Here is a 144179-nt window from a genome sequence, read left to right as displayed (position 1 = left end):
TCCAGCCCAAGAATGAATTCTTCCCTGGAGCCTCCAGAAGGAGCTAGCCTTGTCTTTGATTTTAGCCCTGTAAGAATCATTTTGGAATTCTGGTCTCTAGAACTATGAGAGAATAAAATTCTGTTGTTTTAACCCATGAAGTTTGTGGTAATTTTTTTACCACAGCAATGGGAAACTAATAAAAAGAGTAAAACTGTAAATTCAAGACAGTAAAATGTCTATTTCTGAAGTAATTACCTGGACACACTGTAAAAGTTGGATATTTTTTATAGGCATAATTTCTCAACTAGCTCTGTGCCTTGGATATTTTTAATATTTATATGTTTCCCTAAATATTCATTTTGGTTTATCGTAGCTTTAAAGATATCCACTTGTGAAATGTCTGTATTATTTTTAGGTATATAAAGGCATTTTTAAACAGTCTTTGTTTGCCTTTGTTCCAGTAAATCCTCAGCAGTTTCTAACTTAAAAATAAGATAAAGGTTTTCACCCAGATTGGGAACAAAGCAGAGTTGGCCCATTGTTTCTTGTCCATCATAGCCTAGAGATGTCAGCTTAAAGGATGATGTCAGATCAATTCATGTACTTAATTGTGTTTTTACATAAGTGTAGTTCATACCTCTAGAGGCAACATAAAAATAAGAACTTCCAGCACCTCTGAACAAAGTTGAATATGTGGATACATACAAGTTGGATTTCTGGTCCCTTCATTTCATGTTAGAGAGTCGCCCCTACTTATTCTAGCCTACCCCTTATCTTCAGCCAGAAGAATAGCAGTGGATCCTTCCCACAGCCTACATTCTCCAGCAGCTGCCTTCATTCCGGCTTGAAAGGAATTCCCTGGCAGCCCATTGGCCCAAGAGTAAGGAAATGGTTGCTTAGCAACTGACTCCTGCACCCCCCACAGCCCTGAGAAGAGGAGCTCTTGGGCCAACCACCTAGTTTCTGCCTGTGCTACATTGAAGAGGAGCTGCTTGAGAGAAGATGAAGCCCTTGTCTCTGTTAATAGGGATATTGATAATTCTTGGGGTCACAATTAAAAGTAAGTCTTTTGTCCTTACAGTTCTTTATAAGGGTCTTTTCTCGTTGCTCAAATAGCAGTAAGGGCAGAAGCCAATTAAAAGATTAGAAGTAACTTTACTATATCCCTAACACCATGTTTGTACAAGTACTTTAAAATGTCCAGTAAGAAGAATAGATGGTAATGATACTCTCACTTGGGACAATGCATAGGAAGGGTCGGGGGAATGGGAACAGAACAAACCTCTGAGAAAAGCACTACAGTAATTGTTATAAAATAGGGATATTTAAGACAAGTTATTAAGTGTTATTAAATGTAGAATATTATAAAGGTCTAGTTCCAAGACTTTAAAGGAAAAATATAGAATTCAAAGAGTGTGAAAGATCTATAAATATGTTCTTTTAAAATATTTACACAAAAACAATTTCAAAGTTTCAGTGTTTCCTAAATACTTACTATCTGAAAATGGAAGTTATTTTCCAATCTTGTTTCTTTGGCCATTTTTTTGAGTTACTTTTTATCCAATCCTGATATGATAATGTGCTCATGATAATTTCGTAGTTGATTCCATAGGATTTTCTGTATGCTAGATCTAACCACTAGACAACCATTCTTTGATCCCTCATTGTCTAGTGGTTAGAATTTGGCACTCTCACTGCCATGGCCCAGGTTCAATTCCCTATCAAAGCAAAAGAAGAAATATTTGGATTTATCCCAGAAATGTAAAATTGGTTTACCATCCATAAATTAATCAATATGACCCAATCACATCAATATAATAAAAGACAAAGATCACATGGTCATCCTAATCCAGTAAAAGTATTTGACAAAATTCAACACTCTTTGTGATAAAAATGTGTGACAAACTAAGAATAGAAGGAAACTTTTATCACCCTGATACAAGATATCAAAAAACCCAAAGCTACCACATTTAATGGTGAAAGACTGGATGCTTTACTCCTAACATCTGGAATAAGACAAGGATGTCCACTTTTGTCATTTCTATTCAATATCGTACTAGGAGTTCTAGCCATGGCAATTACACAAGAAACAGAAGTATCATGTCATCTGTGAATACAGATCATTTTAATTCTTTCTTTCCAGGCATCAAGCTTGGAAAGAAAGAAGTAAAATCTGTATTCACAGATGACATGATCTAGTATACAGAAAATCCTATGGAATCAACTACAAAACTATTAGAACTAATAAGTGAGTTCCACAATACTGCAGGATAAAAGATCGATATGCAAAAATCAATGCTATTTCTACACATTAGCATTGAGCAAACTAAAAATGAAATTAAGAAAGAAACTTTATAAGTATCAAAAATGAATTACTTAAGAATAAATTTTACCAAAGTAGGGCAAAACTCATATTCTAATAACCACAAAAATTGTTTAAAGAAGTTAAAGAAGACCTCGCTAAATAAAAAGACTTCCCATGTTTATGGATTGGAAAACTTAATATTGATAAGATGGCAATACTGTGCAATTGATCTGTAGATTCAACACATTATTTATTTATTTATTTAGAGATGGAGTTTTGCTCTTGTTGGCCAGGCTGGAGTGCAATGGCTCGATCTTGGCTCACTGCAACCTTTGCTTCCCAGGTTCAAGCAATTCTCCTGCCTCAGCCTCCCGAGTAGCTGGGCTTACATGTGTCCACCACCATGCCCAGCTAATTTTTTTTATTTTTAGTACAGATGGGGTTTCACCTTGTTGATCAGGCTGGTCTTGAACTTCTGACCTCAGGCGATCCACCTGTGTTGGCCTTCCAAAGTGCTGGGACTACAGGTGTGAGCCACTGTGCCCAGCCTTCAACGCAATCTTTATCAAAATCCCAGATGACTTCTTTTTAAAAATTGGCAAACTGATTTAAAATTCATATGGAAAAAAATGTTCTTGAAAAAGAAGAATGAATTTGGAGGACTCACATTTCCCAATTTCAAAACTTACTACAAAGCTATAGTAATCAAGACAGTATGGTACTGGTATGAAAATAGACATATAGGATTACTGGAACAGAATTGAGAGTTTTACAAGTAAACTGTCACACTTGTCGTCAATTGATTTTTGGCAAAAGTGCCATGAAAACTCCACGTGGAAGGTGCCTGGGGAGATAATCTCTCCAACAAATGGTGCTGGGACAACTGAATAACCACATGCAAAAAATGAATTTGGAAAAATTTAAATAAAACCATTTTTAAAGGCTAGGCACAATGGTTCATATCTGTAATCCCAGAACTTTGGAAGGCCAAGGCAGAAGGATCACTTAAGGCCAGAACTTTGAGACCAGCCTGGTCAACATAGCGAGAACCTCATTTCTTTAAAATTAAATTAAATTAAAAATAAAGGTTCATAAAGAATGAATTTGTACCCCCACCTCATACCTCATATACACAAATTAATTCAAAATGAGTCAAAAAGACCTACACATATAACTAAAGCTTTAAAACTCTTAGAAGAAAACATAGGCATAAATCTTTCTAATTTTGGATTAAGCAATGATTTCCTAGATATGCCACCAAAAGCACAAGCAAAAAAGGAAAAACCAAACTGGATATCAAAATAAAAAACTCTTCTGCTCTGAAGAATATCATCAAGAAACTGAAACGACAACCCACAGAATGAGAGAACAATCTTGCAACTCATATGTCTGATGAGAGTTCAGTATTCAGAAGCTTAAAATTCATCAATAAAATGGCAACCCAATTTAAAAGTGGACAAAGGAATTGAACACACATTTTTCCAAAGAAGATGAACAAATGACCAACCACATGAAAGATATGCAACATCATTGGTCATTAGGGAAATGAAAACGAAAAGCACAGTTAGTTATCACATCACACCCACTAGGATGGCTATAATCAGAAAACAGGAAATTATCAAATTTTGGCAAGGATGTAGAAAAAGAGAAACCTTCACACATTGCTGGTGGGAATATAAAATGGCATACTCATTGTGGAAAACAGTGTGATGGTTCCTTAAAAAGTGAAATATAGATTTATTAAGTCAGTGCAAAAGTAATGTGGTTTGGACAATAAAAGTATGGAGAAAACCACAGTTACTTTTGCAGCAACATATACAGTGTAACCTATCAATTCCCCTACTAGGTATATACCCAAGAGAAATAAAAACATAATGTTCACACAGAAATTTGTGCACAAATATGTATAGAAGCATTATTCATTGTAGTTTAAAGATGGAAACAATCCAAATATTGACCAACAAATAAGTAAATAAATTGTGGTATACACATTGGAATATACATACACTGAATGGAATATTACTCAGTCATAAAAAAGAATGAGGTACTGATATGTGTTACAACTTGGATGAACCTCAAAAACAGTTGTGCTATTTGAGAGAAGCAAGACAGAAAGCTGCATACTGTATGATTCTTATTTTATGAAATATCTGAAACAGGCAAATTTATAAAGATGGCAAGCAGATTACTGGGTTAGGGGATGGCAGTGGAGAGAATGAGGAGTGACTACTTAATGGGTACAAAGTGTACTTCCGGGATGATGAAGTTTTGAAACTGTAGAAAGGTGATAGCTGTACAACACTGTGGATGCACTAAGTATCATTTAATTGCACACTTTAAAAGGGGCAATTGTATGTTATATGGATTTCACCTCAAATATTTTTTTTAATGTTGCAATGCTTTGGAAAACCATCTGGCAATTCCTCAAAAAGTTAAACATAAAGTTACTATATGATCTAATAGTTCCATTGCTAGGTATATGTCCAAGAGAACTGAAAACATATTTCCACACAAAAACTTACACATAAATGTTAGCATTATTCACAATAGTAAAAAAGTAGAACTACCTCACGTATTCAACAACTGATGAACGGATCAATAAATTGTTGTCTATCCATACAATGGAATACTCAGTAAAAACAAGAAACAAAGTACAATATGGATAACCTTGAATACACGCCAAGCAAAACAAGGTAGACACAGGCCTAAGCTCAGTGGCTCATGCCTGGAATCCCTGCCCTTTGGGAGGCCAAGGTGGGCAGATCATGAGGTCAACAGATTGCGACCATCCTGGCCAACATGATAAAACACTGCCTCTACTAAAAATACAAAATTAGCCAGGTGTGGTGGCAGGTGCCTGTAGTCCCAGCTACTCGGGAGGCTGAGACAGGAGAATTGCTTGAACCTGGGAGGGGAGGTTGCAGTGAGCCGAGATAGCGCCACTGCAATCCAACCTAGTGACAAAGCAAGACTCCGTCTCAAAAAAAAAGAAAGAAGATAGACACAAATGGCCACATATCATGCAACTTCCTAGGTATGAAATGTCCCGAATAAGCAAAAACTCAGAGACTGAAAGTCGATTACTTTCAGGAATGGGAAGATGATGACTAAGGGATGCAGGATTTCTTTTTGGAGTAATGAGAAATGTTCTGTGATTGTGGGATGTTTGCAAAAATTTGTGTTTATCATAAAGGCCATTGAATTGTAGAGGGAAAAAATAAATCTTTAATAAATGTTATGTGCCAGGAATATTGGGATAAGAATATCTAAGAACAGTACTTATCCTTGAGCAGCTTAGAGTCTTGAAGAGAAAAGCCAAAATAACAAATGAATAAATTGTAAAGTGTTGTAGATAATAAAACAGAAGCATTTACAGGGTATGGTAGGGCACAGAATGAGGAAGAGGTCAATTCTACCAGTGTGGAGTAGTTAGAAAGGCTTCATAAAGGAAATTACATAGACCAAATCTTGAAAGATTAGTGAGTGTTCACCAAGCAGGCAAGGGAGAACAAGAACATTTCAGGCCAGAAGAAAGGAACAAAGACACAGAGGAATGAAAGAGCATGGTCTATAAATAAGTATATCAGTTTTCTGTGGTGTAGCATGTAAGTAGCAACTTATGAGGTTGGAATGGTAGACAGGGACTTTATGTGACAGGCTATGAAGTTTGGGCTTTATCCTGGGAGCAATGGGTAGTCATTTCAGGTTTACTCCTTGAAGAACATGAATAGAATTATGCCTTAGAAAAATGACTTTGAGAGTAAAATAGCACTACTAGAGGTGAGGAAGGGTTGAGGGAGAGGGGCTATCCAACGGTTCGTTAAACAGCTACAAAAGTATGGCCAAATGAGGAATAAGTTCTAGGGTTCTGTAGCGCTACAGGGTGACTGTATTTAACAACAATTTATCATATATTTTCAAATAGCTGGAAGAGCAGATTTTGAATGTTCCAGACTCGAAAACATGACAAACTTTTGAATTGAGAAACATACTAATTACTCTGATTTGGTCATTACACATTGTATATATGTATCAAAATATCACACTGTGCTCCATAAATGTGTACAATTACTATATGTTAATTAAAACAATAAGAAAAGAAAACAATATTTAATAGCGAAAAAAGCAAATATTTAATGTCCTTAGCAAAAAAGAAAGAAAAGAAGAGAGAAGAAGGGAGCCGGGGAAAGAGGAGGAAAAGAGAGAGAAAGAGAGAGAGAGAGAGACTTTGGCAGGAAAGGGTCGGATGTCACTATATAACTCTGGTGACAGTGTAACCAGTAGACTATTGAATAGTCCAAACAAGAAACAATGAAGACTTAAACTATAGCAACAGCAGTGGGAACTGAGAGGAGTTGATGGATATCAAGGCTAGACGGAATATTATCACAGAAGTCTAAGGTGAGAGAGTGCTAAGAACATGTGAACTGCCAACAATGGCAAATGCTAGAGAGAAGGGGAAATTAGAGTCAGCCAGTGACCACAAAATTTAATAGCTTGAAAATCCTTATGTTTCCAGGACACTTTTAGTGGAGAAGCAGGGACAGAAACCTGATTTCAAGGCCAGGCTTGGTGGCTTACGCCTGTAATCCCAGCACTTTGGGAGGCTAAGGTGGGCAGATCACTTGAGATCAGGAGTTTGAGACCAGCCGGGCCAACATGGCAAAACCCTGTGTCTACTAAAAATACAAAAATTAGCCAGGCGTGGTGGCACATGCCTGTAATCTCAGCTACTCAGGAGACTGAGGCAGGAGAATCACATGAACCCAGGAGGCCGAGGTTACAGTGAGCTTAGATCGTGCCACTGCACTCAAGCCTGGGCGACAGAGTGAGACTCTGTCTCAAAAAAAAAAAAAAAAAAAAAAAAGGATGCTGATTTCAATTGGTAGAAGTGAACATGAAGAGAGAAAGTAGAAATATAATGATTATACAGAGTTCTTCCTGGATTGTGGAAGTTTTCAGGGTGAGACTCTACTTTTCACTAGATCATTCATTAATTGTGGTTTATAGAGACCCAGGGAATTAGTTAGTGGGAGAAAAGACAGTTTTTAAAAGCTAGTGCTGGCTTGGCACGGTGGCTAATGCCTGTAATCTCACCACTTTGGGAGGCTGACGTGAGCAGATCACCTGAGGTCAGGAGTTCAAGACCAGCCTAACCGACGTGGGAAAACCCTGTTTCTACTAAAAATACAAAATTAGCCAGGTGTGGTGGCACATGCTTGTAAATAAATAACCCCAACTACTCAGGAGGCTGAGGCAGGAGAATCACTTGAACCTGGGAGGTGGAGGTTGCGGTGAGCCAAGATTGTGCCATTGCACTCCAGCCTCGGCAATAAGAGCGAAACTCCGTCTCAAAAAAAAAAAAAAAAAAAAAAGCTAGTGCTGAAAGACCTACGATTCGTACATAAAATTAGCCCTTAACCTCACTTTTTTTTCCCTCTCTCTGCCCTTCTACCCTATTTCTCAAGGCAAAACAGGCAGGTGTACCTTTTTTCATTCAGATACACCTTGAAAACTTGCGTGTTGTCTTTTTTTTCATTTGATAATCATTTTATTTTGATTTTACCTATATAAAATTATTGAGGGGGACATAACTATGCAATTGTCCCTGACTCTACATTCACCTAAGGAAATTCTTAAAAAGTTACTGAGATTGTTTTTTCTTTTGGTAAATCCTCAGAATAAAATAGTTGAAGATGATGGAAGGAATGAACAGTTCATCCTAAGCCACATCTAAGTATGTGGCTTAGAAAAATGGAAGGAAAGCTAATCATATGGTTTTTCTCTCTTCACTCTATCAACTCAGCTGCTGCAAAGGTAGTGTAAAATGTATCACTGAGGCAGTGAAAAGGCATTGCCAGGAGTTCTGCCTCTAGATCATCCAGTGTCCAAGGTTTCCTCCCTCCCACCTATTTTCTTTCTTTTCTATCTATTTCTTTTCTTTCTTATTTATTTATTTATATCTCTCTTAGAAAGAGTTTTTCTTTTTTTAATTTTTTGTTTACAATGATAGAATTTGCTACTGTCTTGGAATATACATTATTTTTTTAAGGCAGAGTCTCATGCTGTCTCCTGGGCTGGAGTGCGGTGGCACGATCATGACTCACTACAGTCTCGACTTCCCAGGCTCCAGCATTCCTCCCACCTCAGCCTTCCAAGTAGCTGGGACCGCAGGCATGCACCACCACCATGCCAGGTTAATTTTTATATTTTTTGTAGAGATGGGGTCTTGCTATGTTGTCCAGGCTGGTCTCAAAATCCTGGGCTCAAACAATCCTCCTACCTCAGCCTCCCAAAATGCTGGGATTAGAGGCATGAGCCACCAAGTCATGCTGGTGGCTGGCCCCATCTATTTCTTTCTAGTTAGACTACTGTTGTTTTTTTTTTTTTATTTTTTTTGGTTTTTTTTTTGTTTTTTTTTTTTTTGAGATGGAGTCTCACTCTGTCACCCCAGCTAGAGTGCAGTGGCGAAATCTCGGCTCACTGCAACCTCTGCCTCCCAGGTTCGAGTGATTCTCCAGCCTCAGCCTGCCAAATAGCTGGGATTACAGTCGCCTGCCACGACGCCTGGCTAATTTTTGTGTTTTTAGTAGAGACTCAGTTTCACCATGTTGGCCAGGCTGGTCTGGAACTCCTGACGTCAGGTGATCCACCCACCTCCACCTCCCAAAGTGCTGGGATTACAGGAGTGAACCACTGTGCCCAACCATCTTTCTGGTAATAACTCCTATCATACACTTCTGTGATTAGAAAAGCAAAGCAAAACAACAACTCTCTCTGACACTCACCTATCCAGTAGCTCTCTATCCCAGTTGAAAAGGGCATGTAGCTCAACAATCTCACACTAATCAGAAGCCAGAAAGCAGTTGCCTCACAATCATGTCTAGGTCCTTGTCTGGTCCAGAAAGAGGGCACATAAAGACCAAGCCCTGGCCATGATGCAGAGGAAGCTGAGCCTAAGCAGTACAAGCAGGCAATATCCTACTGCCTCAGAAATGTTCTTGCTTCTACCAGTGCTATTTGAATAACCTATGGAATCAAGGATTTCTAAATTACCTTTGCTTTCATTAAGTTCTTTTATATTGTACCTTTAACCAGGGAAAAGATAAACTGCAAGTATCTGGAGCATCTCTCCTTGAAAAGAAGCAGGAGAGAGCAGGTGTTATGATAGGATTGATGACTGCTAGAGAGAAGTTTGATAACCGTTATGTGAGGAATCAGTAAAAAAGCACATTTCTCTTTTGTGAGTTTCCTGAAAGTTATAAGGCTTTTTCACATCTTCATATTTTAGATTTATCTGAATGGTTTCTAATTTTGTATTTTATTTTTCATTGACAAATATTAATTGCATATTTATGGGGTACAATGTGATGTTTTGATATATGTATATGTTATCCAATGATTAAGTCAAGCTAATTAACATATCCATCCCTCCATATACATACCATTTTTTTGTGCTGAAAACATTTGAAATCTGTTTTAGTAATTTTGAAATATAGAATACATTATTAACTATAGTCACCATGCTATGCAACATCTAAAACATATTCTTCCTATCTAATTGAAACTGTACTCTTTGACCAAACTCTTCCCATCCCCCATACACCCCTCCCCAGCCTCTGGTAACCATCAATCATTCTACTCTCTATTTCTTTTCTTTTCTTTTCTTTTTTTTTTTTTTTTTTTTGAGATGGAGTTCTGCTCCTGTTGCCCTGGAGTGCAATGGCATGGTCTTGGCTCACTACAACCTCTGCCTCCCAAGCTCAAGTGATTCTCCTGTCTCAGCCTCCTGAATAGCTGAGATTACAGGTGCACACCACCATGCCCGGCTAATTTTGTATTTGTAGTAGAGATGGGGTTTCATCATGTTGGCCAGGCTGCTTTCAAACTCCTGACCTCAGGTGATCCACCTGCCTAGGCCTCCCAAAGTGCTAGGATTACAGGTGTGAGCCACCATGCCCGGCCTCTACTCTCTATTTCAATGAGTTTCAACTCTTTAGATTCCACATATAAGTGAGATAAGGAAGCATTTATCTCTCTTCCTGGCTTATTTCATTTAGCACAATGTACTCCAGGTTAATCCATATTGTAGCAAATAGCATGATTTCCTTCTTTACAAGAATGAATAATATTTTATTGTGTATATATATATATATATATATACAACATTTTCTTTGTCCATTCATCCACTGATGGACACTTATGTTGTTTCTGTATCTCGACTATTGTAAATAATGCTGTAATGAACATGGGCATGCAGACATCTCTTCAACATAGTGATTTCAAATCCTTTGGATATATACCTAGAAGGGGTATTGCTGGATTATATGCCAATCGTATTTTTTAATTTGTTTGAGGAATCTCTGTCTATATTTTTTGACATATGGCTGTACCAATTTACATTCCCACCCACGGTGTACAAGATTTCCCTTTTCTCTGGCTGGGTGTGGTGGCTCACACCTGTAATCCCAGCACTCTGGGAAGCCAAGGTGGGCAGATCACCTGAGGTCAGGAGTTCAAGACCAGCCTGTCCAACATGGTGAAACCCCATCTCTACTAAAAATTAAAAAATTAGTCAGGTATGGGGACATGTGCCTGTAATCCCACCTACTTGGGAGGCTTAGGCAGGAGAATTGCTTGAACCCAGGAGGCGGAGGTTGCAGTGAGCCAAGATTGCACGACTGTACAACAGCCTGGGCAAAAGAACGAGACTCTGTCTCAAAAAAGATTTCCCTTTTCTCCACATCCTTACCAACAGTTATCATCTTTCATCTTTTTTCTGACAAGTGTGAGGTAATATCTCATTGTCATTTTAATTTGCATTTTCCTGATAATTAGTGATATTGAATATTTTCTCCTATATCTGTTGGCCATTTGTATGTCTTCTTTCTAGAAATATCTGTTCAGGTCCTTTGACCATTTTTTAATCAAGTTATTTGTTTTCTTGCTATTAAGTTGAATTTCTTATATATTTTAGATATTAGTCCTTTATCAAATGTGTGGTTTGCAAATATTTTCTCCCAATTTATGGGTTGTCTGTTCAATCTGTTGTTTTCTTTCTTGTGCAGATTTTTAGTTTGATGCAATTCTATTTGTCTATTTTCACTTTTGTTGCTTGTGCTTTTTGGCATTATATTTAAGAAATCGCTACTGGCCAGGCACAGAGGCTCACGCCTGTAATCTCAGCACTTTGGGAGGCCAAGGTAGGCAGATCACGAGGTGAAGAGATCAAGACCGTCCTGGCCAACATGGTGAAACCCTGCCTCTACTAAAAATACAAAAATTAACTGGGTATGGTGGCACATGCCTGTAGTCCCAGCTACTCAGAAGGGTGAGGGAGGAGAATCACTTGAACCCGGGAGGCAGAGGCTGCAGTAAGCTGAGATAGCACCACTGCACTCTAGCCTGGACAACAGAGTGAGACTGTCTCAAAAAGACAAAACAAAGCAAAAAAGAAATCATTCTCTACCAGTGATAGCCCTCTGCCCAGGCCAATGTTGTGAAGCTTTTCCTCTGTATATTTTTTAGTAGTTTTAGAGTTTCTGGTCTTAAGTTTAAGACTGTTTAAATTTTTTTGAAATGACAAAGTGACTGGGTTTATTTGTAAGTAATTAGGTTCAATTTTCTTTCATTGTGCCAATATGTGGCCTAACCCAGAGATTAAGTGCCAGCTTCAGGAAAATAAAATTATATTTTTGTACAACCTCGAATGTATGTCTTCTAAATATTTTTTCTTTTGTTTTTAGTTGATGTATAATCATTGCACATATTAATGGGATGCAGAGTGATACTTCAGTACATATATGCAATGTGTAATGATCAAATCAGAGTTATTAACATAGCCATCACCTCAAACATTTATTATTTCTTTGTGTTGTGAACATTCAAAATCTTCTCTTCTAGCTTTTCCAAAATATGCAATATGTTATTAACCATATTTATCCTATAGTACCATAGAATACTAGAACTTATTTCTCCCATCTAGCTGTATTTTTATATCAATTAACCAACTTCTCCCCATCCTCCCCTCTTCCTATCCTTTTATTCTCTAATAACCACAATTCTATTCTATTATTTATATGAGCTCAATTCTTTCAGCCTCCACATGAGTGAGAACATGTGATATTTGTCTTTCTATGCCTGACATTTCACTTAGCATTATGTCCTGTGGGCTAATCCATGTTGCACAAATGACATGATTGCATTTTTTCTTTTGTTTTTCTTTTTTTTTTTTTTCCAGACTGAATCTCACTCAGTTACCCAGTCTGGAGTGCAGTTGCCCGATCTCAGCATCCTACATTCAAGCGATTCTCATGTCCCAGCCTCCTGAGTATCTGGAATCACAGATGTGCACAGTCACGCCTGGCTAATTTTTGTATTCTTAGTATAGACTGGGTTTTGCCATGTTGGCCAGGCTGGTCTCAAATTCCTGACCTCAAGTGATCCACCCACCTCAGCCTCCCAAAGTGCTGGGATTACAGGCGTGAGCCATCATGCCTGCTGATTTCATTGTTTTTCATCAATTTCATTCTTTTTCATGGCTGAATAATAGTTCATTGTGTATATATACACCAATTTTTTTATCCATTTATCTGTTGATGAATATTTAAGTCAATTTCATATCTTGGTTATTGTGAATAGTGCTAAAATAGACATGGGGGTTTAGGTATCTCTTCAATATACTGATTTCCTTTTCTTTGGATAAATAGTGGTAGGATTGATGGATCATATGGTAATTCTATTTTCAGTTTTTTGGGAAACCTCTATACTGCTTTCCATGATGGCTGTACCAATTTACATTCCACCAACTGTGTTTAAATATTCCCTTTTCTCCGCATCCTTGACAGCATTTATTAATTTTTGTCTTTTTGGTAATAGAGCCACTCTATTGTGTTTAAGTTTTCAGTTCATTTTGAGCTGATTTTTGTATGTGTTGTGAGATAAGGGTCCAATTTCATTCTTCTGCAAGTGGACATACAGTTTTCCCAACACTAATTGTTAAAGATAGTGTCCTTTCCTCACTGTGTGTTCTTGGCACCTGTGTTGAAAATCAATTGACCATAAATACATAAGTTTAATTCTGAGTGCTCTATCCTATTCTGTTGATCAAGGTGTCTGTTGGGTTTTTTGTTTTTTGTTTTTTGTTTTGATATGTAGTCTCTCACCGTCGCCTGGGCTGAAGGGCAGTGGCGCCATCTTGGGCTAGAGTGCAGTTGTGTGATCTCGACTCACTGCAACCTCCACCTCCTGGGTTCAAGCAATTCTCCTGCCTCAGCTGCTCGAGTAACTGGGATTACAGGTGCCCACCACCATGTGTGGCTAATTTTTTTTTTTTAAGTAGAGATGGGGTTTCTCTATGTTGCCCAGGCTGGTCACAAACTCCTGACATCTACCCACCTCAGCCTCACAAAGTGCCGGAATTACAGACGTGAGCCACTGCACCTGGCCCAATGTGTCTGTTTTTAGGCCAATACCATGCTGTTTTGATTACTATAGATTTGTAATGTATTTTGAAGTCAAGTAGTGTGATGTCTTTAGCTTTGCTCCTTTTGCTCAATATTGTTTTGGCTATTTGAGGTCTTTTGTAGTTCCACACAAAATTTATGGCTGTTTTCTTCTATTTCTGTGAAAAAACACTTGGGATTTTGATAGAGATTATATTGAATCTGTAGATTACTTTGGGTAATATGGACATTTTCACAATATTAATTTTTCCAATCCACGAATATAAGATATCTTATTATTTATGTATGATACCTTGATTTATTTCATCTTTATAATTTTTAGTATACAGATCTAAAAGGTTTCTATATCAACCAATTACTACTACTCTTTGGGTCTATTCAGTAGGATAGCACTTATTGGAGGGAGGACAGCCCTCGGGCTGGGGAGAGGTAGGGGAACAGACCCCCTTGCCAGACCCATAAATACTCATGCATCAGCTTTATCTCAGCTTCACTGAGGAACTCCATGACATGTTCTTTTTGTCTGCCAGGAATCACTCTTCCCAATTCCACTCCTTTTTTTTTTTTTTTTTTTTTTGCTTATAAATGTTCATAAGTCTCTCCCATTTTGTGTATATCCAAGGATTTTCTCTGCCAGTAATAGCCCTCTACCCGCTCCTGTTGAATCCCAAGATCTATCTCCCCATCAATTGAAACCGCTTTCTCAAAGAACACCAACAGCTCATTGATTACCAATCCAATGGCTTTTTGCTGTTCTTTCTCCTAGACCTCTGTGCACCATACGACATTATTCACCAACTTCTCTTTCCCTCTTCCTCTGTAGAGCCATCTCAGGGTCTTTCACTGGCTTGTCTTCCTCAATTCTCCTTTTGAATGTTGTGCCCAAGGTTCAGTGCTTGGCTTCCTTGCTCTTCGTATTCTATGCTTCTTGCTCTCACCCAAATCCTACAGCTTTGTTTACATATGTGTCTGTATCTCAGACCCTCCTTCTAATCTCTAGACGTGCATGTGCAGCTACTTGATGGTCATGAACAATGTATGCAGATTCCTTAAATCAACATTTATTCTCAAAGTTACTTCCTCCTGTGTTTTTTTCTTGTTAATGGTGTCAACTATCCTTCCCTGCAAACCTCGTTCTCAAGTACTCCAAATTGCGTGATCATACAGTTCTAATCCCCTAAGTATCATTCAGTGATTTTGCAGATAAGACTGAGGCCCACCATGGTGAAATTGCTTCCCCCACGTCATCCTGCAAAGCTAACTCTAGAACCAGAATCTCTTAATCCTTCATATTTATTCATTCCCTTATTCTTTTTTGAGACGGAGTTTCACTCTTGTTGCCCAGGCTGGAGTGCAATGGCGCGATCTCGGCTCACTGCAACCTCCGCCTCCTGGGTTCAGGCAATTCTCCTGCCTCAGCCTCCTGAATAGCTGGGATTACAGGCATGCGCCACCATGCCCAGCTGATTTTTTGTATTTTTAGTAGAGACAGGGTTTCACCATGTTGACCAGGATGGTCTCGATCTCTTGACCTCGTGATCCACCCGCCTCGGCCTCCCAAAGTGCTGGGATTACAGGCGTGAGCCACCGCGTCCGGCCCCATTCCCTTATTCTTTTACTAATTCCTGTCAATTCTACATCCTCAGAGGTTTTCCCATCTATGCATTTTCACTGTCTCAATTTAAAATCGCATTTTAGTATCTTTTAACTATGCTAATACACTTCTAACTTGCTTTTCTCTTATCCACATACACTACTGCCAGAAATAATATTCCTCAACTCCAAATCTAGTCATGATGTTCTCCTGCTGAGACATCCACTTTATATAGAATAAAGTTCTAACATCTTGTCCATTAGTCAAAATCCTATGTAATTAGATCCTAGCTTCCTTTCTATTTTGTCTTAGCTACACACTTATTTTATTTCAGCCAATTCAAACTATTATCAGCTGTTCAGTATACCTAGCTAACTCTCCCACCTCCATGTCTTTCTCAATCTGCTCTGCAGACGGTCTGTCAACAGGGATGGTCTGTCATCTGATTTTCTTCCCCATCAGCACCATAAATCTGAAGCATAGTATCTTGTTCATCTTTTAAGGTCTATATCAAGTTCTACTTCCTCTTTAAAAAACAAAAAAACAAAAGCCTTTGTGGCTCATGCCTGTAATCTCAGCAGTTTGGGACTTTGGGGGCTGAAGGATCTCTTGAGCTTGGGAGTTAAAGACTAGCCTTGGCAACAGTAAGACCCTGTCTCTATAAACAAAAAACAAAACAAAACTTTCCCACCCCCTTCCTCATAGCACATTGTACCTTTATTGTCCTATGCATCAAAGTCTCTTAATTGAGTTAGTTTTTAACTCTCTTAGCAGATTGCTAACTATATGAATAAAGAGATTGTGTTTTACTTGCCTTTTAGATCTCCTCTAGTTCATTGTAGAACTTGACATTTAGCAGATGCTCAAAAGCACTTGTAAAATCAAATAGTAATTAACATCCATATAATGCTAAAATTTGTAAAATACATTCTCAAAACCTGTAGATCAATTCAAATGTTTTTATTATTCAAAATTTATAGATGTTTAAAACTCTGAAGAACAGAATTTAGTAAGACCTGAATTCTGTGGTGGGAATCAAAGGTTTTTACTCCATATTACCTCTGTTAATATGTCTGAATTCTCCAAAGGACTGTGCTGGGTATTTTCCTCACAATCATGTTTACTTGCTTCAGGCTGTTTGTGCACACATCAAATAGCCAGATGAAAAATTAAAAATTTAATCATCCAAATATTTTTAAATGTAATATACATATGTTTGCTTTCATATAGAACAAACAGCCAGGGGATTGATTCAGCTATTTGCTTTTCAACCAGTTATTTTGGCAGTATGATTATTACATAACCTCCAACTGTGACATTTTATCAGTTTTTTGTAGATTTTCTCATTTTACTTGATCCTTCCATTTGTTTACTATAGTCATCTAGTCTTATTTATATCATTTATCAGGCAATGAAACATGGTAGGCAGAAAAACTGGTTCTTAAGACTTCTTTAAGCCTGTCCGCACAGACTTGGAACCAAGATTATAATGCTGGGATTGAAGAGAATATTCTGAGATTGGATAAAGTGATTTATACCCTGCAGCTTCCATGATTGAGAGATTTGGGAAGAAAAAAACAAAAACTCATTAACTCTGGAAACAAGCAGGAGTCCCTCTGATGAAAAAGAAATCATCAGGAAATCCCCAGAGACAAAATGATAGGTGGAATTGAACTGAAAGGGAGAACTTTTGCCCAAAATGTGCAAAAGAGAGTATCGCTAGGAAAGATGGTACGAGTAGGTTCGGGGAAAAACAAGGAAGGAACCCTGGTGCAGTGGCTCACACCGATAATCCCAGCACTTCAGGAGGCTGAGGTGGAGGGATCACCTGAGGTTGGGAGTCTGGCCAACATGGTGAGACCCTGTCTGTACTAAAAATACAAACATTAGCCGGGCATGGTGGTGAGTACCTGTAATGTCAGCTACTTGGAGACTGAGGCACGAGAATCTCTTGAATGCAGGAGGTGGAGGTTGCAGTGAGCCAAGATCCAGCCTGGGCGACAGAGTGAGACTCTGTAAAAAAGAAAGGAAAAGGAAAAGAGAAGAAAAGCAAAGAGAAGAGAAGAGAAAAAAAAGCAGTAGGAGCAGCCTAGCAGTTCTGACTCCTGTTCCCCTCCCAACCGCCACTACCACCATATGCAGAGGAAAGGGCAAGACTTATGAAAGGCTAGGTTACTAGGTTGTAGGACCAACCCTCCCACTGAAATACATGTAAAATACAAACTTCTTAAATGCATCCAAAAGTTGAGAAGGCAGTGAAATACAAGATTAAAAAAAAAAAAAAACCTAGAGAAGGCCGGGTGCAGTGGCTCACGCCTATAAGCCCAGCACTTTGGGAAGCCAAGGGGGGTGGATCACGAGGTCAAGAGATCGACATCCAGGCCAACATGTTGAAACCCCATCTTACTAAAAAATACAAAAAAAAAAAATTAGCTGGGCATGGTGGTGCATGCCTGTAGTTCCAACTACTTGGGAGGCTGAGGCAGGAGAATTGCTTGAACCCGGGAGGTGGAGGTTGCAGTGAGCCGAGATCATGCCACTACACTCCAGCCTGGTGCCTGGTGACAGAGTCAGACTCTGTCTAAAACAAAAAAACCTAGAGAAAATCTAGACTCTAGAGAAGTAAGCACAGTGCCCCTGAACAAGGCCAGGACTTGCCCCATCCTGTCCCAACCTGAACATCAAAGCAGCTTTTGCCTATGCTAGACAAGTGTAGACTTTGGTTTTAATGGCCACACAAAGAGGATAGAATCCAATACTCAAGACCTATCCAAGTTGAGAAGTCTAATAAGAGACCTTTTCCACATTAACCTGGGACCAGAAAATGCTATACTCTTAAAACTACTCACCCCCTCCCGAGTCCGGGGATCTATAGGACTTAACACTTAGCAGAGCAAAGAGAAAAGGAAAAAGAAAAATATATCTCTGAGAAGTTGTGTGGGCATGGGCCAGCCCTCACAGCTTGGGTTTACATTGCTTAGGGATACTCAGGCACCCCAAGCCTAGAACTAGATCTAAGATTAGTTCTAGGAACCTAGGTTAAATGTCAGGAAACTGGCAAAAGTAAATTCATGTTTTCTCCATGGAAAGACAACTTCATCATAGGCCTCAAAGAATCCACTCAGATAAAGTTCACAGTACACAGTCAAAAATAAGTGCAAAAGGAGATAAGTCACCATTAGTGGGAGCATCTGTGGTCGGCATTTGTGCCAGAGATACAAAATGCTGCTGCAAATGGCTAGTGATATTGACGGAGTCTCTATTCCTGGAAGACTAGGTCCTGTTACGCTCTGTTAACACACCCTGCAATACTGGTAGAAAGCCGAGACAATTCATTATAGCATTCACAGATTAACAGGGAAAATCCAAGCCTAACATGACATTAGAACTCAGCAGCGCTTACATCTCCTACAATTTGAACAATTCAGAGTATATTAGTATGACCCCTGCACAAAGATGACCCACAAATTTGTGAGGCATTCCATATTTTTTTAAAAAATAAACATTTGAGGCCGGGCGCGGTGGCTCAAGCCTGTAATCCCAGCACTTTGGGAGGCCGAGGCGGGTGGATCATGAGGTCAAGAGATCGAGACCATCCTGGTTAACATGGTGAAACCCTGTCTCTACTAAAAATACAAAAAGTTAGCTGGGCATGGTGGTGCGTGCCTGTAATCCCAGCTACTCAGGAGGCTGAGGCAGGAGAATTGCCTGAACCCGGAAGGCGGAGGTTGCGGTGAGCCGAGATCGCGCCATTGCACTCCAGCCTGGGTAGCAAGAGTGAAACTCCGTCTCAAAAAAAAAATAAAAAAATAAAAAATAAATAAACATTTGAGGAGTTTAAAACGTAAAATACTACAATATGTATTTAGAGAGGTTACTTTATCCATGAAATAAGAGCAAGCTTTAATGAAAGAAAAAAAGATATTTTAGGAATGAAATATCTGATAGCAAAAGTAAAAACATTAAGGCTGAATAGCAAAATTATCATAGCTGAAGAGCAACCAGGATGCTCAAGATCAAACTGAGAAATTCTCTCAGATCATAATACAAACAGACAGGGAGATGGAGATGATAAGTATGAAGTAAAGGTTAAGGCACCTGGAGGATACCTCCAAACATTACAATATCCATATCATAAGATTTCCAGAAAGAGAAAATAGAACTCAGGAAAAATAAATCAAATAAAATTCCCTAGATATGAAAAAAGACTCAAGTTTTTACATTAAGGCCCACTTTGTGCCAAGCAAGAAGACTGGGAAAGACCCATTCTAAAAAATACTGGTAAAATTTTAGTACTTTATGGATAATGAGAAACTCTTAAAACCTTCTAAAGAGAAAAACATGTTATTTACAAACAAAAAGCACCCTCTTGACTTCAGATTCTTTAGCTATATTGAGTACAAGAAGACACTAGAGAAATATTTTCTAAAATACTGAAGTGAAAATGATTTTGAACTTAGAATTCTGTAATCTGACAATCAGACAAGTGTAATGACATTTTCAAACATGAGACATTTTCAGACATGAATGGATTCAGAAAATGTATCTCCCACAAACCCTAGCTGAAATAATAGCTAGAAGACATGCTCCAGCAAAATGAAAAATGAATCCAAGAGAAGACTGCAAGTCAGTGGTAATCCAAGTAACCTTTAAGACTTAGGATAAATCTAAATAAAGGTCCATTTTATCTTTTAGAAATACAACAAGCACAAAGACTTATTTTTTTTTTTTTTTTTTTTTTTGAGACGGAGTTTCGCTCTTGTTTCCCAGGCTGGAGTGCAATGGCGCAATCTCGGCTCACCGCAACCTCCGCCTCCTGGGTTCAGGCAATTCTCCTGCCTCAGCCTCCTGAGCAGCTGGGATTACAGGCACGCGCCACCATGCCCAGCTAATTTTTTGTAGCTTTAGTAGAGACGGGGTTTCACCGTGTTGACCAGGATGGTCTCGATCTCTTGACCTCGTGATCCACCCGCCTCGGCCTCCCAAAGTGCTGGGATTACAGGCTTGAGCCACCGCGCCCAGCCAAGACTTATTTTTTAAAATCCTTTCACAGTAGCAACAAATATTATAAAATAGCTAAGAATAAATTTAATGAAAGTAGAGTAAAATACCCAAGGAATAATAATTAAAATTTATCTGGAGAACATTAAACAAAGAAACCTGAATAAATTAAAGCTGTACATCTGAATGAATCTGTGTTGTAAATATGCCAAGGTTTTGTAAATTAACATGTAAATCCAACAAAATTCCAGTCAAAATATCAACAGATTTCTAAACGAATCTGACAAGCTTATTCTAAAATTCACCTAGGAAAGAAATTATGCTGGAATTCCCAAGATAAGTTTCACAAAGAGGCACATGGAGGGTGTGTGTGTGTGTCCCCACACAGAGAGGTTCCTGCTCAATCAGATAGTAAAATATGCAGTTATACAGTAATTAGGGTATCACCAGAAGAATAGAGGAGTAAATCAGGAAAATAGAAAGTTAAAAAATGGACCAGTGGCTGGGCGTGGTGGCTTGCGCCTGTAGTCCCAGCTACTAGGGAGGCTGAGGCAGGAGAATCGCTTAAAACCGGGAGGCAGAGGTTGCAGTGAGCAGAGTTCGTGCCACTGCACTCCAGCCTGGGGACAGAGTAAGACCCTGTCAAAAAAAAAAAAAGGATGAGTGTATGAATAAGAATTTAGTACCTGAAAAGAGGTTTTTCAATGCAATAGAAAAAGATGAATTATAATGAATGCTAGTGACAAGTTGTCCATTCATTTAGAACAAAATGGTAGATCTCTCTTCATAGGAATCACAAAAATTATTTCAGATGGATTAAAAATGTAAATTGTAGCAGAGCAAGGTGGCTCATGCCTGTAATCCCAGCACTTTGGGAAGCTGAGGTGGGTGGATTGCCTGCACTCAGGAGTTTGAGACTAGCCTGGGCAACATGGCGAAACCTTATCTCTACTATAAACACACACACACATACACACACACACACACACACACACACACACACACACAAGCCAGCTGTGGTGGCACATGTCTGTGGTTCCAGCTACTCAGGAGGCTGAGGTGGGAGGATCACTTGAGCCTAGAAGGTGAAGGTTGCAGTGAGCTGAGATTGTGCCACTGCACTTCAGCCTGGATGACAGAGTGAGAACCCATTTCAAACAAAACAAAACAAAAAAGCAAAACTATAAAAATAGTTTAAGGAAATACATGAGAATATAGATTCAAATGCTTGGTAAGAAAACCTTCTTGAACAAAACACAAACAAAAAGGTTATAAGTAAAGAAAGAATTGATAATTTTCACTGCATCAGGATTTAAGACCTCTATGGTGAAAAGAACACAAAATACAGTTAAATGGCTGAAAACAGACTGAAGAATGTATTTACAACACACACACCAAATCAAGTAACATCCAGAAAACAAGAATTTGTAAATACTTTTTTAAAGCCTAATAGTTCCTTAGAGAGGAAATATAAATGCTCCCAAATGCTCTCCAGTCTTGTTGGCCAGGCTGGAGTGCAATGGTGCGATCTCGGTTCACTGCAACCTCTGCCTCCCGGGTTCAAGTGATTCTCTCGTCTCAGCCTCCCGAGTAACTGAGACTACAGGCGCCTGCCACCATGCCCGGCTAGTTTTTGTGTTTCTAGTAGAGATGGGGTTTCATCATGTTGGCCAGGGTGGTCTTGAGCTCCTGATCTCAGGTGATCTGCTCGCGTCAGCTTCCCAAACTGCTGGAATTACAGGCGTGAGCCACCGTGCCTGGCTGTGGCAGTATTATATATAACATACATATACTGTGTGTGGAAGTAGAGTAGCTTTTTGGTATGCCAATTTGGTATTATCTATTAATATTTAAAATGAGCATACTACCTCTCAATGAGCATACTACCTCTCATTTACTTCTTGTTTTGTCCACCCTAGCAAACCATACATGTTTCACAGGAAACATGTTAAAGGTTATCCCTTACAGTATTGTTTGTCATGACAAAATTATTTCAAACATCATAAATATCTATCCATATTTAGTAATTAAATGACAACCACTGTTTTAGAGACAACTGTCTTCTAACCTTGAGATTCTGGATTTTATTTCATGGCATGGCAGAAATCCTCAAGAACATGATTGGCAAATAATTCTGACACTGAAACACAATTTCTAATTTCTGCATTTAATGTATGTTGAATGTTACCTCAAGTGCTTACAGTATCAATGTTACTATATATTTCTAAGATCACATGCATAATTTTACATTTTATATGTTTGTATAAAAATGTACCAAAATATTTAATAATACAAAAACTTTAAGAATTTTCTACATAGTTATTCCCTGTGTTGGTTAATTTATGGTACCATATAAAGTACCTATCTTTTCTGGAGTGGCGGAACAGAATCTTACTCTGTCACACAGGCTGCAGTGCAGTGGCTTGATCTTGGCTCACTGCACCATCAACCTCCCAGGTTCAAGCGATTCTCCTGCCTCAGCCTCCCGAGTAGCTGGGATTACAGGCGCACCAGGCACGCACACCATGCCTGGCTAAGTTTGTATTTTTAGTAGAGACGGGGTTTTAACATATTGGCCAGGTTAGTCTCGAACTCCTGACCTCAAGTGATCAGCCTGCCTTGGCCTAGGATTGTAGGTGTGAGCCACCACACCCGGCCTAAAGTACCTATCTTTAAACCTTTGTTGTTTTTAATTCCCATTGCATCAATTATTTAAATAATACTTTTAATTACTCCAAATTATACTGTGGTAATATGAGATGATTCTACATGATGCAACCAACAATCATTTCTATTGCTGGAGATGACAAGACATAGTATTTATTAGTGCCTTGCCCAAAATCAGTTAGTACATCCATTTACAAAGGGGACTAAGACAAGAACTGAAGACTTCTGAATCATATTAACTCCTATACTGATAATCCATATTTCTTTATTCCTAAAGAGAGATACACTGATAATGAAAGAACAGAAGAACTGGCTCTGAGAATTCTAAACCTGTTTTGAAACTAGTTCTTCTAATATTTAGGGCAAATCATCGACATCTGGTTGCCTAAAGTAATTGCTCAATTACGTCTCCAGGTTCAGTCCATCAGTCACACATATGTAAATACATATAAACTTAAAACCACCCTAAATCCAGTCAGCACATTCCCAAATTTGTAATGCTTTAATGGTGAAGCAATGTGGATGAAAAGTCCAGCTAGGAAAAAAAAAGAATGATAATGTTACACTCATGTGCTACCTGTTTTTTTAAATAGCATATTATATAAAGATTAAAAAGTAATACAACTTCATGGTTAAAACTACTTAACTGCAGATTGTTGAGTTATGCAGTGATGAAGCACTAAACACTAAAAACATTTTGTTTGAAGAGAAAAACCAGTCTCATTATGTGTAAAAAAAAAAAAAAAGTTATTTATGGCTATAGAATTTAATTTGACAATTCCAAACTTGAGATTCTTTGACTCTTAAGTTTTCAATTGTAACTTGGAAGGCTGTTTGGTTAAACTTTAGATCCAGGAGCAAAATGACATGCTGTGTTATAATAAAAGTATTTAATCAACCAAGAGGATGGAACTCTTCCTTCAGAGATCTTACAATCCATAGAATAAAATTTAATAAATAATTGGGTGCTAACGTAAGTGACATGGGAGTACCACTTCCTGAAGACGTACCAAGAACAGATGGGTCATTGAAGGCTGGAATATCCAGGGAGACCTACAGGTATGAAGTCAAATTTATTTAGTCATTTAACAGATATATTTGAAGAATCTGTTATAGGACAGGAACTATGGTAGGCATCTGGCTCTAATGTTGAAACAGGAAAGACATGTCCTGGAAGAATGAATAAAAATTGGATATTCAGAAAAGAACAGGAAAGCATTCCAAATTAGAAGTACACAAGTAAGTAAAATACATGGGTGTGAAAATGAGTAGAATGTACATATAGGGTAGGAGGATACTACCACTTCAATAAGAGCAGGGTGTATGGGAAATAAATTGGCTAAGAAAAATAAGATTGGATTATTGAAAGGCTTAAACTGCCAGACAAAAGAAATTAAAAGAAACTTTACTGAGTGCCTAGCAAATGTCAAGCACTTTCACATCCATGATCTCATTTAGTTCTCAGAACAACTCTTCACACCTGCCATCCACAACAGTGCAATTCAAAGAAAAGCAAAACACAACAATGTTTTGCCTGTTCTTGGGGATGTTGGCATGGAATGAGTAAAACATGATAGAAGATTTGGAGCTTGAGAGACTGATGATCCCCTTGACAGGGGTAGAACACTGGAGAGAGGAAGGTGTCTTGGGAGGGGGCACATGAGAAATAATGATTCAGTTTGTGGGGACATTGGGACTTAGAAATGACAGGAATATATCCAGGCCACCTCGCTGCCTATTTAATCATATTTCAACCACTTCAGCTACTGACAACAAAACAAGTAGTTTGAGTGTTTCCACTCTCCATTAGAACCCAAAGTGGAAACTTTCTATCTGTTGCAAAATTTCAGCCTTTCAACTAAAGTCACTTTGTGTCTCTAAGCTTAAAAGCTTTAGTGCGCTATTTCTAAAGGACAAAATCACATCTTACACTCACCATTAACAAAGGCTTCATACTTTGTATGAATACAATTAACTAAGTTATTGTATCAATTATAAACTTTAGTTCATAAATTCAAACATTCAAGAAATACAACAATTTTTTCTTTTTTTTTGAGACGGAGTCTCACTCTGTTGCCCAGGCTGGAGTGCAGTGGCACAATCTCAGCTCACTGCAACCTCCGCCTCCCAGGTTCAAGTGATTTTCCTGCCTCAGCCTCCTGAGTAGCTGGAAATACAACAATATTTTCAACATTGGAATTTAATTTCTGTTTAATGTCAAGCTATTACATTTAATGTCAGGCTATTGTAGTGTTCATTTCTCTTTACCACCCTTCTAGCTTCTCCCTAATCTTAGTCCAGGGAATGTTTTCGCATTTTGGAAAGTGAGCACAGAAAGCCTTGAAGTTATGTTGATGTTATATCCCAGGTGTTCTACATTTATTCTATTGTCCAGATTGTTAGTCCTTACTTTTCCCCCAACAGTCAAGAAAATTCCTTTCTTTCTTTTTTTTTTTTAAAGAAAGAGAAAGAGAAAGGGGGAGAGAGAACAGGAGTCTTGCTCTATTGCCCAGGCTGGAATGCAATCTAAAAATAGGTATTAAAAACCTCTTTTATGCCGATAATTGTGCTTAACAGCGGAGACAGGAAGGAATACGGGAAGAAAATAACAACAGCCAACCAAGAAAGAAAATTCCTTTCTTTCTACCACATCATTATGTTTTTCTGAAGCAATGAGCAACTTAACTGACTAAATTGAGAAAAGGCCACAGATACAAAAAAATACGAAGAAAACCATCATTTAATATTGTCATCAGTTAATATGTTCCACTATATATTCTCACTTATAATTTGCATTTCTCCAAAATTATTTCTCATCTAATCAAGAATTAATAATAAAAATAACATTTATTAGGCACTTGCTATGTGGTAGGCACTGTGCCAGGCACATTGTATAAATTCTTCAACTACCTTTCAATGTTGCTATTAAGCTCTTTACTTGTATCTACAGGAGGTAATTAGGCTTCTGGAAGGAATATCGTCAGCAATGCTGAGTTATCTGGCTTTCTCAATTAAAATAAAAATTAAAATAAAAAACAGAACTATTCCAGAAAAGAATAAATAAAAGCCTAGTCAAATAAAAGCCTCCAGTAACTTTAGTTTATATGGAAATTTGGCTATCTTTGCACTTGAAGAAGGATGTGAGGAGGAGAATAAAAGGCTACGAAATACCTTTTCAAGACCTGACACTAAATTATAGACTGTTTCAGAATATCTGCTACATGTTAATTTACATAACTAAGCCATTAGTCTATTACCAAATATATAACAACACATCAAAATGTATCTGTACTTAGAGACCTTGAAATATCCAGGTCTGGTCTAATTATGTAGAAATAATGATTATACATCATTTCTGTTAAGAGGGGAATGGAATAGCTCCCTTCTATGCATGCAATTCTTGCTGTACGGATGTTACAATTATTATATGTTTGAGATGGCTCTCTAGGGAACCAAGGTGTTCTCAGAACATAGAGGTTGGGGGCAATAATACCCGTCACCCTCATCCTTTCAGGGCTATGGGAAAGAGAAAAGCCATGTCCTTCAAAAGGGGAAGAGCTTAGGTGAGTGGTGGAGATAGAATTTGTATTCTTGCCCTTAATGCCAGACAGAACCAGGGTGTTAAGGAGAGTTGCCCTCATATGGTTGAAAGTAAGATGGCACTCCCACCAGGGAGTGGGGAAAGGTTCTTGTGAAATTATACCAGGAAAAGGAATGAGCTGGGACTAGACAGAGGGCTGTTGAGATATTATAACCAGAGATTTGTCAGTGTGAATTGGACTATGTCTGTGCCTTTTTTATATTTTTTGTTCTTTCTTGAATTACTAAATCTGTTTTGAAAATACCAGTTAGTTTTAAGTATGGTAAGAGTAACCAAGAAAACAGATTTCGGGCCGGGCGCGGTGGCTCAAGCCTGTAATGCCAGCACTTTGGGAGGCCGAGGCGGGTGGATCACAAGGTCAAGAGATCGAGACCATCCTGGTAAACACGGTGAAACCCCGTCTCTACTAAAACTACAAAAAAAAAAATTAGCTGGGCATGGTGGCGCGTGTCTGTAATCCCAGCTACTCAGGAGGCTGAGGCAGGAGAATTGCCTGAACCCAGGAGGCGGAGGTTGCGGTGAGCTGAGATCGCGCCATTGCACTCCAGCCTGGGTAACAAGAGCGAAACTCCGTCTCAAAAAAAAAAAAAAGAAAAAGAAAAAGAAAACAGATTTCAAGAGAAAGGTGATAGCAGCAGTGATCAGAGCGATAAAAAAGCCAAAGAGAAAGTAAAATTCAACAGGAGCTGCTTCTTCTAATGCTTACAAAGTGTAGCTTCTTCACTGTATTTCAATGAGGGAAGTGCTCTTCTTACAGATGCTAATGCCACTTGCTTTAAAAAGATAGATCCCTGCTGGACACCATGGTTCATGCCTGTAATCCCTTTGGAAGCCTAAGGCGGGTGGATCACAAGGTCAGGAGTTTGAGACCAGCCAGGCCAATATGGTGAAACCCCATCTTTACTAAAAATACAAAAATTATCTGAGCATGGTGGTGCGTGCCTGCAGCCTCAGCTACTTGGGAGGCTGAGGCAGAAGCATTGCTTAAACCCAGGAGGTGGAGGCTGCAGTTAGCCAAGATTGTGCCACTGCACTCCAGCCTGGGAGACAGAGCAAGACTCCCTCTCAAAAAAAAAGAAAAAGAAAGAAAGAGAGAAAGAGAAAAAGAAGGAGAGAAAGAGAGAGAGAAAGAGAGAAAGAAAAGAGAGAAAGAAAGAAGAGAAAGAAAAGAAAGAAAGGAAAGAAAGAAAGAGAAAGAAACAAAGAAACAAAGAAAAGTCACACATCTCTCACTTTAAATCAAAAGCTAGAAATGATTAAGGTGAGGACAGTATGTCAAAAGCTAAGATAGGTCAAAAGCTAGTTCTCTAATGCCAAAAAGCCAAGTTATGAAAGAAAAAATTATTGAAGGAAATTAAAAGTGCTGCTACAGTGAACATACAAATGATAAGAAAGTGAAATGGCCTTACTGCTGATGTGAAGAAAGTTTGAATGGTCTGGATAGAAGATCAAACCAGCCACAATATTCTGTTAAACCAAAGCCTAATCCAGAGCACGGCCATCTCTTCATGTCTATGAAGGTGAGGAAGCTGCAGAAGAAAAATTGTAAGCTAACAGATATTTATTCATGAAATTTAAGAGAAGAAGCCATTTCCACAACATAAAATACAAGCAGCAAGTGTTGATGTAGCAGTTGCAGCAACTTCTCCAGATAATCTTGTTAAGATAATTGATGAAGGTGGCTACACTAAGCAACAAATTTTTAATATAGCCAAAACAGCCTTCTATTTTTAAAAATGCCACTTAGGACTTTCATAGCTGAAGAGAAGTCAATGCCTGACTTCCAAGCTTCAAAGTCCTCCTTGTAGAGGCTAATGCAGCTGTTGACTTTAAGTTGAAGCCAAAACTTATTCACCGTTTAAAAAGGTTCTAGAGCCCTTAAGAATGATGATAAATCTACTTTGCCTGTGCTCTATAAATGGAACCATAAAGCCTGAATGACAACACATCTGTTAACAACATGGTTGTAAACTGGATATTTTCAGCCCACTGTTGAGAACTCCTCCTCAGAAAAAAAGATTCCTTTCAAAATGTTACTGCCCACTGACAAATCATGTACTTACCTAAGAGCTCTTATGGAGATATACAAGGAGATTAATGTGGTTTTTGTGCCTGCTAAAACAACATCCATTCTGCAGCCCATGGATCAAGGAGTAACTTTGACACTCAAGTGTTTTTATTTAAGAAATACATTTCATAAGGCTATACTACCCTAGTTAGTAATTCCTCTGACGGACCTGGGCAAAGTACACCAAAAACCTTCTGGAAAGAATTCACCATTCTAAATGCCACTAGAACATTTGTGACACATAGGAAAATGTTTTAAAAAATTCATTAACAGGAGTTTGGAAAGGTGGATTCCAAGCCTCATAGATGACTTTGCAGGGTTAAGACTTCAGGGGAGGAAATAGCTGCGGATGTGGTAAAAGATAGCCAGAGAACTCGAATTAGAAGTGGAGCCTGAAGATGTGCCCAAATTGCTACAGTCTCATAATAAAACTTGAATGGATAAGAAATTGCTTCTATGAATAAGCAAAGAAACTTGCTTCTTAAGATGATACCTACTCTAGGATGAAGATGCTGTGAACATTGTTGAAATGACAGCAAAGGATTTAGAATGTTACCTAAACTTAGTTGATAAAGTGATGGCAGGGTTTGAGGGACTGACTTAATTTTGAAAGAAGTTCTACTGCAGGTAAAATGCTATCAAACGGCATTGTATGCTACAGAGAAATCTTTCATGAAAGGAAGAGCCAATGGATGCCAAAAACTTCACTGTCTTATTTCAAGAAATTGCCATAGCCACCCTAAACTTCAGCAGCCACTACCCTGATCGGTAAGCAGCTGTCAACAGTGAGGCAAGACCCTCTACCAGCAAAAAGATGATAACTCAAATTTCTTAGCAATAAAGTATTTTAAAGTTAAAGTACGTGTATGTTTGACACAGAGTCTGGCTGTGTTGCCCAGACTGGAGTGCAGTGGCACAATCTCCCCTCACTGCAATGTCCACCTCCCAAGTTCAAGTGATCCTCCTGCCTCAACCTCCAGAGTAGCTGGGACTACAGGCATTTGCCACCATACCCAGCTAATTTTTTTGTATTTTTAGTAGAGATGGGGTTTCACCATGTTGGTCAGGCTGATCTCAAACTCCTGACCTCAAATGATCTACCCACCTCGACCTCCTAAAGTGGATTACCAGTGTGAGTCATCGCACCTGGCCCATGTTTTTAAGATGTAATGCTATTGTGCACTTAATAGACTACAGTATAGTGTACTTATTAATATGCACTGGGAAACCAAAAAAAACTGTGTAACTTCCTTCATTGTAATGTTCACTTTATTGCAGCGGTCTGAAACCAAACTTGCAATGTCTCTAAGGTATGCCCATATTTAGGTTAATTAGAAATTCTAATAATTTTCAGTCCATTAAATAGGTATTGTTGAGATTTCAAAAAATGAGGACGAAAACTTTCAAAGCAGTAACTAACAAAATCAAGATTATTTGGATTTGAAACTTGTTAATGTGGAGTTAAACTAGATTATAATGGAAACTAGAAGTTAACAGAGAGATTCAATTTTTATACAATAGAGACTTGTAGGTTTTTAAGGAGATGAGTGTCTTGATGAAAGCAGTATTTAGGGAAAATTATTCTGAGGGTAGATGGAAATTAGATTAACATGGGAATAATTATGATTAATCTGTTTGGAGGCTATTGTATGAATGCAGGCATGAAATGATTGGGTCTGATTTATGCTGTGCTTTCCTCAGAAAACAAAGTACTCACCTGAAAAAAATCTTACTGGGAGAATTTTCTCTGGACCCTTGTAGTGTATATCCTCTCTCTTCTTCTATGTTTTGCCAATTGTCTACCCATTTCTGGTACTTACTGTCTGCACACTTCGAGTCATTTATTCCCAGCCTGACCTGCTCTCATAACTTAGTCCCAGGTTTTAGAATCATCCTTGTTGCTAAATTGGCCTCTTACTATTTGTCTCACCTCTGTCAGCCTGCATGTCTTCTCTGGATTCTCCTGTTAACCTGTGTTTTTCTGTGTTCCATTCATCACAATGTGATTCCCAGGGCTTTAGTTCTTAAGTGGCAGCCCATGTGGGAATCGGCACATTATCCCTTTCTACTTCCTGATCTCCTGCACCCACCAGCTATCCACTCCAAATGCCCAGCCCAGCTCAACTGTCAGATCATGACAGAGAGAAGAGGTGAGGAGTGAGCATTGAGAAATACACAATCATTAGGGAATTCAAAACAAAAGAGAAACTCTTAAATAGTGGTTTGAAAGGAAGAAGGGTATCCTAGATAGTATAAAGTCACAGAAGTTGGTGTACAACAGAATCTGAAAAGAAAGACTGTGAAGCTAAGCAAATATGTCTAGGGGGAAGATGTCATTGAATGAAACCAAAAAAAGAGGTCATTTCTGGCCTTTGAGAAAGAAGTTGTCTATGTGAAAAGGTTAAAAGCCAGATTTCAAGGATTTAAAGTAGAAAAAAAGGCTATTAAGAAGCAGAGATAACAGAGCACACAACACATTTACAAAGTACTCATTGAAAAAGGGCAGGTTGCAATTGGAGGCAGGGCCGGGTCCTTGGGCTGGCTCTTCCCATATTGTCAATTTCTTACACAAAACCAAGGATTACGGAGACTCCTAATTCCAACTTGGCCTCTTCTTTAACTGTTAGCTTGATTGATGACATTGAAATATTTAGACATATAGAATGTGGACTCCTGTTTGTATTCCTACTCTAGACTGTGCAAATATTAGGGCCAGGCCTGTGATGACATGAGTAAAGGTAGAGAGAAATGGTTTTTTGCTTTTTAGTTGTTATTCTCATTTTTATTTTTATTTTTTATTTTTGATATGGAGTCTCACTGTTTCCCTGGCTGGAGTGCAATGGTTCAATCTCAGCTCATCACAGTCTCTGTCCCCCAGGTTCAAGTGATTCTCCTGCATCAGCCTCCTGAATAGCTGGGACTACAGGCATACATTACCATGCCTGTCTAATATCTGTATTAAAAAGCTAAAGTAGAGATGAGGTTTCACCTTATTGTGCAGGCTGGCCTTGAGCTCCTGACTTCAGGTGATCTGCCCACCTGGCCTCCCAAAGTTCTGGGATTACAGGCGTGAGCCACCTCTCCAGCCTATTGTTATTCTGATTTTTTTAAAACTGCTCCAGATTGTTTAGATTGAGGAAGCTGCCAAATATTTCAAGGAAATGAGAAAGAATATAAGAGAGAATGAGAAAGTCAAGATATTGGCTAACAAGGGTTGATGAACAGAACAATAGTCCTTGGAAGTTAAGTAAGGTGAACTGGATGGAGCTAGACAACACCAGGGATGACAAGAAGGAAGTGAGACTACACTAGGGAAAGAAATGATGAAGCCAGGAGTTAAAGCATTTTGAAACTCATGAGAAATTGGATCTGGAAAGAACTATAATTGAGACTTTTTTTTTGATATTTTATTCTTCCAATCCTTTTCTCAATTCTAGGAATATATTCTATATGATTTATTTTTGGCACTAGTTATTGGTCTACCTTAGCTTCGGAGAATTGAGATTTTTGAACCGAGAAGTCCTAAAAGGCTGAAAACACAGAATCATTTCCGTTGTCAATTGCTGCTTTGGCAACCCAAAACTTAGTAAGTTCAAACAACAATGATCAAACCCCTTGTAATCTCATAATTCTGTGGGTTGACTGGGTGGTTTTTCACCGATCTCATCTGGACTCACTCTCATGCGCGCAACTGGTGGTCAGCAGAGACAGCCAGGATGGCTGGGTCTCTCTGTCCACATGGTTGATTATTCCTTGCTTCTTCAGTACACTGTAGTCTCAAGGCATTGCTCCAAAAGGGTAAAAGAGGCTGCAAGGCCTAAGGACTAGCCTTAGAAGTTGAAGTGTCATCTGCCACATTTCAGTTGGTTAAAGCAAGTCAGAAGGGCAGCCCACACGTAAGGAGTGGGAAAAAATAATCTCCATCTCTTGATGGGAGGACTGGGCAAAGTCATATTGCAAAGCGATGTGAACACAGGGAGTTGTGATTCCCTGGGGACCCTTGTTGTAACAATCTACAATAGTCCACCCTTAGGCCTCAATGATTCATGTCTCTTTCATGAATATCATCCTCCCAAAATTGCCCAAGTCTCATCTTATCGTATCATCAAGCTCAGAATCCATGATCTCATGGTCTGTATGAAGTCAAGATGTCGAAGTTCCTTAGGTTTAGTTCTTTAATTCAGAGACCTATAAACTAAAAGACAGGCTATTCCCCTGTTCCTTCACATACCCAATGTACACTGGAGAGACAAAAAACCATCTTAGACACTGCTCTCCTGAAAAGGGGAACAAGAGTCATACTAGTCACTGGTCCATGGCAATTTGGAAATCTAGCCAGGTGCGTGTTGGAAAGTTCCTCTACTCCAGGACAGGCAACCTTTATTAATTAGGGCCCAGTTCTACCCTCTGAATGTGGTTCTCTAATGTATTGTTCTGTTTGGCTCTTGGCAATACCTTCTGGGCTTGGCTCTGCCCTCTAAGTTATCCTTCCTTTTACATATAAGAAATGGCCAATGTTTGTGGCTGAGTAGCTTTCTCATGGTGCCTCCTATTCCTAGAAACGTGGAGGCCCAGAGGCTTCTTCTCATTTTGAACTGTCTCAATTTCCTTTAACCCAAACTAATGGCTTTTTTTTTTTTTCAATACAACACTTTTAAAAACTTTGTAAGTCTTCTATGAATCTGATGGGTGTCCCATCCATGTCCCAAAAACCACATGGACAATTCTTTTGGAGGCATTAGGCTGTAGTGCTAGCTTCTTCCCTACCACTTCAAAATTCTTCTATCTCAGTGGAAGGGGAGAGTGAATCAAAGTTGTAGTGTACATAGGATGGTGTTTCATGTTATGTAAATTGGTGTGTCCCATAAAATGTGCATAAATCAAATTTTTGTGTTTTAAAAAATGGAGTTTATGTCATTATGGAAAGTTGCCACTTAAAATCAACCTATTGTGAATCCTTTGGTAAGGTTTGGAGTGGCAACGGTGTAGAAAGAAGAGCTCTGGAATTAGACCTGTATTTGAATCCCACTCTGCCCTGTGACCTTGGACAAATGACTTATTCTTACTTGGTGAGAACACAGATATTCTGTGTTTGCTATTTTGCTGGGTTGTTATGGAGATTGAAGATAAAGTACCTAAAGAATCTAGCATATAATAAATTATAGTTAGAGCTATAATTCTAGAGCTGAGTGAAACTTTAGTCCCGTTCCAAGGCTAACTCCACATCAAACATTTTTGATGGTATATGCTATTATATATAATTATCTATTCATGATGATAATGAACTACTGATCTATTATGTGCATTAGGAGACATATGCCTAAAATAGAGATAATAAAGGAGATTTTCTAAAACCTCGGGCAGGTAGATCTAATATTTTCTTCCAGCACCCGGTAGCTTGTGGTTTTTTACAGGGAGTACTTGAATATGTGGGAATTTCAGCATCCTGTAGGGGAAGGGATAAAACAGTGGTGCAGATCTCCAGCAATCACCTGTGTTTCTCAACTGGTATAAAACAAGCTGCTCAAAGTATGGATACATTATTTGTAACAGAATGTTTTCCCTAGTAGCCAATGGAAACTTTTTTTTCTTTAGGTAAAAATCCAAAGGCCTGAAATTTAGAAAACAAACAGCCTTGTAATAAGTTGCAAAACTGGTTTGGCTTGCACATCCTCTGCTGGAAATAATGAACAATCGCTTTTATCTTATGTTATGTTTTAAGCTACTGAATAGTTAATTCCTTCAGTTATATTCTTACATTTTCTTCCATTTTTCTACTTCTTTTATCTACCCTTATCCTACTTTTGATTACTGCTTTTATCCCTCTAATTTTCATGTTACTCTTTGACCACTGACAGTTTGGTTTTCTGGACCAGTGTATAATATAAACTTTATTCCATTTAATATCTATAATTTTCTCCTCTCACTCAAATACACATGACACTTTGTATTTCTGTGTCTGTACATTCTGTACATACTAACTCTAATTTTATTCTGTATACTTTGGGGAATATAATAATGGGAATCTACCAAATCACATTGCTTTTTTGGGTTTACTTTTTCTAGCTGTGATAATGGAGTTTAAAAACTGCTAGACATTTTCTGTGACTATAGTATCTGTCATGATGTCGGATTTCTAGTACACAAATATAATTAGGCTAAGGAATTTTCTTTGAAAGGTACTATAATTGAGAGATGTCATATTACAGGCAAAGCATTAATAAACACTAATAACATGAATTCTCTAATTATTCTTTACTTGCCATAGTGCTTTTCAAACTATTAATGTCAGGTTGGTGCAAAAGTAATTACGGTTTTACACTGTGAATTTTAAATCCTTATAACTAGGCTCAAACATATCTTCGTTAATCAAAATAAGAACCATTGCAATCAACATATTTTTGCCAAGGAGAAATAAGTTTGTTTATTCCCATAGTGTAAAAATCCATGCTTCAGGATTAGCATTTTCTGCATCCTGCTGGTTGCAGAGGCATTTTTCCTGCAAAAAGTTATCGAGATATTTGAAGAAGTGGTAATTGGTCAGCAGCAGGTCAGGTGTACATGGCGGATGAGGCAAAACTTTGCAGCCCAATTCGTTTGACTTTTGAAGCTTTGGTTGTACAACCTGTGGTCAGGCCTTGTCCTGGAGAAGAATTGGGCCCTTTCTGTTGACCAATGCCAGCTGCAGGCGTTGCGGTTTTTGGTGCATCTGTTCAATTTGCTGAGCATACTTCTCAGATGTCATGGTTTCACTGGGATTCAAATCAGACTGGCAGCAGACCACCACACAGTGACCATGACCTTTTTTTTTTTTTTTTCTTTTTAAGATGGAGTCTCACACTGTTGCCCAGGCTGGAGTACAGTGGCGTGATCTTAGCTCACTGAAATCTCCGCCTCCTGGGTTCAAGCAATTCTCCTGCCTCAGCCCCCCAAGTAGGTGGGACTACAGGTGTGTGCCACCACGCCTAGCTAAATTTTTTTTGGATTTTTAGTAGAGATGGGGTTTCACCATGTTGGCCAGGATAGTCTCCATCTCCTGACCTCGTGATCCGCTCACTTCGGCCTCCCAAAGTGCTGGGTTTACAGGCGTGAGCCACCACTCCTGACCGACCATGACCTTTTTATTTGGTGCCAGTTTGGCTTGGGAAGTGCTTTGGGGCTTCTTCCCGGTCCAACCACTGAGCTGGTCATCACAGGTTGTCATATAAAATCCACCTTTCATTGCCTGCCACAATCTGATTGAGAAATGGTTCATTGTTACTGCTTAGAATAAGAGAAGAGGACACTTTAAATTATGACTTTTTAAATTTGCGTTCAGCTCATGAGGCACTCACCTGTCAAGCTTTTTTACCTTTCCAATTTGCTTCAAATGCCAAACAACCATAGAATGGTTGAGGTTGAGTTTTTTTGGCAACTTCCCATGTAGTTGTAACAGGATCAACTTCAATGACTGCTATCAATTGATCGTTGTGAATTTCCAATGGCCAGGCACTAGGCTCTTCATCTTCAAGGCTCCTGTTTCTTTTGCAAAACTTCTTGAACCACCCTGTACTGTGTGTTGATTAGCAGTTCCTGGGCCAAATGTGTTGTTGATGTGGCAGGTTGTCTTGGCTGCTTTACGACCCATTTTAAACTCAAATAAGAAAATTACTCAAATTTGCTTTTTGTCTAACATCATTTCTGTAGTCTAAAATAAACATAAAATAAACAGCAAGTAATAAGCAAAAAACATAAAGTAAGAAATGTCCATTAAAATGATGTATAACATAACCACATTTATTTAAGTAATGTATTCCAATATCAAATGGCAAATTCCAACAAGGCAAAAACTGCAATTACTTTTGCACTCACATGTAATATCCTGGAGGCATCTTAAATCCTTTAAAGAAGTAGGTTCCATATAATAATAACTATTTTATTTACCTAACATTTATTAAAAACTATGTATTAAGTATTGTGCTAAATATATAAACTACCTCATTTAATTATCATAACAATGAAATAGATACAAAATCAAGACTAGAATATAGGCCTATTTGACTTAAAGGCCACCTGGTAGACCATGAGGCTACATTGCCTCTGATGTTCAGTATTCACTGTCCCAAAATAATCACTTGACAAATGTGGGATAAAGTTTTATTTGTAATAACATTTAATATAACTTACTTATATCTTGAAACTAAGGAACAATCCTAATGTATATAACAGTATCAGATATGTATCATTTTTAAAAGAATTTGGTAGGCCTTAGTAATGTACTGCTCACCAGGCAATTTTTGAATATTTATTTATTTATTTAAGATGGTCTCGCTCTGTCACCCAGGCTGGAGTGCAGTGGCACAATTTCCGCTCACTGCAGCCTTGACTTCCTGAGCTCAATGATTCTCCCACCTCAGCCTCCCAAGTAGCTTGGATTTCATGCCCACACCACTATGGCTGGCTAATTTTTGCATTTTTTGTAAAGTCAGTGTCTCACCATGTTGTCCAGGCTGGTATCAAAACTCCTGGGCTCAAGGAAGCTGGCCACCTCGTCCTTCCAAAGTATTGGGTTTACAGGTGTGAGCTACCACACTCAGCTGAATTTTTATTTAGAATTTACCAGTTATTTCTCTAATTTGATACAGGACTAAATATGAATCAGTCTGGGACCAGTTCCTATAAGGTCTAGATTACAAAGGAAACAAAACAGACATAGAATTGTGAGGCTGCTGCCAAGTACTAAAGTTCATCAGTAAGGAAAATAATAAAACATCAAATTAATAAATACAATGAGCTGGGTGCAGTGGCTCATGCCTGTAATCCCAGAACTTTGTGAGGCTGAGGTGGGCAGATCACTTGAGGTCAGAAGTTCAAGACCAGCCTGGCCAACAGGCAAAATACTTCCTCTACTGAAAATCCAAAAATTAGCTGGGAGCAGTGGTGCATGTCAGTATTCTCAGCTACTTGGGAGTCTGAGGCATCACTTGAACATGGGAGGCAGAGGTTGCAGTGAGCCAATGTTGTGCCACTGCACTCCAACCTGGGTGATAGAGTGAGACTCTGTGTCAAAACAAAAAAAAAAAGGTAGAAATAAATTAATTTATAAATACTATGTCAGAAATAACATTAGAAAATTTATGAACTGTTCTTAAAAGCTTTTGACTCTTTGGAAATACAAAATTTTGACTATTTCATATTGGTTTGTGGTCAAATTCTTCAGTCTGTTAAATGTGAATATATCACATATATGCATTTTTTTACTTCCCTAAACATAGGATCATTTTTACGAAGCATCAAATTAGTTTACAGCAATTGAAAATTTGTCAATACTAGTAGTAAAGTTGACACATCATGATGTGTTACCCTGTCATCTCACATATTCAGACTTGTTTCTTTGAGTGCAGAAATTTTAAGCACTGTGCAAAAATAAAATATGCCAATGATTATGCATGTATTCCATATGATATATACAGTATTTATTTAAAAAGATGTATTAAAATTGGTTCATTGAAAATTATTTTCTCAAATTTCAAAGCCTGATATAATTATCAGTCTACATTTCTCAGATGTTTGTATCATTCAATTAATTTTTAGTATCTCTGACATATGGATGAGTCTATAAAAATATAAAAGGTTATATTTCCTCTTGTATGTTTTAATAGCTTCTATTTATAGATGGTATTTATTTATACAGATACGTTTAATGAAATACATTTCTAGCTCAGAAACTTTCCCACTATTGTAATTAGCTCTATTATTTATAGAACTCTTTCATCTTATTAACTCAATTTCAGAATGCTTGATTAGAGTATATGGATTGTTTCTGGTGTCAAGTTACAGCTTTACAAATTATTAGTGAAGAAATTATTTTTAACACATTATTAGGAACTTTAAATTGTAAATTATAGTGTTCTAAAAGTTTTCTAGAAGTTTTTTAAATAAGAAATTGTATTCAGTGAAATTTGAAAACGAAAGTGTTTTTAAATTTTATAAAAATGTTTTGTATATTGCAGCTATCAAAGCAGAAAAACATAATAAAAGACAAAAGGAAAGAAATGTCACCACACAGGTAAATATTTTGCTAAATCTTTATGGTTTTTAATAGAAAATTTAGGCTATATGCACTATTTTTATTCAGGATACTCAGAATTACTTAAAGAGGTGATTATTAACTATTGTCTGTTATTTTTTTAAATTCTCAATCAATATTATTCTTTCATTAATTCAACAAACTTAGTCAACTGTGAGAAGATAAGACTGTCATCAGGCCTGAGTTTTCCAAGTTGTGGACTGCCTGATGTCATAAATATTAGGCTGGTGCAAAAGTAATTGAGGTTTTTGCCATTACTGTCAATGGCAAAAACCACGATTACTTTTGCAAAATATTAAGACACAAAGGGCAGAGACCAGCCTGTCTTATGAAGTCACAGATGCTTATTAAACTTTACCAACCTTATGATGTCTTTGCACATGTTGGAAGTAGAGGATTCAAATTTTCAATTTATTCTCAACCCAGCAATGATTTACTCCTATAAAATAAGTCATTTCAAATAAAGCAGTGACTTTCCATTTCACACTGAGTGAAACCCAATTACAATGGCTTGCTCATTGGGCTCCGTGGTGTGGCCCTGGTTTTTTCTCTCTATCAGCTCCTGCTACTATCTCCCCGACATCATTCCAGACACGCTGGACTCCATGCTATTCCTCAGAAACCCCAGGCATGTTCCCCCCATTCCTGTGCTCTCTACTTGGAAAGTCTTTGCACTCAGATGTACATAGGGCTCCCTTCTTTCACCTTCATCTTTTCAGAGGGTCCTTCCCTAAATTTACAATCACTCTCTCTAAAATTGCAAATCCTGTCACACACCTTCTTCTATCCCCCTTCCCTGCTGTATTTTTCTTCTCAAAATGATCACCATGTAATATACAGTATTTTATTATATTTGTTGTCACTCTCCCTCCACTAGAGTACAAAATCCATGAGAGCAGGGGTTTTTGTTTATGGTGTTCATTGCTGTTATCCTCAGACACTATAGCAGTGCCTGGCACATAGCAGACACTCAATAAATGTTTATTGAATTAATGAGTAAAGCTTAAATCCAAATGGAAGAAGTAAACTGTGAGAAATACTGATACAAATTTAAAACCCCTCTGTACATTGCAACCTTTTCTAAACTCCTCTGAATATAGCTCCTCTCATCACTATAACTACCACATCCCATAATTAGCAGTGGGATTATTATTAGCAGAAATAGATGTGAGCTTCACATAAATCTCACTTTGTCTTCAGGCAAGTGGAGAATGAAGGAACATCCGTTTCATCAGGTCATTTTGCTTTCTCTTATGGGCTCTTGGCATCTTGCCAGTCAGTGCCTGCTGACTAACACAGGAAATGTCCTTTGGAATTATCTTACTGCTTGAGAACAAGGATGCCACTCAGACCCATAAGCATCCACCCAATGCCCAGCATTAGAAGATGAGGCCTCCAGAGTAAAGATGGGAATGGACCCTTCCAACCTTGTAAAGCCTAGGACAAAAGAAAACTAAGAACTATTCTAAGATATTTCAGAATATTGGAAAGTAAAACAAAACATAAAACAAAACACTACCTTTGTGTCAAAGATTAGGGGTAAATGTTCTAGGGTAGCCTGTTTGTAAATTGTGTATCTTACTCGATTCCATTGGCCCAAGCACAGATTGCAGAAGTGAAAAGACCAAAGGCTGCAAATACCTCTACTGCAAGGTTTCCATAAATGCATGCTACACCACAACCAGAATAGTATCCTCAGCTCACTGAACTTACCATAGTGTTTCATGACTACTTGGCAATCAGCAGGATACTATTTGGCTGAAAGCACCCTCTCTCCATCTCTACCCCTAATGTAGGCTTGGCAAATTCTGGTTATCTTACATAATAATTATCATTTACATTATAATTTTAAAAACACACTCACTTCACCTAAGTAGAGCTGCTCTTTCCATAGTTTTTCTCTCTTTCTGGCTTTACAACTCCACAACTTGCAAAAGAAAAATTTTTTAAAGTCATCTACTTCTCCATTCCCTGACAAAAACTTTTTGAAAACACACACACAGACATGAAAAAAAAATGTTTGAGGATAATTTGTATTGTGTTAAGTATCTAATATTTTCAGGATTTCTGTGTGCTATTTCCTTCCACATTAAAGAATGATCCTGATTACAGAGGTAATAAACCCTCTGGTATTTAATGTACTATCGGGAAGTAACTGAGGCCCCCTAAGGGAGCAACTCAAGTGTATGGCTGACAGACCACTATTGTAGGACTTTCTCCTTAGTTCAGCTAAAAACAGGGTCCTTGTCATATGACCATGAAAAATTAGGCTTGCAGACACTTTGAAGGGTGAGAAGGGCAGGGTTTATTGGGTGAAAAGGAAAAAAAGGGGGGAAAAAAGGGACTTTCAGCAAAGTGAGAGAGTGTGCTTTTTGCCAGTGGGCTCACAAATTAAATCCAGGTTACCAGCCCGGGAATAGGAGTGGCCAGGCTCTTTCTCCCTGCAAACAGTGGGAACTTCCTGAGGCTCCACCCCATTCACCCAGTATGCAGCCCAGTTGGAGTTTCTCCAGGGACCCTTTTACACTTGACTGTCTCCCCCATTTGCAGAGTACATCTAACAGCTATTAGAATAAGGATAAGGACTAAGACCAATCTTAAATGCTTCTTACTGAAAGGAGGCGCTGTTCTGGGGAATGGCAGTTGTTGCCCCCCAGAGGGTCCCCGGCAGAAAGGGCTATCCTCCAAGGCTTCAGTTGCATGGCCATTTGGATTTTGATGGCCAGAGGGTGAGAAGAGACAAACCAGGTTATTAGAAAATATGTATCAAAATAAGAAAAAAAGGATGAGTAAGGACACAAAAAAATCCCAAGGCCTTTTACCAGTTTGCACAGGTAGAGGGAGGCCAAAAGCCTGACTGGTAAAAACAAAACAAAACAAAAACCTTTTACCCTTTTGCCAGCATATCAAGTTTCTGGGTTCCCTTCGCCTGAGCCCAAACCTAAGCCAACCAGTCTCAGGTTTGGGAAATTAACCTCCTCTCCGAGTTTGGTGGATGCATCTGACGGGAATGTCCTGTAGTACAGAGACACAATTACCTGTCAGTTAAGAGAGGACAGAGGAGGAGAAAAAAAGGCTTAAAAAAAAAAAAAAAAAAAAAAGGAGTCCCGGGGTTCAGGATGCATTCAAAAGGGGTACAGACTGAAAATGAATGGCTACCCATCTAGAAAAAGGGGAGCAGGGATTCCTGGTTCTCTTCTCTTTTTAGCACATACCTGGGGATATGTGAGGGACAGAAGAAAGAGCATCCTTTTTTCCTCTTCTGTCCTTGCATCCTCAAGTCCCAGTGACCTTGGCAAGTGCTACCTGTAAGTGCTGAAGTAGCTTGCACCCATAAAGCAGGGAGAGCCTAGATAATAGGAATTAGCTGCTCTCACCTATGTCTCTATAATACCTGCCATCAGTAGCCTTGGAGTTCGCTAGACCTCATTTTCACCATAGATACTAACATGACCCTTATCCATGAAATGAGAGGCGTGGCTTAATTGGCAGGAATTAGCCCTGCTTACCAGCACTGTCTTTTAACCTCTGTTATTGTCTGCCACTGGATTCCTTAGATCCAGTTTTCTTTCTTAGGGTTTTGACCTGAAGCTTGCAAGTGAGTTTAGGACAAAAATGTGTCTTGGGAGGGGTACATGGACTCCTTATCAGAAACCAAATGCTGAGGTGAAGGTGTGGAATTGAATACTCCTCCAACAAGGGAGAGAAAAGGATGTCTTGTGACATGCCCAGATAACTGGTGGCTATAGTTATGCTTGCTAAGATTTGAGTGCATGGTGCTTGGCTTTGGTTAGCTCCATTGGTCTTCCTTTCCTAAAAAGGAAACCTCTGCCTGAGGAGTATCCTGTTTATTACTGTCACCTGGCAGGATTTGCAGGATAATTGCTCAGAACTAGAATATTGATTCAGATTTTTACATTACATTTTGTTCAATCTGAGCTGCAGCTAGAGATTGCTGGTTGACAGGAACAATTAGGGTTAGTCTAAAAATATAAACAAAAACTTAAAAACAACTAATGAGTTTTATTTTATTTATTTATTTATTTATATTTTTGAGACGGAGTTTCGCTCCTGTTGCCCAGGCTGGAGTGCAATGGCGCGATCTCGGCTCACTGCAACCTCCGCCTCCCGGGTTCAGGCAATTCTCCTGCCCCAGCCTCCTGAGTCGCTGGGATTACAGGCACGCGCCGCCATGCCCAGCTAATTTTTTGCATTTTTAGTAGAGACGGGGTTTCACCATGTTGACCAGGATGGTCTCGATCTCTTGACCTCGTGATCCACCCGCCTCGGCCTCCCACAGTGCTGGGATTACAGGCTTGAGCCACCGCGCCCGGCCATGAGTTTTAATTTAATGACAAATATAAGTTTTAAAATATAATTTCTTTCTCTCCAGTCCTCATTTTTGTTAAAAAAAAAAAAAAAAAAAAAACCATGATAGGACTGAGTTCTTTGCAAAATAGACTTTAGTTTTATCCTTAGCCTGATTATTTGCATAAAGTGTAGCAAGAATAACTATTTCTACATAGGCCTTTCAGATTTGATGGAACTCTGTTCCACAAGGAATCTCAGATAAGACCTTTTAAATCTGAACCCCACCAAGGGTTTGTATCCTCAAATACCTGTGAGTTGTGTGGTCCTCTCCTCTTAAGGTCCCAAGATAAACTTGGGGCTCCTGGGCCTGTTAGAAAGTGACATTCTTTTTTTTTTTTAATTTATTTTATTGCATTTTAGGTTTTGGGGTACATGTGAAGAATATGCAAGATTGTTGCATAGGTACACACGTGGCAGTGTGATTTGCTGCCTTCCTTCCCATCACCTGACATTCTTTACTGACCACAGGTCAGGAAACCTCTACAGGTACTGCAAGGATGAGGGTATGAGGCTAGTTTTTTTCTCAAAGAGGCTTTTATCAGCTCTGCAAGTCAAGCTTGGCTCCTTAAAGGGAAGCATATCCTTTCAGTCAAAGCCTTGACAAAACAACCAGTTTCTCCAATTGCATCCTGTTGCAAAAGAAAAGATTCTTATTGCTCTGATGCAAATAACTATATTGCCATAAGTTAAAAATACTCACAGATCATTTTCAAATTCTGGAGAAACTAGGCAGGGAGACAAAACATGCTCCAAATTTTGTTCACAGAAGTATACCTTACTCAATTATTAAAGGCCATAAATAGTTCAAAATAAGTTTTCTTGACCCTGAAAAACAAAACAAGGATTAGTAACAGCAAGCCTGTGGCTGGATCAGATGCACTGCAAGCAGCTTTTGTTGTGGGCCCTGCCTCTGGATGAAAGGAACGCAGTGGTGCCCAGAAGCTTGGAGATACCAGAAACCACAGAGCCCCATAGAGGGTGTCACAGACCTGGCTTGGGAGGCCCTAGGTCTGAGCTCCTGGAAGGGCTGCAGCTCTTCTTTTCTTCTCATTGCCTGAAGTGTGGGGGCATGTTTTAGCCCTGTTTGTGTTACAGCTCTTTCAGTCCCACCATTTAGCTGGTCCCAAGTTCTTGTCCTGCATCCAGGAAGAATGAGGTACACAGATAACTGGAGGGTGAGCAAGGCAAATAGGTACTTCACTGAGCGACAGTACAGCTTTCAGGAGGCCCAAAGTGAGTAGTGCCTTTCTGTAAGCAGGTGGTCCTCATGAGTGCAGCTCTCAGTGGAGAGAAAACCCAGAGTGAGTAGTTCCTATCTGTGGGCAGGTCATCCCATTGAGTCTGCAGCCATCGGCAGAGAGGAGACCTGGAATGGGTAGCTCCTATCTGCAGGCAGATCATCCTGTCATCTCTGCAGCCCTCAGCGGAGAGGAGATATGGAGTAGGCATCTCCTACGTGCAGGCAGGTTGTCTTGATGTCTGCCGAGTTTGGCTGAGTCCGGGGGGTTTTATGGGTGCAGAAGAGACAAAGTGCAAGCTAATTGGTCCATGGGTGGGACTGGAAAAAGCACCATAAGGTCTTACTCCTAGCCTCAGACTCCACCCGGAACTGACAGCCTGATCCCCAGGCTTCCTGGCTTGAAGGGGGGTTTTCACTGGGGACCTGTCCCTTTCCACCCAGGAGCCTGTCTGCCTCCTGTTGCCATCTGCATATCATCCATGGTGCCCAGGGTGTTCATGTGGAGTGGCACCTGCAGGCCTTCATTGAACCACCCTCAGCACCCCCTCAGCCTTCCTCCCATGCTCGGTGCCCAAAGTCCAGAGGGGACTGAGGCAGCAGGGGGCTGGCATGTCAGCACCAACCCAAGTGCACACAAACCAGCTGGATTGTAACAGTGCCCAAGGTTGGCCTCAACTTTGCTCCAAAATCAGAGCAGGTACCAGGCACTGGAAAGGCCAGGCAGTGGGAGCAAGCACTTCTGAGCCTGTGGGGATGGGAGTGTTTCCCAGCCCCGAGAGCACAGGGATGCCTGGGTCTGCAGCCACAGCTGGGTGGCTACAGCTGCCCCAGGAAAGTGGGGCTACCACCTGGCCAACTCGGAATGGGGCGTGGCTCCCTCCTGTTCTGAGCTTCCACTGGCTCCATGGAGCAAATAGCTCTGAGCGTGCCTCCTCTGCTGCAGCTGGCATTTCTGCAGTGGCTGCTCTAGGCAGGCCACCACCACCACCATCATTTCCATTTGTTAGTGTCTTCTTTAATTTCTTTCAGAAAGTTTTATAGTTTTTTGTTTTTGTTTTTGTTTTTTTGAGATGGAGTCTCACTTTGTCACCCAGGCTGGCGTGCAGTCGCATGATCTCGGCTCACTGCAACCTCCACCTCCCTGGTTCAAGTGATTCTCCTCCCTCAGCCTCCCAATTAGCTGGGACGACAAGTGCATGCCACCATGCCAGCTAATTTTTTGTTTTTTTTTAGTAGAGATGGGGTTTCCCCATGTTAGCCAGGATGGTCTCAATCTCCTGACCTTGTGATCTGCCCGCCTTGGCCTCCCAAAGTGCTGAAATTACACCCAGGCTATAGTTTTTTTAATACAAGTCTTTTGTCATCTTGGCTAAGTTTCTTTATAAGTACTTTATTCTCTTTTATGCTATTTTAAATTGAATTGTTTTTTTAAATTTTTTTATTTCCTTCTTTGTAGTATATAGAAACAACTATTTTGTATTGATTTTGTATTCTGCAACTCTTTAAAAAACTTTGTTTATATCTAGCAGTTTTTTTTGTGTAGAATCTCTAGAGATTTCTGCATATGAGATTATGTCTTCTGTGAACAGATAATTTTACTTCTTCCTTTCCAATCTGGATAACTTTTATTTATTTTATAACTTTTCCCTAGTTAAATTTATTTCCTAATTGCTCTGGCTAGGGCTTTCAGTACTGTGTTGAATGAAAGCAGTATCAGTGGGCATCCTTGCTTTGCACGTAATCTCAAAGGAAAAGCTTTCAGTCTTTAACAATTGAGTATGATATTAACTTAAACCATTAAGTATGATATTAGCTACTGAGTATGTAACCCTTCATATATGGTCTTTATTTATCACACTGAGGTAATTTTCTTCTATTCTTTGTTGAATGCTTTTTATCACAAAAGTATGTCAAATTTTGTCAAATTATTTTTCTGCATCAGTTGAGATAATCATGTGTTTATGTCCTCCTTTATTTTGTTAATGTGACATATTACATACTTTCATGTGTGGAACCATCCATTAATATCAGAAAAAAATCCCACTTGGCCATGGTATGTAATTTTTTTTTTTTTGAGACAGAGTCTCACTTTGTCTCCAGGTGCCAGGCTGGAGTGCAGTGGTGTGATCTCGGCTCACTGCAACCCCCACCTCCCGGGTTCAAGCAATTTTCCTGCCTCAGCCTCCCGAGTAGCTAGAACTACAGGCATGTGCCACCACGCCCAGCTAATTTTTCTATTTTAGTAGAGATGGGTTTTACTCTGTTGGCCAGGATGGTCTCATTCTCTCGACCTTATGATCCGCCCGCCTTGGCCTCCCAAAGTGCTGGGATTACAGGTGTGAGCCACCACGCCCAGTCCAGTATGTAATTTTTTAATATGCTGCTGAATTCAATTTGCTAGTATTTTGAAGATTTTTGCATCAGTGTTTATCTGAGACATTGGTCTGTATTTTTCTTTCCTGGTAGTGTTCTTGTCTAGCTTTGGTATTGGGGTAATGCTGACCTAATAGAATAAGTTTGAAAGTATTCCTTCCCCTGCAATTTTTTGGAAGAGTGTGAGGCAGAATTCAAAGTCTTAAAAAACTTCTAGAAATGTAAAGATATATATATGTGTGTAAATAGTGTAATAATATAAAATAATGTCAACTGTAAAAGAGAGCGAGAAAGGGAGGGAGAAACATACACACACACCCCCCTCACGTGTTATAGAATACCCCAGTAGAGAGTGAGGAAATACATTGTGTTCAGTAATAGGTATGCAGCAAAACATAAGAATATCACTCTAAAAGGGATAAAGAACAGAAATAACCTAACATAAGGTCAGGTCAAGTTTTCACAGCAACTGATTTGGAGCACTAAACTAATGAAAAAGCTTTCAGTGTTCAGATCTTTTTTGGGTTTGGGAATTGCAGATAACATTGCAGGTGCTGTGAAATCACTTCCTCATATAGATCTTTCATTTAGTTACTCCCCTTGCACTCCATTTCATTTGAAATGTAGTTCTCCATCTACTCAATTCCTGGGTAGCTGAACATGGCTGGGAATAAACAGAATCAGGCAACCAGTCTCATTTTAATTTTATGGCCACAGCCCAAGAAGGCCTTCAGTGTTTCCTAGCAAGCTTGAACATCTCCCTAGTCAAATATATTATTCTACATCTCTAGGATCACTGTTTCATACCTTCTCCCTTCTCAAAATTCCAACACATCTGGGTTTTGTTTGTTCTCTAGCTTCAGAAAACCATCCTCCTAATGCATTTAGCAAAATGCTTTGAATTGTTCATACTGAAAAAAAGGAAACAGATTGAAGAGCAATTCTATATCCACCCATCAGCAACTCTATCAACCTACCAGCAGCTATAACCTGCACTGCCTCAACCTCAGACACAAACTACTTCAGGCACCTATTTACTGGGATGTGTAAAATGGATCTGAGACTTGACATGTTGACTACTGAGCTCCTGATTTTTTCTCAACTCCAAAGCGGTTCCTTTCATGATGTCTCCTATGCCAGTAAATGGCTCCTTCATCCGCCGGATGGTTAGAATAAAAATCTTAAGCTCACCCTCTGCTTCTTTCTCTCATACCCAACATACCAATTATCTTGGTCATTAAAATATCCAGAATCCAGTCCCTTTTAACTACTCCACTGCCAGCCACCAGCTCACCCATCTGGACTCTGTGGTAGCCAATTCCCTGATCTCCTGCATTTTTGTTCTATTGCAGCCTATTCACCCCACAGTATGTATTCCATTACACTTAAGACAAAATCCAAACTCTTCATCACGTCCCATGGGCCTTACATGACCTTACATGACCTGGTGTTTGCTCTTTCTCTGAGCTCTAAGCATTCTCCCCATTACTCACTTTATTCCAGTTACGTTGGCGCCTATGCTATCTCTGGAGTACCCAAGTCTATCTACCTCAGGGCCTTTGTACTGATAGTAACAGAAGCCAGACAAATTCCTAGGCAGACAGGGACAGGTCCCCGATGAAACCTGACCTTCAAGCCAAGGAGAGTTTAAAGCCTGAAAACCAAGCTGCCGATTCTTGATGGAGTCCACCACCAGAACGAGAACTTCCATCCCTATCTTACTCTCTCTCTCTGTCAATTGGTTTCTTCTGGATGATGCCTTTTAACCAGTCGAATGGTGCTTTTTCCAAGCCAACCTATGGACCAATCAGCATGCATTCCCCCATCCTAAGCCCATAAAAAATTGATGAATTTAGGCCAGGAGCGGTGGCTCACGCCTGTAATCCCAGGACTTTGGGAGGCCAAGGCAGGCGCATCAAGAGGTCGGGAGGTTGAGACCATCCTGGCTAACATGGTGAAACCCTGTCTCTACTAAAAATACAGAAAATTAGCCGGGCGTTGTGGCGGGCGCCTGTAGTCGCAACTACTCGGGAGGCTGAGGCAGGAGAATTGCTTGGACCTGGGAAGCGGAGGTTGCGGTAAGCCAAGATCATGCCACTGTACTCCAGCCAGGGTGACAGTGAGATTTCGCCTCAAAAAAAAAAAAAAAATTGGTGAATTTTGTTTTGTCACCAATCTAAAATAGCACATCCCTCATTTCCTAACCTCTCCCAGCCTACTGGGTCTTCATCGGCTTTCTAATTGCATGGAATCATGTATCTACATACTTGCTCATTACTTGACTCCCCACTTGACTCCCCCAATGGAAACTGAACTCCAAGAGTACAGGCTCTTTACTTTTTTGTATAGTTCTCAGAGATCTAAATATCTCTCGATTAGTCACTAAAATTTAATAAGCGCTTGCTAAATATTTGTGAGAATGAATGTCATTTAGCAATCTGTATCAAGGAATGAACAGAAACTATCAGTAGCTCTAGTAAAATTAGGGAAAAGAAGTGCTGAAAGTAATGAAAAAAACCTGAATTCTTTTGATAATTCATGTATTCCCTGTACCATGAAGAGTTGACATGGCTATATGTTTACTCATAATTTTCTGCTTCTTGCAGGTGAATACAGAATATAAATACAGACTCCAGGATGTATTAGTTGTTAATATTCTCTGAATTTCAGAAAGCATTTAGCAATTAATATAAATCTTATGTTAGCACTGTATTATTAATATCACTCATGTCACTTTTTTCCTTTTTACTTGCTACTTCACCATTTCCCTGTATTTCACAATTTACCCTTAGGTAGCTGTCTACTATTCTTATTTATTGATATTAGAAGGTGGATCTGCAAATACACAATAAAATATTAAGCAATGGCTTTGCCAAGAGAGAGAAATATTTTTACTGATAATTTGCTGAAGTAACTGAATGAGTTACTTCTTCTCTAGGAATATTCTTTTAACTTAGGGATGGTTATTGCATCTAACACATTTGCTTTGTTTTAAAAAGTCTTAGATGTGTTAGGAAAATGTATCCTGTGATTGTTTCATATTCTTAATTGAAAAGCCTAGGAAAAAATAAAAGACATCAAGTCCATTAACAAAAACAGCTTTGCTTCAATGTGAATACCTCATAAATAAAATCTTATTTTGAGAGAGGAAAAACTATTAAAACAGTTGATTTTAACATTTAAAATTGCCTGCCCCCATTTTTTTCAAGCATGCATGCATTTATTTAAGACCTAGAAAGCAAATAATCTGACATATTTTAAATTCCTGATGGAAAACCATAATTAAAACATTTGCTTCTATGTGAGTCTTTGCTATATGTATATATATCTTCACTGTGTTATGACTGATGTTAAATCTTTGCATTATTTAATGCTGAACTTCAATTTCACTGTCATGTGCTGACAACCTTCTTCCACTGTTACCTAGGGCAGGGGTTCTTAAACTTTAGCATGCATCAGAATCACCTGGAGGACTTGTTAAATCACAGATTGCTGGACTTCACAGAGTGTCTGGTTCTTAAGACTTCAGGTGGAGCAGATAATTTGCACGTCTAACAGATTTCAGACACCATACTTTCAGAACCAATGACCTAGGAAAATCTTGCTTTCTTACAGAAAAACTCATTTACTTTGTTTTTCACTTCTTCTTGGCTTTCATCATAACCTGGCTTTTCTCTTATGATTTATCTGCCCATATAATTTATCTCCACTAGTGTTCATACTCTTTGGAAATATAGTGGTTTAAACATAGTATATGGAATCTGCATCTATATATAGTGGGAAAAGTAGAAATTCATTTCTCCCTTTTGTCAAATCAATGGCAGCAACCTGAGTTCTCTGCCACATTATAGCTTGATAGCACCTCATTCATTTACCTAGACAAGGCCCACTGGTGAGGAGGTGACCAGCTAGTTTTGGTTTGCCACTCCTTTTGTCCTCACTGATGCCTTGTATAAGCTCTTACTTTTCATTTGCTCTTTTTCCCAAGACCTTTTTCAGCAGAATTTAAAGTATTACGCAGTGCCAAAGAACAGTGACTCTTTAGGGGGATATGAGCCAGGAAAGAAAAAGTGACATAGAACGTTAAGGAAAACAAGAAATGCCTTTGACTGCTGAGCCCTAGGAAAAGTAAATCACTGGCGGGCAAAGAATTCTCACCTTCCACTTCTTTTACTTCCCACCTATCATTTTCGAGGGATGATGCTGACGTCCTATTCCGTGTCAAACATGACTCGCTCTTACTCTATTCTTGGAGCAATACATTTATGTTTCATATACAGGCACACAATTTGAAGACATTACCACATATACAGGTTTGTGTATTCGGGGGTTGGGGGAGACTTTGATTCCCTCCAGAAATCTCCCCTATCCCCAGTCTTCTCCATCCTTATTACTGGAATCTCCATATACTCAGCTTGTCTTGCCCAAAAACAAGAAGTTATCTTTGACCTTGTCTATTCTCTTACCCCTATATTCAGTCCATCTCCATTTCTATTTGCATCGCTTTTGTAACCAGGCCACTTATCACTTGAAAGCCAAAAACTCAGGAAAAGAGCTTTGATGAAAGGAAAGTTAGCTTTATTCAAGGAGCCAGAAACCCGGTAAGGCAGTGAATTAGCATCCAAAGATCACCCTTAAAAACTGTTCCTCTAGATCAGGTGTTTTTAAGGGGAAAGAGGGGAAGTGATGATCAAAACATTCTTGTGAAATGTGTGGAGTGTCAGGCAGGCAGTTAATCATTGCTTTCTAGGTCACAATGCCTGTGACCTTCTGCAGGTGCCATCAACCTGTTCTTACAAGGCCGGTCAGCTCATTCCGAGAGTTGCTGGTCTGTGTCTTTTCTTTTATCTCTGTTGAAGGTGCTGTTTTTAGTGTATAATCTCCAGATTCAAGCAAACTAATAATTATATTCAAGCAAGCAAGCTAGCTTTTCTCTAACATGGAGTCAGTACTGTTACACTTCTAAAACATACCTAAGTCTGACCATATAATTTATCTCCATTGCTTCTGCACTCACCTGAGTCACATCATCCTTCACTTAGTTTACTGCAATAGTCTCCAAACTGTTTTTCCTGCTCCCACTCTTTGTTTTTTTGTTTGTTTGTTTGTTTTTCATTTTTTGAGATGGAGTCTTGCTCTGTCACCCAGGCTGGAATGCAGTGGTGCGATCTCGGCTTACTGCAACATCTGCCTCCCATGTTCAAGCAATTGCCCTGCCTCAGCCTCCTGAATAGCTGAGATTACAGGCTACTACACCTGGCTAATTATAACGTGCCTGGCTAATTTTTTTTTTTTTTTTTTTTAGACAGAGTCTTGCTCTGTCACCCAGGCTGGAGTGCAGTGGCTCTATCTCAGCTCACTGCAACCTCCACCTCCCAAGTTCAAGCGATTCTCCTGCCTCAGCCTCCTGAGCAGCTGGGACTACATGTGCGTGCCACCATAACCAGCTAATTTTTGTATTTTTAGTAGAGACAGGGTTTACCATATTGGCCAGGCTGGTCTTGGAACTCCTGACCTCGTGATCCACCTGCCTCAGCCTCCCAAAGTACTGGGATTACAGATGTGCACCACTACACCCAGCTAATTTTTGTATTTTTTAGTAGAGATGGGGTTTTGCCATGTTGGCCAGGCTGGTCTTGAACTCCTAACCTCAGGTGATTCACCCACTTTGTCCTCCCAAAGTGCTGGGATTACAGGCATGAGCCACCGTGTCCAGCCTCTGCTTAATGCTGTACAATCTGTTCCTCACATGCCAATCAGAATGGTCTTTTCTTCTAAAACATCAATCAGAGCTTGTCACCTAGGACCACAATATCTTCCTCTTGTCCTTCAGATAAAATGCCACCTCCTTACCATGTCCCTGTATGATATCACCCTGTACTTCTCTCTGTGTCTTTCTCTTTGATAATTCTCCCCTTGGTTCACCCTCCTTCAGCTGCTTGGGTCTTATTTCCATTCCTGGAACATACAAATTTGTTCCCACTTTAGGGCATTGGTACTTGCTGTTCTTTCTGCCCGGAATGCTCTGCCTCCATATCTTCGCAGTACTGCTTGTTTGTCATTAAATTCTTGGCTCCAAAGTCACGTCTTCTGTAAAACTTTTCTTGGGCACCCAATCAAAATTATGCACCATCCCCTCTTCACCCCATATTTCACTTTTTACATTTTCTTGCTTTATTCTCTTCATAGCATGTATTGATATCTGATACTAATTTGTTCATTTATTTGTTTACTGGTTATTGTATTTCTTACAGACAAATGGGAGCTCCATACGATCAGAAAATGCTTCTGTCTTATCTGTCACTCTATCTTCGGTTCCTAGTGAATATCTAGCATAAATGTATTGAATGAATGAAATAGTGCTTTTTATATAACTCTTAAAGAATAGGGATGTTGGCTGGGCATGGTGGCTCATGCCTGTAATTCCAGCACTTTGTTTGGGAAGCTGAGGCGAGCAGATCACCTGAGGCCAGGAGTTGAGACCAGCCTGGCAAACATGGTGAAACCCCGTCTCTACTAAAAATACAAAAAATTAGCCAGGTGTGGTGGCAAGCACCTGTAATCCCAGCTACTCGGGAGGCTGAGGCAGGAGGATTGCTTGAGCCAGGCAGGCAGAGTCTGCAGTGAGACAAGATGGCGCCACTACTCAGCCTGGGCAACAAGAGCAAAACTCCATCTCAAAAAATAAATAGGCTGGGAGCAGTGGCTCATGCCTGTAATCCCAGCATTTTGGGAGGCCAAGGCTGGTGGATCACAAGGTCAAGAGATAGAGACCATCCTGACCAACATGGCGAAATCCCGTCTCTACTAAAAATACAAAAATTGGCTGGGTGTGGTGGTGGGCAACTGTAGTCCCAGCTATTTGGGAGGCTGAGGCAGGAGAATCACTTGAACCTGGGAGGTGGAGGTTGCAGTCAGCCGAGATCACACCATTGCACTCCAGCCTCGTAACAGAGTAGGACTCTGCCTCAAAAAATAAATAGAATAAGGGCGTTTCATTTACTTGATTATTTTAGGCCTATTGCCTCTCAAAAAACTATTTGAGGAGGCTATGAAAATAATCCCATTAGCATCAGTCACATTGCTGCTATTGAAATTCTATTAAAGAATAAGTATGGAATTTGGGGGGCTAAAATATTTATCATCATATACAGCCCAGGCAGCCACAGGGGCCAGGAGATACTAAAATTGCTGTTCAGTGCCTTTGAATGAAATTAACCCAGAAAATGTATAACATATAAGTATTTTCTACTAGTAAAACGTTTTTAAGATATTCTGCTTACGAGATTAAAAACACTCTATTTCAATAAAACTCATGATGTTTACTGATTTCTGAGGCTCAGAACACCTTTGTTTACTGACAAACAGAACAAATTAAAAAGCCAGAGGACCCAGATTCTAGTAGTTTCGAACCTGAAACAGAAAAACAGAAAAATGTATTTAGACAGAAAATATTTATAGTTAATATAATAATAGCAGTTAATATTTATTGACTGCTTGCAGTGTCCAAGGCTCTTTACAATTATTAACTCATTTGATGCTCAAAAAAAACCCAATGAGATAGGCAATTTATTACCCCTATTTTATAGAGGGGTAAACTGAGTCACAGAGAGGTTAATTTGCTTACAGTTAGACACAGCTAATAAGTGCTAAACAGAAAATATGATGTGAGGAATGTCAATTAAAGTTTTACAATCTATAACAATTATTTTGAGATGTGAGCAATTGGGATGGATGGTTGTGAATAAGATATCTCTTTATATGCTAAATGTACTCAAAATTTCTTGTGTTTAAAAAGTTAAATTGTGTGTTGTTTTCAGAATAAAACTAATTTTCATCCAAACAAAAGAGTGTAAAAACCCTTAAGTCATATGTCTAGCCTTAGCAGACTGACAAGAGTCTTTTAAATCAGAAGCTATTAAAAAAAGTTTTCTGAGCCAGGTGCGAAGGTGCACGCATGCAATCCCAGCACTTTGGAAGGCTGATGCAGGCGGATCACAAGGTCAGGATCCTACCCTGTGTAAGGCCTGATTTCCCCGTGGTTCCACCCACTTCCCTCAGTGTGCATGTCAGGCTCCAATCCCTCATCTGATATAAACACTTGTGGGCAGAGTTGGAAATTCTCCGACAACCCCATTATATCTCCCCAGGCATTTGGCTGTCTTATTTACTGCTAATCAAGAAGAAAAGAAACCACAAGTTCAGAGGAAGGGCCTTCACTGTGGGTCACAATGATACTGACAGGTCTTGCGGAGAAAGATTCTTAGTTGGGCCTTGAAGCAGGAGTAATATTGGAGATAACAGAAAAGAAGAGACAATGAAAACTGTTTAAGTAAAAACAAGGAAGTAGGAAAGAACCTATTCTATCTGTGGAACATTGAGTAGAAGAGTTTGGCTGTCACCAGTGTTTGCGTAGGTGAGGTAGTAGTAAGAAACGAGTTCACTATGACATTTTTAGGTCAGACGCTGAGGAATCTTAGATTTTGTGCCAAGTGGTTTGATTTTATCCTGCTGTTCTTGAGAACTGAAGGCTTGAGTTGGGCAGTGGTATGTTCAAAGGCATGCTTGAGAGAAATGTATCCAGCGTGAATCTGTAACCACTCGATGGGTTCATCCTGCCTTCTGCCCAGATAGAGCCAATATATCAAGACGGGAATTCCAGTAGAAAAAGGGTTTAATTCACATAGAACCGGCTAAATGGGAAACCGGAGTTTTATTATTACTCACATCAACCTCCCTGAAAATTCCAAGGCTAGGGTTTTTTAAGGATAGTTTGGTGGGCAGGAGGATAGAGAATGTGTACTGCTGATTGGTTGGGGATACAATCATCTGGGTGTGGAAAACAGTCTCTGTGCACTGAATCTACTTCTGAATGGGGACCACAGAGGAGTCATTGGTCTAGGTGGGCCTCAAAAGACATCTCAAAAGGTCAATCTTGTGTTATACAACAGTGATATTATTTAACAGGAGTCATTGGGGAAGTTGCAAATCTTGTGACCTCTAGAATAGTGGCTGGTAATCATTGAACTATGCCTTCATCTTAGCAGAATTCAGGCCCCTGTCATCCTCCTAACCTGGTGGCCTTTTATTAGTTTTACAAAGGTGGTTTAGTTTTGCGGAAAGGCTATTATCATTTAAACTATAAACTAAATTTCTCCCAAAGTTAGCTTGGCCCACACCCAGGAAAGACCAAAGGCAGTTTGGAGGTTAAAGGTAAGATGGAGTTGGGTTAGGTCAGCTCTCTTTCACTGTCATAATTTTCTCACTGTCATAATTTTGGCAAAGGCTATTTCAAATCTCCAAGATACAGGGAAGTGAAGAGGCAAAAGGGCAAGTGAAGATGTGAGAGACTATCAAAACACAGCTTCTTTCTCTGATGAAGAGCTATAGCTAGTCTATAGATTGACCCAGGAGAGTTTACAAACATGCTTTTATTGCATTTGCTGTTTAAAAATTAAAATTCACATGATAAACCCCTCAACAGAAAATCTTGTCAGCAGTGTTTCCAGAATATTTCCAGAAACCAACCACAAGCACTATCACCATTTCCCCCTCTACCGTCTTCTATCTTCACTGTCATCATCAACTCTCAAGTGGGTTATTTCAATTGGCCTCTTTTCCCCACTCCTTCTCTAAGATATTATATTCTCCATACATGAGCCGGAATGATGCTTCTAAAATTTAAGTTAGTCAATATCACTCCTCTGCTCAGGACCCTCCACAGGGCTCCCATTCACACAGACCGCAACTCCCAATCCTGAGCCTGACCTCAGCACTGACTCTCTGTCTCATTATTCCCCCTTCTCCCCACCCCACTCACTGTGCTCCAGTTACCCTGTCTTCCTTGCGCACCCGTGTGCTCCAGTTACCCTGTCTTCCTTGCGCACCCGTGTGCTCCTGCTTCAGCGCCTTTGCATTTGCCATTTCCTCTGCCAGAACTCCCTTCCTATTTGCATGGCTAACTCCCTCCCTTCTCACAGGGGTATACTCAGATGTAATCAGAGAACTTCTCCCTGTATCAAATAACACTTTTATCACTTCCCTCCCCTTTCCCTTTTTAAAAACAACCTCCTTTTATCAATTATTATCTTCCCTGGCAGAAAATCAGCTGCAAGAGGGCAGATGCTTTGTTGCTTGGTTGGTTGGTTGGTTGGTTAGTTGGTTGGTTTATGGCTATATCCCCAGTTCTGAGAGCAGAGTCTGAGAGTAATGCTCCATAAATGCTTGTTATTAAAGTATTTAATCTCTGGATGCCTTGGAGAGTCAGAGAAACCCTCCCTGTCTTCCAAGGCCCTCTAATACTTGGTCTTGCTGGCTGTGTTCTGCTGTTGTTCTAGGTAAGAGAGAAACCCAATGTTAAGAAACACTGACCCCTGTAAAAGAAGGCAGTAGACACATCAGACAATCACAGGCATTTGCCAAATTTGTACTGCCTCCCAACTTAGATGCTAGTTATTGTTGAATTGGAAAGTTAAATGCCATTGTTTAAATGGCAATAACATGATAATCCCACTATACCAGAGAATGAAGGATGCTCATCAAAGTCCATGTTCTCTTCTTCCAGATACCTCAATAGATTATGCTTCTCATCCCTGCTGCAGTTAGGTGGGGCTAATAGAAAGTGGCTGAAAGTGGGAAATGCAAATCAAAACTATAATGCCATACCACCTTACTCCTGCAAGAATGGCCATAATAAAAAAATTTAAAAATAATAGATGTTGGCATGGATGCAGTGAAAAGGGAACACTTCTACACTGCTGTGGGGATGTAAACTGGAACAACCACTATGGAAAATAATGTGAAGATTCCTTAAAACACTAAAAGTAAAACTATCATTTGATCCAGCAATCCCACTACTGGGTGTCTACCCAGAGGAAAAGAAGTCATTATACGAGAAAGGTACTTGCACATACATGTTTATAGCAGCACAGTTCACAACTGCAAAAATATGGAGGCTGGGCGTGGTGGCTCACACCTGTCATCCCAACATTTTGGAAGTCTGAGGCAGGTGAATCACTTGTGGTCAGGAGTTCGAGACCAGCCTGGCCAACATGGTGAAACCCCATCTCTACTAAAAATACAAAAATTAGCCTTTAGTGGTGGCAGGCACTGGTAATCCCAGCTACTTGGGAGGCTGAGGCAAGAGAATCACTTGAACCCAGGAGGTGGAGGTTGCAGTGAGCTGAGATCATGCCACTGCACTCCAGTCTGGGCAGCAAGAGTGAAACTCCTTCTCAAAAAAAAAAAAAAAAAAAATGCCCATCAATCAACTAGTGGATAAAGAAACTGTAGTATATATATACAATGCAATACAACTCAGCTATAAAAAGGAATGAACTAAAGGCATTCACAGCAACTTGGACGGGATTGGAGAATATTATTCTAAGTGAAGTAACTCAGGAATGGAAAACCAAACATTAGATGTTCTTACTCATAAGTGAGAGCTAAGCTATGAGGATGCAAAGGCATAAGAATGATACGATAGACTTTGGGGATTCAGGGGGAAAGGGTGGGAAGAGGGTGAGGGATAAAAGGCTACAAACTGGGCTCAGTGTATACTGCTTGGGTGACGGATACACCAAAATCTCACAAATCATCGCTAAAGAACTTACTCATGTAAATAAATACCACCTGTTCCCCCCGAAACCTATGGAAATTAATTTAAAAAAACAACTTATGCTTACTAAGTTATTATGTACTTGCTAAACATCCAATAAATTTTAGTTCAAATTTAAAAAAAAAAGGAAGTGGCTGAAAGCACTATGTTCCCTTTCTAGGTCTGGCCTATTAAAGAAATTAAAACAAACCAAATGACACAAAACAGCAAAACAAAAGAGAAACCTTTTTTCCACATAGTCTTCCAACCTCTTTCCCTTTTTGTCTGCTAGATATTGATGCTCCGGGAGACTTGGAATCCACATGTTGAAGCTGGCACAGTATCTATTTAATATCTGCTTAGGTCCCTGAATGACAGCATGGAGCATATTATTTTATTTGGCCATAGAAAGAATTGAAGTGCTGATACATGTTACAACACAGATCAACCTTGAAAACAAATACTAAATGAAAGAAGCCAGTCACCAAAAAAATCACATACTATATGATTCTATTCATATGAATGTCCACAATAGAGAAATCTATAGAGCTAAAACATAGATTAGTGGTTGTACAGGGGTGGGGTAGGGAGGCTAGGAGTACAGGGAGGGTTATATTTAAGGGATTTGTGGGTTTTTTTCTTAGGGTGATATAAATGTTCTAAAATTGTGGTAATGGTTGCACATGTCTGTGAATATTCTAAAAAACCATTGAATTATACACTGTAAATGGGTTAATTTATAATACGTGACTTAGATCTAATTAAAGTGTTTTTATTTTTATTTTTTATTTTTTGAGAGTCACTCTGTCGCCAGGCTGGAGTACGGTGGCATGATTTGGCTCCCTGCAACCTCGCCTTCCCCGCCACCTCCCCGATTCAAGCGATTCCCCTGCCTCGCCTCCCAAGTAGTTAGGATTACAGGCACATGCCACCATGCCTGGCTAATTTTTTTGTATTTTTAGTAAAGAAGGGGTTTCTCTATGTTGGCCAGGCTGGTCTTTAACTCCTGTCTTCAGGCAATCCGGACATCTCAACCTCATAAAATGCTGGGATTACAGGCATGAGCCACCACGCCTGGCCTAAAGCTGTTTTTAAAAAGTTCATTACATGGCTTCATTTCTCTGCTTGCTCTGGCCCCTGGATCACTGCTGTGATGTCTTTGCTACCACCTCAAAAGATTTAAGCATGCCAGGAGGTCGTCCTGGAAAGAAAGAGTTTAAACTGTACTAAAAAAAAAAGAAAAGAAGCAAACAAAAAATCTTGGCTATTCTTAGAAGTAATAATTGACAATGGAAAAAATTTAATCTTTCAATATAATTTACCCTGAAAAATATGTAGGTAAATCATGAATATGTACTTTCATAAAGCTTTAATTTTCTCCCTTAATTACTGCATTATATTCTACTACTCAGAAATAATCCCCTAAACTTATTACCCTACTTTAAAAAGATTGATTGTAATTAAATAACTTCTGAAAAGGACTTTTGGGAAATATTATTTTAATATTTTGGGAAATATTGTTATTTTAAAGCCAGTCGCAAGATTTTCCATACTTTCCACCCATTATAAATTTGTTGTAATGTGTAAGGCAATATCAATGTCTTCATTTTTTGTAGCTAACACAATTGACATTACCATGACAACTTACCAGTGGAAGGGTAAATTGGTGAAATTCTCCTATTTTATTTATAACATTTAGCTTTTAATGCTTGGCTTTGCAGTTCAGATGATAATTTAATAGGTTTAAAAGGTTTTTATTCATAAAACATATGGATTCTAAAGTGAAGTAAGCCATCTGTCATTTTGATTTGAAAAAAGCAAGAATTAGAGTAATTGCATTAAGCTTGTATTTTTGCCATGAATATATGAATTTTTTACTTTCTTGTTGTTTCATTTGAAAAAACTCACATGTGAACAAAATGAACAACAGTCTGTTTCTTTGTAGGTCTCAGCGAACAACATAAAACAATATTTATCACACATATTGGAACAAAGAACATCAAGTCATGTAATCAGTAAAAGAGAAAATCTCTTAGAAAAAAAGAAGAATCAACATAAAATAAGAATAAAAGAAATTCGAAATAAAGATATCTTGAAGAGAAATAAGAATCATTGTAAGTAGAATATCTTCTCACATGTAAATTTAAAATGACTACATGCAATCTAAAATCAAATTTTAGAGCTGCTTTCTGAGAAGTCTTAGGATTTAGTCATAAATATTTATACACACAGAAACATTAAATTCTGCAGGCTTCTACCTTTGTTTTATTTTAATTTATTTTATTTTTTTGAGACAGAGTCTCACGCTGTTATCCAGGCTGCAGTGCAGCAGCATGACCACGGCTCACTGCAACCACCACACCCTGGACTCAAGAGACCCTCCTGTCTCAGCCTCCTGAGTAGCTGGGACTACAGGCATGCACCACCACACCTAACTAATTTTTAAAATTTTTAGTAGAGATGAGGACTTGCCATGTTGCCCAGGCTGTTACCCCATATTTTAGATTCAGAATTTGTACTGATGATAATAAGGAAGGTTGATAATCAGAAACTGTGTTCTTCTGACACAAGTAAATACAGAAAAATAATCACTGCTAATAAGAGCAATAGATAGAAATTGAGAACCATGGGGTTATGGAGGAGAAAGAGAATAGTTTTGGGGCTGGATGAACTCATCGAAGTTAATCTCTTTTTTTTTCTGAGTCCTGCTTTGACAAGGATTTTTAAATTTTTAAATCTTAATATTTTAAGGGTATTTTTTTCTCACATTTACCTCCAAAAGACTGGTTCACTGCCCAGTTGAAGAACTGGCTCAAGATATGACATAGAAATGTTGACATGTTTAGCTAACTGAAGTTAGGGATTTAGCAGGAAACAAATGGTACATTTAAATTGAATCATTTGAGAGCAGTTTAATTAAGAGACTATTTCTAAAGGTGTAGACAGGATATAGAGAAACCACAAAGATCCCTCTGGGGCCAGTAGCAGGACTGGCATTACCACCCCATGGCCCTGAAGTGCCACAGGGCAGTAGTGGCACCAGAGATATGTAGGGAAGGCTCTGTGACAGAACTATGGCCTCAGGTCAAGGACAAAGCCAGCCTGCAGAGACCCAGATTGAAAAGGCAGGGAAGAAATAGCCCCACCTCACTTTCTGCTTACCTTTCATACCTCCTGCTAGTGATGCCTTTCAGCCAAAGCACTTCAGAAACAGGAAGAAAAGGGAGTCCATTGATGTGATGCAGTTCTTATGGGTTAGAGTCCCAAGGCACAGAGCAGGATGGAGTGGGATCTAGAATAGCAATCAGAAGGCTGGCCACCATAGCCTATGCCTGTAATCCCAGCGCTTCAGGAGGCTGAGGCGGGCAGATTGCCTAAGGTCAGGAGTTTGAGACCAGCTTGGCCAACGTGGTCAAACCCTGTCTACCAAAAATACAAAAATTAGCCAGGCGTGGTGACATGTACCTGTAAGCCCAGGTACTTGGGAGGCTGAGGCAGGAAGATCACTTGAGCCCAGGAGGCAGAGGTTGCAGTGAGCTGAGATCAGGCCACTGTACTTTAGCCTGGGTGACAGAGGGAGACCCTTTCTAAAAAAAAAAAAAAAAAAAAAAATACAATTAGAAGACATCAAACACACCTGGCTTTCCAGACAGGGGCGATTAGATAGCATGAACTAAAAGGATAAAGAGATTTTAGTGGCACACAGTAGGACCATAGTTAGTAAAAGTAAAGTTTCAGGATCTTAGAGTAAAAAGGAATATTAGAAGTCCTCACCTAAAAATACTAAGTCAGTGAAGCCATCAGGATTCAACCAGAAAAAACAAAAACAAACAAACAAACAAACAAACAGTAGGAGATGTCTATACTTAGGAATTTATTGCAAGAGACTGGCTTATTCGACTGTGGGGCTGGCGGGGCAAGTCCCATATCTAAAGAGCGGGCGATCAGGGAGAACAAGCTGGAACTCTTGGGCGTGAGCTAAAGCTGCTGTCCATAGGTGGAATTTTTTTCTTCCTCAGAGGAGCTTCAGTTCCGTTCTTAAGGCTTTGCAACTGATGGAATCAGGCCAACCCAGATTATCTAGAATAATCTCCTTTTGATGGGTTTTAATCATAGCTACAAAGCAGCATCACAGCAACAACTAGATTCCTGTTTGAATAACTGAGGATGATAGCCAAGCCAAGCTGACACATAAAATTGATCATCACAGGCAGGTGTCTCCTAATCCTTACGTGTTTGTCTACATTTTTAAATTTAAGTGCAACACTTTACATTTATGTGTATTAAACTTCACTACGCATATTTTACATTAACAGGCATTTTACATTTATGTGGATTAAACTTCATATGGACTATTATTCCAACCTATTGATTACATTAATGAATTCATTAGTTATTCTCTCCTAGCTTTTGAAATTTTGACAAGCATATCACTTCCAATCTTTTACCCATGTTCTTGTTGGAGAAGTTAGCAAGATGGGCCAAATTTAGCACCTAGGGCCCACAATAATCCACCATAAATCTTTAGAGTTTTATTGGTGACTGTGTGTCTTATTGGTGAGTAGGTAGATGTAATCACTTGGTCAGGAATATCTGACCAAATATAGGTAAGTTAAAAATCTGCATGTGATGTGGCTGAGAAAATTGTATTTACCAGAATGTCTTATACAATGTGCACTGCCTTGTTAAGATATGCTTGGGGTCATGTCTTCACGAGAATTCGTGGCTGGCATACATCCTCCCCTGCTCTCCCACCTCCCCCCAACACAGAAGCCCAGTGTCAGCTGATGCCAAGTCTTCAAGGATGGAAAGGCATTGCCCTGTAGAATGAGGGAGAGAAGGGTTGCCATTTTGTTTTTGAAAGGGTGAGAAGAAAAGAACAGGAGAGGAACTATGAAAACAGCAGATATGAGGAGCAAGAAAGATGGTGATTGGCTTCTGAAAGTTAGTGAAACTTCAAAGTTGGGAGATTCCAACTGATATTTTAAAATCAGCAATGTCTAACATGACTGTGAAAAGTTGGTTTTGTTCCTGGGATAACTCATCTTCTCTTTCTGCTCTTTAAAATATTAGATAAAATTTGTATTCCTCATGAATGTGTTGTAAGAGTGAATGTCCTCTTGGGACAAGTCAAAGAGACATGAAGTTTCACTGCGGGTCCATGCGACGTAGTTGGGAACCGCACCTGTTTAATCAGGAGTTAAGAAAGTAGAGGAAGCCATGGAGGAGTTACCTTCCCTAGAGCAGAGTTTGAACTTCATAAACTGTGGAATGAAACAGGAATATGGGTTACACATGATTATCAGACTGACTCAGAACCTTATTGAACTCTCTTCTCATTTAATTCCCATTTCAACATGCTGTGCACAGAATATGTGTGAGAGATATATAGATCTATAAATGCCATTCCACAGACCTACCAATCCTTCACAAAACAGAAATGGTATTTGACTTACTCTCAAAGCTTCTTTCTAATTCTTAGTGATTAAATATTCTTAATGGAAGTGCTCACAAAACACATATAATAATCTGTTCTAAAAATTAAAGAGATTAACATCAAGTTATAGTTCCAGAATATAAATAAATTTATCTACATTTTAAAAACAGAGAAAACTGTTTACCCATTTTTGGAATTTTGCCTCTTGTCTCTTTACCCAGAATTTCTCACCTATAACAAATAGCATTTATACACCCATTGCTTAAAGGGAAGATCTGTGCCTGGCACTGTATCTGTCACATAGTTGGAATGAAGAAATATTTGCTGAATTACACTGAGTTGAATTCTTTCTGTAGAGAGCTAGGATATAAACTAGATCTTCTAACTCCAAATTTAGCATTCTCTGTATGCTATATTATAATATGGTGCTACATAAAAATAATAAGGCTTAACGTTTTTAGAGTACATTTGGATAGTATTTTATAATTGAACACAATGCTTTCCCATCCATTACCTTTTTTAAAATGGCATGTTCACTTTTCCTCAGGGTATTTTAACACCATAACTTCAACAACTAATTCTTCAATATGAGTCAGAATGAAGTCTAAAAGAATAATTATCTGCATTAAATTGTTAGCAAGACAAATCAAATACCAGTCATACAGTAGGAACAGTGGAGCCTATTCCTGCTGGCCACTGGGACACTATAGGCCATGTTCTTCCTGGCACCCCTTAGAATTAATCATCATTAATTTCGATGATCATACCCAATCACTACTGTGCTCTTGGTTGAAGGGAAGTATCTTGGAACCTTGTCTTAAGTCAGCCTTGGCATTCCTTTTTGCTGCTTCTGGGGCGTATGAACAGCTAGGCTAAATTTAACATTTGCATTCCATTTTATTGATTATTTTTTGGCATATTCGGAATGGACACTGTGAAGTGCTGTTCAGATTCCCCTTCAATGAGGAACTAGTTATCCAGTTGCTGGGAGTACAGTCTGTAGAAAGCCTTTGGCAGTCAGTCTCTGAAGGGACTGTTTTCAGGTAAAGAGAACTGCATAGCCAAGATCATGCCTCCTTCCTGGGGTAGCTCACTTCCAATGGCCAATTAATACAGGAGTATAAAGGCAGGATCATCTCACCCTAACCTGAGACAATGCTAACAGGCCATTTTAGCTCTATAGAGCTCCACCTGTGGGGTCAGCCAGGTGTTTCTCCCTCTGCCTAGTCCAACTTCTTCTTTAGCTGTGGTTCAGAAGGTCACTTCTTAACAAAAACCCCGACTCCTATTCCTAGGATCTGTTTATCAAGGAAACCAGCCTGCTCACCATTTTATACCTTTCCTAGTATTTACTAAAAGTTTTTTTTTAATCAACCCACAGTTTTATGTAAGCAAAATGATTTTAAAAGAAAGCTACTAAAGATCTCCCATTCTAGCAAAATGGTGGGTTAATCCAATAGGAAAATACTCTTGCTGCAAATACCTAAAAGTGGTGCCTAAAATATACCATAACTTTAAATGTTTTAAAGGCATAACTGGGCTCACAAGAAACTGAAATCCTCAAATGTGAGAAATAATGAAGAATAAGTACGTAGTTGATGTTTTGCCGAGTTGTAATCAGAGCTGGTAAAGGCTGAGCCTTGTATTTTAAGTCCCAGATTGGGGAATGAAAAAAGACATTAGGACTTTTGAGAAGGAAATTGGAAAGAAGAGCTATGAATAAAGTTAGGAGTCTCATAGAGCTGTTCAGACAGCAAAAGAGAAGATTAGGAAAAACAAAACAACCAACCAATCACCACCTGCCATCATAGGCAAATATCAAGGAAGCTTGCTCTCTACTGAAGCTCTCACAGGGGAAAAAACTCTACCTGGTAAACCCCTTACCACATCCCTGAGCCTCATACAGATGTGGATTTAGATTTATGCCACCTGATTTTTTGGGTGAAAACTTCTAAACCAATATCTTAACATATAAAAATTTTCTTCAATCAATAAAATGATGACTCTGGAAACCTGACAGAAGCAACACAAACTCACTCTGGAGAAACAATCTCACAATTCTCACAAAAGAAGCCTTACTGGGGAGGAATTCACAAGAAAATTTTAGAAAATAACGCAAGTGAAAAAAAATCTACTCAGTGAGTCAGTGTTCATGCACACTACCTGCACATGCACAATAAAAGGCATAGCACCCCAAGTCTTTTTTTTTTTTTTTGAGACAGAGGAGTGTCACTCTGTTGCCCAAGCTGGAGTGCAGTGAAGTAATCTCAGCTCACTGCAGCCTCCGTCTCCCAGGTTCAAGCGATTCTCCTGCCTCAGCGTCCCGAGTAGCTAGGATTACAGGTGCACACCACTGTGCCCGGCCAATTTTTATGCTTTTAGTAGAAATGGGGTTTTACGACGTTGGCCAGGCCAGTCTCAAACCCCTGACCTCAAATGATCAGCCTGCCTCAGCCTCTCAAAGTACTGGGATTACAGGCATGAGCCACCATGGGTGGCCAGCACCTCAAGTCTTGATAGAGTAGAACGACCTCCAAAAGTCTACAGGATATAGACATTTTTAAATGATTAAGAAAGCATAAAAACAAGGCATCCTGACAAAGGAATAAGCAGCCATGTAAAAGAGCCAACTGGAGTTAAGAAAAATGAAATGCCTATAACCCCAGCCATTTGGGAGGCCAAGGTGGGAGGATCACTTGAGCCCAAGGATTTGAGAACAGCCTGGGCAATGTAGTCAGAGTCTGTCTCCATGAAAAAAAGAAAATTAGTGGGGCATGGTGACACATACCAGTAGGCCCAGCTACTTGGAAGGCTGAGATGGGAGGATCTCTTGAACTCAGGAGTTCGAGATTACAGTGGGCTATGATCACACCACTGCACTCTGACCTAGGCAACAGAGTGAGACCCTGTGTCTAAAAAAAAAAAGAAAAAGAAAATGTGCATTCATTCAAATTAAAAAATCAAAGGATGGCTTAAGAAGGTCAGACATAGTAGAAGAGAACATTAACAAATTACCAAAAGGATCAAAAGAAATTGTCCTGAATGCAGCCCAGAAAAAAAATCCAAGGTGAAGAACAGAGACTCTTAGACCAAAAGAAAATTATCATACTCAACTATCTGCTGTTTGTAAGAAACATATTTAAAACATGACACACAAAAACTGAGTTTAACTGGTTAGAAATAATATCCCATACAACACTAATCAAAAGAAAGCTCATATTAACTTCAGACAAAATAGACTTCAAGATAAAGTCAATAATAGGGAGAAAAAGAGAATCACCACATCATGTTCAAAGGAACAATCACAAGGAAGTTGTAATAACTATAAGTGTGTATCTATAAACACAACCTCAAAGTATAAAAAGAAAAATTAAGTCTTGCAAAAGGAAATGAACAAATCCACAATTGTTGAAGATTTTTTAACACATCTCTTAGAAATTGATATTCAGCAAACAAAAACTTACTAAAAATCAAACAGATTTGAATGTATAAAGCTCAATTTAATAATATATGGTATTCAATTCAATAAAGAATATATAATTCCTTTTTTCGTTTTTTTGTTTTTGTTTTTTTGAGACAGAGTCTCACCCTGTCGCCAAGGCTGGAGTGCAGTGGCACGATCTCGGCTCACTCCAATCTTCGCCTCTCGGGTTTAAGCAATTCTTGTGCTTCAGCCTCCCAAGTAGCTGGGACTACAGGCATGTGCTACTATGCCTGGTTAATTTTTGTATTATTAGTAGAGATGGGGTTTCACCATGTTGCCCAGGCTAGTTCAAGTCATCCACTTTCCTGGGCCTCCCATGCAGGTGTGAACCACTGTGCCCAGCCAAAGAATATGTAATCTTTTTAAGCAAAAAAAAAAAAAAAAAAAAAAAAAGAACCTGTATAAAAATTGGCCACACACTAGTCCACAAAACAAGTTTCGACATAAACCAAGGAATCTATATGATTCTGCTATGCTCTCTGATCCCAAGGAATAAAATTACAAGCCACAAGTAGACAATTTTTAAAAATCCTTTTATGTCTGGAAAGAGTAATAAACACTTCTAAACATTGTTTGAATAAGTTAGAATGGAAATTTGAAAATATTTATAATAGTTTGATAATAAAAATACTACATAAAAATTGTGGAATGCCACCAAAACAATAACTAAAGAGAAATGTATCATTTCAAATTCATATACCATGTTTCTGTCAAATTTAAGATGTCATAAGTTGTAAGATACACCATTGTTTGATGGCCACTAAGAAATAGAAGTGCTGCTGATTAAATATGATATCCTCGTGGTGGTCTGTATCAATTGACTAACTGAAGCGGGGATGTAACAGCACAGCCCTGTTGCCTATGGGAAGGGGAAGTAACCTTCTAGTACCATCCACTCTATAAAGCTCTAAACTTCAGAAAGCCTATACTTGCTTGGTTCTTTCCTATGCCCTGTGTTGCGTTTCTCAGTCCTGGGTATGTTTCACAGTAAAATCTGAAACCTTAATACGTAAATTTAAAAATCAGTCAATCAATACCATCTAGAAAAATACAAGGAAAAATGTAGTACATTCCATTAGTTTGAATCTCAAGTTATATTTACCTTACAAGCCACATAAAGAATCATATAGAGCTAAAAAAATTAACAAGTGAGTGAGGTGAATATCTCTTGGTCTGACTGAAAATCAAGTGCTTTCATCATTAAAATGATACAAAGAGATAAAAATGGGAAATTCTTTTCCTCTGCAGGAAACCTAGCCTACACAGACGCTACATCCTTCTTTAAAAATCTAATTTCAATTGTACTTAATATAAACCGGCTTCAGCTTCAGATTTTGTGAATAATGCATCAGAAGAGTTCTTCACATTTGCCCTTATGTGTGTCAGGAAGATATAATCCTAGGTGAGGAGGAAGAATAACGATCCTTTACTAAAAATAACATTTCATCCAAGAAAGAATGACTCAGCAAAGAGTTTAGTCAAATAAAGATGCTATCGACTCAAATATGCTTGAATAAGAGCACAGATATTTACAATAATCAAGTTTATTTGCAATCTCCAGATCATTGTCAAACATAAATAACGCCAGTAGTATTGCTGAGAAATGGTAAAGAAATTATATTAAATGTAGAAAGAAAATATCTCTTCAAAGATCTACTCAACAAAATTGGAAATAACAGAGATTGTGTTATTATTTATTAATTTTATAATTATGCATTATTGTATATTTGTGACAAGGACTTAGTTCATTTTCAAAAACTATTAATTTAGCAGAAAGAACTTAGTTCATTTTCAAAAACTTTTAATTTAGCTTCTTGTTCATGAAACAAATCAAAAGTAATATCAATTATGTTGGAATAAGAGCTGAAACTTACAAAGCACTTAGGTACTAGGCAGTTTTCTGTTCTTATACTTAATTTTCTCACTGCCCTTAAGAAGAAGGGGCTATTATAATTCCCATTTTACAATGAAGTGATGTAGGCACTGAGAGGTTAAATAATCTTCCCAGGCCTATATAGTTGGTACCTAGTAGATGACATCCCAAATCTAGGCAATCTGATTCAAGTCTGCACTCATACTACGTCTCAAAGCTACAAACATGCAGAATCATGAGATAGAGAACACAAGTTAATCAATGGATGAAAAATTTGAAAAACAGGCCTATAAATACATTTTTTGTTTTAAAATAAATTTATTGTACATCGTTACAAGTATTTTAAGTAATGGGTTGTTTATTGAAAGTAATACTTCATTTACATGACACTATTGAGAGTGTTTCCTTTAAATCACTTTTCCCATTAGGTGAGTCATATCCCTTTTTATTTTGACTGTTTCCATGCCCGGCCCTGAACCACCTTATGTTCAAGAAAATTTGATCAATCAGTATCATAGTATTTTAGTATTTTAATAAACAGAGGCTGAGTGTGCTGGTTTATGCCTGTAATCCCAGCATTTTGGGAAGCTGAGGCAGGCAGATCACTTGGGGTCAGTAGTTCAAGACCAGCCTGGCCAACAGGGTGAAACCCCATCTCTACCAAAAAGACAAAAATTAGCTGGGCATGGTGTCATGCACCTGTAATCCCAGCTACTCCAAGGCTAAGGCCTGAGAATCACTTGAACCCAGGAAGTGGCACTGCACTCCAGCCTGGGCAACAGAGTGAAGAAAAAGAAAATTTGTATTCCAATATATTTGGAAAGCCAAAAAAGAATTACAAATAAAAGTAAAAGCCATCAGTAGAAATTTGTAGTGGTAAATCATTTCTCATATGTATCTGTATACAGGCCCAATATTTCAAAATTTATTTTCACTCTCTGAAAGCATTTTAATGGGAGCTATTACTATTTCACACACAAATTATTAGGTTTTCTCCATTATTTTTCCCCTTTAATTATGAGTATAAATAACAGATAACTCAGAGCAGAAATTGGATCCTGAAAGTACCTGGTGTTACTAAATTGGTTGGATAATGTGAAGTATTCAAAATAACTTTTAAAAAGCTTTTCAGTTAAGAATTTTTTATAGTTTTTGAATTTTAAATTTTTTAAATTTAATTTAAAAAGGAAAATGAGCAACTCTGCTTGTCAGGAACAACAACAAAAAAAAAACAAGAGCTACTTGTTCTTTGTGGTCTTGTTAATGAGGCATCAAATCCTAAATGCCTTTCCTTTAAAATGGTGTCAAGTGTGGTTCTTCTAATCAAATATTTCACTAAGTATTGTAATGGACTTCAAGAGGCACTGTGATGTTGTAAAAGGCTGTATGTGTATGAGAGTGTGTGTGTGTGTGTGAGTGTGTGTGAGAGAGTGTGTGAGAGGTAGTGTGTGTGCATGTGTGTGTACACGTGCGCACCTGGGCACTTTGTGGAAGGATCTTTGTATCTTTAAGTCTGACTCTTCCCACAACCAGCTTTCCCCATTTGTAAACTGGTGATGATGTTTTAAAAATTACAAAGTATTACATAAACTTTTGGAAAATATCACTGTATCAGTGATATTTAAAATATCACTGATTTTAAAAATATTTTAACATATCACTGTATCAATGATATTTAAAATTTAATTTCTTCATTTCCCTTGAATTCTACAAAGCTGATTTTGAGCCCTCATCCTATGAGGCAAGTTATCATGAGTATTTTCTCTCTGTGCCTTCCCCCAGGTCTTAGAAAAGTTCTGGGAGGTGGAAAAGCCTTAGGTAGAAAAAAAAATTTTTTTTTTGAGACAGAGTCTCACTCTGTTGCCCAGGCTGGGGTACAGTGGTGCCATCTCGGCTCATTATAACCTCGGCCTCCGGAGTTCAAGTGATTCTCCCATCTCAGCCTCCCAAGTAAGTGGGACTACAGGCACACACCACTGCCCAGGTAATTTTTATATTTTTTAGTAGAGACAAGGTTTCGCCATGTTGGCTAGACTAGACTCGAACTCCTGACTTCAAGTGATCTGCCTGCCTCGGCCTTCCAAAGTTCTGGGATTACAGGCACGAGCCACTGCACCTGGCCAATAACAAAATTAAAGGAATTCCTTCCTCGTTTCCTAGATGTACATTGGCCATCTTGAAGATGGCTGTTGCCCATGTCCTTATGTTTTTTTGGGATCTTGTGGCTCTGAGGTTTACTGTGCTATGCTCAGACAAGAGTGTCTTTGCCAGCCAGGGCCAAGAGTGGGGAGTCTTTGCCAGCCAGAGCTAAGATCCTGCCCCTCTGATATACCAGGCATCCCCTGCCTTTTGCTTGGAGAACCTTGTATCCCTTCCTTAGACTGAAGCATCTCTTCTCTTATCAGAAGTGTCTCTCTTTCAACTTCACCTTCCAGATCCTTTCACAAAAACCAGCAGGGAATAACTTTTTAGGCAGCTTCTGCCTTCTGACCTACCAATGTTCCTCAGCTAAGGAATAATATTAACAGATCTTGAATGCAGAGGCTAAAAAAATAGAGCAAATCTCAAACTAATAAGCCAACAAATTATATTAACACATTAATTTTAAAATATAGAACATAGAAGTAATATCATTTTTTTTAATTTGTTCATATATAGTACAAAAGCAAGCAGAGAAAAATTTTACAGATGAAGGAGACCAGCTATTTAAGATGGGCATCAAGATTCTCCAGCAGTCTAAAAGCCAAAAACAAAAAGAAGAGTAAGTCTTTATCCAGTAACCTTAGCCAAGTTGTTTCCAGGTTAAGAAGACAGAAAAATCCCAAATGTAGTTTATCATTAAAAGCTCATTGGGATAACAAGTAAGCTTATTTGCCTATAAGCTTTTGTTTTTAAAAGGATCAAATATGTATTTAAAGAATCCTACAAATTATCACTCTAAACAGGAGATCTGCATATCAGATTACAGTACCCAGATTAAGTGAAATTCAGAATTAAGACACTGATCTGACCATTCATGCAGAAATAGTTTTGGCTTTAATTTATTAGGTAATTCAAATGAAATAAAATGTGTGATTTGAATTAGAGGAAGTTGTTATATCAAAATGCTTTTATACTGGAGCGAGCATAGAAAGTCAACACCAAGGCCGGGCGCGGTGGCTCACGCCTATAATCCCAGCATTTTAGGAGGCCGAGGCGGGCGGATCACAAGGTCAAGAGATCAAGACCATCCTGATCAACAAGGTGAAACCCGGTCTCTACTAAAAATACAAAAAATTAGCTGGGCATGGTGGCACGTGCCTGTAATTCCAGCTACTCAGGAGGCTGAGGCAGGAGAATTGCCTGAACCCAGGAGGCGGAGGTTGCGGTGAGCCAAGATCGTGCCATTGCACTCCAGTCTGGGTAACAACAGGGAAACTCCATCTCAAAAAAAAAAAAAAAGAAAGTCAACAGCAAGACAAAAGTATGCCAAATTCCAGGGTCTTTATTGCTGGTGGCCACAGAGGACTCGTGTCTCTCCAACCTGTGGCCCTGAAAGGAGAAGTCAAGACCTTTTATGCCCGTAAACCACCTCGGGGTTGAGGGTGAGGGGTGGGGAGTGGGAGTGAGGGGCTTCAGACATTCCAAGGGCCAGTGGACTTTGGACATTCCGTAAATCACCTCCTGGGCAGAGATGAGGGTGAGGGGCTTCGGACATTCTGATTGTTACTTAAGTGGTTCACAGAAGTCAAGATAAGCGTTAGTTTACACATTGTCTGGGTAGGGTGGAAATTACAGACGTTAGTTACTTATTACAAGTCGCAGGGGCCAAGATGGCATGGGTTTGGACTGCTTGCCTGTCACATCAGGGTTACAGAGAGCAATTTCAACAGAAAGCCAAGGTATGGTTGAGGTATGCAGTTTTATGGGGCTTTTGCCATGTCACACTTTATTCTTCCTGGGTGTTTGTACAGTATCTTACGGTTTTTGAAGCACACTTTCATGTATGTGATTCTAGAACAGTCTTTTTTTTTTTTTTTTTTTTTTTGAGACAGAGTCTTGTTCTGTCTCCAGGCTGGAGTTCAGTGGCATGATCTCGGCTCACTGTAACCTCTGCCTCCCGGGTTCAAGTGATTCATCTCCCTCAGCCTCCTGAGTAGCTAGGACTACAGGTGTGTGCCACCATGCCTGGCTAATTTTTTTTTTTTTTTTTTTCAGACGGAGTCTTGCTCTGTCACCAGGCTGGAGTGCAGTGGCGTGATCTCAACTCACTGCAACCTCCAACTCCCAGGTTCAAGCAATTCTTTTGTCTCAGCCTCCCACATAGCTGGGATTATAGGCATGCTTTACCATGCTCAGCTAATTTTAGTATTTTTAGTGGAATCAGGGTTTCACCATGTTGGCCAGAATGGTCTCGATCTCCTGACCTCATGATCCACCTGCCTCGGCCTCCCAGAGTGCTGGGATTACAGGTGTGAGCCACTGAGCCTGGCCATTTTTTATATTTTTAGCAGAGATGGGATTTCACCATGTTGGCAAGGATGGTCTTGATATCTTGACCTCATGATCCAGCCACTTAGATCTCCCAAAGTACTAGGATTACAGGCATGAGACACTACACCCAGCCTCTAGAACAATCTTATAAGAAGAGCTTCGTTTTTCTCCTTTAAAAAGTTGGAAACAGAGATTCAAAAATGTTAAAGTGAGGTGAGCACAGATAGCTGGGAGGTGACCAAGCTGTGGCCACATGGTGTTACTTCATGTCCATGTTTCTCTTATCACTTATCTACCTTGCCCAAAGGGGAGGCATAAATATATTCTCCCTCCACCCCACATTTCTAGTGGAGGGGCACAACTTGTGGTCACCCCTCAAGGCTCTAGCTAAAGCCTTGGGATCAAATCCTAGTACTCTGATTTACTGTCTATGTGCCCTTGGATAAGTTACTGAACCTCTCTGTGATCTGGATAAAACAATTGTGCTCTTTGAATAGCGCCTGGCTCTTAGTAACCATGAAATACAGGTGTGTTAGTTTTATCTTGAGTCCCTTGACCAGTAAGTTGAAGGTATGGGGACAAAGAAGGCAAAGGGTATTTTGAACCAATAATAGAAAGTATGAGCCCTGGCCGAACACGGTGGCTCAAGCCTGTAATCGCAGCACTTTGGGAGGCCAAGGTTGGTGGTTCACTTGAGGTCAGGAGTTTGAGACTAGCCTGGCCAACACTGTGAAACCCTGTCTCTACTAAAAACATACAAAAGTTACACTTGTGGCATTCCAGAGCGGTGGTAGCCATCCCAGACAAGGCAGCAACAAAGTCCATGAGTTCTTAAAACCCAAGCCTCTGGGAAGTGTAAAAATATAAAGGATAAAGAGCACGCAGCTATGATCCTGATTATAACAACATCAACAACTTTCATTTATCAAGCACCTGCTTTGTGCTAGTTACTGTTTTAGGTACTTTACATGTGTACATTATTCACTGCTCACAATGATACTGTGAGACATACATAATTATCCCCAAGCTACAGAGAAGGAAACAGAGAGTTAAAAAGACGCTGTAATTCTTCCCAAGAGACAAGAAAGAAGTGAGGGAGTGGTTCAACCAACCCCAGCAAAACCTGGGCCTCACGCTCAATGTCCCTGAGGGCTGTTATAATGAGGATGGGGTAAAACCAGATCCCAAAAATAAAATCCAGCCTAATAGGAGCTCATCTCACTAACATGCCCACTGAGTAAGTAAGAACAGGGAATTCTCCAGCCAGCCTAGCTAAAAGAAACAGAAGTGGAGCACCAGGCAGGGGCTGGTCCCTGAGATTTCAGATGAGCCCTGACTATAACATGGGAGCCCACAGATAAAAGGGACCCACTAGGTGTGTTGCATCAAGTACAGGAAAACCCTCGATTCAGTCTGATGGGACAAAATCACTCTGAGAAGGTTCCAGGTAACCAATCACTTAATCTTGAAGGGGACCTTCTTTCTTTGGTCTAAATAACAGGGAGAAAGCCCAGTCGTAATAGCAGATCATCTATCAGTGTGGGAACCTTCATGCCTTCCTGGGTGTCTTTCAGTCTCAGCCTGTTCTTACCAAGACTGTCCTGCCCACAACCTTGCCCCAAAACTCAGTCTCCTCACCACCCCTCTGCCCTGCACCATTTTTTTAAGATGGAGTCTCACTCTGTCGGCCAGGCTGGAGTGCAGTGGCATGATCTTGGCTCACTGCAACCTCCACCTCCCAGGTTCTAGTGCTTCTCCTGCCTCCACCTCCCAAGTACCTGGGATTACAGGTGGCCATGACCACGCCTGGTTAATTTTTGTATTTTTAGTAGAGACAGGGTTTCGCCGTGTTGGTCAGGCTGGTCTCAAACTCCTGAGCTCAAGCAATCCGCCAGCCTTGGCCTCCCAAAGTGCTAGGATTACAGGCATGACACACCACGCTCTGCCTCCTGACCCTTTTGAGTTGGTAGCAATGGACAACTGAAATCTAATGGGCTCATAGAAAGAGATCTCAGGAGTTTGTGGGCAAGCTGGGTGAAGTTCTTGTGTTATCAGATGGCCTGCTGTCTCCTTAAGCAAGTCACATCTGTGCAGCTGTGACTAAGCTTAGAGCAGGTGGAAAGAAAATGATTGTACGCCCTCCTGACCAAAGGAGAAGAATTTCATTCCCACTCATTCATCTATCCTACCCTCTCTTTGCCTTGCCACTTCCTGGGTTGGCAGGGCAGGTGTAAGATAATTAAGACTAGTCCTTTTGGCTCCTCCACACCCACATCCTAGACCAACTCATTGATTCATTCAGCCTCTTCTTTTGTATGAGTAGGAAAAATAACTGAACAAGTCAGTGCTATTAAAAGTACAGATATTAAACAAGCATATGTCAGAGAGAACAGATTTGTCTGAGTGAGTCAGGAAGCCTTACTGACAGCTAGAATGGTCTTTCATTAAGAATCACTCCTCATCAGCAAAGAAGTTTTGAAGATAAGCTGTTGTTCTACACCAAGTTTCTGATGTGCTCTGCAGAAACATTGAGCCCTTCCTCCCCTATCACCCACCCAAGCATCCAATGCCAGACCCTGTAGAGATGATCCATATACCTAACTAAATTGTCTTTTGGGATCTGCCCCTGCTGCCCAGCTTCTCCCACCTTTTTCCTCTTGGGGATTATAGCCCACATCTTAATTTTACCTGTCAGCAACTTTATCCAGCCCTGGATCTTGCTTCTAATATCCCTTATAGCACCTTGGTTTTTCTGCCCTTGGAATGCAAGACACCTAGAAGGATTTGTTTTGCAGCCTGTTGCTGCCCTCTGGGTCCGGAGACTGAGTATGAAACTGCCAGAGATACTAGACTTACTATTGGAGACCCCTGCAGCCTATCTCAGGATTCTGTGCCCTGGTCCATGCTGGTGCCTCTCCCGTCCCAGCAGGCTATAGAGTTGCAGCAGCCAGCCACGTGACGGGAAGGCTCAAGGAAGTCTGTATCCTGATGCCAGACTCTCTTCCTTATGCCTATCCATGGGTGCCAGACATTTGCCTTTAGTGGCCTTGAGATCATCTACCTTGTTTGCCTTCCCGCCTCCAGAATCTCCGCTTGCTTTGACCTGGGTTAATTTCTTTCTTGGTCTCTTGGACTCCAGTTTTCTACCTCTTTTTGTTCCACTGGAGTACTCACCCTGTGTTTTGACATCCAGGACTCTAATTCCTACCTGGATGTTTCTCTGTCTGAGGTCCTTCTTGCCCAGACTACTCTGTTCCAGCTTCTGCCCAAGAGCAGCCTATTTTAGCCACAGAATGGACAGGCTGTGCAGAAAAATGAGTCTCCTGATCCTCCTGAGTCAGAAGCAATGGTAAATTTTTGTGGGTTTTCTTTTTCTGTATTTGAGTCAAGGTTACAGGTAGAGGTTAATGCTTTCTGGTCTTTCTACCTTCAAAAAGGAGGTTACAAAAGTAAAAATAAATTCCGAAAGTACTCCCTGTCTCTGACACGTTTTGACCTTGCAAGACTCTCCATCACTTCTTATACCAATCAGGTCCAGGTGGCTACCTCTGACTGGGACTTGGAGAGTGCAGTGTAGGGTAATCCTGTGGCACTCATCATTTTAATCACTAAATGTTCATACCACTTATCACCTCGTTATACGAGAGCAATTACCATACTATAAAACTTTGGAATCAATGCAATAGTCCCAATAATAATAGCTAAATTTATTGAGTGCTGACTCTATACTAGGCACAATGTGAAACATTTCCCATGCATGATCTCATTTAATCTTCACAGCAAACTTATGAAGTGAGTGATATAATACTGTCCCCATTTCATAGATTAGAGGATTACAGAGAAGTTATGTAACTTGGCTGAAATTATCTGACTACTAAGAGGTGGGACCAGGATTTGAACCAGGCAGTCAGACTCTAGAGCCCTAGCCATTAAGATTTTGTTTCATTATTGTTTTGTCTGACTTTGCTGTGTTGAAGACTATATTCTGTTTTAGCAAATTATTTTAAGATATGAAGGGGTCATCATTCTCCTGATAATAACTTCCTAGAGATTACATTCCAATTTTGATTTTTCTTACTTTTTTTTAGAATTTACTTCATAAAACAAATATTCATAAATAATGGTGGTGACCATAGGAGTGTTCATTATTTTAGAATAAGTTCCTCAATTTTTCGCTTTGCTCAGTGTATATGCTTACTCAGTGTATAAGATGGTGTATCTTATATATTTCTCCTTTTTAGTAGCTTTATTATTTGTGAGATATATTTGAAATTATAACTTTAGGCTGCGTTAGGAATGAAAAAAAACTCTACTGATCTAGATATGTAATGAACTTCAGCTAAACTGTATGGCAACTGGTTCCTGCTTGTTAGAGAGAAGTAGTATGAATAGTGTTGAAGAGGGAGAAGAAAATTTCATTTTTGAAAATCAAACTTGACTTCATATTCTTGAAACAGAGCCTACCTACTTTTTGCCAAAGCAGCTGACATGGGAAACTTGAAAGCTATGGAGAAAATGGCTGACGCTTTGCTATTTGGAAATTTTGGCTTGCAAAATATAACAGCAGCTATCCAATTATATGAGTCCTTGGCTAAAGAAGGATCATGTAAAGCCCAAAACGTGAGTTTTGAAAGAAAATGAAACCTTAAATAGCTCCATCCTGAAATAACTATAGACAGCGTGTGAAAGGAGTTGAGCAATAGTATTCCAGCTCTGCTGCCTGAACCCAGTCTAGGGAGGTTACCGTAATGCACTGAAACAGTGGCGTCAGGGCAGGAGTGCAGCAGAAGCCCTGGGAAAATTGTTCCAGCTCCATGCATGACTTTCAGGAATGGAACAGAACTGCTTTCAAATCCACTTTTCTATCTTCCATGACCTTGTACATGTTTTCAGATAATTTGGGACCTCCGAACCCCCAACAGCTAAATTTGATATACAGTGTATTCACCTGTGTGAAGAAATATGAAGCTATATCTCTTATCTTAGGGTGATATGTTTGCATGAATTTTACATTATAAAATCACGTAAACATATTTATAAGCTAAATTTAATTCGTTTTCTATTTTAATAAATGCATTCCATTTTATTCCAAGAATAACATAACCATTTCATAGAAAATATGGAAAACAGGCGAAGAAAAGCTTTTTCCAAGCCAACCATCTTGATTCAACTACCGTTAGGACTGCTTGGTACTTTCGCTTGGCTTCTTTCTTTGTGCATTTCTCTTTTTACATCATCCTAATCACAATGCAAGTGCATATTCATTTTGCTTCTGGCTACTTTCACTTAATGCTATAGCAAAAGCGTATTTTCATGTTGCTATAGTCTTATTTATGAAAACCTTTTTTTCTGATTACGAAAAAATTTGAGAATTCAGAAAGTATGAAAAAGAAAGTAAAGTTATCTAAAAGCGTTCCCCCCGGGGATCACATTTATTACTATCTAGACTTGGAGTCAGACAGATTAAGTTTGAATCCACTCTTTCATTTGTTTATTGAATCAGCTACTTAAGAAAACTCTTTTCCCTTCTTCTGCATGAAAATTTGACCTTTGTTTCACTCTCTAGTTCTGTTTCTCTGGTGATCTGATAGGAATAAAATGCTGACTATATTTCTAGTTAACTTGCTTGTGATAGAAATGACCTCTGATTGGCAAACTGCCTTTGAATTGGGAGAAACGATCATGAACTATAAATTCAAGATGGAGGTAGTACTTATCGGGACACTGGATACTATGCCTGTGGAGTTATTACAGTGAGAATTAGGCTTTTAAGTCAGGGTGGCTCCTGTATCCACCCAGTGTGGGTCTCATCTCCTTGCATCTGAGCCATCTTCTGAAGGACCAAAGACGATGGCTCCTGGAAGAATTATGAACTGCTGTAAGAACTCCCACAGGAAAAAAAAAAAAGTCCAGATGATGCCCTGTTGTCACACTGTGGTTACTATGCCATATCTGTCTTCATACACTGGTGGCAACCTAGCCTGTGGGAGTCCTGTGAGTCTGTATGTTTAGTTGAACCAGAAGTTGGACTGGAAGACCCCTGGTGGGTGGGGCAACCTTACTAATTTTTATCTGTAAAGTTAGAATAATGATGAAATATTGGGTATTGCATCTTTCTGGTTACTGCTATGTCTCTAACATTTAACACACTACCTGGGACAAGAATTAAAAGTTGAATGAGGAATTAATTAATTAATTAATTATGAATGAATTTATGGAGTTATTGTGAGGATTAAAATAATGTGGGAAGACAGTTTCACACCTGGGACATCTTTCATTATAAAGAAAGGATATGTGGGGAGCTGGGGATTAGGGAGATGTTGGTCAAAGGATAAGAAATTTTAGCAAGGAGGAAGATATAAATAATACTATTATTACAATATTGTTCTCCTGGAATATTTTCTAAGACTCCATAGAATTTTTTTAAAATGAGCTAATACTTCAGTTGCTGCTTCCTAACTTGCTCTTTATTCACTTAACAACGTATCATAGATGTCTTTCCATGTACATGTATACAGACCAACATTGTCATTTTAAAAATTCATATAACTTTAATTAAATTAAGTTGCTGAATACTGTTTTTACATCAGGGACTTTCTTGAAATTACATGTGAGATAATGCAAAAAACAGATTTGTAAATGTTATAATAAAATATGAGAGTTGTTAAACCTTCATCCCGAGTATTTGCTTAATCAAAAATGCAAAGTTCCAAGACAGACCAAATGTTACCAGAGATAACAGTTTCCTCCACTAAAAATGGTGCGACTAAAGACCAAATGTTACCCTTACTCCCACCACTAAAAATGGCAACACCTAATTTCTTTCCCAACTGGTGAACATGAATTTTATTTTTTTAGTGGGTGTATACATTAGTTAGTAAGTCAACAATTGTTTCTTGGATAGCTACTATGTACCAAGCATAATATAATTAATGGGGAGGAAAAGATTAATAAGTCAAAGTCCTCCTAGGTCAACCTGAAATATAAATAATCACAGCACAATTTAGGTGGATCACAGTGAAGGTATATATAAAATACTTTAGGTACAGAAGAGGGTCTGGCTCTTCCATCTTTTGTTCATTCTTTTAGTATCCCTGAAGAAGTTACTTTTCTAAACCTTGGGTTTCCCAAACCTGAAAAAGAGATTAATAATAATGCCCACATTATTTTACAAGATTGTCATAAGAACTAAAAAATATCTACAAGAGTCCTTAGCAAATGTTAAAGAACATTAATGAATACTGTCTGTAACAATTTTAGTCTGAACAGCATTGTCTTTGCAGTCAGTCAGTTCTGGCTTTACATGTTAGCTCAAATGGCCCCTAATAACTTGTCCTCTCTGGGTCTCAATTTCCTCTTCTGTAAAATGGGAATATTTGTTTAGATATGTGTGTTTTGGTCTCAAGGAGAACCAGAAGACAGAATATGAGTTGAGGACAAAATTATGACCCAAAAGCTGATATTGACCTGGTATACAAAATTCAGCCAAGCTGTTTTTGTTGTTGTTGTTTGTTTTCTTTTGTTTTTTTGAGATGGAGTCTCACTCTGTTGCCCAGGCTGGAGTGCAGTGGAGTGATCTCAGCTCACTGCAAACTCCACCTTCTGGGTTCGAGAGAGTCTCCTGTTTCAGCCTCCTGAGTAACTGGGACTACAGGCTGTGCCACTATGCCCAGCTAATTTTTGTATTTTTAGTAGAGAAGGGGTTTCACCATGTTGGCCAGGCTGGTCTTGAGCTCCTGACCTCAGGTGATCAGCCATCTTCGGCCTCCCAAAGTTCTGGGATTACAGGCGTGAGCCACCACACCTGGCCTCTGTTTATTGAAATACTAAAATACTATGATATTGATTGATTTAAAAAGTCTCTGCCCAACCCTCTCTATGCCCTCCTTCGCAGCCACCCTTATTCCTCACTTGGATTCCCCTGCCCCAAAGCTTCCCATGATCTAGCAAGCATAGTGTTAATATCTGAATAAGCAGAGAGCCTTCAGGATCCTGCTCTCAAAACTACAGCTGGATTAAATTCCAGTGCTTTGATGGATTCAGTTCTATATTTTGACTATCGTTCCTGTCACCACTATAGGAAAATCTGTTTCCAATAGCAAGTCCCCTTGCAGTTGATGTATTTCCTTGTGCAAAGAACAACTAGTTAAAGAGATTCTGTGTCACAAACAATAGTTTGATGGCTGGTTGCTAGGACCAGACTGGCCACAGGCCATACTGACCACAGCTCTCTAGTGAGGCTGGCCCAGTGACCACCTTTCTTCTTGGGCTGTTTCTGCCAGCCTGTCACAGAAATTCTGCCCTCACTGCTGGAAATATTGGGAACTGTGAGGACAACATAGCAACAGAAATGTGGCTAAAGAAGCTGGAGAGAGAGAGAATATGAAAGAGAGATTGAGAGAAGGGAGAATGAAGACACCTGCTATCTCTGGGGTGAAAGGGAAGTACAATCAGAAATACTGAAATGTAATAGATGGGAGGAGCCTGGAGTGCCAGAGGTTTGGTAGGGACCCTATTTAATAACAACAACAAAAAGATAAGAATTCCAATTAAAGTGGAATTGAGGAGGTAGAGGAGAAGAAATGCAATTTCTGACTATGTACAAAGGGAAGCTGGATGGAGGAAAGGGGGCATAATTACTTCTTTCCATGCACCTTGAGTGGTTTTCCTTGTAAAAATTCAAATAGACTGAAGGAAATCCCCATAAGGGCAACAAAAGCAATTAAGGTTATAAACAGAGTCCATTAAATCGATTTTCATAGAACCTGTACCTTTCAAATAATGAGAACTATTAATTAACAGAGTAGTCTTCATGAAAATGGTGGAAATGGAAGAAATTTCAAACAATCATACCCTAGAAGATGTTCTGTAAAATATTTTACTTTACCAGGCTGGAGATAGATAAGTTATATATTTTTCTATTCCTCATTTCTCATCCAGGAGGCAGTAATTAGAATTATAAAGACTCACTCCAAGGCTACAGTAATCAAAACAGCATGGTACTGGTATAAAAACAGAGATATGGACCAATGGAACAGAACAGAGGCCTCAGAGGCAACATCACACATCTACAACCATCTGATCTTTGACAAACCTCACAAAAACAAACAATGGGGAAAGGATTACCTGTTTAATAAATGGTGTTGGGAAAACTGACTAGCCATGTGCAGAAAGCAGAAACTGGACCCCTTCCTGACACCTTACACTAAAATTAACTCCAGATGGATTAAAGACTTAAACATAAGACCTAACACGATAAAAACTCTAGAAGAAAACCTAGGCAAAACCATTAAGGACCTAGGCATAGGCAAGGACTTCATGACTAAAACACCAAAAGCATTGGCAACAAAAGCCAAAATTGACAGATCGGACCTAATTAAACTCCAGAACTTCTTGCACAGCAAAAGAAACTATCATTAGAGTGAATCAGCAACCAATAGAATGGAAAACATTTTTGCAATCTACCCACCTGACAAAGGGCTGATATCTAGAACCTACAAAGAACTAAATCAGATTTACAAGAAAAAAACAAACAAGCCCATTCAAAAGTGGGTGAAGGATATGAACAGACACTTTACAAAAGAAGACATACATGAGGCCAACAAACATATGAAAAAATGTTCATCATCACTGGTCATTAGAGAAATGCGAATCAAAACTACATTGAGATACCATCTCACGCCTATTAGAATGGCAATCATTAAAAAATCTGGAGACAACAGATGCTTGAGAGGATGTGGAGAAATAGGAACACTTTTACACTGTTGGTGGGAGTGTAAATTAGTTCAACCACTGTGGAAGACAGTGTGGCGATTCCTCAAGGACCTAGAAATAGATATTCCATCTGACCCAGCAATCCCATTGCTGGATATATATCCAAAGGATTATAAATCATTCTACTATAAGGACACATGCACACGAATGTTCATTGCAACACTGTTTACCATAGCAAAGACTTGGAACCAACCCAAATGCCCATCAGTGTTAGACTGGACAGGGAAAATGTGGCACATGTACACCATGGAATACTATGCAGCCATAAAAAAACAATGAGTTTCTGTCCTTTGTAGGGACATGGATGAACCTGGGAACCATCATTCTCAGCAAACTGACACAAGAACAGAAAATCAAACACCACATGTTCTCACTCATAGGCGGGTGTTGAACAATGAGAACACATGGACACAGGGAGGGGGGCATCACACACTGGAGTCTGTGGTGGGGAACTAGGGGAGGGACAGTGTGGGGTGGGGAGTTGGGGAGGGATAACATGGGGAGAAATGTCAGATATAGGTGATGGGGAGGAAGGCAGCAAATCACACTGCCACGTGTGTACCTATGCAACAATCTTGCATGTTCTTCACATGTACCCCAAAACCTAAAATGCAATAAAGTATATATTAAAAAACAAAAAAATAAAGACTCACTCTTTCTTTAATATTGATGAACTGTCCTCAATAGGAAATTTGTTAATTTGCCAAACAAGAAGTTTGGATGAAATCTCATTTGCTTTAAGAGCTGAAAATGGCCAGACACAGTGGCTCACGCCTGTAATCCCAACATTTTAGGAGGCTGAAGCAGAAGGACTGCTCCAACTCAGGATTTTAAGACCAGCCTGGGCAACATGACAAGAACACTGTCTCTACAAAATGTAAAAAAATAGAAATTAGCTGAGCATGGTGGTACATGCCTATGGTCCTAGCTACTCAGGAGGTCAAGGCAGAAGGATCAATTGAGCCCAGGAAGTCAAGGCTGCAGTGAGCTGTGTTCACACTACTGTACTCTAGCTTGGGCAACAGAGCTAAAAACCCGTCTCAAAAAAAAAAAAAAAAAAAAAACCAAGAAATTAATCAGTCATGTATGGTGGCTCATGCCTGTAATCCCAACACTTTGGGAGGCTGAGGCAGGCAATCACTTGAGCCCAGGAGTTCAAGACAATCCTGAGCAACATACTAAGACCCTGTCTCTACAAAAAAATAAGTCTGTAGTCCCAGCTACTTAGGAGGCTGAGGTGGGAGGATCACTTGAGCCCAGGAGGTAGAGGTTGCAGTGAGCCGTGAACATGTCACTACCTTCCAGCCTGGGCAACAGAGCCAGACCCTGCCTCTCAAGTTAAAAAAAGAAAAAGAAAAAAAAGAGAGAGAAATTACTCATTTGCATTGTATTGCCCTTAAAACTTAATTTAATGGTAGTGATCTCTAAGTGTGGTACTATTTGTGGCGATTATTTTCTGTTTATTTATTTTTGAGATAAGATTTTGCTCCACTGCCCAGGCTAGAGTGCAGGGGCACAATCATGGCTCACTGTACCCTTAAAACCTCCTAGGCTCAAACAATCCTCCCACCTCAGCCTCCCAAGCAGCTAGGACGGCAAAAGCAGGCCACCACACCAGGCTAATATTTTTTTTTAATTTTTCGTAAAGACAGGATCTCACTATGTTGCCCTGGCTGGTCTAAAACTCCTGGCCTCAAGTGATCCTCCATCCTCAGCTTTCCAAACCACTGGGATCACAGGCATGAGCCATCTATTTTCTTTCTAAAAATACGTTTCTGGGTTTTTTTCCTCTAAATGTTTTATTCATGGATATGTATTACCTTTGATATTAGAAAAAAATATTTAACTTAGATGTATACACTTCCTTGGTTACATAGTTTAAAATAGTTTTGCTGTGGATTATATTAAAATTCATTCTATCATGTAAAAATAAATATCATTGACATATAAAAGAGAAAGATATGAGTGTTTGCCTATTTTTTCATGCTTTATGATTCTAGCATAATTCTATTTTAATGGCAAAAATTCCATATTTTCTTCATTTATTTCAAATTTAAATTATAAGGCAGGGCTTGGTAGCTCATGCCTGTAATCCCAGCACTTTGAGAGGCCGAGGTGGGCAGATCGCTCGAGGTCAGGAGTTTGAGACCAGCCTGGCCAACATGGTGAACCTCCATCTCTACTAAAAATACAAAAATTAGCGGAGCACACACCTGTAATCCCAGTTACTTGGGAAGTTGAGGCAGGAGAATCGCTTGAATCTGAGAGACAGAGGTTGCAGTGAGCTGAGATGGGACCACTGCACTCCAGCCTGGGAAACAGAGTGAGATGCTGTCTCAAAAAAAAAAAATGTAAAAAAAAAAATTAAATTACAGAAACATTTCACAGAAGGACTATAGGTTATTAGCACTGTGCTGCTACAGGAAAAAAAAATTATTTTTAGTATCCACCTAATGATCATTTTGATAATTCTAGAATTACTTACATGGAGCATTTCTTCTTGATGTTAATGCTCTTTTTGTATTAAGAGTACAGGCAGTAACTGAGTTGTTCTTTAGGGTTGATTCACACTTTTGTTTGGTATGCAATTTGAGCTAAAAGTAATGATCACAGGTGCTTTCAAGCTTTATGCAATAATTAAAGGAAAACTGCTCAATCTTTTTTCTCCTTTAATAATAATTTCTTATGTAAAAAGTAGAAGGAGGAATATTAATTTTTAAATTGTTATGAAACTTGAGTAATTTACTTTGGAGGATAGTAAAATATTTTTTACACTTAACTCTGCTAATTTAAAACCCAGCTACTGTAAAAGTTCCTTAAAAACACAGCACAATGGTTAAGTTCAGAAATAAGTGTTTCAGAGGCTGGGTGCAGTGGCTCAAGCCTGTAATCCCAGCACTTTGGGAGGCCAAAGCGGGCAGATCACTCAGGTTGAGGCAGAAGAATCACTTGAACCTGGCAGGTGGAGGTTGCAGTCAGCCAAGATTGCACCACTGAATTCCAGCCTAGGTGACAAGAGTGAAACTTTGTCTCAAAAAAAAAAAGGGAAAAGAAAAAGAAGTAAGTCTTACAAAACAATTTGCAGAGCTTGACCTTTACAGAGCACTGAAACTGTCATTGGTATCATCACTATCATACAGCTTCTCTTTCAATTCACAACATTTCTCTTTTCTGGATTAAGATTTAATCACTCTGTAATCCATCTGATTTTATCTCACCCTTATCTCAGAAAAAGACCAAATACTAAAAATGGATTATTGTAAAGTTGGTAAGTGACAATGCCCAAGTATAAAAGTATAGGACAGTGCTTACTATAATCAGCGTATTCACTGCATGATAGCCCATAACATCTTTTGACTTCCTCTAGTGTCCTGGCATACTTCATGTAGTATTATAAAAATTAAATTAAGGCTGAGCCCTCCAGAGAATTAGTTTCAAAATCACCCATTGCTAGTTTTCTGCTAAAGAGAGTAGAAGTGTAATCCTGAGTTGATTATTTGAGGCTGGTAAAAGCATGGTTTTGCTTTTTTTTTTTTTTTTTGAGATGGAATCTTGCTCTGTCACCCAGGTTGAATGTAGTGGCTCAATCTTGGTTCACTGCAACCTCTACCTCCCGGATTCAAGCGATTCTCCTGCCTCAGTCTCCCAAGTAGCTGGGATTACATGCACCCGCCACCATGCCCAGCTAATTTTGATATTTTTAGTAGAGACAGGGTTTCACTGTGTTGGCCAGGTTAGTCTCAAACTCCTGACTTCAGGTGATCCACTCACCTCGGCCTTCCAAAGTGCTGGAATTACAGGTGTGATTGTAAAAGTAAAGAGGCCTACTCCTTTTAAGAGTGAGCTTTATGCTGAGGAATACACCCCTCCCCAGTCACAGAATGGAAATGTAACTCTCACACAACCCACTTCACAACTTCCTGAACTCACAGATTTCTCCAGGAGGATCAGGCCGAATAGTTTGCTAGGCTCTGCACAAAAGGATCCACTGTTAGTGAAAGTATCTTAAAGTACAAGCCCAACTCAACAGAACAGCGTTTTCATTTTCTTATTAAAAAGATCAGTGTATTTGTTTACTGTCAAAATTCCTGCATAGCTAAATTAGATTCTAAATTGAGCAGAATCAAAAATTGCCGAGAGTTGCAAGAAAAATAAAAATCTAATATTGGCAGAAGATACCCTTAAAAAGAGCCAATTTAGCCGTTTAAATGTACATTACAAGGGTTAGAGGAGTACCAGGATCCCAGACGCCTTCCATTGGCAATAACAGCCTTTATGGTCCATTTTCCTAAAAGAGGAATGTTTGAGATTAGAGGATTTGGCAGAATCATAGAATACTTCTTTATATATTTATTTATTTATTTTGAGATGGAGTCTTGCTGTGTCTCCCAGGCTGGAGTGCCATGGTGCCATCTCGGCTCACTACAATCTCTGCTCCCAGGTTCAAGCAATTCTCCTGCCTCAGCCTTCCAAGTAACTGGGATTTCAGGCTGGCACCACCACACCCAGCTAATTTTAGTCTTATAGTAGAGGCAGGGTTTCACCATGTTGGTCAGGCTGGTCCCAAACTCCTGAACTGAAGTGATCGATCTGCTTTCCTCAGCCTCCCAAAGTGTTGAAATCACAGGTGTGAGCCACTGCGCCCAGCCAAATACATATATGTTTTTTTTATTTTTGATGTATTTATTAAGGAAATGACAGAAATTACGCTTATAAACTAAATGTTAGAGCTATTATGTGTTTAGGAAATGAACTCCATAGTCAATTTGCAAGTCTGCGGAGTTCTTTGTACTTGAAATTGTAATAAACGTAATTGAAATTGCAATAAAAAGCTTTAAAAATTATGTAATTTTGTTTTGATTGAATTATCAGACCTTGATGTATTTTGATTTTAGGAAGACGTTTTACAGAGTCTCACATGATGTTCTTAGGAACCAGATGAAAAAATTAAAATGTGGTCTTGGTAATGGCAGTTGGAGAGTGGTAACAGTAATGGGCTAATTTCTCTGAACTACTCCACAGGATTCTGCTCATGACACTATGGGCTACAAATACTTTTTTTTTTTTTTTTGATATGGAGTCTCGCTTTGTCACCCAGGCTGGAGTGCTGTGGCACGATTTTAGCTCACTGCAACCTCCACCTCCCCACTGGGTTTAAGTGATTCTCCTGCCTCAGTCTCATGAGTAGCTGGGATTACAGGCTTGTCACCACACCTACCTGATTTTTGAATTTTTAGTAGAGACGGCGTTTCACCATGTTGGTCAGGCTGGTCTTGAACTCCTGACCTCCAGTGATCCGCCTGCCTTGGCCTCCTAAATACTTCTTTGACTAGTAAGTTGAATAGCTAAGACTGGAGTGTTGCTAATATGAAGGATAGAAAGAAAGGCATATTAGGAATGGCACACATAAGTATGTGGAATGAACTTCTAAGAATGGTGACAGAGTATTCAGAGAAATCATGAGTAGAATATTTGTTGAATCTAGTATTTCCAAAACTCTACACAGACTTTTACAATTCTGTTCTGACAAAAAATGGTGTTATGGCTCTACTGAGAGAAGGAGTGAGGAGGAACAGTGAAAAAGCGACATCGATGATCCAAAGCCTCATCTACCATAGCACATCCACAGATAATGTGTGAAATATGCAAATTAAGCAACAGCAAATAGTAGCCATTTATCTAGAGTCATAACGATGGTAATTATCAGAAGAAAACAGTTGAAATCATTAAAGTGGTCGATCAGCTCTTCAGAACCATTTGAATTTTAACTTTTAATAAATGTGCATTAATTTGACAAAAATATTTTAAAAGTTAAATGTAGATATTAACCCTCTCCTCCCAAAAGGATTATTTTTAAAGCAAAAACCGGAAGTTCTCTTCTACTAAAAAGGAACCAGCAATTTGGAAAATGTCAAATTCCAGGTGTGAAGAAGAAATATACAAGATGATCTTACAATATCTTATCATACCTCACAGGAAGGATGGTGTCAGGAAATTAGAGTCATGACCAAGGGATGGAGGAGCCAACTCAAATAGGCTCCCAGCGGTTAAAGCTGGAATGAGCAAGCACCAAAATGAATAATGATCGCAATTTACTGAAACATCTAAAATCTATTTAAATCCATTTGTTCATAATGATACCTAGAAACAACACTCATTCATCACTTTGGGGGACATTAAAGAGCCAACTCACATTATTTTGAAAACTGATAAAGGGAGTTAAGTATTTATCTTACCTATTCTGCACAATAGAGTATAGGTGACATTTTTTTAATAGAATTATTTCAGCTAATGAATGAAGAAAGAATGACAGAATTATAATATCTTCATTGCCACCTCTAATGAATCAGTGGATCTGAGGTAGGAGGTGGGACTCAATGCCAGAGGTAGAGCTCAGACACTGGACCAAATTGAGTACTAGGTACAACAGGGATGAGATGGAAGCAGCTTTCCATAAGACACACACACCAGTGTGCCATGTCAGTTTACCATTGCCATGGCAACACCCTGGAGTTACTGCCTTTTTCTATGGCAATAAGCTGACAATCCAGAAATCACTATCCTTTTCCTGGCAAGTTCTGCATAAACCACCCCTTAATCTACATGTAATTAAAAGTAGGTATGAAGGCCGAGCATGGTGGCTTACAACTGTAATTCCAGCACTTTGGAAGGCTGAGGGGTGAATTACTTCAGGTCAGGAGTTTGACACAAGCCTAACCACAATGGTGAAACTCCATCTCTACTGAAAATACAAAAATTAGCTGGGTGTGGTGGTTGGCATCTGTAATCTCAGCTACTTGGGAGGCTGAGACAGTACAATCTCTTGAACCCATGAGGCGGAGGTTGCAGTGAGCCAAGATGGCACCACTGCACTCCAGCCTGGGCAACAGAGCGAGACTGTCTCAAAAACAAGACAAAACAAAACAAAAATAACAACAACGAAGTAGCTATGAATATGACTGCAGAACTACCCTGGACTGCCACTCTCAGCACACTGCCTATGGGGTAGCCCCGCTCTTCAGGAGCAGTTATGAAGCTGTAATACTGCCAAAGCTGTAACGCTGCTGCTTCAATAAAGCTGTTTTTTTCCACCCTACCACCAGCTTACCCTTCAGTTCTTTCCTGAGCAAAGCCAAGAACCCTCAGGAGCTAAGCCACTTCAGGGCTTGCCTGCCCTACATCAGACCTAAGTAGTGCTCATCAGTGGCTGCTAGTGTCACAAAGCAGAGACAATAAATGATGCACCTCCTGATGAAAAACATAGCACGTTCTATGAGATAGTCTTGTCAAATAAGTTACACTAAGTTTAATCAAGCCTCTAACTCTACCTACCAATTTACAAAAAATAGTGTTTCAATCAGCAAAATCATGACTAAGAGTAACTCTACAGGACAAATAAATTGATTGATGCGTGCATATATTCATTGCAGCACTATTCACAATAGCAAAGACAGAATCAACCTAAATGCTCATCAGTGATAGACTGGATAAAGAAAATGTGGTACATATACACCATGGAATACTATGCAGCCATAAAAAGGAGCGAGATCATGTCCTTTGCAGGGACATGGGTGGAATTAGAAGCCATTATCCTCAGCAAACTAACACAGGAACAGAAAACCAAATACCCCATGTTCTTACGTATAAGTGGGAGCTGAATGATGATGTTGCAGGACTTCCTTAGTTCAGCTAAAGACGGGGTTTTTTGTCCCATGGCCTTAAAAATTCAGGCTCACAGACAATTAGAATGGTAAGAGAGGGTTTTATTGGGTGAAAAAGGAAGAAAAGGGGTAAACAGGGACTCTTGCAAGGCCACAGTCCCTGCGAGAGCACTTCCCACTGACAGTTTGAATCCCAGTTTCCACACAGGAAGAGGAGGGGCCAGGCTCCTCCCTGCTGCAAATGGTGTGAACTTCCTGAGGCTCCACCCTAGTGTGCAGGCTGGTTGGAATTTTTCCAGGGACCCTCTCCCACCTGGCTGTCTCAATGAGAACACATGGACACGTGGGAGGGAACAACACACACTGAGGGCCTGTCAGATGGGGGATTGTGGAGGGAAAAAGAGCATCAGGAAGAATAGCTAATGGATGCCAGGCTTAATACCTAGGTTGAATGTTGAAACATTCTTGTATTTCAGGAGTAAGTTCCTCTTGGTTATGGTGTATAATCCTTTTAATGTGCCATGAATTCAGTTTGCTAGTATTTTGCAGAGGATTTTGGCACCAATATTCAGGTATATTGATTTATGGTTTTCTTTTAGTGTCCTTGTCTAGTTTTGGTATCACGGTAATGCCAGCCTCATAGAAAGTTTGGAAAATGTGAAGGATTTCTGTTTAATTCTTCTTAAATTTTTGGTAGAATTCTCTGGTGGGCCATTCGGTCCTGGGCTGTTCTTTGTTGGGAGGTTTCTGATTACTGATTCAATCTACTAACTAGTTACAAATCTGTTCAGATCTGCTATTTCTTCAAAGCTCAGTATTAGGATGTTGTATTTTTCTGGCAATTCATCCATTTTTATTAAGTTATCAAATTTGTTGGTATATAATTGTTCATAATACTATGATCCTTTTTATTACTGTGACATTATTTGTAATGTCTGCTCTTTCACTTCTGAATTTTGGTGAGTCTTCTCTCTTGTTTCGTTGATCTAGCTAAAGGTTTGCAAATTTTGTTGGTTTTTCATTTGCTTGTTTTGATTTTTTTTTTTTTTTTTTTGTGTTGAGATTTGGAGATGGAGTCTCTCTCTATTGCCCAGGCTGGAATGGGGTGGCATGATTTCAGCTCACTGCAACTTCTGCCTCCCGGGTTCAAGTGATTCTTCTGCCTCAGCCTCCCAAGTAACTTGGACTACAGGCATGTGCCACCACTCCTGGCTAATTGGTTTTTTGTATTTTTAGTAGAGACAGGGTTTCACCATATTGGCCAGGCTGGTCTCGAACTCCTGACCTTATGATCCGCCTGCCTCGGCTTCCCAAAATGCTGAGATTACAGGCTTGAGGCATCTCACCCAGCCTGTTTTGATTTTTGAAATGGAGTCTCTCTGTCACTCAGGCTGGAGTGCAGTGGTGTGATCGCTGCTTATTGTAATTTCTGCCTCCCGGGTTTAAATGATTCTCCTGCCTCAACCTCCCCAGTATCTGAAATTACAGGTGCCCACCAACATGTTCGGCTAATTTTTAAATTTTTAATAGTGACGGGTTTTGCCATTTTGGCCAAGTTGGTCTTGAACTTCTGACCTCAGGTGATCCACCCACCTTGGCCTCCCAAAGTGCTGGGATTACAGGCATGAGCTACTGCACCTGGCCAAAATTTTGTTGTTCTTGATATCAATTAAAAACCTAACTTTAAGTTTTGTTGACTTTTTGGTAATGGCTTTCTAGTCTCTTTTATTTCTACTGTAATCTTTAGTATTTTCTGTCTTCTGCTAACTTTAGGTTTGGCTTATTTTTTTAGTTCTTTGAGGTATAAAGTTAGGTTGTTGACTTGAGATCTTCTTTATTAATGCATTTTATATCATATACTGCTCTAAACTTCCCTCTTAGTATCTTATGGGATACTTTACTGCATCCCCATAAATTTTGGTGTGTTTTGTTTTCATTTTTCTCAAGATATTCTCTAATTTCTCTTGTGATTTCTTCTTTGACTCATTGGCTGCTCAAGAATATGTCATTCTGTTTCCACATATTAGTGAAGTTTTTAGTTTTCCTTTTGCTATTGATTTCTAGTTTCATTCCATTGTGTTTAGAAAAGATACTTAGTATGATTTAAAAATTCTTAAATTTGTTAAGACTTGTTTTCTATCCCAAAACATGCTCTATCCTGGAGACTGTTTTGTGTGCCCTTGAGAAGAATGTATACTTTTGCTCTTATAAAATGGAATGTTCTGTATATGTCTGTTTGATCCTGTTGTTATGTAATGGACATTATCATGTAAATACAATAAGGTCTTTTGTTACTGATCTTCTATCTGATTGATCTATTTAATATTGAATGTGGTGTATTGAAATCCCATTCTATTGTGTTACTTTCTTTCTTCAGTTCTGTCAATATTTGCTTCATATGGTTGGATGCGTTGCTCTTAGATACATATATAATTGTTATATCTTTCTAATGAAGTGACCCTTTTATCATTAAATAATGTTCTTTGTCTCTTAGGACAATTTTTGGCTTCAAGTCAATTTTCTCTGATATAAGTAGGGCTGCCCTGGCTCTTTTATGGTTACCATTTGTCTGTGTTAACAAAAGACCAATGAGTTCTCTGGAGGAAAAATAGGAACTTTATTTTCTAAAAGCAATCTGCAGATTGGAGAGATGCAGCCTTCAGTGCAAAATGAAAGTGTGACCTGAAGTGGGAGTTGGAAAGTTAGAGATTATAAAGGCCAAAAACACAGGGCAGGAGAGGGAAATCAGGGGAGTGGGGAACACAGTCTTGATTAAATGACCTTTAAGCTCCATTTCACCAGTCTGTCTTAATTGACTGGTTCCAGGTGGTCAATTGGTAGGCACCAGGTGGTCTCTTGGTGGTCAGTTGAGGAATTTCCAGCTGCAGTTATTTTCAGGAATTGTTCTTTGACTTGGTTGTGGAAAAACAGGCTTTATAATGCTTTCCAAGGACACGGAGAGCGTGACCATTTCTTCTTTCTGCCATATACCTCTTGGTTCTGCTTTTAACTTTTGAGCCACAGGGAGTCCATCTTTTCTGTTAACTAGGGGCATAATTTGACACGTGGAATATCTTTTTCTATCCTTTAATGTTCAGCCTAGGTGTTTCTTCATACTAAAGTGAATCTCCTATAGACAGTATATAGCTGTATCTTATTTTTTGATTCATGCAGTAACTATATCTTTTTATTGGGAAGTTTAATTCATTTACAGCTAAAGCAATCACTGATAGGGAAGGAGTCACTATTGCTGTTTTGTTATTTTTTTCTGTATGTCTTGTAGTTATTTTGTCCTTCTTTTCCTCTCTTACTGCATTCCTTTTAGTTGTGTGTGTGTGTGTGTGTTTGGTGATGTGCGTTTATTCCATTTTTATTTTCTTTGTGGCTCTTCAATATGCATTTTGTTTGTAATTACCGTGAAGAATCTATAAAATATCTTATACTTTTTTTTTTTAGATGGAATCTCACTCTGTCACCTAGACTGGAGTGCAGTGGTGCGATCTTGGCTCACTGCAACTTCTACCTTTCAGGATCCAGCAATTCTCCTGCCTCAGCCTCTCAAGTAGCTGGGATTACAGGTGCCCGCCATCACACCTGGCTAATTTTCGTATTTTTGTAGAGACAGGGTTTCACCATGTTGGCCAGGATGGTTTTAAACTCCTGAACTCAGGTGATCCACTTGCCTTGGCCTCCCAAAGTGCTGGGATTACAAGTGTGAGCCACTGTGGATGGCCAAAATATCTTACAACAATCTATTTTAAACTGTTAATGACTTAACGTCAATCACACACAAAAGCTCGTCATTTATATCTCCCCACCACTGTATGTTAACAATGTCACAAATTACATCTTTTTATATTTTATATACATTAATGTAGTTTTATAGTTATTATTTTTATGCTTTTATCTTTTAAATTATATACAGAATTGATTTATGTACCACATTACAATACCGCATGATTCTGTATTTGTCTACATATTTACCTTTTCATAGATCTCTATAGTTTCATATGGTTTTGTGTTGCCTTCTAGAGTTTTGTGTTGAGTTCTAGAATCCTTTCTTTTCAACTTAATAGACTTCCTTTAGCAATTCCTTCAAAGGTCTAGTGGTGATAAACTCCCTCAGCTTTCATTTTTCTGGGAAGGGCTTTATTTTTTCTTCATTTTTGAAGGACATTTTTACTAAATATAGTGTTTTTGGTGGACAGCTTTTTCTTTCAGCATTTTGAATATATTATCCCATCCTCTTCTGGTCTGTAATGTTTCTGCTGAGAAATCTGCTGATAATGTTACAGCTTTTCTCTTGCTGTTTTTCAACTGTCTTTGCCACTGACTTTTGACAACTTGATTGTAATGTGTCTTGGTTTGGGGCTCTTTGGGTTCATCTCACTTGGATTCCTTTGAGCTTCTTGAATTTAGATGCCTATTTCCTTCCTCAGATTTGTGAGTTTTCAATCATGTTATTGTCAAATAACCTTTCTGTCCTTTTCTTTCTCTTCTTCTTCTGAGACTCTCATAATGTGTATATTGTTCCACTTGATGGTATCCCATAAGTCCCTTAGGCTTTCTTTACTTTTCTTAATTCCTTTTTTTTTGAAAACTTTTTGTTCCTCTAACTCAATAATTTCAAATGACCTATGTTCAAGTTTGCTGATTCTTCAGCTTCATCATCTATTATTGAATTCCTTTAGTGCATTTCTAAAATTCAGATATTGTATTCTTTAGCTTCAGAATTTGTTTTTTTAAAATAGTTTCTCTTTGTTGATATTTTCATTGTGTTCATGCATCATTTTCCAGATTTTGTTTTCTGTGTTCTTATGGAGCATTGGGCTTCTTCAAGATGATTATTCTAAATTATTTTTTAGGTAATTCATTGGTTTGTGTTTCTTTAAGGATGATTTCAGAGACTTTGTTCCTTTCATATAACCATCTTTTCCTATTTCCTTGTGTGCCTTGTTGTTGTTGTTATTTTGCTATGATTTGGGCACTTGTAAAAACAGCTATGGCTCCCAGTCTTTATAGACAAGCTTCATATGTGAAAGGCCTTTACCAGTCAACACAGTTAAAAATTCTAAAGGCTTCTCAAGCCTTTTCTGGGGATTTATCTTCTCTGGGCTTGTGCATGTAATTTCCCAATTAGAGTAGTTTGCCAGTTTTGTTTTGTTTTTTTCAGGCGTTTATAATCCTGTCTGTGGTACCGCAGGTTCTCTGGCACTGCAGTAAGCCCCTTGAGCTCTTTTCTCAGTAGCCCCCAGGGTTGGAAGATATGCTGGTTCTGTCAGCACTGTGAGTTAGGTGAGGGAAAAAAAACAGTCACTGGAACAGCCCCTGAAAAGTCAAGTGTTTCTTATTTTCTTTTCCTCCCAAGGTAGAAACTGTCAGTTGGGCTTTTTCTCCTGAAAGCACCAAGCTGTGCTGGCTTGAGGGAGGAGGGACCATGGATGAAATTAAATGGCTTTTCATGGACTATCCTCGGCTTTGAGCTTGCCTGCTGTCCATGACTTCTAACTGGTTTCTGGAGTTCCCACAAAGGCTTTTTTGATCATATGTAATTAAATCATTGTCCCTGTGAGTGAACACAGTCTGAGGCTTCCTATTCCACCATCTTGCTCTGTGCTCAGTCTTTCACTTTTTATTCAGTATATTTGTTATTGTTTGAATATATTACATCCATCACATTAAAAATCATATGAAAAAAAGTGTCCAAATCAAAATGTTTTCACTATTGAAGGAAAACTATTTCATTTCCAAGAAAGGAAAGTATATAAGGGCCTTTAGTTTTTATTACTGTAATTTATATTACAGTACAGTAAGAATCGGCCTACATTTACATATATTGCACAAACCTCCCACTATTGTGAGCTTTCCCAAATTCCTGCCGCCTTAATAAAAGTGCAACAAGGTGCTTTGTTATGGTATAAAATAACAATGATTGGGCATGGTGACTCACGCCTTTAATCCCAGCACTTTGGGAGGCTGAGGCGGGTGGATCACCTGACGTCAGCCTGGCCTCAGGTCTGAGACCAGACAGGCCAACACGGGAAACCCCATTTCTACTAAAAATACAAAAATTAGCTGGGCGTGATGGTGGGCGCCTGTAATCCCAGCTACTTGGTGGGCTGAGACAGGAGAATCGGTTGAACCAGGAGGGGGAGGTTACAGTGAGCCGAGACGGTGCCATTGCACTGCAGCCTGTGCAACAAAAGTGAAACTCCGTCTCAAGAAAAAGAAAGAAAGAAAGAAAAAAAGAAATTAACAATGCAACCTATTATGGAGCAGACATTTAAGATATCTCTTATCCATATAGATAAGAATAATTATGAAATAAATTGATTTATTGAATTTTATTTTTTCTTTTGTGCTTTAGGCATTAGGATTTTTATCTTCTTATGGAATAGGAATGGAATATGATCAAGCCAAGGTAAAGGCTATTCTGTTTTATTCTGGAGCAAAACCGATTTCTTTAAAAGGGACATTGAATAGAATCTACTCATTAAGTAAAGGAGCTCACTCTACTGTAGTGGTTGAAAGCACCAGATTAATCGTCAAAGAAATTTAGTGTTCTTATGCCATAAGTTTCTTAAAGTCTCATAAGTCAGCTTCTTCATTGAAGATAGACAATATCTACTACATAGGGAAATTATGATGATTAAATGAAATATACAATTCACTTATCACGGACTCAAGAGATTAGTAAAACCCCAATAAATGGCAGCCATCTTTATAGAGGGGAGTGAAGTTTGAAATTTATTTTGAAGTAACTCAATGGGTCATTGTGGGGCTAAGAATAAAAAAGGTATATAGTTGGTTTAAGTTTCAAATTTAAATAGACAACCTAGTTTGATTTTGTTGTTTTGTTTGTTTTTTTTTACTTTAGGCATTAATATATTACACCTTTGGAAGTGCTGGAGGAAGCATGATGTCCCAGATGATTTTGGTTTGTAAATAAAATATTCTTGAGACCAAAATTTGTGTGCCATAAATACAGCATTGTCTTGAATATTAAGAATGCATCTGCCTGTGTTTTAGGGGTACAGATATTTGTCAGGAATCAATGTTCTACAGAATTGTGAAGTTGCCCTAAGTCATTACAAGAAAGTGGCAGATTATAGTAAGTAATCCATATAATTTATTTTAAAATAAACAGTTGCCAAGCAATTCGAGAAATAAATCAATAACAGTTCAATTGATATAAACTTATGAAAATATCAAAATGTATGTTTTTAACATGTTATGATACAATTCTTTTAATGCAATACAGAGTTTCTGTTTCCCGTTACTTTCCAAATAGTTTTAAAAGATTATACTCATTTTTGGCCAAAGTGGCTCACGCCTGTAATTCCATCACTTTGGGAGTCTGAGGCAGGTGGATCATGAGGTTAGTAGATCGAGACCATCCTGGCTAACACGGTGAAACCTTGTCTCTACTAAAATACAAAAATTAGCTGGGTGTGGTGGCATGTGCCTATAGTCCCAGCTACTCAGGAGGCTGAGGCAGGAGAATCGCTTGAACTGGGGAGGCAGAGGTTGTAGTAAGCCAAGATCGTGCCACTGCACTGCAGCCTGGAGATAGACGAGACTCCATCTCGAAAAAAAAAAAAAAAAGATTATACTCATTTTTATATTTTTGTTAATATGTATCCCCAAACAATTCTGTTTTACTTGCATTTGTGATGTTCTTTCCTTTACTAAGAATTTGAATGTAGCACCAATAAATATTAAGCAGTTTCCCTAAATACAGCATTTAGAATATGGGATGACTGGCTAAAAGTTCCTAAAGGAATGAATGTAAGGTACATACATTGGAGGTATCTATCACCACATATGAGAACAATTCAAGCAACCATTGGTCTACATGTAATCAGAATAACATCTAAATACACATCTTTGGTACTATTAGGATCTGAGAAAAGAAAGAAGGAGGGAAAAAACTAGTTTTGAATTTAAGATGCTATATATAACAAGATCATTTCATGTGCTTAATAAAATTGGAATTATATGTATTTCAAACTGCACACTTTGTTAGATGTATTCAAGCATATTTATATTTATATTTATTTTCAGGCTATCCACAGGGAATAATTAAAAAGCAGTGATTATTCCTATATTATACGCTTAGTCCCAGAAAAAAAAATGATGGATGGAGTGAGTTGTCTGCTCTTAAAATATCTACTTTCCTTGAGTCTTTTTTGTCAAGATCTTCAGTAGAGTCTGATACAAGTTGATACAATGCTTGTGTCAGTTGCAAAGAAAAACTAGGTTTCTTGGACTTTTCTCAGAACGCAATAAACAAAAATCTCCAAATTTCTTTTTTTCTTTTTCTTTTTTGAGACAGGGTATCCCTCTGTCATCCAGCCTGGAGCACAGTAGCTCGATCTTGGCTCTCTGAAGCCTCCACCTCCTGGGTTCATGCGATTCTCATGTCTCAGCTTCCCAGGTATCTGGATTATGGGCGTGCACCACCATACCCTGCTAATTTTTGTATTTTTAGTAGAGACGGGATTTTGCCATGTTGTTGGCCAGGCTGATCCTGAACTTCTAATCTCAGGCAATCTGGCCACCTCAGCCTCCCAAAGTGCTGGGATTATAGTCATGAGCGACCATGCCTAGCCAAAAATCTGCAAATTTTTATTTTTCATGGATCTTCTGTCTCTATTAGTTGAACAGATTAAATTTCTGCAAAATTTAAGATAATAAGCTAACAGTGTTTTCTCTAAACTGACTGTTATCTCTTGCAGCCTCAGTTTTCTAGCTATTCTCTGGCTTGTTTTCATTCACAGTTGCTGACACGTTGGAAAAAAGTGAAGGTGTTCCAGTGGAAAAAGTGAGACTAACGGAAAGACCTGAAAATCTGAGTTCTAACAGTGAGATTTTGGATTGGGACATATACCAATACTATAAATTTTTGGCAGAAAGAGGAGATGTTCAGATACAAGTAATGTATACATATGAGATTGCATTTTTAGAATATGACAATTACAAGGGGCTTAATTCTTTCTGAGTCCTGGAGGGATGAACAATGCCCCATCCTTAATAAGAAAGGGGAGACATACACCCTCCTCTCACCTACTCCTGTTTTGCTCCCTGCTACTTGCAGTTCCTGTAGCCCACCAGAGAACTAGTTGCCATAATAATAGCATTTTTGTTTTGCATTTCTTATTTAAAAATTAATTTTTTAAGGAATTAGATTTTTTTCTTTTTCTGGAGAAGCAGTCTCACTCTGTCACTCACGGAGTACAGTGGCATGGTCTCCGCTCACTGCAACCTCTGCCTCCCAGGTTCAAGAGATTTTCCTGCCTCAGCTTCCTGAGTAGCTGGGATTATAGGTGCCCACCACCACGCCCGGCTAATTTCTTTGTATTTTTAGTAGAGATGCAGTTTCAATATGTTTAGCCAGTCTCAATGTCCTGACCTCGTGAGCCGCCTGCCTCCACCTCCCAAACTGCTGGGATTACAGGCATGAGCCACCACACCCGGCCTTTTTTTTTTTTTTTCTTTTTTTTTTTTTTGTAAGACATGATGGCTCTCTGTCACTCAGGCTAGAGTGCAATGGTGCAATCTCAGCTCACTGCAACCCCTGCCTCCTGGGCTCAGTCATCCTCCCGCCTTGTCCTCTTAAGTAGTTGGGACTACAGGAATGTGCCACCACCGTTGGCTAATTTTTGCATTTTTTGCAGAGATGGGCTTTCACCATGTTGCCCAGGCGGGTCTTGAACTCCTGGCTTCAAGTGATCAATCCACCTTGGCCTCCCAAAATGCTGGGATTACAGGGGGATTACAGGCATGAGCCATCATGCCCAGAAGACTTAGATCTTAATTATAGAAAAAAAGCACCAACCAATGTTGGTTTTAATATGCATAAACTACAACAATCCAGAAGGGTTCTGTCTTTGGGAAGGGGACAATATTTGCATGATCTTTGAGAGCCAAGAGCTAAGGCTTCTAGGTTTATGTGCCTGAGTGTTCTGTACCCCAGCAGGCCAGCTTCCAGCCACTAAGAAAGCCATATATCCAGCAGCAACTAATTACCCAATCAATGATATAGTCTGGAATGTTTCCCTGATTTTTTTTCAGGACATTGCAAATGCATCCAACAATCAACATACTACAATAAAATCACGATGTAAATGTTTTCTTTATTTAAAGTAATACTGTGCTGAAATCATTTCCAAACTCATTGTTCCTAGGTCTCTCTTGGACAATTACATCTAATTGGGAGAAAAGGTCTAGATCAGGATTGCTACGTGAGTCAATCTCAAGATTCAGTCACATGGGGTGGGGAGGGTAGTGGTGAGGGAGGCTGGCAGGGAAGTGAAAGTGGGGAGAGGGAGAGGTGGAAGAGTGCTCAGAAAGCCCACTGCTGCTTTCTTGGTCAACTATGCTACCCAGCTTCTTAGGAAGAACTAAGTTCTCCAGAGGGAGCACTTGCCCACTTGCCTTCAAGAACAAAAAGGGAAGGAACTTGTGAGGAGCAATCGAGGCAGGGGAGTATCCATGTTCCAACAGAACCTAGTCTCTGCCCACCCACACGCACTTTGGCGTGGGAATAGGAAGAGAATATCCCCATCTGCCAGCCTGCACCCAAGGCCAGCTGCAGACTTCACCTGGGGGGGTCACTGCTAAGGAGCCTGAGAAGCAACTTCATTTCCATTTGGCTAGATCAGAAGACAGACTGGTTTTAATATAATCTAAAATATATTAAACATCCTTATACATTCGCAAAGCTCCTTTCAATCATTTTGCTTAACCTTACCTTATCTCAGTGAGGTTAAAAGATTAATTAACCATTCAAATTTATAGCATAGAAAAAAGCAAATGAACTTGACCTACACAGGTTCCTCCTCTGTATGATGCCAGGGTCATGGGATGAGTTCTTGCTTAGATTCTGATAGTGGTTTCAAGTCCCTATATCACCACAGACCTGGGAAGTAACCGGATTTTTTTTTTTAAGATGATTTTGCAGCTCTTTTCATTTATAGGAGCCACATGCTCTTTGTCTCAAAGGAAATAGCCTATTTCAACATATTCCCAATGGCTAAGCGATAGAAACGACTACTTCATAAGGCTATTACCTAAAAAAGTGATCTGTTATTACTTGGCATTTCATTTAGTGTTGTTATTTTATGAATGTGTCTTTGGTACTATAATTTGTATTTTATATGTGGTCCAGTAAACATCAGGTAAATGTCGAAGTAATTTCATAAAATGTGATAAAATAGGTAGGAATTTAAATAAGCATATGCACCCCAAGACAGCTCAGTTGAAGATCTGTAGATGTTTTTTTCATCTTAATCGTAACCAAAGTTTTACCTTCTTAGATGGGAATATCTAGATTCTTAATATTACTCTGTCAGATTTCAGCCTGAAATCTCATGTTAATCATAGAATGCATAACTAGGAAGAATTCTTATTTTTCCATAAACGTGAAATTTGGATGTGAGGGCACCCTAGCTTCAGCTGTAGGGAAGACACACCAGTCTTTGTACAGTGCAGTAAAATCCCACAAAGTTGGTACTTCAGTCAGCTCCAGCCATCGTGATCACCAAATGGCAGCTGCAGCTGCCTCCAGGTGAGGATGAAGTGCAATCCCAGGGCTGGTAATGCATGATCCCAGAGCTGTTGTGTAGCAGCCAGGCAGCTGAGCGTCACCTAGCCAGGACCTCTTGTGGGCTCATTCATGAGGTTTTATTACATCTGCTTTACAAATAAGAAGCAGAGGCTGGAGAGATAAAGTAAATTGCTTCAAGGCTCACAGCTGGTAAGTAAGATTGTTTAAGAAGCAGAAACTGAACTCAGGCCTTCAAAAATCAAAACCTGAGTTCTTTCCATTAAACTTTATTTGACTCAGACAAAAACAAAACCAGCTTCGATAATCTGTTCCCTCATTTATAAAGCAAAAAGAAGGAATGACATGACGCTCAGTTTCCTTTAGCTCTTTCTGATAGTGGGTTGGGCCTCCTGCTTCCACATATCCCAAGAAGATGAGTTTAATTCCAGAACCATCCTTGTGGTTTGGTTACTCTGTGGGGGTAAGAACAGGCTGGTCCTTTCTTCTTCCCTCAGCTTAATGAACCTGAACTTGAATGGAGGGTTCCAGTTGAAATCTCAAACCTTCAGACAAATTGACTTATCTATCAGTTATCTTGTCTGTGTTTTAAAAAAAACAGTCCCAAATGTAGGTGGTTTTCAATAATAACTATTTGTTTAATTCATGATTTTGGCAGGTCAGCAATTTTGGTTAGGCTCAGCTGAGCAATTCTGATCTGGGCCAGGCTCAGCTAATCTTAGCTGGGCTTGCTCATGCATCTGCAATTAGCTGGAACATTAGCTAGAACTGACTGGTTTATGATGGCTTCATTTGTGACTGCTAGAATGACTGGAGCCCCTCTCCACTGGTCTCGTGCTCCAGCCAACTGGCCCAGGCTTTCCACATGGCAGTCAAAGGTTCTAAGGACACCAGAGCAGAAGTCTCTTGAGGCCCGAGCTCAGACTGACAAATCACTTCTGCCACATTCTTTTGGCCAAAGCAAATCACAAGGCCAGCAAGATTGGAGGGGTAGGGAAATAGGCTTCTCCTCCCAATGGACACAGCTGCAAAGTACTGTGGTCATTCTTGCAACATACCATACTGTAGTTGCATCAGAATCAACTTGGAATAGCAAGGGAGATACATAAAGGAGAGGGAAGATACAAAGATAAATCCAGTTTCCAAAAGGCTATTACTGCAGCTCTTTTCATGCCTCACTTCTCATCTTTCCAAGTCTCACCTCCTCAGAGAGAATAATGTTTTCTTTCCTTTTATTTTTAAATTGACTCATAATAATTGTACATATTTTTATGGGCTACAATGTGATGTTTTGATTATTGCATAATGCATACATTATGTAATAGATACATATTTATACAAATGTAATGTATACATTATGCAGTGATCAAGCCAGGATAATTTGCAAATCCATCACCACAAACACTTGTCGTTTCTTTGTGCTGAGAACATTCAAAACCCTCTCTTCCAGTTATTTTGAAATATACAGTACCTTATTTTTAACTATAGTCCTCAGCCTGAAGACCACCACTTGAGCCAGTGTGCTAATATTTCAGTCCACCAAAGAAAATTATTAGTATAAGGCTCTTTTTATATATCATGCTCCAGTCCACTGCACAGAAAATTAAAGTTCAGAATACCTGGAAATAACTAGCTTGCCTTTCTTCAAACCCCCCCCCCCCGCCACTTCAATGTTTGGTTGAACGAATCTCTCTCATGTGTTGTCATCACAGAACACATTTTTACCCTCCCCGACCAAATTCTTAATTATTGAAAAGTATTTTATATGCAATTCTTGGTGACATTATATTGCACTTTTTACATGTAGATTTTAATATTATTTGCATTTCTAAATATGTGCAGGCTCAGAATAAATTGCATTAGAAAAGCGGGATGTTTGGATGCATATTATTAAAGTGGATAAAGCATAATTAAATTAAACCCAGCAGAAGAATAATATCAAATTTGTAAGGGCAACTGCTTTGTCTATCCTGCCACCCATTTAAAAATTAAAAAAAAAAAGAGCTAATACCATCTCTTCTCAGGATGATCTATAGCACCAGAGATGAAAGAAGTATTCATAAATGTTTTTAGAACAATACATTTTCTTGGCATTTCATTCTAGGGGAAATGTTACAAACTGATTTAACTACAGATTTTCTAAGAGCCAATGAAAAATCATGTTCATTTTTCAAAAGAAGATATGGAGTTCAAATAATAAAACTTCACTTACTTAGCATAATACCTGGCACATACTATATTTTATACCAAGACATCATCAATTGTAAGACACACAAGTATTTTATGTTCTACTGAGGAAGAAAAATAACCAACCTATATAAATTATAATATGCCATTGACAGTAAGAAGTGTCGTGATTAAAATGAGGTGGGAGAAAATGTCAGTTTTAGAATCAGTGAAATATTATGATGGGTACTCAGTTAATATTTGAAGGATGGATGGATGGATAGATACTTAATCTTAACTCTTTGAGAGAAGAACTCAGGTTGGCTGGTGTATATCCATCAAGGTAGCTTGCTGGGTGGTATGTTCACGTGGCATTTAATAAAGGTTTATATAATTGAAGCAACAGTGTTAAGGACACATAAATTTAAAAAGAAAAAAAGGGAATGAAATGCTAAGTAAGTCATGACAGCGGAACAATGTATGAGACAGTCTTACTTCCTTTAGGTCTTTATGGGATCATTATATTGAAGGGTGGGGAAAACTCCAGGATTTATATTTGCTTCTGGGGAACAAGTTACTGTCTTTTAAAATTTCACTGATTTCCCGGATGAAACTTCCTTCAGAAGTCTCTATTATAAGATATTTGAGAGCCAAATTACTAAACTGAACTTTGAAAATGATTTTACAGAATCAAAATACTAGAGCTGGAAGAGTCCATAAAGATTAAAGTCCAGCTGCCTTGTTTTAGAGATGGATAAACATTCATTCATTTATTCATTTCTGAAACATTTCCTGGTGCCCACACTACGCTAGTAAAGAGGACTCAACATTGGAAGACATAAAATAAGTAGATAATGAAATCAACGGAGGGATGCTGCAATGGAGACAGAATGAGGTGCCCCGAGAGCACAGAGGAGGAGAATCTGAATGAGGAAACCAAGCCCAGGAGACAATGTGATTTGTGTAATTTATGCAATTACCTGGGGACATATTTTGGTCATGGCTCAGTAAAGATATTCATGAGATACACTTTTATTTTTGATGTTAGTGTTCTCTCATTTAGTAACTTGTAACAATTTCTATAACTTTCTCCTCTCCGGCTGCCATTTTATCTTCAGGATTCCCTAACAGTCATAGATCTTCAGTGGCTTCTGTTTTCTAACAAATAAAATAAAAATCCTTACGGCAGGGAACGGTGGGTCACACCTGTAATCCCAGGCACTTTGGGAGGCCAATTTGGGTGGATCACCTGAGGCCAGGAGTTCAAGACCAGCCTGGCAAACATGGCAAAACCCTATCTCTACTAAAAATACAAAAATTAACCAGGTGTGGTTGTTGAACACCTGTAATCCCAGCTATTCAGGAAGCTGAGTCAGGAGAATCTCTTGAACCCAGAAGGCGGAGGTTGCAGTGAGCTGAGATCACACCACTGCACTCCAGCGTGGGTGACAGAGCAAGACTCTGTCACAAAATAATTTTTTTTAATTGAAAAAAATAAAATCCTTAGCCTGGTATTCAAGACTCTGTATAGTAATGGCCCCATCTTATTTTTGCAAGTCTTAGCTTTTGGATGTTCTATTTTAGCCACGCTGAAGTAATCACTATTTTCTGAACACCCCTGGGCTACTCCCATCTTCATTCCTTTGCTCAGGTTCTTCCCCAAGCCTCTGTACTGGTGACTTGTCACCATCTTTCATGAAGCCTCAATCATTTTAGCCCTCCTCTGTATACCATGGAGGCAGAGTGGCGAGCTGCTTATTAATCTCCAGTACTAACTGCATGACTCTAACATGTTGGTAATAAGATCAGATATTAATAATACCCTCCTGATGGTGCTATTGTGAAGATTAGGTAAGAAAAAGTTTGCAAAAGACTTATTGGTCAGGTATGGTGGCTCATGCCTATAATCCCAGCACTTTGGGAGGCTGAGGTGGGAGGATCACGAGGTAAAGAGATTGAGACCATCCTGACCAACATGGTGAAACCCTGCCTCTACTAAAAAAATATAAAAATTGAATTAGAAGGAATTGTCTTAAAGCTCACTTCTGCTTAAAGACCTGATCTCAGAAGCTGGCCAAGTGTGTCTGGTTTTACTCTGCCTAGACATTAAGATACTGTTTATCCAATTCTGCCAAGCACATTCTGCCAACCGTAGTAAAACCTCTTACTAAGCCTACTTTTCAAAATAAGGGACTATTTACCTTCATAGATGGGATTCATCTCTCCCTACAAAGCTCCCATTGTGGCTTTCCAAATATAAGAAGCAAATCCTCACGTTATACAATATGTAAGAAAGATATGTAGAGGCTCTCCCACTCCTTAGGTTATGGTTGAAAAAGCACTTGGGTGGAATAGTGCCTTGAACAAAGTGGGCATTTCATAGATTTTTTTCTAAGCTCAGTGGCAAGAACCATAGATATTTTTTGAATGAACATTGAATGAAATAAAGTTTGGTTCAAAAAGCTGTTTTGAAGGATTTATTTGTAACTAGCAATAACACTGTCTTTTCTCTCCAGAAAGCATTGTACTACTTCTTAAAGGCAGCAAAGGCTGGGAGTGCAAATGCCATGGCATTTATAGGAAAGGTACATGCTTTATCTTGATTCATATTTTTCATTTCTTAAAAACCTAAGAAATTAAACTGGATATAGCAGAGGCTGCCTGTTGTCCCAGCTACTTGGGAGGTTGAGGCCGGAAGATCACTAGAGCACAGGCGACCAGCCTGGGCAACATGGCAAGATCCTCATCTCAAAATAATTAAACTTAAATTTAAAAATTAAAAACCTGCCAGGCATGGTGGCTCAAGCTTGTAATCCCAGCACTTTGGGAGGCTGAGGTAGGTGGATCACGGGGTCAAGAGTTCAAGACCTGCCTGACCAACATGGTGAAACCTCGTCTCTGCTAAAAATACAAAAGGTATCTGGGTGTGGTGGCATGCGCCTATAATCCCAGCTACTAGGGAGGCTAAGGCAGGAGAATCGCTTGAACCTGGGAGGAGGAAGGTTGCAGTGAACCAAGATTGCGCCACTGCACTCCAGCCTGGGTGACAGAGCGAGACTCTATCTCAAAAAAAAAAAAAAAAAAATAATAATAATAATAATAAATAAAAACCTAACAAATTAATGATACCAGCTCATTGAACCCATTGTAGAGGGACAAGGCAGCAGGCCTCTTTCACGGAAGCAGCTGAGTGGGACATTTGGCTGCAACCCGAGGGTGGTATTCTTGGGGTGACAGTTTGGGAAGAAGCCTTATATAACAGCAGCCTTTATCTGGGGCACCAAAAACAGCCTTAATGCACCTGGGCTAGCACAATGGTTCATGCCTGTTATCCCAGCACTTTGGGAAGCTGAAGCAGGTGGATCACTTGAGGTCAGCAGTTCGAGACCAGCCTGGCCAACATGGTGAAACTTTGTCTCTACTAAAAATACAAAAAGTAGCTGGGCATGGTGGCAGGCACCGGTAATACCAGCTATTCAGGAGGCTGAAGTAGGAGAATCACTTGAGCCTGGGAGGTGGAGGTTACAGTGAGCCAATATAGCACCGCTGTACTCCAGCCTGGGCAACAGAGGGAGATTTCGTCTCCAAAAATAAAAAATAAAATAAAAAAGTGCATCTGGCCCAGGGTTCCTCTAACTATGAGCCTATGATCACCCCACTCCCCAATATGTAAGAGGAGATCCAGGTTGAGTGCTGGAGACTGGTACAGGTCTCAGCCCAGTCAGGCCTTTCTCTTTTCTATTGCTGGAGTAGTAGAAAAGAATCAGCTCCAGGCTGACCAGAGCTGTCCTTATGCCACCTCTGATGGAAGGCCGCCTGTGGCTGCGGAGCAGCCTGTAGGAGGGTTCCTCTGGAAAGGCACGTTCTTCTCTCTCCTTCAAAGTCTGTTCACTCCCCTGTGTGCCACCCTTGGCTTCCTGTGGCCAATTTGCATTAGTAACCATAGGGATGAATGTCCTGCTTCCTAGTGCAACATACGGTAAATTTAGATGGAAAATAAAAAGAAAGAAAAAAGCATGAGAAAACACAGAGTCCATTTCTTTGCCCTCAGGCAAGGTCACTCCGGAAGTCTGTAATAAATGGTACTCTTACTTTTTCTTGTTGTTTTAAATTGAGGTAAAATTGTAAATAACACAAAATTGACCACTCACAATTCAGTGGCATTTTATTCAATATGTTGTACCACCGTTACCTCTATTTCATTTTAAAATATTTGCGTTACCCTCAAATTATTTTATTTTTTTCTATTCTCTTTTCATTTTTCTTCCTAGATGTATTTAGAGGGGAATGCTGCTGCACCGCAAAATAATGCTACTGCCTTCAAGTACTTCTCCATGGCAGCCAGTAAGGTATGTCCTCAACGCACTGCTATAAACATATACACACGAATTGCTTTCATTACATGCACACTGGTGCCAAAGAGTTGACTTCAAAGTCCCAAGCCCAGATTATGGGCCTGTAAGGAGTTTTGTGTCCTGGAGAAGTATAATATTGGTGATCAGAGTATACGATGGGAGAAAGGGAAGATACAACTTGTCTTCTTGGAAAATGAAAAATGGTAGTAGCTTGTGCTGCCCTAGCAGAGGCCAGTAGGAGACCAGACAGAAGTTCAGCTTCCCCTCTCTTATGCAGTAAATGAGGCCATCTAGCTGAGGAACAGGAAACAAAAGAGATGAGGACAAAGGAAGGGAAAACCCAATCAATAACTGCAGGAAGTTCAAAACAAAGACATATTAGGAAGGTCCAGTTTTCTCCAGTCGCATCTCATCCAAAGGCCAGAGCTTGTCAGGGAGGAGGCCAGGGCAAGGTATCTGAGAATAGGGTTCTGGAGACAGAATCCCTGGCTTGAATGCCAGCCCTGAAACTGACTAGATGTGCGAACATGGGCAAGTTACTTAACCTCTCTGTACCTCAATTTCCCCGTCTGTAAAATGGGAATATAAGAATATTTGCCTGGCAGTTATAGTGGCTCATGCTTATAATCTCAACACTTTGGGAGGCTGAAACAGGCAGATTGCTTGAGCTCAGGAGTTTAAGATCAGCCTGGGCAACATGGTGAAACTCCATCTCTACAAAAATACAAAAATTAGCCAGGTGTGCTTGCACACACCTGTAGTTCCTCCAGCTGCTCAGGAGCTTGAAGTGGGAGGATCCCTTGAGCCCAGGAAGTTGAGACTGAAGTGAGCCAAGATTTCACCACTGCACTCCAGCCTGAGCAAAAGAGTGAGACCTTGTCTCATAAAATATATATATCAAAATGTATACATATATATATTTGTCTGATATAGCTGTTGTAGAGATTTAAGGAGTTAATATACATGTGCTTTACATTGTGAAGTACTTAAAGCAGTGCCTGGCACATAGTAAGTGTGCTATTATCTTTTGTAGTTTGGGGCCAGTAAGGTAGAGTGAACTTTAAAGCACATTCCAGACAGAATGGATTAGCTGTGTGAGGGACTGTCGAAATGATACAATATGCCTCCTGCATCCAAGTCTTTACCTCTGTTCCTGGGCTCCGTGAGGCTGGTATCTGTCAGATAAGACTTAGTAGACTCCTCTGAATCCCTTTCACCCATAAAGAATGCCCTCATTCCAACACCCAGGCCTGCTGTTGGCGAATGGCCTTGGTAAACTCTACCCCTACCCACTAGGAAGCATTTTGTTGTCTTACAATTGCATACTGGAATGCTGGCAGTAAAGATGTGCTCAAATCAGGAATCGTTTCAGCTCTTCTCAGTTTTTAAAAACCCACACACACTGCTTTAGGAGCCTATTTATAAGTGACTAGCACCTCGGAGCTGCTGCTATTGTGGTGTAAATTACTGAGAAGGCTAGTACTCGGCTCCTCTCCCTTGTAATTTATATGAAATTGTTGCTCAGCAAGCAGTTATCTGGAATACCATTAGATTAGGATGGCAATGAAGAGCAGACTGAAAAGGAGTAACAAGGAAAATCTCTTATAATCTGGCAAATAACACTGATTTGTCAGCCCATAAGAAGAACACAAGGGAGATGGGAGTGTAAATTAACTTAGCTCCCAAGCTACTCAGGGTTGTAGAACCAGCAGTGGTCTGGGTCTCTGGTGCTCTTAACTTGAGCTCCTTTCCCTTACAAAGGAAATCTGAACTTACAATTAAGGTAATTTTTCTAAATTCTATTAGGTGGAGATGACCATATACTTCTTGATCAGCGCCTGGACAATTTATTAGATTTCTCACTCTTACTGCTTTTTTAAAAACTGCTTTGTAAATTTATTTTTAAATGACATCAATACCATGACACAGAGCTACAGATTTTACAACCTCTTTTGTCTTATTTACTTAGAAACAAGGACAGCGACTGTATCTGACATTGTGCCCATGTTGGACCACATTCCTCCAGTTCTCTCTTGTACCCCGAACACATCAGGCCCGTCCCCATCTTCATACTTTTGTCATCTGCCTCCCATTCCCAGCGTCTCTCATTCTAAGTCCGGCCCATCCCCCAGAGCAGAGTCCAGTCCTCCGTCCATCCACAGAGCTGCCCCTGCCCGTACTAGCTCACATGATCTGTTTCCTCTTCTGAGCTTACCCTGCATTCACTCCTACTGCTGGGATTTAACTGCTTCCTACCTGTGGCTTCTCCCCTCCTGTCCAAAGGCCATGTGTCCTCAACTAGAGAAGGGCAAAGGTCCTGCCAAGGGGTTATTAAATAAAGGGGTTCATAACAGGGGTTTATTAAATATTTGCCAAAGAAATGCCTGTCTGCTCCCTGGCTTCATATCAGTTAACCTAAGCAAGAGCATTACATCCTAAAACAGCAGGTATATGCTGGGGGATTGGCGATCCATATGGTTTTTCTGGTCCAGAAAGTGTTTTAAAAATCAGTAAACTTCACATCCAAATCTGAACATCTATCTTTTCTTGAAAATGGCACTAGCTAGCCAGGCATGGTGGCTCACACCTGTAAATCCCAGCACTTTGGGAGGCCAAGGCTGGTGGCTTACTTGAGGTTAGAAGTTCGAGACCAGCTTGGCCAACATGGTGAAACCCCATCTCTACAAAAAGTACAAAATTAGCCAGGCATGGCGGTGCATGCCTGTAATCCCAGCTATTTGGGAGGCTAAGGCATGAAACTTGCTTAAACCCAGGAGGCGAAGGTTGCAGTGAGCTGTGGATCACTCCATAGTACTCCAGCATGGGTGACAGACCAAGTCGAAAAAAAAAATGAAAGAAAGAAAGAAAAACAAAGAAAAGAAAATGCACAAATGCTGATGAAATAGGACTGTCATTCCATGTGGCACCAACTAGCTGGAGCAGAGGAGCTGAGAGCCACTGCTGCCTTCACACAGGGCAGGGACTCCATGTGCCTCCATCTCTACCACTCTCTCCACCATCGTCTCTACCACCTGGCATATTTTACTTCTTACATCACCTGCATGGTTTCTGCAGGTATCTAAGCTGGCCACTTTTCACCTGAAAGTTCTAAATAGGTACACTAGTCCTTGAACAGTGATGAGTAATTCAATGATGAGTCCCTGAGACACCAGGGACTCCCTTAGAGGAGAAAGTAATTTGTCCCTGCTATTCTAACCTTTCTCCTTTCTCTCTCCCTTCTTCCTTCCCTCCTCTCATTTCTGTTTCCTTTCCTCTTCTCAGCTTACCTTCTGTATTAGTCTATTCTCACACTGCTTATAATGACATACCAAAACTGGGCAATTTATAAAGGAAAGAGGTTTAATAGGCTCACAGTTCAGCATGGCTGGGGAGGTCTCAGAAAACATACAATCATGGCAGAAGGGAAAGTAAACACATCCTTCTTCACATGGCAGCATCAAGGGGAAGTGCTGAGGAAAAGAGGGAAAAGCACTTTATAAAACCATCAGATCTCATGTGAACTCACTCACTATCACAAGAACAGAAAGCATGGGGATAACTGCCCCCATGATTCAATTACCTTCCACCAGGTGCCTCCCATGATGCATAGGGATTATAGAAATTACAATTCAAGATGACATCTAAATGAAGTTAGTTAGAAGACAGACTCACTAGGCTTTGCCACATCCATCACACTGAACCTTACTGCTTCCAGAGCAGAGCAACCCAAGACTCCCAGAACCACAGGAGACATGGCCAGGAAAGAAGAGAGCAGTTATACCACCTATTTTAAGTAAAAATGGATTGTCCTTAAGAACTCTTACAGGTCCTTTCATATGCATAGGCTCAAAATTTGGAGTCTTGAAACCATTTTTGAAATGTACCTTCTCTATTTATGTGTTATTCCTGTGTTACTGAGGGTTACTCTGGCTGCATCTACAATAACCAAGTGTAAGTGGTAAGAAGAAATTTGGAGAGCTTTCTATCAGAACATAAGTTCCTGTGGAAATACTAGAAACCTGTAAAACACATCTACAGATCTGCTGAATGAAAATCAGTTGGTCAGCAGGGCATGGTGGCTCACACCTGTAATCCTGGCACTTTAGGAGGCCAAGGAGGATGGATCACTTGAGACTAGGAGTTCGAGATCCACCTGGGCAACATGATGAAACCCTATCTCTACTAAAAATACAAAAAATTAGCTGGGCATGGTGGCATGCACTTGTAACCCCAGTTACTTGGGAGGCTGAGGCAGGAGAATAGTTTGATCCCTGGAGGCAGAGGTTGCAGTGAGCTGAGATCTCACCACTGCACCTCCAGCCTGGCCCACAAAGCAAGACTGTCTGAAAAAAAAAAAAGAAATTCAGTTGGTCAATCATGGTTGACTAGAGGGTGAAATGCATGATGGGAGATGGAAAGAAAAAGAAGTTTTCTTCTTGGGAAGCCACTTTCAAGGTTCACTCTTCATTCAAAATTGATACATTAAATACTCCCTTCCTTAGAGTATTCAGAATATTAATCAGAAAATAAATGGTAATTAATTAGTATCAAGTGGAAAAGGAAACATCAGGGATGTTATAAGCAATAAATTTAAATAAAGAAATATACCAACAATGTTTGACTATCTGTAGTGGCTGCATTGATAGCCACAGAGTCTCTAAAATGTTATTTGGCCATATGTCAACCTCTTTAGACCTGAGTAGGTAGCAAGTGTCCAGATAGACTTCTCCCTTCTAGAAAACTCCTACACATCCTTTAACACCATGCTCAAATGTCACCACCCCTGACAACACGATCTCCTTCAGTTTCTAGCCTGAGTCAGGCAATAGAGTGTCCATCTTCTAGGTGTCGAAGACACTCTCAGTCTATTTTTTTTTTTTTTTTTAAGACAGAGTTTTGCTCTTTTGCCCAGACTGGAGTGAAGTGACACAATCTCGGCTTACTGCAATCTCTGCCCCATGGGTTCCAGTGATTCTCCTGCCTCCCAAGTGTCTAGGATTCCAGGCTTGTGCCACCACGCCTGGCTAATTTTTACATTTTTAGTAGAGACAGTGTTTCTCCATATTGGCCAGGCTGCTCTCAAACTCCTGACCTCAGGTGATCTGCCCGTCTTGGTCTCCCAAAGTGCTGGGATTACAGGTGTGAGCCAGTGCGCCAGGCCTCAATCTATTTCTACTTAGGACTTACCACATCTGACAGAATTCTAAGAGGTCTGACCTGCCCCTCCCCTTTGAGATGGTTCAGAGCCCACTAGCTTGTGAACTCTCCAAGGCAGGGATTATGGCTTCTTCATCTTTTACCTTATACCTCTGCCCAGTGCCTACTATAGAATCATACACAAAGCAAATCCTAAACAAGTGTTGAATACAAGAATGGAGGAAGGATTTGACTTTTGTTTCCCTCTTCCCTTTTCTAGCCAGAAGGGTTGATGAAAGTATGAAAGGAGAAACTAGAGTGGGTCAGAATAACCTGCCAACTGCCGGGCTAGCCTGTTTTGATTAATCTCTTACTTGGTGCATGTCAAATATTTTGAATAATTTTGCAGTAATTTTCCTTATCATGAATTCTTCTGGGACTTTACTTGGCTTTTTAAAACTCTTCTAGGGCAATGCAATTGGTCTTCATGGGCTTGGTCTTCTTTACTTTTATGGAAAAGGAGTTCCTGTGGTAAGTTAAATTATTTTATTATCTTTGCATTTGTAGCAATTTACAGGGTAAAATCCATGATCACTCATTAGTTTAAAGGAATTCATCTCTATTATCTGGTTGCCAAACTGTTATATCAGATAATAGAGAATAAAATAATCCAGCGAAATCTCTGCCAAAGAGACACTGAAGAACAAGCTTGTGACAGGAATAGCAATTCTAATTATATCTTGGAATCATAGATTCTAAGTAACCTTAGAAATCATCTATCCTCTGAGGACTTTATTGATGGAGAAATTTATCTTCTTAGTCTTTTGAGTGACCTTCCCCCAGTATCTAACAAAACTTACTGTCAAGGTAGAAAAAGACATAATTATGATGAAAATGAGACATTATTTCCTAATAGAATCTAATATAATAATGAAATAAAATATATAATGTTTCTGATACTATTTTAATTAGCCTAAATCACATAGGGCACTGTCTATACTCTTTTTAGAAAGTGGAAGGCAATTGTTTCCATGGAGTTATACTTGTGCCTTTGAGTAATAGAGTGTAATTATCTTGCAGAATTATGCCGAAGCACTTAAATACTTTCAGAAAGCTGCAGAGAAAGGGTGGCCCAATGCACAGTTCCAGTTAGGCTTCATGTACTACTGTAAGTGCCACAAATATGGCTGCTTTATTTAGAATGACACATGCATTATTGTCTGCTCCTTTTATAACAAAAATCAAAGGGTTGGTGTGAGTGGTTCAGAAAGAACATTTAGGCAACAAATTCGAATTTGAAAAAGACTAAAGGAAAGGATGCCAGTTGAGGAAGGGGACAAAGAGGTACAGCTTCAGGAAACTCACCTTTGACAAAGTTAAGTTGGAGGTGCTAGTGATATCCCATGCACATCCCCAGAAGCAAGTATGAAACTCACAAGAAAGGTCAAACTTACAGAGAAGGTTCGAGAGGAGCATCATACGCTGGGGTCTGTTGGGGGGAACTAGGGGAGGGACAGCAGGGGGTGGGGAGTTGGGGAGGGATAACATGGGGAGAAATGCCAGATATAGGTGATAGGGAGGAAGGCAGCAAACCACATTGCCACGTATGTACCTATGCAACAGTCTTGCATGTTCTTCGCATGTACCCCAAAACCTAAAACACAATAAAATATATATTTTTAAAAAAGAGTAATTGAGGTTGCAAAAGGAAAGGAGCGAGAGGGTAAGAGAAAGAGCAGTGATCCTCTGTGCTGTATTGAAGGATAAGCAAGGAAGTACATCACTGAGAAGAATGGAAAGGCATGCTCAGTGGGACAGGAAAAAAAAAAAAGAGATTCATGGAGCCAAGGGTAGAACTTTCAAGAAAGAGTGAATGAGCACCCCTGTGAAATGCAGTGGGAAACCTGGTTTAAAAGAACAAGTAAGAAAGAATGAAACATCTATGAAACTTGGCAATACAGAGAATGTGGCTGAGGCTGTTGGACTGCGTGTGGTGGAAGCTGGATGACAATGGCATGAACTGAAGATCAGGAAGTTGAGAAGTAAAAGTATTCTTGCAAGCAACGTGTCCTTAAAGGGAAGGAGTGAGAAGGAGCTCAGCATGAGGGGAACTAAGAACCAAGAGGGAGTTACTTTTAAGATGGCAAGAGACCTGAGCATAATTATAATTGATGGGAAGATATTCTGAAAAACATTGGTGGTATTAGCAGTTGATTGGGCCCAGATAAGTGGAAGCCTCTTTAACCTTGATAGATAGGCAGGATTGCTCACCCTCAAAGACTGGAGGGAAAGTGGAAAGGATGGTGTGGATCTAAGTATGAGGGGATGAAATGGGGAGAGAGGCGAGTGAGGAAAGACAATGTGAAGTCTTCTTCAATGATCTAGTAGGTACAAAGTTGACTTCTGTGAACAAAGGTAGAGTGATTGGCTCGGAGGTCTCAGAAAGCCAAGAAGGTTTGTAATAATCTCTGTGGGGAGTGAGAGAGGAAGTGGCCAAGACAAATGCCAGGAAATCTGAACACACCTGAATATCCCCACCAAGTCCTTCATGTCAGAGGTGGAGCCAGGGCAGCAGCAGACCGCATCATCAAGGAGGTCACATCCGGTCAAGGAGGTCACATCCGGTCAAGGAGGTCACATCCAGTCAAGGGGTCACTGGCATTTTCCACAGTGGCCCAGCAGGAGCACCTGTTTTGTACTATCTTGGGTGGTTGAAGTTACCTAAGATGCCCTTGTTCTTCTAGTTCATTCCACATCCTTGGCTCGGGATCTACCAGATTTCCCAAGTTTCTAGAATAAGAATAATAGTCATGGCTAATGTATATTAAGTCTTTGTATGTTTTAGCTCATTTGACCCTCTCAACACATCTACAGGGTATCCCACAGTGGATAGATGAGCAAACTGAGCCAATGTTGTGGTTGGACATCTTGCCCAGAATCACACAGTTGTGGAGCTGGAATTCAAACTCAAGCAATTTGCCTCCAAAGTTGTTGCTCTTAATTGCTACATGGCACTACTTCTAAAGACTCCAGTGTTAGAGCTGGAAGATAATTTAAAGACCATCTAAGGAAAGCCCCCACTTTTGCAAATAACATGCCTAAATGTGCCCAACTCACAAAAGAACTAATGAGAGAGCCAGGACAAGAATCCTGGCTGCTGGGAGTCTGCTGGTTCTCTGCTCTAGCTTCAAGTGCCTCTTCTTGCCCTAAGCAGGAGTTTGGTGAGAGTTGGGCTTCTTGGAGCTGGGATTTACCTGCTGCGTACTCCATAGTTGTGGCTGGGAGAAGCTATGTGGGTGTGCTGGTATGAAAGAATGGCAAAGATGACGAGATGCATCATGATGGGGCTTCAGCTCCTCAGAGACTATCACTTTGTCTCCTTTGCATTAACTTTAGTTATGCCATAGTGAGGAGATATTTTCATAAGACTGAGTGGTTCTTGCTGGGCACAGTGGCTCATGCGTATAATCCCAGCACTTTCAGAGGCTGAGGCGGGCAGATCACGAGGTTAGGAGATCAACACCATCCTGCCCAACATGGTGAAACCCCGTCTCTACTAAAATACAAAAAATTAGCAGGGCGTGGTGGCATGCACCTGTAGTCCCAGCTACTCGGAAGGTGGAGGCAGGAGAATCTCTTAAACCTGGGAGGCGGAGGTTACAGTGAGCCAAGATCATGCACTCCAGACTGGTGACAGAGCAAGACTCTGTCTGAAGGAAAAAAAAAGTAGTCCTTCTTTCCCAGTATTTTATTTTCAGAATGGCTCAAGAATATAAATTTCCATATTCTTACTTAGAACCAAACTCAGTATTCACCCTCACCTTCACAAACAGTGGATTTAGAGTAGCTTGACTTTTGATTGGCTTTTCCCATCGTATTTAAATAGCAGGCATCACTATGACCATTATATCCATAGATTATATGTAAAAATAAAGTCAATAAAGCGTGGCTCAAAACAATTTTAATTTTCAGCTGGCTCTGGAATATGGAAGGATTATAAACTTGCCTTCAAATATTTTTACTTGGCGTCTCAAAGTGGGCAGCCCCTCGCCATTTATTATCTGGCCGAGATGTATGCAACAGGAACAGGAGTAGTAAGATCATGCAGAACTGCTGTGGAGGTAAATAAAACATGAGGCTGTTTTTAAAAGCACTTGTCATATATGACACAGAGGAAGCAATACCGTTCTTACATTGTTGGTGTCTTTGATTTTATAAATATTACCTCTTTTCTTCTAGTTGACAATGTGAATACTGACATTTGTCAGAGGAGAAAAGCAGTGATGCAACTCGGGCTGGGGAAGGCAGACAGAGAAAAGATCCCTCCTCTCTCTGACATTTGGCTTTTCATCAAGTTCAGAGCTCACCTCAGCATTCAGTTAAGGAGCTCTGTTTCAGCACTTAATCAAATCACTAGAGCAATTTGGCACTTCTAGTGGGCTTGGGAGTTGCTACTTGGGAAATGAAAGGCTAGATTTAGCCTGGAAAATGTAGCCCACTTCTTCCCAGAAAGCAGCATCCTTTGGTTTTCAATGATTTGGACAATTGAGAAAGTGGATTCTTTCAGCCTGAGTCAGGGATGCACCTTCCAAAAGAATGCTTTTAGGACCTTAGTGTCCTTCATTGATTTATTAAACACGTCTGCTGCACCAGCATAAATACTCTATGTTGAAATCTGGCCCCTCTGAAGCTCATTTCAAAAGCTGCCAACTAATGATCTATCTTTAGATTTGCTTCTTTGCCAACTTCCTAATGAATTATGTATGGCTAACCTCTTTTGGTTACATAAGGGCTATTCAGCTAAGTTGACATTTGTCCCCCTAGAGCTCTGCACGCCTCCCTCACACTTATGTCACCTATATCCTGCGGCACTGTCTTCCCTTCATTCTCTCCCTTTCACTTCACCTGTGGTCTTATAACTTGCCCTCATAGGGCAGCAGTGCCCAGAATGTCCTTTTAAAACACACACACACACACACACACACACACACACACACACACACACACACGTCGATACATTCTACATTCTTAGTCTTCCAAATAGCCTCCAAGTCAGGAAAGTTTATTATACAAATTTAAAATTAGGCTCAGGAAGTTTCCCTCGAGACAAAAACAAAACAAACAAACCCAAACACTTCTGATCTTTGTGCCTATAAAAGGTAATAACTCTTTACCCTAAATAATTTGCAGAAGCCTTGCTTTAGACCAAAAATCCTTCCCTGACCAGCCGGTAGGAGCTGAAGTCTCATTTCATTTCTCATTTGCCCCGGGGTGGAGTATACTGGCTAACTAGTCTCCTTGATTTCTGTTCCCAAATACAGCTTTATAAAGGTGTCTGTGAACTAGGCCACTGGGCTGAGAAATTCCTGACAGCTTACTTTGCCTATAAGGATGGTGATATAGATTCTTCTCTTGTTCAGTATGCACTGCTTGCAGAAATGGGATATGAAGTAGCTCAGAGCAATTCGGCATTCATTTTGGAATCTAGTAAGATAAGTTAAAATTCTCTGCAATCCCACAATCATACATATGCATATATGGCTTTACTACAGAGGCATTTTAAGCCTTCCTAATGTAAGGTCTCCTTTTTTTTTTTTTTTTTTAGAAAAGGCTAACATTCTTGAAAAAGAGAAGATGTATTCTATGGCACTTCTCCTATGGAATCGAGCTGCCATTCAAGGTATGGAACCCAGATAAAAATAAGCACATACCCAGTCCCTGTCCTCTGTTATTCATCAGGTTTGCTTTAGCTGGATTTTTGTGCACATAGGCAGCAAGGGGCAGAATATCTAGTAGGTGGCATTTCAAACTATACTGATGTTAGGATCAGTCTTTGGTTAGAGATCATTTCCAGGAATTTATTTTCCTCATTATTATCAAGGTCCCTGGTTCAGCAAACCATAGGAATTTTTCTATGGCTCTGTCTCCATGGCACCAGAACAGTTCTTTGAAATATACAATTTTACTCAAGAAACCAGCTTTTTTGGTCTGGCTTCACTCATTGCTGCATTCTTGACTGAACTAATCAGAGATGTGACCCATGTCTCAATGAGTTTATAGGCAAAATTACTTATGTCTGTATCTGAGGCTCATGTGACTTCCCTGTTAAAATATCACATTGATGACTACCATAAACTTCAAATCTTTACTACAATCATTAGTACATAAGAGAAAACAAAACAAAACAAGACAGATACATAGCAAGATCCTCTCCCTTTTCCTCGAGTTTCCATATCTCACTTGCTGGTATCACATGGATAAGGAATGTAAGATACCCGCGGTGGGGAAAGCATTGGCAGGTGGTATTTACATTGCATTGCAATGTCTCTTACTATTTTTCCCCTAAAATTATATTATTAAAGGCAGAGAAATGCTGCAAAGCTGTCACCATTGGCATTTGGATATGTGAGAAACTCTCTTGCAATAAGAGAGCAATTTTGCTTCCAATTAGGTTTCTTAAAATTGTCTTATGCTAAGGCCAAATCATCCCTTTTCACAGGAAGTAAATAGGATAAAAAATGATTCTCAGCTGACACTAATATGAAGCAGAGGGAAAAGTCACAGTGGTGCTTTCTCACATCCAGCTGAGCTGGTAGCACAGCAACAAGCCATCAGTGAAATTTTAGTGAGACATTCCCCTTAAAAAGTCTATGTTTTATAAAATGCAATGAAGACCTCATTTAGAGTGGGGAAACAATACCTGCAATCTCTCAGTCATGACCAATCAGCTCAATTACAACAAATACAGGTTAATTCCAAGCCAGGAAATGGTATGGAAATTGCAACAAGGAAAAGGGACATTGAAAACAAGGGTACGTTGTTAAACTGAATTCCTCAGTATAAAAAAGTCAGGCTGCTAAAAATAATCATGTGTCATAAGAGAGGTCAAGCATAAGTGTCCCTGAAGATATGGCTGCTGAGTGGCCCACTTGGGGTTAGGAAATCTAATAATGAAATTTTCCAATTAGTCACTGACCACGCTTATTTTAGCAGTTACTCATGTGAAGAGGGTGCTGAGCCATCAGGACTCAGTCTCTGCCCTGTGATTGTGAAATTGAGGCGGAAATCCCTCTGCTGTCAGTTGATCCCCACAGGAGCCCGTCCGGATCACCCCATGCTGCCAGTCTGCCTCCTCATTAGGGTGGAGCTGAATCCTCCCAAGAACCAGCTTGTTCACTGCCTTCCATTCTTAGAGGCTTTGGGGATCCTGCTTACTACTTATAAAACTTGAAAATGCACAGAATTGTCCTGTCTCTTTGGGGTTATAGCCCAGGAGGAATCTTAGGGTCAAAGGAGGGCAGCTTTGGACAAAATCAGAGATGGAATAGACTTCTCTTTAGGGCTCCATGGGCCTCCTGGTTCCCCCTCAGGCCCCTTTTCTGGGCACCATTCTTACAAGTTCTTGCTCCTAGTTACTGACCTGTACATTTGGAAGCATCTGGAAAGCAAGCCCTAATAACTAATGTCTTTGCCAGCTAAGAATTTTATAGACCAGGTGCAGTGGTTCATGCCTCTAATCCCAGCACTTTCGGAGGCCGAGGTGGGAGAACTGCTTGAGGCCAGTAGTTTAAGACCAGGGTGGGCAACAGAGTGAAACCTCATCTCTACAAAAATAATGAAAGGAGCTGGGTGTGATGGTGTGTGACTATAGTTCCAGCTACTCAATGGGCTGAGGCAGGAGGATCTCTTGAGCCTAGGAGATTGAGGCTGCAGTGAGTTGTGATCACATCACTGCACTCCAGCCCAGGCAACAAAGTGAGATTCTGTCTCAAAAATAAAGTAAAATAATCATAAAAAATTTATAATGTTAACTGTACTCAGACAGACTTAAAGATGGCATATGGTATTACATCTTTTAGAAGTGTCTGCATTTTAATAGAAGATTCTAGAAGATTAGGGCTTCAGTACCTAAAGGAATAAATTCCAAAGGATGTAGTGCCTAACATCCTCTGGAATTTATTCCTTTAGGTACTAAAGGAAATAAAACATGGAGATGAGGTAGATAACTTCTGGGGTTGGAGCTGAGGGGCACTTTAGATAAGACAGTCAGAGAAGGTCTCTTGAAGAGAAGTGGCATTGGTGCTTCTAAGAATGATGAGAAGCCAGCCACATGAAGAGTCAGAGAATTCCAAACCTGCCAGGCAGAGGGTCTTGAGGCATCGAATGCACGGAGCTTGTGAAGAGGGCAGGTGAGACATGACTTGTAGGTCATAAGGAGTCTGACTATTATTCAAAGGGCAAAGTGAAGTCATTGGGGGATTTTACACAGAGAAATAACATAACTAGATTTTACATTTTAAAAAGATCACTGTCTAGCTAAACAGTATGAGGTTTCTTTTTAGAATGATTAAAATATTTTAAAATTTCTAAAATTGTGGTAATACTTGCACATCTCTGTGAATATATGAAAAACCATTTCATTGTACCCTTTAAATGGGTAAATTGTATGCTATGCAAATTGTATCTCAATAACACTATTGCATATATAATATATATATTACATATATGTATATTTTATATGTAATATAAAAAAGTATGTGTATATATACATGTTTTAGATGTAATATAAAAAATATATATATACTGTGATATATATATATGTGTGTGTGTATATATGTATATGTATATATATATATATAAAATTCTGGCTGGGAGCAGTGACTCACACCTGTGATCCTAGCACTTTGGTAGGCTGATTTGGGAGGATCACTTGAGCCCAGAAGTTCAAGACAAGCCAGAGCAATATGGTGAATATGGGCACAGTGCCTGTAGTCCTAGCTACTTGGAGGCTGGGATAGGAGGACCTCTTGAGTTTGGGAGGCTGAAGTTGCAGTGAGCTGGGATCATGCCATTGCACTACCGCCTATGTGACAAAGCCAGGCCCTGTCTCGAATAAATAAATTTAAAATAATTAAAACATCACCCTGGCTGTTGTGTGGAGAATGAGCTGGAATGTGAAGATAAAAGAAGAGTTTGAAGCCTATTGTAGTATTGTAAGCTTGAATAGGTAGTGGGGGAGATGTCAAGAGTTAAGTGTGTTTTAAAGGCAGAACCAACAGGACTTGATGAATTGGCTGATGGAGGTGAGGGAAAAAGAACTAGGAATAATTCCCCTAGACTTATTGCCTGAACAATGGTGGCGCTGGTACTGAGACAGGGAAGAAACTGATGATTTTGTTTGAAGGAAGGGGTGTAGGGTGCTAGGAAATCTCTACTGGGCATTTTAAGTTTGAAATCCACGTGGAGACATCAAGAAGGCAATTATGAATCTGGACCTCAGGGAGAGAGAGATAGTAGATATAAATTTAGAAATAGTTAATAGAGGCTGTCAATGGAACCAAACGAGGTCACCCAGAGAAAAAGTTGAGATGGAGCAGAGTGTTGGAGAGAGGCAGGGAGGAGAGGTGAGAGAAGAGAAAGAGGGGAAAGAAGAAAGAGAAAAAAAGGAGTTAGGAACAAGACCTTGACATTCCACATTTAGGAAGCGGGTAGAGGAGGAGTCAGGCAAGAGTCTGAAATAAAGACCCCATGAGGTAGAAGGGAAACCAAGAGCAGGCAGTGCCATCAATGCTCCGAGAGGACAGTGCTTGAGCAGCTGGATCCCATCACTCCAGTGCTGCTCGGCAGTCAGGTGTAAGATGAGGACAGAGACATGGCAATGGACTTGGCTGCATGAAGGTCATCTGCTGCCTTCAAAATAGCAGCTTCACCGGCGGCAGGGCAGAAGCTGGGTTGGAATGGGTTGAGGAGTCCGTGGGAGGTGAAGCTTTGGAGACAGTGAGTATAGAACACACTTTTGAAAAGATTCAGTGTGGCAGAGAAATGGGACATGAACGAGAAGGAGACACCACAGGATAAAGAGAGGGTTTATTTTTGTTCATAGAAGATGCCAGAGCATGTTTGAATGGTGGATGGGATTGATCTGGGAAAGAGGGAGACAGTGGTGACGCAGGAGAGTGAAGCTTCAGGAGTGACATCTGAGAATGGGAGGGATGGGGTCCAGCTTCCCAAGAATTGACCTACTTTAAAAAATTAAAAGGCAAAATTGGTAATTTTTCGTTTTTTAAGAACATTTGTGCCATACCATGGATGTCACACTATCATGAAGACAGTTAGCACTGAGTGTTATATTTATATTCCATAAAGTATTTCCAATTCCAATTCTAGGGTTCTGAGTGTTTTTTTATACTTGATTATAGATACATATAGATTTTAAAGGACTGAAATAAGATCATTAGGGTGAATTCCTGAGAACTGTATGTGAATCATTTGAGTTGTTGATTCTTCTTTTTCTAATATTTCTATCAGGCAATGCATTTGCCAGAGTAAAAATTGGAGATTACCATTACTATGGCTATGGGACGAAGAAAGACTATCAAACAGCAGCCACACACTACAGCATTGCAGCCGACAAATACCACAGCGCACAAGCCATGTTCAATCTGGCTTATATGTATGAACACGGCTTAGGCATTGCCAAGGTAATTCTGTTGGTAATAATAATTCAAACCTAGTAATGACAGCTGTGTGGGAAGAGAAAATGTGTAAATGTTTTGAATTTCATTGATGTCGTCAACTTAGAGGAAGGAAGGAAAGGACTTAACATTTGCCAAATCTCTCCCATGTGCCAATACATATTACTTACCGTAATATGAACCCTATGAGATAGATGTTATTTTCTCCATTTATGCCAAGGACATAACTAGTGAGTAGAAGAGATCTAATCTAGGCCAATTCAATTTATAAGATCCTGCTTTTTCCAGCATATGCTTTTCCCAGTAGGCCCTGTCTCCATTCCCCTTCACCTCTGGGCCTTTTTTTCCATTAAAATTTCCGCTGGTTCTCAGGCTCTCCAGGAACAAGGACAAAGTAAAAAGAGACTAGAGCTGGATACCAAGGTGGTATTAATCCAGAAATGTCTTATGAAGAACCCACTGTGTACATGACGCAGTGCTGGATACTCTAGAAAGGCCCAAGAGAGTGAATCTCCAGTCCCCTGAGGTTACACTTGAATTGAGGTGATGAGTCATATTCATTTATAAAAACAGCTGGCACTACAAGGTGGTATTGAATAAATCTCTTAGACAGTGAGTGAAACTAAGGCAGAAGATGACATTAGGGTCTCACAGAGTGAGTAAGATGTATTCAGTTTCAATAATGTTGGTAATAGCCAGGACTGAGTTAAGTGGGCTGTGTGTTTCTGTCATTTGCATCACACAACCACTCAATGAGATAAGCCCTAGAACTGTTCACAGTGTATGCATCAGGAAGCCACAGTGCAGAGATGTTAAGTCATTTGGCCAAGCAGCTTGCAGAGCTCATCAGTGGTGGAGTCAGAATTGGAACCCAGCCCTGCCTGCCCCTGTTTTTTGGTGAAAGAGTAGTCCTCACAGTGAGTCAGTCTTGGTGTCAAGCATGTGTTTCTTGTCAGTGCTTATATTCCTGGCTGCATTTCTAGAGCCAAATAACGTGGGAATTATCGGTTCTCCTATGCTCTCTTCTTTCTTCCAGTTGTGCTGGTAATTGAGAATTACTGGTAGGGAATTTCCTATTTGAGAACTGCTAATGGTGCACAGTGCAGCCAAGGGCTTCTTATTCAGTGGTATGGATCCCTGCTGTCCTGTCCTCCCCTGCAGCCTACCTTTTGGCTGATCATTTTTCATTAGCCCTGGCACCCTAAGCAGTGGAAAGAATGTCAAATCCAAATCCAGTCTATTTCCCCTGTTTCTAGCAGGAGTAAGCTTCCTATGTTTGTAAAATGTGGGTAAGAATGGACAGCATGGACTAGCTAAACTGGATGATTCTTGGGATGTTATTTAGCCACCCCTGATCCCCTCACCCATTATCCACCTCAGTAAAACAAATACCTGCCCTGCCCCAGGCTTTAAGGATAAAATGAATAAGCTTTTGTGAAAGAGCTTTGTAGTCGAACAGTGTGTAGAATGACTGTTATTCAGATCAGAAGGGAATTAGAGCAACTGCTAAGTAAGCCTTCAATAAGATTAAAGCCTTTCTCTACTCATCCTTCCCCTTGCAAAACATAATAACACAGGAGAAGCGCTGTCTATAGATGGGATAAAGTGACCCCACTCCATGTGTTAAATTCATGTTAGCTTTCCTATCCCACCACCACCATGTTATTCAAAAAGGACTTGCTTGCCCTGACAGCTGTTTTCGCACCAAAGTGAGGCCATTTTGATTGAGTCCCTGGGAGACAGGCGGGGTGTCCTCTGAGGACACGGAGCCAGCAATGCCAGGGAAGGCACACTGCTGGCCAGTGCCCGGCTGGCAGACTGTCAGAGGGTTTGGTTTTCCTCTTTGGAGTCACCACTGATGTCTCTCCTAAGCACTTTATTCACAATGTCAAACAGTAGTTGTCGAGACATACCTTTCATACATTCAGGAAAACACTCTGAAGTTTCTCTCTGGCCAGTTTTCTGTTCTTTTCTGCCAGGGTTCTTGTTAAATCATGGATAGTTCATTTGATCAGTCTCTTTCAGTCATAAGTCTATTTTTTTCCTACAGAAAGTCTCTACATTTAAAAAAAATCGGGGGGCTACTCTTAACCTCCTACCTGGAGATGAGAATTTTAGACTGAGCTAATGAAGAACCATTGCCCTTTGTTTTTATTTGGTTTCTTTTGTTTAGCAATTAGGAAATTAATAACAGAGTACCCAGGGGTATCTTGCCATCTCAGAGTCAAATTAACAAGGAGCTATAGCTTTCTCTCATTCTTAAAATGAATATCCTGATAATTAAAAGCCCAAAGCTTGTTCCAATGAAAGCAAAGAGGAAAGGAGAATAGGCCTTCCCAGCCATTAAGTCATCAAGTAATTAAGCATTTCTTCAGCGAGGCACTTAGAAATCCTCTTTGGTAGTTAATCCTCATGCAAACCAGTGAGAAAGATGAGTATAATACGGCTACTACAGTATCTTTGAGAATCAAAGAAGGTGATATGGAATAATACTTTATTAACATGCAGACATTTAAGACCTCTGGGGAAGAAAGTTGGGTATAAATCATCTCTTGATAAATCAAGATTAAAATACAGGTCATGGTTGTTATCACCCGTCTTTCAGAAAAAAAGCTGGGGCTGGAATGATGCAGGTGAATTATCCTAGTAGCTTCACTGAGAAGCGTCTCAGCCAACGAGCTCCTTGGCTTTAAACTGTGGCCAGGACTGACCGCATCATTGTTCTGGGAACACTTAATAATACCTGGGGAGGAATTGGGAGAGGACCTGAAGTAGTTTAGAAACACAAGCACTCACACACAAGTTGTTATGAAACTGTTTCTTAGGGGGCCAGGTGCGGTGGTTCACACCTGTAATCCCAGCACTTTGGGAGGCTGAGGTGGGCAGATCACTCAAGGTCAGGAGTTTGAGGCCAGCCTGGCCAACATGGTGAAACCTTGTCTCTACTAAAAATACAAAAATTAGCCAGGCAAGGTAGCATGTGCCTGTAATTACAGCTACTCGGAAGGCTGAGGCATGAGAATAGCTTGAACCCTGGAGGAAAAGATTGCAGTGAGCCAAGATCCAGTGTGAGTGACAGAGCGAGAGTCCCTCTCAAAAAAAAAAGACAAAACAACAAAGAAACCATTTTTCAATTGACACTTGATTTGTAAGTACTTCAGAAATTGCACCATGAACAAAGCCTCTTGCCCATCCCCCATGGCCATTCCTTTTTTCTTTAACTTGGCTCAGATCTGACTTTCTGCTCACCTCGGCTTGTAGCAAAGACTACTCAGGGGTCTTCAATTCTAGCGTTCTCCCTTTAAATCTGTGACCAAGATGACTCTGTTTACCAAAGATTTGTAATCCCCCCTCCATAGTGAGGACTTGTAGCTGGGGTGTGCCTGCCTAGTCAAAGACTAGGTTCTCCAGACCCTTTGATCCACATGCTAGTTCTCACAAGGGCATGGAAGTGAAAGTGAAGAGTGTCATTTCTGGGCTAAGGCAGCCGAGAAGTAGATGGGGCTACCCCCAGTCTCTTTCCCAACCATCGCCTGAAGGCAGCAGGAGATACAGAGGCTTTAGGGGATCACAAAGCCATGTGATGGAAGGAGCTTGGGCCCCACAATTACCACATGAAGAAAATTTGCCACCGACCAGGAACACACATCTTCGAATGCTGAAAAAGGGAGAAATAAACTTTTTGGGGGGGGATTTGTTACAGGTAGCATTATCTTAATACATAATTGTTCTAACAAAGCACTGCCAGGTCATTCTTGATAAAGTATAATTCTGATATTGTTACCGCCTCCATCCTACCCACCCCTATATCTACCCTCTCCCCCAGATAAAACCACCAAAAAATGCAAACAAGCAAACACACAAATAAAAAAAGAATCTTATTTCCTTTTTTTGCTAAATGAAGTCCAGACTTCTATTCCACAGTCAAAGTCCCTGGTAACCTAGCCTACCTTGATAGTAGTGGTGTCATACACTAGTTTGCCTATATAGATTCTAGGCCACTGACTCCTTTCCCTCAAAGATCTTGACCTGAGCCCTTCTGAGATATCACTCTTTTTGCTGGAATGATCTTCCCCCATATTTATGCCCATTGAAGACCAGTCCATTTTTCAAAGAACAGCTCCAGTGTCATCTCCTCTAGGAATCCTTCAAAGAACCCTAGATTTTAAAGGTATCTACTACTTCTTTTTTTTTTTTTTTTTTTTTGAGGTGGAGTCTCACTCTGTCACCAGGCTGGAGTGCAGTGGCACGATCTTGGCTCACTGCAACCTCTGCCTCCCCGGTTGAAGTGATTCTCCTGCCTCATCCTCCCAAGTAGCTGGGACTACAGGCACGTGCCACCATGCCCAGCTAATTTTTGTAATTTTTTAGTAGAGACGGGGTTTCACCATGTTGGCCAGGATGGTTTTGATCTCTTGACCTCGTGATCCACCCACCTTGGCCTCCCAAAGTGCTGGGATTACAGGTGTGAGTCACCGTGTCCAGCCAAGGTATCTAATTCTAAACCACCATGATATTGCACTCTGCTTTTCATTCATTCATTAATTCACTCAAATATTTACCATGGACTATTTCCTATGTCAGGAAGTGCTGTGCTTGGTTCTGGGGATACAATAAGAATAAGACAGCCTTCAGAGAACTCACAGTCCACTACCGAAAAGACATGTCCATAGATATGGTAAAGCCTAAAATGACGGCCATGTATAGGCATCTGCACACTTGAAAAGAATTAAAAATAAAGTGCTATAAGTATGTTAAAGAGGAAACAGTTAACTCGGGTAGGGGAATCAGGACTGTCAGATCCTGTTCAAAAGTATTTTTGTACCATGGAATATGAGAATCATATGACAACATTTTTAAATGGAAGAAAGCAGGCCAGTTTAAAGACAATGGATAGGAAAGCTGTCCTAGGGAAAGGCAAAAAGGTGGGGGGAATTATCCTTTGGGAAAGAGTTTCAAATACATATATGTAGACCTAGATAACATGTATTTTTGGATTCTGCAGAGAAAACAAAACCACATCTACCAAATAAATTATAAATAAACCTGTCAAAAATAAAAGTAATTATGACACAATGCATTTTTATTTCTCATTTGTCTGCTTTGACCACCCATGGAGTGTTACAGCTGAAGCTTTAAACACTAGAATTATTTTCTGGAAAGGATAAGTTAAAATTAGGTATTTAAAATGGCCCTCTCAGAAATATGACAGGACAGAAAACACGTTTCTTAGAAATGATCATAACTTTTCATGAAATAAACATGAAATATCATGAATATCACCTAGGGAAATAATCAGAAATATGCAAAAACAATATTTTGTGTGTATATAGCTTTATTAGTTACAGAACAAATTTCTACAAGTAACAAGAATGCTCCAAAATAGAAGACATGTTATATATGTTACTGTGTAGTGGTTTACCATTCCACAATGTACTTTATGGCCTAGTGGTTAAATGAGAATACTAGAAGCAGACAATCTAGGGACAATCTGGGATTTGAATCCCAGCTCTGCCACTGCAAGTCATATAAATTTGAGTAAGTGACTCTCTCTCTGTGCCTCAATATCTTTATTTTCAAAATGGAGTTAATAGTATCACCTGTCCTATAGAATTATCCTGAGGATTAAATGACAGTGGTAACTGGCACATAGTAAGTATTTAATATATATTAACCATTATTACAATATACTATGCAACCATTAAAAATACCTGGGCACAGTGGCTCATGCCTATAATCCCAGTACTTTGGGAGGCCGAGGCGGGCAGATCCCTTGAGTCCAGGAGTTCAAGGCTAGCCTGGATGTCATGGTGAAACCCCATCTCTACAAAAAAAAAAAAAAAAAATCAGCCAGGCATGGTGGTGCCCACCTGTAGTCCCTATAATCCCAGCTACTTGAGAAGGTGAGGTGGGAGGATAGCTTGAACTCAGGAGGCAGAGGCTGCAGTGAGCCAAGAGCCTGCCACCACACTTCAGCCTGGGTGATATGGCAAGACCCTGTCTCAAAAAAAAAAATTATAGACTAGTGGAATATATTAGGACACAGCATATTATTTGAAGTATGCTGTTAGGTTAATAAAGCAGAAGATGAAATATTATGCTGAGTAAAAAATTTCTAAAAGTATGTATATATAAATATACATAAAATTCTGGAAGAATGTGTATAAAATATTATCAGTAGTTATCTCTGTACAGTGAGATTATGGGTGGCTTTTTTTCTTATTTGTTCAGTTCTATATTTCCAAAGTTCCCTCTAATTAACATATGGTATATTTATTAAAAAAAAAGACTAACTTATTCAAAAATGACCTTCCCATTCACATGGTGTGTCCCAGTATAAGAATTTTTTTTCTACATTCAAAGATTTGGGGCTGAAAAACTCCTGCATTGGGTAATTGTACAATTTTCATAAACCAGCTACTTCGTTGCAGGAGAATCCTGTATCTTTGAATTAAAAGAAGCTATTTTGAACATCTGAATATTGGGCAGTACCCACATAACATTTTTGATAGAAACATGTTTTTTTAACTAGAGTCTGCAGCTGGGTTTACATAACCTCTTTAATCACTGAACTTGAAACAAAATGAACTCAAACGTACCACAGAAAAGTTAAATCTAAGTGGACTGGGTATGCAGTGACTTCTCATTTAATGAACTGCAGTCATCATCAAAACACCATCGAGAGGAAATTTTTTTTGTTTACATGACAGATTTTTTTCACTAAATAGGGTCAAAGAATGAGGAGTCTTTTCTAGTCTAGTACTAAAATTTCTTTTATATGAGTTGCCCTAGTTAGGTAGAAGCATTCAGGAATTTTCTTCTCTGGAAATTTTAAAGAAAAGCTTTCACATTCACCACCCTCCAGCCCCACACACACTGCAAATTGTGAGGTCTCCTGGACAAGGAGTGAGTTCATCCCACTTTAATGGTATTTCTTACTATTTTTTTAATGTAAAATACTAAGTGACTGAATTGTAATGCTTCTACCTCAAGAAATAAATGAATAACTATTGATTGCCTCAATACAAGAAATAAGAATGAATACCTGAGATATTGACAAAGGCTGCTTTTCCCTGAACGTCCTATTGAAGTTAATACGATTTTCACATGTGCAGCTGACCCAGCTGTTATCATCTGCAGGGTGCTTTTAAATGAACACCGAATTTGTTGGAATCAGAGACACAAATTAGGGCTTTTACAACATCTATTTTATGTTGCCAGGAAGATTTGTTCCAATCTCCTGAATTGTATTTTAAGCAAGAACATTCCTCTTTCTTCAACAAATCAATTTACCAGACCATAAAGCTTTGGAAAAAAATTTAAGCCATAATAAGCAGAACACAGCTGAGAGAAGATACCCTCCCCTCCATCAAAATAAACAGTTTTAACAGAGGCCCCAAAGATTCACAAGTATCAAAATTGAAGTAATGGAGCAAGAAGGACAGATATTAGCATGACCACAGTTTGTGAAAAATTTCTCTTCCTCTTCCCTTTCTTTTGAAAATAGCCCATGGGCACCCAAGCAAAATCTAGTTCTGGGACTGGCCCAGGGCACTTTCACCTATGGTTACTCTGTTTGGGCAAACCAAAAATAAAGCAAACACATAAAACAAGGCCTGAGTAGATGAAAAAGAAAGCTGTGGCATAATTCAATGAAAAAAAAGTTCCTGAAAATGTAGTACTATGACATTTGAGGAATCTGTCTTCAATATGAAAGCCAAAAATAGTTTCTTCAACATCCTGTAAGTATTATCAAAGACCTACTGCATAGTAGGCACTTTATTAAGAACTGGGAATTCAGAGGTGAACAGAGAGTCCAAGCCCTTGTTTTCGAGGACCTGGAGACAAACAAATGAATAAATTCTAGAACTTAGGGTATGATAAGTACTATGAAGATAATGAGAATTTTAGATCATGATTACTAACTACCTGTATTCTGATTTATTTTAGAGAAATGTAAAATTAGTATCTAGTGTTCTCAGCCATTTTTTTTTTTTCTCTTTTGTGATGGAGTATCACTCTGTCCTCCAGGCTGGAGTGCAGTGGCACTGCATCTCAGCTCACTTTGCAAACTCTGCCTCCCAGGTTCAAGCTATTCTGCTGCCTCAGCCTCCTGAGTAGTTGGGACAACAGGCATGCACCACCATACCCAACTACTTTTTGTATTTGTAGTAGAGACGAGGTTTCACCATATTGGCCAGGCTGGTCTTGAACTCCTGTCCTGAAGTGATCCACCTGCCTTGGCCTCCCAAAGTGCTGGGACTGCAGATGTGAGCCCCTGTGCCTGGCCCTATTCTCCACCCTTTTCGTTGGAATCATGACTAGGAGCTGTTCCAGGGCTATGCAAGAAAGCTTCTTGGAGATTTCATTAGTTTTCTATGCTTGCTGTAACAAATCACCACAAATTTAGTGACTTAAAACAACACAAGCTTATTATCTCATAGTTTTTATAGGTGATTTGACTGGGTCTTCAGCTTGAGGTTTTGTCAGGCTAAAATCAAGGCTATTCTTTATTGGGGGCTCTGGGGAAGAATCCACTTTGAGGGTCATTCTGTTTGCTTGGTGGAATTCAGTTTCTTGAAGTTTTAGGAACAAGATCCTTGTTTCCTTATTGGCTGTCCAAATTCCTTCTCATTCTATGTGGCCCCTTCCAACAATGGCAAGTTGAGTCCCTCATGCTTAGAATCTCTCTGAAGTCTCCCTCCACCATTTCTCTCTTTCTTCCACCTCCAGTCCTGAGATAACTCTGTTTAAAGGTTCATTTGACAATCTGAAGTCCACCTGGATAATCCATGATAATCTCCCTATCTGAAGATCTGTAACCTAATTACATTTGATATTTTGAACAGTGGCATCTATTTATTTACCCCTACAGAATCTGATGGGTATGGGCTGTTCTTCTCCTTCTAGGACATTCACTTGGCCAGGAGATTGTACGACATGGCTGCTCAAACGAGTCCAGATGCCCACATACCTGTGTTCTTTGCCCTCATGAAACTGGAAACGATGCATCTGCTCCAAGATATCCTGTTTTTTAATGTAAGTTTGTCTTGAACGGGTCCTGAATCTCTGAAAATCTCCAATGAGCAAACTCTTAGGGACAAAGTGAGAAGGCCTGTTAAGGGAGTATCTTGTGGACTGGCTTTCCTTTGAGAAGTAAAATTCAAAGTCTTACACTTGCCATGCAGAGTAATTCTGCGTGTTCTATTGAGTATGTGTTGAAACTTCATGGTATAAGCAATTAATTTATTCAGCAGATGTTCTTTTCTAGCACACACTACATTCAAAGCCTTAAGCGCAGTGATATGTGCTATATATACTTATTCAAAACAGTTATTACTATCAATAGCTGAGACTGGTAGGCAGACAGCAGGTGGCAAGGGGTACCACAAAGAGCTACAGTTTGAAAAAAAAGTAAAATGTCTAAATCTTTAGGGCTATTCTAAAGGTGCTATTTTAGCCCCCTGTGGAAGCTGTACGCAAGCAAAGATTGTGTCTTCCAAGACTGAAGGAAGGAAAGGGAATGGGTGGGAGAAGGGTTGGCAGCAGTGGGTTTGGGAAGAGATGATGGCTCTGAGCGGAGGTGGGAAGCTTGGATTGTTTTTGAGAGAATATCTTTTGCCAGCAGTTCACAATGAGATGGAAACGGCTGAAAATGGACAACACCATTGGACCACACTGGGACCTATTTGTGATTGGCCTCATTGTGGCTGGGCTGATTTTCTTGCTTAGAAATCACCATGGATAGGATGCGGATCATGGGAAAATCTGCTCACGGGAACTAGTTCACTCCAAGGTATCCCCACTAAATAAACAGTTTCCCTATCCGAAGAGTCTGTTGCAGTTTCCCGCTCAGGCCTGTGATGGAAAATGGACAAGATTTGGGGACCATCCTAGAGAAACAACTTCAGACTTCCTGCTTAGTAGAGGGGACCCTTCGGGAGATGCTGGGCACTGGTCACCTAAGACCTTGTTACCAATTTGTCATCTTGGTGACCTAGTCCCAGGTTATGAATAAAGACCACCCATTTTCATGTTGTTGGAACAACCTCCCCACTGTCAAGAGGACTCACTGGGCTTCCTGACTCCTACAGACAAACCAAGTTGAGGAGAAGGGGGAGTTTGGGGAAGGCAGAAATCCAGATTCCTCAGACTGTGATAAAGACACAAATGTACAAATAGACTTTGTACAAACACATCCTATAGGAATGACCTGTGAGAGACTCTGGAGCCCTAATGAGTCACAGCTTCCCAGGGCGTGTTGTACCTGAACAAGGGCATGGGGGTTGACCCAGGTTCTTCACTGATAGGTCTCTATCAAAGCTCCCTTAGCAGCTGTGTTAGTGAACAAAGCCAGTTCAGCATCATACCCCTCTCCTCCATCCCTCATCAGAACCCTGTTCTCCGTGAGGCATCTCCCTTAGGACCACCATAGAAGGAGATGATTCCAGCTTCCTAGGATGAAACTAAAAGGTCCAGGTTCTCTGACTTCTCTGACAGGAAAATCAGGGCCCCAGGCCTCAGGTAAGGAGAGTGCAAGAGGCCAAGTATGTATGACAAGGGCCAGGCTTGAATCCTGGCTCCAGATATTTGATGACTACTTCCTTTTCCTCTTCTTTTTTTTTTTTTTTTTTTTGACACAGTTTCCCCCGTCACCCAGGCTGGAGGTTAGTGGCAAGATCTCAGCTCACTGGAACCCCTGTCTCCCAGGTTCAAGTGATTCTCCTGCTTCAGTCTCCAAATAGCAGGGGTTACAGGCACCCACCACCATGCCCAGCTAATTTTTGTATTTTTAGTAGAGACAGGGTTTCACCATGTTGGCTGGTCTCGAACTCCTGACCTCAGTTGAACCTCCCAAAGTGCTGGGATTACAGGTGTGAGTCACCATGCACAGCTGATATTTGACTTCTTGAGCCTCAGTTTCCTGGTGTGCAAAATGGGAATAATACTTATCTTAGACAACTGATATGCAGATTAAGTGGAATAATGGATGCAATGAGAGTAGCACAGGGCCTGGCACCTAGAATGAGTTCCATAATTGGCAACTTTTAATATTTTTTTAAAAACTCATGGCAAATACGTTGGAATGGGTGGGGAGACAGCTGAGTTCATAAAAATCTGTGTGGCTTCAGCGCTTTGCAATTAGTTCTCCAGCTAATTTGCTAGGTGCTTAGGTAGGAGGAGATTTGTTTGCTTACTTAAAAATCCAATTTAGGGATATGAAAGTTTAATTTCTAATGTCAATCAGAATCAGAAGGTAGAATGAAATGGTGGGCGTGCACTGAGTTTGGGATCAAACAACTTGGATTTGAAGTCCCATTCTGTCCCTTAGTAGCTGTGTAATCTTGGGCTTAACTGTTCCAAACCTCAGCTTTTCCCCCGTAAAACAGGATTATTTACTTCCTCACTGCAGAATTGTGAAGCTTAAATAAGCCTAACATCAAAAGTGCTTTATTTATTTATTTAGAGATGGAGTCTTGCTCTGTCACCCAGGTTGGAGTGGAGTGGCGTAATCTCTGCTCACTGCAACCTCTGCCTACCCCGTCCAGGCGATTCTCCTGTCTCAGCCTTTCTGAGTAGCTGGAACTATAGATCTGCGCCACCACACCTAGATAATTTTTGTCTTTTTAGTAGAGACAGGTTTTCACCATGTTGGCCAGGATGATCTCAACCTCTTGACCTCATGATCTGCTCACCTCAGCCTCCCAAAGTGCTGGGATTACAGGTGTGAGACACCGCATCTGACCCAAAAGTGCTTTATAAACATAGCACACACACATACTGGCCACAGTTATTTATTTGTCCATGAACAAATCCAGGCCTGTCTGACATCCAAGTGTTTAGAATTTGGGGGTCATGTCCCTGCCTTATTAGGGAGTTCCAGTTCCCAGGGATGCAGCCTAATTTACACAAATGTGCAGGAAGGGACAGCATCCAAATCCCAGGTCAGGGTGTAATGGAGAGGGCAGCCATGCTATGACATCTCACAGGTGTCAGGAATGTGAGCACATTAAGGACCAGGATGAGAACAGGCAGGGGAGCACAGAAGGTAGCATTGGTGAGCCCTGGCTGGAAGTCTAAATGAAAATGAACTCCTTAGAGGTAAATTTGTGAAAATTACTACAGGCAGGAAAGAAAGGAAGACCTGTTTAGGGACTTGCTGTGTAGAGTAGAACACTGCCTGGAATATAGGAGGGAGGGCAGCCTGAGTTGATTTGTTTCCCATTTCAGCTCATTGTTCCACATCAATGTGAGACATGGAGCAAACTTTGAAATCATTGAAATGTCCATTTCTGGGCCTCTTCTCCAGAGCCACCACTGTAGCAGTTCTCACCACCTCTGTGCCTGGTTGGGCACCTGCCTGCCCCAGGCATCTCCAAAATGACTGATAGAGGGAGGGAGAGAGCCTCCTGCCTGAAAGCTGCTGATGCTTCTCCATTATAGCAAAACCCCAAGGGCTCTATAGGCACACGGAGCCCTTCTTCATTTTCTTGCTTCTGATGCCTTAAATAAAAACAGGTAGCCTAGTTTTTTTTTTCTTTCTTTCTTTTTTTTTTTTTTTGAAATGGGTCTTTCTCTGTTAGCCAGGCTGGAGTACAGTGTCACATATTGGCTCACTAAAACCTCTGCCTCCAAGGTTTAAGTGATTCTTCTGCCTCAGCCTCCCGAGTAGTTGGAACTACAGGTGTGCGCCACCACACCCAGCTAATTTTTGTATTTTTAGTAGAGATGGGGTTTCACCATATTGCCTGGGTTGGTCTAGAACTCCTGACCTCAAATGATCTGCCTGCCTCAGGTTCCCAGAGTGTACCTCCCAAACAGAGATATCTGTTTTTTTAAAAAATCTAATTCTCTTTTGTAACTCTTTTAATTTCCTCCCCTGATTCTTCATTAAATTGGAGTGGCTCTTCAAATAAATCTATTTTTTAAAAGTCAAGTCAGGTAAATAATTTTGTTTCTCTGGAGCAGGGGTCCAGAGTCATTTTCTCAGTAACATTCTCTTGGAATTCTTTTCTCCAAAGTCCTGAGTGGTGGAGGTGCTGTAGTTTGCTGCATTCCTCTCCCTGGGCATCTCAGAAAGCCTTAGAGAAGAGGGTGTGCTGAGGCCAACAGGACAGGAAGGAAACGTTTTGGAGCACCTGCTGTGAGCCAGGCTCTGTTTTCCATTTGTTTTCTCATTTCATCTTCATGATGAGGCTAGGAGGTAGCTAGGATGACCTCTATTTAACACAGGAGGAAACTGAGGCCAGAAGAAGCTAGAAAAGATCACATAGCTGATAAATAATGGAGCTAGGATTTGAGTCCAGATCTAACACCACAGCTGTTCTTTCCTCTATGTTACGGTTCCAGTTATTGCTTGCTTCTTAACAAACTTCTCCAAAGTTCTTCTTCAGTGACTTAAACAAACTTCTTCAGTGACTTAAAACAACAATCACTTCATTTTATCTCATGATTTTTTGAGTCAGGAATTTGGGCACAGTGTGGTCAGGTGATTCTTCTGGTTGCTTAGTGGATGGGCTGTTCTAGAATCCAAGACAGGTTTACTCACATCCCTGGCACCTTTGCAGGTCTCAGCTGTGACTGTTGACCGGTATACCTACACGCCAGATGTGGCCTCTCGGCATGGTGGACAGCATTTGGGCTTTTTACGCTGTAGCTCAGCATTCCCACAGAGACTGTTCACAAAGACCCAGGCAAAAGCCACAGGTTTTCTAAGACTAAGCCTCAGATGTTCTAGAACATCACTTCCACCACCTTCTATCAGTCAAGCATTACACTCCGTCTCTCAGTGGGAGAAGTACCAAAAAATCTGCAGCCATATTTAACCTACTGTAAAGATACTGTTTAAGAATCTACCAATGTTTACATAAATTCCAGTACACAAATTGGCAGAAGAAAAATGCAGCCCAAGCACTGAACTGCCTATCTTGGAAAACAAGGATTAAAGAGCCCAGTCAGATGTGTGCCTGGCTTTCTTCGTCTTCCCACCTTCAGACTGAAGAAATGCAGATGTGTGAAGGTAAGTGGAGGGAGGAAAAGATGTCCTCCTCTGTTCCTTAGCTAAACGCATACACCCCCTCACATTGGACACTCCACACACACACTTGAATAATGCTCAATTCTTTACTTTGGCTCAAGTGACATGAGCCAAGAGATGCAGAGTCTTAGGATGGTTGGGACTGTCTTCCTGGGGCACACTAGGTGCAGGCTCCACTTCTGTGCCTCAAGACCCATTCCTGACATACAGTGGGTGGGAGACACACCCCAGACCCTATCTACCTCCTCCCATCCTCATTCATTTTCCCTTCCCGAACGTACAGTCCCCATAAGTCCAGCTCCTCTGCCTCAACTCCTGGCTAAGGTCCCCCTGTGAGGATGTGGCCTTAAGCATGGGTTGCTATCACCATCCTGTACCCTAGAGATCTGCTGCTGGATGGGGGCACATAGGAAATTGTGCATCCTTGGAGTGGAGAGTGGGAAAGCAGCCCTCACTATGGACCAGCCTTTAGATAGGAATGTATCAAATAAATTGATCTTCTCTTGCACTGAATTCTCTTGTCAATCTTATGCTCATGTATCCCTTAAGCCTCATTTTGCAAAAAGAGCATCTATTTCTTCCCAGTTTTTTTTTTTTTTTCTTGAAGAGATGGGGTCTCGCTATGTGGTCCAGGCTGGACTGAAATTCCAACATTCAGGTGACTCTCCTGCCTCAGCTTCCTGAGTATCTGGGACTACAGGCACACACCAGTGTGCCCAGCTCCCAGCTTTGGGTTTTAATATCACTGTTGCCCTCTTATTAGTTTAGCATTGGGCGGCACTGGGCTTGGTATTACAATGTGGGAAAAACCCTTCCAAACCATCCTACTAGTCACGTAGTTACTGACTACAGACTTGTGGTCTAGAAAATTCATGGTTTTTAATTTTCAAATTTTAACGTTGCATTTTATCCTATCTTAAACAATTAGAAAACCCAGAACTCCCATTTTTAAAAATAAACCTTCACAAATTGTCTGGCCATGTATATCATCTTGACGTTGTTCAATTTTCAGCAACTTCAATGAGCTTACCTGAAAATTCCTCCAAGTTCTTCCAGGTTTTCCCACCATCTTGTACTGTTCCCCACATCATTTAGCAACAAGAACACATTGACCCGTGGCTGGGCGTGGTGGCTCACACCTATAATCCCAGCACTTTGGGAGGCCGAGGCAGATGGATCACCTGAGATCAGGAGTTCAAGACCAACCTGGCCAATGTGGTGAAAACCCAGTCTCTACTAAAAATACAAACATTAGCCGGGCATGGTGGCAGATGCCTGTAATCCCAGCTACTTGGGAAGCTGAGCCAGGAGAATTGCTTGAACCCAGGAGATAGAGGTTGCAGTGAGCCAAGGTCGTGCCATTGCACTCCAACCTGGGTGACAAGAGTGAAACTACATCCAAAAAAAAAAAGAACACATTGACCTACAGCGGATGCACTGGGAGGGAATCTCCAAAAAGATTCACTCGTATTGAGAGAACTAAGGAGAATACTCAGCCACTGTCTTCAAAATAGCAGGCAAATCAGGCCAGGACAATGACTCCTGAGCAATATGAGGACTTGTGTTCCTACAACAGCTGTGAGGCCACCCCGGGGCCCAGCCCCAGCAAACTGGGGAAGTGAGTATCTGCCCCAGCCAGCACAGAGCAGCTGCAAACTGGCATGTGTACAGCCCTGGAATGAATCTGAGGTAGGCCAAGTAATTTACACTGAAGGAAACCAAAATATTTCTCCCTAAGATATTGAAGATTGGTGAGCTAAAGACAGCTGAGATGTAGAGACTCTCTGCCTCTCCTTTGTTTGCCTAAAAGTAGGACATAAATCCTGTCTTACCGGAGACAGCCACTTATCAGCCTAGAGAAGGCATTAGCAGACACCAGAGAAATCTGTGAATGGACCTTACTTCATTAGTATCTTCCCACAGCTTTTCCCCTTTGAGAGCCTGGAACTGCTCTCTTTGTGTTGTCACTGGACTAAAATGCATTGCTTTTTGTTAAAATGTTATTTAAGCAAAGCTCAAAGCCTCACATTTCCAGCCAACGCTTTGAGAGTCACTTTGCAGAGAAAGTTACTTTTCTCCCGCATATGAACATGGCATACATTAATTAAGCTTACCTGTTTTTCCCTTGTTGATCTGTCTTTTGTGTCAGGAGTGTGTCTCGATGAATTTATGAGAGCTGCAAAAGGTTATATCATTTTCTCCCCTTCTACACATGACACAGAAATCTGAAACCATGCAGGAAAAGGAGTCAATGCTATGGGAAGAAAAGGGCCTCCCTTCAGAAAGCCTCATATACATTTCAAATTTCAGCGATGTGGTTGTCTTCATTTAGGTTCCCCCAGAAGCTAACTATGAGACAAGGATTTTGCATGCAAATAGTTTATTTGGCAAGTTATATTCAAGAAGTATAAATAAAGGATTAGCTGGGCGTGGTGGCAGCGCATGTAGTCCCAGCTACTCCAGAGGCTGAGACAGAAATGCTTGAACCAGGAGGTAGGTGTAGATTGCAGTGAGCCGAGATCATGCCACTACACTCCAGCCTGGCGACAGAGCGACACTTAGTCTCAAAAAAAAAAAAGATATATATATATATATATATATGTGTGTGTGTGTATATATATAGACATATATATCGATATATATAGACATATTTATCGATATATATGTCTATATATATACATATATATGTCTATATATGTGTATATATACACATATAGACATATATAGATATGTATGTATATATACAGACATATCTATATATGTCTATATATGTATATATACATATGCATATGTATATATATATATGTATATATACATAGACATATATAGATATGTATATATACATACATATCTATATATGTCTATATATATACACATATATATCGAAATATATGTATATATCGATGATATATATACATATACATATAAAAAGAAGGAAGCCAGTACAGAGAGTTATCAAAAAAGTTGCCAGACTGGGTGCGGTGGCTCATACCTCTGATCTCAGCAATTGGGAAGCTGAGGCAGGAGGATCACACGAGCTCAGGAGTTCAAGACCAGCCTGGGCAACATAGAAAGACCTTGTCTCTACAAAAAGTAAAAATAAAAAACTAGCCAAGTGTGGTGGTACATTCCTGTAGTCCCAGCTACTCAGGGGGCTGAGGTGGGAGGATCACTTGAGTCAAGGAGATTGAGACTGCAGTGAGCTGAGATCATGCCACTGCACTCCAGCCTGGGCCACAGAGTGAGACCCTAGTCTCACAAAAGAAAGGTACCACTGTGAGTCACCAAAGCTCAGTCCCACTGGCAACTCTGGTGAAGAACATGCACCTTATGGTTATCTCACCCAAAGGACAAGAGAGCAGGACATTTATTCACCACTGCTAGCAGTCATAGGTTGAGGGATCCTTTAAGTGGAACATTAATTTTCCATACTTCCAACCCCCCATGTAGGAAGGTGGAGCCAACAGGGCAAACCCTTGGGCAAATAGATGCAGTGCTTACAGGGCAAGCCCTTGGGCAAATAGATGCAGGTGCTTGCAGGGCAAGCCCTTGGGCAAATAGATGCAGGTGCTTGCAGGGCAAGCCCTTGGGCAAATAGATGCAGGTGCTTGCAGGGCAAGCCCTTGGGCAAATAGATGCCGAGCACTGGCAGCATCTGGAGCAATAATTAAGAGCTGCTTTCCTGACTCTCCACTCTTTCCTTCAATAAACAATTCCCTGAGCACTTATAGTGTCCCAAGCACTCTGCCAAGAACCTGAGGACTAAGAGCCGTGGTCAGCTTGCAATGTGTGGCGTAGAAGAGAGAAGACTTCATTATTAGGCCATTCACCCTGTGCCAGGCACTTTCCTGGAGTTAGCTCATTGCCTCCGCCCAGACATTCTGTGAGGTAAGATTCTTCTTCTCCTTTTATAGACATGCCATGCAACCATCTGATTACTTCTTCAGAACAGTATAACCATCAGCAGAGAATATTTAAAAGCAGGATCGTAGTATTATGATGCTAGCTGATGAACAGTTTCCGCCTCTAGAAGAAACGCAGATGCGATCAGTGTAAACGGGCTGACAAATGCAGGCCGTGTGTTCAAAGAGCTGAATGCAGTAATTGGGCTGCAGCCAGCGCCTGCTTCAGCCTGGAACCCTGAGTGATGGGGGACAGGAGTGTGGGACATGGTCAGTTCTGCCTGTTTCCTCCCCTCTCCCCACCCTACCTGCCTCTGGCTCCTCCATGGTTGAAGGGAGTGGGGGTGGTGAGAGGGTGGTTTAAGGAATAGGAAAGATTTCACTAAGCTGGCACGGAACTTATCCAACAAAGGTGCCTGCTGCGCATGGAAGCTCATCGTGTCAACTCCCATGAAGCACTTTTGCCACTTTCTTGGGGATTCCCTGCTGGAAAACTTATGTCCTTGTTTAGGATCTACCAAAAGCATGGCCTGAAACAAGAATTTGAGTATAGATAGCTCATTTGGGAAGTGATCCCAGGACTCAGAATTGAGGGAGAGAGAAGGATGAAAAGCCATAAAAAAGCATGCGTTATTGAAATTACTGCACAGGCAATGAGGGTCCTATTCTACTAGGACCTGGAAGGTTTACAGAATACCTCCCAGAATTGTCTGCCTGAAAGACAGGAGGCTGGACCACTTACCCACTGGCTCCCTTCTCTGTTATTTGAGGATTGCTCCCAGGGTGTGTTAACTACCACCTCATCCTTTCTAGGCTGCTTCTCAGAGGCTTTGGGGTCTGAGGCAAAGCCGTGCCTTCCCTTAGTGTTAGGCACAGTTAGCTGGAGTCTGGGCTTGCACAGAAAGGTCCTCTGCAGCTGCAGTGAAAATCACTGGGCAGTCAAAGTATCTGCTTCATGAGTGAGGTTTCCTGAGCCCTGAAGTCACCTACTGGTCCATGAGCACACTCGACTGGATGGGACTCTACCTGCAGCAGGCTGAATAATGACCTCAAAAGACATCCACATCCTAATTTCTGAAACTGAATGTTCCATGTCAGAAAGGGGCTCTGAAGAAGGAATTAAGGATCTCAAGATGGGGAGATTATCCTGGATTATCCAAGCAGGCTTCAAAAGCAATCACAGGTGTCCTTATAAGAGGGAAGCAGAGAGAGAGTTGACACAGACAGAAGGCAAGGAGGCAATGTCACTATGGAGGCAGAGACAGGAGTGATGTGGCCACAGCCCTGGGATGCCAGCAGCACCAGAAACCCCAAGAGGCAAGGGATGGATCCCCCAAAGCCCCTGGAGGCAGCGTCTCAGCCTTCTGGCCTCTAGAACTATGAGGGAGTAAATGCCTATGGTTTTAAGCCACAAATTTCGTGCTGTTCTTTTTTAGAGCAGCCATAGGAAACTAACACACTGTCCACCGGCTCCTCTGTGTCCTTATTCTGTCTCCTGAAACACACA

The 144179-nt window shown here is 40.0% G+C and overlaps 1 protein-coding gene and 1 non-coding gene across 2 annotated transcripts; both read left to right on the top strand.

The window, feature by feature from the left end:
• The first annotated feature begins 18734 nt into the window (after nt 1-18734).
• Nucleotides 18735-18837, top strand: LOC116530246. Its single transcript, XR_004259898.1, has one exon. It is a non-coding gene; the product is annotated as a U6 spliceosomal RNA (small nuclear RNA).
• Nucleotides 18838-59968: 41131 nt separating this feature from the next.
• SEL1L2 (SEL1L2 adaptor subunit of ERAD E3 ligase) lies at nt 59969-134560 on the top strand. Its single transcript, XM_032248211.1, has 19 exons — nt 59969-59998; nt 60278-60446; nt 71785-71887; nt 78057-78219; nt 97402-97455; nt 97912-97971; nt 98064-98145; nt 99815-99969; nt 101222-101278; nt 107283-107351; nt 109038-109115; nt 114726-114788; nt 115338-115425; nt 118230-118378; nt 119579-119744; nt 119863-119937; nt 124566-124738; nt 133643-133771; nt 134361-134560. The coding sequence occupies exons 1-19, from the start codon at nt 59969-59971 to the stop codon at nt 134478-134480; spliced, it is 1983 nt and encodes a 660-aa protein (XP_032104102.1). The 3' UTR covers nt 134481-134560.
• The last annotated feature ends 9619 nt before the right edge of the window (nt 134561-144179 follow it).

The sequence above is a fragment of the Sapajus apella genome, unplaced genomic scaffold (assembly GCF_009761245.1).
Source record: "Sapajus apella isolate SASKATOON/1434 unplaced genomic scaffold, GSC_monkey_1.0 scaffold65, whole genome shotgun sequence".
NCBI classification, from domain to species: Eukaryota; Metazoa; Chordata; class Mammalia; order Primates; family Cebidae; genus Sapajus; species Sapajus apella.
Note: the sequence above shows the minus strand (reverse complement) of the source record. Positions and strands in the feature narration are given on the sequence as shown.

Coding starts and splice junctions, on each gene's coding strand:
- SEL1L2 (XM_032248211.1), top strand. CDS start 59,969: ATGACAACTTACCAGTGGAAGGGTAAATTG. Junction 101,279..107,282: donor GTCTAGATCAGGATTGCTAC/GTGAGTCAATCT, acceptor TTTTCTCTCCAG/AAAGCATTGTACTACTTCTT. Junction 119,745..119,862: donor GGCATTCATTTTGGAATCTA/GTAAGATAAGTT, acceptor TTTTTTTTTTAG/AAAAGGCTAACATTCTTGAA.